This window comes from Rhyacophila brunnea, unplaced genomic scaffold, assembly GCF_057557595.1.
Source record: "Rhyacophila brunnea isolate RB1 unplaced genomic scaffold, BYU_Rbru_1.0 scaffold_17, whole genome shotgun sequence".
Lineage (NCBI taxonomy): Eukaryota > Metazoa > Arthropoda > Insecta > Trichoptera > Rhyacophilidae > Rhyacophila > Rhyacophila brunnea.
In genome coordinates, this window is record NW_028232827.1 from 13171512 (window position 1) to 13315690 (window position 144179).

Here is a 144179-nt window from a genome sequence, read left to right on the forward strand (position 1 = left end):
ATTAACATAATTATTTAATTTTATATGTATATTATAAAAATAAGTGTGTGAGATTTTTTGTTATACTATCTAGCTCAGACGGTCAAATATTTTTGTCCACGAGACGAAGCGATAGTTTAGAAAATTTTATGAACCGGAACGGCACTCTGGTGCGCTCCGGTCTATTTCGAGCTCTGACTATTATGAATAACAATTGTGATACTAAGTAATGAATCAAATCGGATTACCTTAGTATCAAATTTTTACAGGAGGGACTTTTAAATCCCGAAAATTTTGTTTTTACGAGAAATGGATGTCAGCCACTTTAATAGATGTCCATACCCTGACTCACACATAAATTGAAAAACAATATCTGCACTTGCCAGACCCAGGATTCGAACCTGGGATCCACGGCGTTATAGTCCAACGCTTAAGCCGCGCGGCCACCGTGGGTGTTGCGGTGCACATATAACATAGAACTAATAAAATTATAAATAATAATACTACCGGAAATCGGATCCGCAACCCCTGTATGAAAACCCAGCGTCTTACTCACTGGACTACGTAATGTACAAGCGGAATACTTTAAAGGCGATAATAGCCACCAGTTTTTAAATGTCTGAAAATTTAATTATCGTAGTTACGACATATTTATGATTATGAGACTAGACTATAGAGGACATTGTATATTGCACACAACATGTATATTGCGAAACATATGAATAAAACATATCTCACAGTCTACAACAGGCATGTCTAAATTCGAGTAGGCTGTGATATTATATTATCCATTATCAAAACGGGCAGTTATGTATGATATTCGTACATTATCGATGTTCAACTTGAATAAACATTATCGTTCTTCAACTTGAACCAACATTATCATTCTTCAAATTGAGCAAACATTATCATTCTTTAACTTGAACAAACATTATGAATCTTCAACATGAATAGCCATTATCGTTCTTAAACTTGATCAAAAATTATCATTATTTAACTTGAACAAACATTACAGTTCTTCAAATTGAGCAAATATTATCATTATTTAACTTGAACAAACATTATGAATCTTCAACTTGAACAAACTTTGGATGAGGAAAAAATTAAACAATAACACAATGTCTTTCAACACCATTGAAAAATACTTAATTTACAATTCATCTTCTTTTATGCAAGTACTGTAATTATCATCAGGCTTAAAAGACTGCTGATGCTTCACATCATACGTATGGCCCCGTGATAAGCTCGATTAAGATAGAGTGTGGTGAAAGGCGGGTTGGTATGGAGGGGTATATGTTTGTGTTGTAATCGTTATAAGGTCCAAAGAGCGTACTGCATGACGGTTAGAAATAACTACGTAACGGACCAGTTTAAAGTGCGAGATTCACATTTTTACTCTCACTTCTGCGGCAGACCGTGAGAGACGCAGTACAAATCAAGTGATACAACGAAGTCATACAGGCTTTCTAATGGGTAATTTGAAAGTAACTTTCACGCAACCTGATTAATTAAATAAAAATAGGAATGGTGAATGGTGAATGTTTACTTTTCAAAATTACATTTTAAATCTAATCCGAGATTGACACGTTGGACTTGTCTGATCTAAGAAAAGAAGATGAAGAAGTATTTTTTTGCTACTGTTCAACGACAAAAATAACATTGTGACATATAATAATAATATTGTAGTTTTATCTTATCTGACATGCGTCTCGTGCTACCTGAGTATAATTAAATAATAAATATGGAATGGTATTTATTCAGTTTCAAATGAATTAAGACCTAGTGGGTCGTAAAAACGCTGTATGTGAACGATGGCAGACAACTGTATTCAAAATGATTTCATGAAAAGTGGCGACGTAGAATTATATATCCAAAAAAACTGTGAGTATCCATATGCCTTACTCTGGTACCACTATCTGGACACCAGAACAACTGGACAATTGCAAACTGCAGAGTTTATGAACTAATGCATATTTGTTATTCAACGGATGACTTACAAGATTTGAGAATGTAGCATTTTTTATTGCGCATTATTACTTACCTAATTAAATTATTAGCAAGTGCAATAACGTAGAAACTAAAATTTGGGAGATCCTGACGTCGGCTAGCAATCAAGGTAATAATTATCTATTAATTATCGGTGCCTTGATTCAAACCAAAAAAGCTGATTGACATACTTAATGAAATATATTAAGAAGTAATATAAAGACGATATAATATAAAAAAGATATAATATAAAGAAGATATAATATAAAGAAGATATAATATAAAGACTTGCTGATTTCGTTATAATATAATTATGTTGGGTGACGCAATTATTGCTAAAGCACATTGGCGCGAATCCAGTGGATATGTGTTCGTCATATTTTTTCCAAAGATTTTTTCGATACTATAATTAAAGTAGGGACTAAAATTATGTTAACGCGCGTGTTTGAACATGTACCTAACCGAATTTTTTTTTAATTTTTTTTAAACGGTACATGTTCAAACACGCGCGTCAATATCATTTTACTCCCTACTTTATAGTTTGTCAATTTATGGCTACGGCCGTATGTTGTAGCTTTACCACTGGGGAATGACAAAAGAAATGGCGTATTTCAAAAAAACACTACCTTATTCTTAGGTCAATAATTATTATAAAGCAATCATTATTCATAAGATATTTATCACACTTGAATGGTCAAAGACATATCTTATAATAAATATCTTTAGAATCATCTTCAAATGTGTTAATTTTGCCGATTTTTTGAATAATAAAATGCCTAATTCTTGTCAAATTTGTGATCACAGAGATTATCAATATAATTTTTTATCGTGAATATTTTACAAAAATTATCTCATAATAAATTATACTAATGGTTTTAAAAATGCGTTTAAAAATTAATAAATGTAAAAAATCGTAACACCACTGCACAGTTATGTACCGAAATATGACTATATTCTAAAACATTAGAGCGAGAGGTTTAAAAGAATACTATTTTATGTAACAAAAATACTTTATGCAGTCATCAAATGTTTAAAATAACTATAAAGGATAATAAAGCATCAAAATTATATAAATAGATTATCTACAACGTTTAAGGAGTGTCCAGGATCATGGTTTGAAAATACAATAAAAACTCAATTTTGACCTTCGACGAGCACGTGGGCCGTTAAGGGGGGACATGCTCAGCGTAGGTCAAAATGGAACTTTTATTACATTTTCAAACCATGATCCTGGACATTCCTTAAACGTTGTAGATAATCTATTTATATAATTTTAAAGCCTTGTTATCCTTTATATTTATTTTTAACATTTGATGACTGCAAAAAGTATTTTTATTACATAAAATAGTGTTCTTTTAAACCTCTCGCTCAAATGTTTTAGAATATAGTCATATTTCAGTACATGAATGTGCAGCGGTGTTAAGATTTTTTACATGTATGTATAAATTTTTAAACGCATTTATAAACCATTAGTATAATTTATGACGAGATTATTTTTGTAAAATATTTACGATAAAAAATGATATTGATAATCTCTGTGATCCCAAATTTGACAAGAATTAGGCATTTTATAATTCAAAAAATGGGCAAGATTAACACATTTGAAGATAATTCTTAAGATACCAATTATAAGCTATGTTTTTGACTTTTGAATAAATACAAAACCGGACGTATTTCTATTTTATAACTAAAACATACTATAACTGGCGACCAACGTGGGCCCAAAGCAGTGTTGCCATATTTTTCTAGGCTGATTATAGTACAAAGACGTAAAAATTATAGTATTTCTAAAAAATATATAGTACAGGAACATTTTTCGTCTTGAATCCTTTAAAATTATAGTATTTTGGTATATTTGGCGTAAAATTATAGTATTTTACATTTTTCACGAAATCAAAATTGTAGTATTGTACTATAATTAAAGTACGGTTGGCATCACTGGCCCAAAGTGTTTCTAAGTTATAAATAAATAAAACCATCCTATAAGCATAATTTTAAAAATAAAAATTATGCCGACTTGAGAAAAATATTTTTCAAATATCAGAGTCTAAACATAATATTATATAATGAATGTGATAGAAAAAATGAGAACCTCTTCATCCTACTTATTTTCATGGGCACTAACTCACAGATTGTAGAACCACACTGATTGTTTTATATATATTATATAAACAGGCACTCATGTCAAACTGGAACTTGCTTCAGCAATTTTCAAAGAGAACCCACAAAAACTCCAGTTTAAAGAAGATTCAATACATTAACAAATAATTATTAACTACGTATCATTAAAGTAAACATTAAGCTCATAATGTGTAAGATAATGTACCCAAGTAATAAATTACATAAAACAAATTTCCTCATAGTATTAACTATCTAATATGACAATTATTATTTCAGCCAATACGTATTGTACCTAATATATTTTAAAACCATTATATCAATATTTATTTGTTTATTATATCATACTGCGCTTAGTGATAACTTTTTTACGCTATCTTAAACTTTGACTAAAAATAAAGTAAGTGAAACTTTGTTTGCAATGTGAATTATTTTTGCTCAAAACAACGAATAATGCCTCTTGTTTTATCACTGTATACATAATTTAGCCCGAGTGAAAAAACAATTACTTGCACAATGGTTTTGACTAATCATGAAATCAGCGGCGTACCCAGGGAAGGGGGGGGCAAGGGGCCTTGGCCTCCCCCCAAATGCATTGAAATTGAAAGCCAATAGATTAGACAAATAAAAAAACTGGCACAAAAATTATTTGAAATTCTCCAGCACCCTCTAGATAAAATTCTTAGATTTTAATTTCCAACACAAAAATTTCGAAACACTAATGTCAGGTTTTTTTTAGAAACCCAATCCCTAATGGAACTATCGAAAAATTCTCGGTGTCCACCTGAATTCCGGAGTGGTATAGGTCATGGCTGGGGAGGGCTGACAGGGCTCTAGCCTGGGGGCCCGGCGTGTCGGGTTGACGAGATAAGTGAGATAAACACACATCATAAATTAGCTTTAATAGTAAACAAAGTCGCCTGCGGCGCTATTATACTTCATATTCATGGACATTTTCAATTACTTATATAATTGTGCAATATATTTTTTGATTATTACGTGTCAATACTCGACATCTCCATTATTAAAGTGGATGTATTGAAAATCGCCAATAATTCACTGTACCCTTAATTTGAACTAAAACACAATTTGAAAAACGTTATTGTAGTGTTTCACACTGCCTTTAATCTTAGCGGTAGGTAGAGGGCCCGCCAAATATCCTAGCTTGAGGGCCCGTTTCAGGATGTGGGGACCATGGTGTAGGTACACCGAGTGCAATAGACAACGAGAAATTAGACTGTGAAGAAGAAAAAGAGCCTATGGAACTAATTTACATTCTCCTCCTTGTTCCCCCCAATATTAAATCCTGGGTGCGCCACTGCATGAATATAACATAAGTACCTACATAATATACTTAATATGTGTGTATTTAGAGAGTATATCTTTGATTTGAATTTGAGCTACTTTAAAGTAAAGACATTGTGAGAAAATGTTTACTATCTTTGTGGTTCTTTAAAATTTAATCAAATATACTTTCATGCTGTTTTTTACAAGAATAAATTTTGAAATCAATCTGTTCTTAGACGTTACCTAGAATTTACTATTGTTAATTTCAAAAGTGATTTTTAAATACAATGTTGAAAAACATTGAAAAAACGACTGATTTACAGGATGTAGGAAAACTGACGCATGGTAAATATTATATTTAAAATATATTAATAATGGACAAAATATTTTTTATTGAATAACATGTCTAAGCTTTTATCGTTATTTATATTATCGTGAACTATCGCTAACTCAATTTATTAATTATCGTTATTATTAATAATTGAAATATTTTTAGTTATTCTTAATTCTTTGTATACATGAGTAATTAATACCTACGTAATGATTTTATAGGTACAATAATTATATTATTTTACACAATATTTCTAATAGGTAATTAAGTCAATTTAATATGAATAAATATTTATTTAAATAGTGTTCATTGTTTTTTGCTATTTTTTTATAATATGTTATTTTTTAAAATAGTCATATAGAAGCACTGTGTCGTTTGTTGTGCATAATATTATTACTTTGTTTAGTTTGATTGTTAAAAATAATTCTGTAAGCGAAAAGTAAACTATGCCAGGTCCATATTTTATGACTTTACAGAAGCGATAAATATCGATGATATTTTCGCACGTTGATAAAATAAAAATAAAATTTAGGGCAGCTACATTTTCTTCATAATAAATATTTTTCTGTTTTGCATTTTTTCTAGTTTTTAAATATTTTTCACTAAATATATAGTTTTTAGTTCAAATACATTTTATTTTTATAGTTTTTATTAAATACGTTATGCGTTATAGCTATTTATCTTAGAGAGGACGATACATCAAATTTTAACAAGGTAATAACTCATCTTCACCAAATTTGGATTAGTATTTGGATACTTACGTATTATACGTATTATAATTACTTTTTTTATCAATAATAAAAGATTGTAGAAACTATCGTGGTATTTCAGTGATTAATCGACATGTTACTATAAATGAGTCCTCGTATATTATAGATTGCCAAACCCCCATAATGTTTTCGAAGATGGTTTTAACCCAATGCTTACGGGCCGCACAAAATTGTGTTTTTGCTAATTACTTTTCAAATGCAAATGGACACTTTAATTACAAAATTAATTAAAAGGGCCCGTAAGCATTTAATAATAAAAGAAAGAATGAGGAAATGTTTTTTGCTTTCCAATTAAATTAAATCCTTCCATTTTACGGGCCGAGGATTAAACGAGTAGGTACACGTGACAATTAAAAAAATCAAATTCATATTAAAATTTATTTACATTTAATAAACTTTACCAATTACAAATTTAAGGCGTTCACAACATGACATGAAAGAACAAAGAAATTGTATGTAAAAAAAAGAAATAGAATCAGGATTAGAAAAAACAGTATACCTAAAAAGAGGAAACAGTATACCTAAGAAGAGATAAAGGATAAATACAAAAATTATAAATTAGGTAGATACATGGACATACGTCGAATATGGTACGAACCTATTTGAAGAATTTATAAAATAATGTCCACTCATCCGCACGTAGGTGGAATAATATATCAAGATCCGAAGCGATTTGGTTGAACAGAGTTATTGCTCTCACAATTGGCAATACCAATAGCAGGTTAATTTTGCACCTAATGAGACCAAAGAACTGATTTCTATGATTTCAGGGACACACAGGTCAATTTATGTGTGAAACCGGATTTAAAGTACGGAAAGTTATAAGATACGTTCTACATTGCCATTCTAAGCTGTGTATATTTTAGTATAAGAATATACAAAATTAATAAGTAAAAAAAATATATATTTTATTGGCATAGTGGTAACAATTTATTATAGAATCATTTTCTCATTTATAGAATGTTGAAACTGTCATGTAGAATTTACAATTTTTTGATTTTGATTTTTCATGATCACCGGTACACTTTTATTCGTATAATCCTCAGTATGTATTTATTTTATTTTAATTATTGTAGATATGTAATATGTATTATGTTGCATAGATTATAAAACTCTACCGATTATAAGACAGATCATTATTTTAAAATACTAATAATAAAGTTAAAATAAATTTATTATGATGATGAAAGTAATAAAATGACAATAAAATAACTAAAATATTATGTATTTACTTTTTATATTATTGTCGTCATCAGCAGATATATTCCAAAACAAAACAACTCCAAGATCATGGAAAATTGTGATAAAAATTCTATGATGTATTATATGAGTTAAAATTACATACTTAACACTTTTAACAGCAGCTATATCGAGTATGTTAATTAGACAAATGCTCGGCATTTTGGTGAGAAGTTAGCAATAATGCGTCATCGCACTGAGTATTTACGAGTAGCTACGTATTTCGGACAAAACACGGGTATCTTTTAGATAACCGTCTTTCACACAGAATTGACGCGTAACCAAAGATGTTGAAAACCCCCTTCTGTAGAGAGAGAGCAAAATGTATGAAATTGAAATAAAAAATGACCACAGGTCCACATATGAAATTATCTACCGGTGACTTCGCATTCCAGGTTCATTTGCAGAGAACTTTACACATTTCCGTGTATGGCGTGAATAGATATGATAAAAACATCAAAAATTCTCAGGGTAGCTATATTTGTAAGGGTGGTTTCCTGTGGTAAATCAGATTATATCTATGTTTTTGGATAGAAAAATGCTTGTAAATTCTCAACAAACTAAAATTTAAAAATATTGCTGATTTAACTGCCACGAGCTTGGATGTTTTTTCACGCCGTACGCAGATTTATTTTTCAATTTTCAGAGCGTATAAAAAGACAATTCGTTAAGAAGAGTAGATAAACAGTCAATAATATTACACATCAGTATTATTATTTTGTTAAAAAAAACATGTAAAACTTGTGTAAAAGCATTTATAACTGCATTTAGTAAGTAATCACAATGGACATAAAAGATTGCCACCGTTGCGCATGTAATAAATTCAGAATGACAACTGAGCGATCTTAATATTTGTGAAGTTCACCAACTTGTGCTTTATGTGCTAATTTCAAATGTCATAACAGAAATAACGTATAAGACTTATTCCATTTTAGTCAAAATTCTTTATGCGTAAATATAACGAAATGGTGTAATTGGGTGTTATGGAGTTGTGTAGTTTGAGTAGATCCGCCGAGTCTGAAACTTTGTCAGATTCAGTTTCGGATTATTCTGAATCAAATTCAGTCTCAAGGTCATTGATCGATGCGTTTTCTCATAAAAAATAGTTTTTTAACAGCGATTGTAAGACGCCATCGATTTGGAGACTCACCACAAAGTCAATGACCGGCGACAGAATTCAGAGGGAAGAAAAACATGGTGAAATTTAAATTGTACGTAAAACATCTCACCGTGCACAGTTGTGCCGGCATGAGCTTTTTTTTGGAAAGAGATGACCGTATACTATACGGTCTCCAATTTTATTACATTCAATATAAACATTAATTTAATTTTCATAGCTGATTTTGGCAAAATTCATTAGTTCAAGAATGAAAACCTAACCTGACAAATGATCCAGTATATCGGTTATTTTCAAAATTTGTTTGCTACTGGCCTCTTGTAAAGTGTGAACCGACAAAAACTGTGTTGTATTTAGACATGAATTTTATGTCAGTACTATACGACCCAAAGAGGTTTGACGGTTTTTAATATACGGCTAAATATTTCCGAAACAACATTTCACGGTGTAGCGTAATACGGCGAACTGCATATGTACAAGTTTCCGGACATAATCAATGCAATATGGTATTATACATGATTTATTATTGTATTATAATGTTTATTAGGGTGGGGATACAGACATGTCCAGACTGCATTATTATTCTCGGTGATGGCATCTGCATACTGCTTGAGAGTCAGCATGAGTGTTGCAATTATTGCCATGACCGATAAATCTACACCACAGGATGGAATAATGGTAATAACTGTATCTATATATCCATATCAAGGGTGTTCGGGTATAAGTTTTATTCCTTTGCACTTTATTGTACTTTTTACAACACTAATACGCCTATTTGCCTGATTACCTCGCATAAAATTAAATAAAATGATTTTCACTTGTATTAATATAATATGTAGTAATAAGTTAATAAATAGATAATATTATAATATGTAAAATAATATATTTTTAGAATTAACGTCATTTTCATCCTAGAGCCGGAGTCCAAAGTTATGAAGCGTACCTATATCTACTCTTATATATAATATTGTAAGAAACAATTCGAATCTTTGCAAAAGAGTAAAATAAATATATTTTACGCGAATGTATATTTATTTTTCATTACACGTCTAAAAAAATGTAACTTCATCACTAGAGACCGGATTATAATATGCAATATAAAAATCTTGAAATATGCATGAAAAATGCTTAAAATATGCATAAAAAGTGCAAAAATATGCAACATTAAGCAATAAAAAAAATAGTAATTTTTAGACTTTTTATTTCAAAATTAGATAAAATTGGTAAGTAAAATAATTAACAATTATTTAACATTTTGTCACTCTTGTAAACGTTAACAATCAGGTACTGTTCCAAATGTTCGGTTGTAAGATTGTGTCTTCGATCACTCAAAATATTTTTATAAGTGGAAAAGAACCTGAGGTAACTGGGCAGTATAAGAATTTGGGTGCTATGTTAGCACTTATTGTTTCTGGTAAAAGTTCACTCGTCCCATTAACGAAACTATCAATTTGACACAAAGGTTCAAAGCCTGGGTTATTGTTAAAAATGTTTTCAAACTTTTCTCTAAGTTAACGCGGGAATACCTCTGGCAATGCGGAATAATATCTTCATGCAATATTTCAAGACCCAAATGGGAATATCTCTGTTGTTCAAAAACGGACTAAGGGATTTTTTGAACTTGAACATCCAATTAAAACTACTAAGTAGTAAAAAAAAAAACTGATTAAAATTCCTCGTCTTCTTCTTCGATGGCGCTACAGCTCAAGTCGAGCCCTGGCCTCCTCCACCGCTGTCCTCCAGCCGGAACGGTCCTCCGCACGTCTTTTCCAGTTCCTGATTTTTAGTATCTGGTTGGCATGTTTTGTAACATTATCACCCCATCGTGTGCGTGGCTTTCCCACTGGCCTTTTCCCTCCTGGGTTTCCTTCGAGGATCTTCTTTGGTATCCGTGACTCAGGCATGCGCTGGACATGGCCTGCCCAGTTTAGCCTCTGGAGTTTGATGAAGTTGGAGAGTTTTGAATCTTCGTATAAGTGGTATAGTTCCGTGTTGTACCTAATTCTCCACTCCCCACCATCATTCATGGGTCCGTATATCCGCCTAAGGATCTTTCTCTCAAAGCAATCCACCATTTTAGCTGCTTTCACATTTAGCGTCCATGACTCGCACCCGTATGCAACGACTGTGCGTACGACGGTTTTATAGAGCCGCGTCTTAGTTTTTCTGTGGACATTTCTGGATTTGAATATGGGCAGCAATGAGAAGTACAATTTATTTGCAGCGGTTATTCGGGCTTTTATTTCTTCCAGTTCCTCGTCTACTTTCTGTATAAAATCGTAATGATTTTCTATTTATTACATTCGACAGTGCAGCGCCCAATTGTCCTGGCGTCCAGTTGTCGCGTACCCTGGATATAGACTGTTACATAATTCACTCGGACTTTAATTCTCGACCTTTTGATACCGGTCAGATTTTATTTTAACCGTAAACTTTGGTAGTCTACTTTAAAGAACTTCTTGATTATTAGAACACGTTCTACTTTAGCTTCTTGACCAAAGCACACAAATGGCCATAACCCCGTTCCAAGTCTCATTACACATAACCTACATTTTTAAAGCTTCAAATTTTCTGAATATTATCCCTATCAGCATACACGCCTTCACTCCATAATATAGGATGATCGAAAAGACATAGCATCTTTCATACATTCTTATTTTAATTCTCATGTTGTATAACACCCATTATAAACTGTAATATACCTACGCCAGCATGCTTGATCGTGATGGTTTTAAATATTGTTTATTTTACAGACATTTGATTGGTCCAAACAAATCCAGGATTATATTTTAAGTTCTTTTTACTTCGGTTATACGATAATGCAAATTCCAGGAGGCCAACTGGCACACAGATATGGTGGAAGGATATGCATTACGATTGGTTTAACATTAAATGGTTTAGCAACATACGTCATACCATATGCGGCTACTTTGGTAAGTTGTCTTTTTTAAATACACTTTAAAACTTATTATGGGACAAAGTGTCACAAGAAACAATTAGTAAACTAACAAAAAGTGTAAAAACGTATAACGTCAGAATACGTATTTTTGTCCGCGTTTTTTTCTAAAACTGCGAGTGTCCTCGAGTTTCGCGTACACAGATATGGTGGAAGGATATGCATTACGATTGGTTTAACATTAAATGGTTTAGCAACATACGTCATACCATATGCGGCTACTTTGGTAAGTTGTCTTTTTTAAATACACTTTAAAACTTATTATGGGACAAAGTGTCACAAGAAACAATTAGTAAACTAACAAAAAGTGTAAAAACGTATAACGTCAGAATACGTATTTTTGTCCGCGTTTTTTTCTAAAACTGCGAGTGTGCTCGAGTTTCGCGTACACAGATATGGTGGAAGGATATGCATTACGATTGGTTTAACATTAAATGGTTTAGCAACATACGTCATACCATATGCGGCTACTTTGGTAAGTTGTCTTTTTTAAATACACTTTAAAACTTATTATGGGACAAAGTGTCACAAGAAACAATTAGTAAACTAACAAAAAGTGTAAAAACGTATAACGTCAGAATACGTATTTTTGTCCGCGTTTTTTTCTAAAACTGCGAGTGTCCTCGAGTTTCGCGTACGTACGAGATCTTAGCATGAATGATCCATAAACTTTGTATTGGGGAATCTAGGGTATTGAATCCGTACCTATGGCTTCAAAGTTGAGCACTCCAGCAGTATTTTACAGTGGGGCTTAGAATAAATGCTTTTAATTTTGAGTTGATGTTTATTTCAAAAGAAGTCATCGTATCTTTAATAATCAATATGATATTACCATTTGGCCAAGTATGGTGGCCGCCATTCCTTATTTTCCCACCTACCTCACATTCTTATTTATTATTGTCGTAAGACCAGGGCGACCAGCAGTTACGGGTCGTGGGTCAATCGTGATTGCGAATAACATTTAGTTAGCTCGAGTGACATCAAGAAAGCGGATGCGTGAAGGGTTGTTATAGCTTAGCCATCTCGAACTGCCACTTGTGAATTGTTCATAAACGTGCGTATAGAGTGATTCATCCATCGAGTACCCTTTTGACGTTACAAGGAGTTACATCAAGACAACAGGCGCGTGTAGGCTTGTTAAAGCTAAGCCGTCGTGAACCACAGAGTGACTCAGACAAAACACATCTGTTCGACCTTCGTTGCGCTAAATCTGATACGGTTTGAGCAAACGTCGCGTCTATCATTCATCCTGAACTTGTCATCATCATTCATCATCAAATAACAAAACCGTGAGGGTGACATTCCGAACCAGTGCGTGAGTGCGTGAACATTTAATCGGCTCCAGCACGCGTCGGCTCTCTCAACACAAAATGTCAGTGCCTGGCATCCTGTTAAACCCCCTCCCCCACCTAGAATCCACCAATCAGCATCTTTAAATTATAGTTCACTGCTAAAAGCGCCACCAATATGCTACAATTTTGATTATTAATTAAGTCTCTTTGGTCAGCTTTGTTAATGACGTAATTAAAGAACAGAATTTCGTAAATATATAATATATTCTCGGCATTTTTTTTAATATTCAGGGTAGCTGGAAAGGTGTTTGTTTATTCCAAGCCCTCCAAGGACTCGGGCAGGGATGTATATTATCGTCGATCTATACGATTTTAGGTAAATGGTCTATTCTCAGCGAAAGAAACCGGATGGGAACATTCATTTATATCGGTAAGAATATGCATTTTTCGTTATTATAGGTACCTACGTTTTTAATATAAGCATAAACTAATAAGCATATTATAAATATATACGACAAAAGTCGAATGTCAAGTAAGGATACAATTTTATTGAAACTCCAAATTGTGTATGTAGCTCCAAAAACACACATACGATGATCTCAGATAAGGTGATATCCTTGCCTGGTTGCTATTCAATATTTATGACTGGAAAAAGTCATCAGAGACTCTTAAATCCAAACAACAGAAGTTATATACAATAAAGTCGTACAACTACTCCAATATGCTAATTCATATTATAACAGTGTAAAGAGAAGTAAATGGAATTCCAGGTGAACGAAGCAAAAACAAAATACCTGCAAGTGAGGCCCCATTATGCTCAACACTCATGAATTTGCTAAAGTAGAATAAATTAATAATAATGAACATACATAATTTTGAAAAACACTTCTAAGAAAATACATTATAACCAAAAGAAAAAATCTTTTTGAAAAAAGTAAGCCACCCGGCAGGAATCGAACCTGCATCTCTTGGGTTTACGCCCCGTCCGCGCATTATCATATATGCTACGAGGTGACACACTAATTGCTACAATGCAATATTTTCTCAAGTGTTTTTCAAAATGATGTATGTTCAATAATTAGAATGGTACATTCTTAAATCTTGTGAATTATTCGTTGAATAAAAGAAATAGTTAATTAAAAAATAATAATGAATCACGCATTACCAACAATAAAAACATAGACCCCTCAAACCAATTCACCCCGCACTATACTCGGTTTTGATCGAGCGTATCACAAAGTCCTACGTTTAGTGTGAAGCATCAGCAGTTTTTTACGCCTCGCAATATCTCAGGAGCAGTTATCTAAAACAAGGTCGCCACACACTCAAGTGTGCTAAATAAAATACTTACAGTTGGGAAATGCTGCTGTAGAGTATCGCTCTACCCTTCACCTTAGCGATAGGTAGGGGGGCCGCCAAAGATCCTAGTCAAGGGCCCGCTTCAGAATATTTGGTGTATGCCCGTGACCATACTTTGATACACTTATCAGTTCAGCGGACAGTTGTGAACTATATTATTATAATTATATAATATAATTATACGACAACTAATTTACAAAGGTTTATCATTTATCTATGTTTTTAAAATGTGCTATGTTTATTTTACGAATATACTTAAGTTCAATATCTTACTATTTTATTATTTTTTTGACTCGTTTTTGGCATGTTTTTAATTATTTTATTATAGGAGCAAACTTTGGGATGCTCATATCGTTACCATCGTCAGGTCTTTTAGCTACGACCAGTGTTGGATGGCCAAGTATTTTCTACACCTTCGGTACCCTGAGTATTATTGTGGGAATACTCTGGTTCATACTAGGTGCAGATTCTCCTGCCAAGCATTCATTTATATCATATGAAGAGAGAATGTTCATTGAAGACTCGTTGGGGACCAATAAAAATAATAAGGTAATCAAATAACATTCAAGGCAAAACAAAGGTGTATTTATTACTTTATATTATCAAATGACACTGAAAAACATGGTGTAAGGGCTGACTTAATTAATTGAAGGTTATCTCGTAATGTAGACTCAATTATAGAAAACAATTGCAGCTGTCTTCTGAGATGCCTATATCTATAGATCAAAAATACCTGCGAGCATTAGCCGAGCCGAGCAAAGTAACGCGACAGAATTTGCAGGAGTGAACGGTGTCCAAAACAAGCTCCACGCGACGCGGTTTGAGGCGAACCGTTCCCTGTTGGTTTTTTGACGAACACAGATGACTGCGCACCGCGTTACTATCGCAGTTTATATATTAGAAAAAATATGACGTCGGCCAGGATCCATTGGATTCCAGCTAATGTGCTTTACTAATTTAGCCACTTGCATCCTACGTAATTACGATAAAATTTACTAGTTGTCATCCAACTGAAGGCGCGAGTCCTGTCTGGCACCAAATTTCTTTCAAGATTGTACCTATGTGTATTTCTGAGGTGTTTTCAAATTATGTATCTTCAATAAAGAATGTTTAAAACATCTCGTGAATTATTCGTTGAATAAAAATAATATTTTAATAAATGGTAGAACTCCATTATACTGTTTTTTTTATGATATTTGAGCTAGGTATTGAGAATTGTTTCGCATTATAATAAGCCCGTCATCAGATATCAAAGCATGTCTTACATTTTAATCAAAATATAAAATGGCTAATTCAAATATTAAGAAAAGTGGTCGTCACTAGGGCATCCAGTTATGGGGAAAATACTACCCGGTTTGATTTTTTTTGGCGAATAACTAACCGGTTAATCGGTTTAAACCGCCATATATGTAAAAAATATATTATGTTTAAATATTATTTTGTATTTTCAATTTTATTATTTTTACATGGTTATTTATCTGAATGTACTTTCTAGTGCCCCAGGTTCGAATCCTGGGTCTGGCAAATAGACATATTGTTTTTCAATTTGTGTTTCAGTCAGAGTCCGGACCTAATAGGTTGAGCAAGTGGCTAACATGCATTTTCGTAAAAACAGAAATCTGGTAATATAAACCTTGACTCTGTAGAGGCCCATATGATTTTATTAGGATCGAATATGGTTTTAAAAAAAACTTTATCCGATGACACCTACGTATTGTGAGTAGGCTTATTCTTTGAGCAAGCAACTGCACATGTAATCTGAACTTAGCTAAGTATTTGGAATATGGAAAAATTAATTATGCATTTCAAAAATGTTTTAATCGTAGACAACCTCCCTGCAATAATAATACAGATTATCAGTTTATCGCAGGGTAGTAAACACATTTAGTATGCAATAATTTATTTTTTGTCACGCCGACTTGCGTAGTTGTTGATGCGTCTTTTTGCATACTTCTATTTTTGCTTGTAGAAATACCGGTTCTAAATTAATTGGTTTTCGGTTAGTTTAGAAATTCTCGGTTATCCGGTTAACCGGTTTCGGTTTTTAACCGATTAGTCGTAACTCATTTAACAAAAAGTTAATAATATCACAGATAAAATAATTTGATCTTATGATGTAAATTTGGTCCATGTTAATAAAAAACAAAAACATTTATAAATTTAATTTATATGATACCAATCAAATTAATCGGAGATAAATACTCATACTGAAATTAAAACTGTTTTCAGGTAACCAAGGTTCCATGGAAGTCAATATTGACATCAAGCAAGATGTATGCTCTGATTACAATTCAGGCTGGGTCAACTTTTGGGTTTAGTACAATGGTTGCGGAAACTCCCAGTTATTTAAAAATGGCACTGAAAGTCGATGTCAAAAATGTAAGAAATCTAAAACAATGATATAAACGTATTCAATGTAGGTATATCGTTCACATACTTAGTATACTATACATCGATAGTGAGTTTATCTGTAAAATAAATATACGGTCTGTGAATAATATGGGGTAAAAACCACGTAATATAAGAAAGAGTTAGCAGGTAGTTTTCCAATAAAAAAATAAGTATAAAGGACGGAAATTTTCAGTAAAAAATCGTGAGCAATGGAGACATATTAAGATGTTAAATGCTGTTAATATTAGTATCAATTAATAACAAAATTTTAACATTAAAAAATGTCATCTCTAATTCGTTCTTCGTTGTTCTAAACAGGGCTCTAGTCTGGCCTCGACCAGATAAATAAGATAAATGCACATAAAAAATTTGTTCTTATATTTGAAAAAAACTCGCCTGCGGTATTTTTAAACACGTGATTGTACTATGCAATGTTTTTTATCAACTAATTCATGTAGATGTTTTAAAAAATGCAAAGAATCAGAGGGACATTTTCAACTCTGAAAATGTCCCTCTGAGGCGGACGAGACCAGTCCTAATCTCTTGATTAAAAGTAGAATAAGTACTACAATACAATGCAGTTCCACCATGAAGTGACAGTTAACAAAATAAAAGAAATTATATATATTATCTTCTTGATAAGACTTACTTTCTGGAATAAAGAAGGATTTTATTAAAAAAAAATACCTGGTGAATACCAAACAATAGATATTTTTTTGTAAACTATTATGGACGCTAAGTCTCTTGAAAAATATTTACAAATAATTGTATATTACTTAGTTGACAGTAAGTATTATCGCGGCCAGAACAAGACAATGTATGGGTAAACATGTATTATCCTGCAGTTGGCAAGATTGCATCCATGAATCAAACAAGTTTGGAAGCTTATAAATTTTCATGTGACAGTAGGATTTTTTCGATCTGCGCCCGGACAGTAAAACGATAGTGGCGAACCTGCCGTCAAAAAAAACGAACTACGAACAAATTTTCAGGTTGACTGATTTTTACTACCTGTGAAATAGTATGAAATAGTACCATAAAATGACAACATCGCGTCTCGCGCACTCTTAAAGAATGAATTGGAGAGACAGTGAGCACTCTACGTGTAAACAGTTATTGTCACGATAGTTTAAAATACTCACTATTGCTGCCAGTAAATCAATGCACGTATACAGGCGCTATTACGCCAACAGCGCATACAGTGCTATAAAATCGTATACCTACAAGATAAAATTATGAGTTACTAACTTAATAATTATTATTCAATTTATATTGTGGAAAATCCCTTTATATCACCGAAAGTGATTTTGCAATGTTAATACCTAATTGTTTTTCTATCAATCATCGAACTGTGATAATATTATTATGGTAGCATTCATAATTAGTTAGTTTTACATAGCGTCGACCAACGTACCCTCTAATTTTTCTATTGTGTGTGCGGACCATCAACGCATCTGAGCAGTGGCGTAACTAGGGTTGCGCTAAATTTACACTCCACCCCCCCGCAAAAATAGTCTTGTAATTCATCCCATATCGATATTTGTCGTACAAAATTAGCATTTTTTGCACAGATATTTCCGTACTTTCATCAACAATTTAATGTATGAAACCGAGACTTCGTCCGTAATTCGTCAAAAAATTCTTTTTTAATTACTGCATTCGAAAAATTACTGCACTAATGCATAATTTCTAATTCGTCCACTTTCGGAAATATCTGTGTAGATACATGATTATGAATATCTTGTACAGAAAGCTTTTTTATGTTTATAGCCAATAGTTCATTATCAATAATTAACACTTTGACTAGATCGCAACCAGATTTTTTGCGCTCAGCGATCTCAATCATATTCTTTCGTTTTTCGGGTGTTTCCGTCATTATTTTCAAAAGTCCACTTCTTTTCAAATTTTTAAATTGAATTTCAATTTTCAATTTAGTAACAGCATCCCGGTGTACTTTTTGACTTACATGCCTTTTTAAAAGATACAACCTGCATTCAATCCACTTCTTTCCAGATGTGAATTCTCCTTGCATATTCTATTTCTTTGACAATATTTTTGTGTGAGGACTGTGCGGGGCATGAAAACATGTGTGCGGACACATTTTGGTAGGTGTGCGCGCGCATATGCGCACGCCTTAGAGGGAACGTTGGCGTCGACATATTTTACGCATATTACTAAAAAATATAAATCATTATTTGTTTTTCAGAGTGCACTTCTCTCAACTGTACCATCTATAGCCGCATTGATAGTTGGCCTTATGGCCAGTCAGATTGCTGATACTCTTGTAAACAAGGAAATATTGTCAGTTAACGCAGTAAGAAAGCTTGCGACTACAATAAGTATGTTTGTTTTAAATAATAATAATATTTATAGGTAGTACCTTCTTGATCCATCAGAGAGTTTTGAGATTATTGATTTTTTTGCACATGAATCGCCTTGAGATTTTGGACTAAGACCCCAACGACGGGGTACAATGGATTTCCTGCAATTTTTATTTAAATTTCTTTTTAAAAATGTGCTAGGTGTAATAGTAAATATAAGTATTAATCGAGGTGAATTTAAATATCGCTGACATTTTGTTTTTGCGAAGCGTTTATTGAGTTTATAATTTTTTTATACTTAGGAATATTAATTAATTTTTGTTTTTCAGGTTGTTGGTTTCCTTCATTACTACTGATAGCCTTGCCCATGGTTCCCACTGGAAGTCTCACACTGGCAATAACTATCATTACATTAATATCTGCTTTTGACTCTTTGGCATGTATAGGATTCCTGGTTTGTATATTTTATTGAATGATGACTCATTTAAATCCACAAAAGCATATTTATTATTATTAAATTAATAAAATATTGTAAGATTTTAATTTCAAATTATCGGTTTAAGCGTTGGCCTATAGCGCCGTGGGTCTCAGGTTCGAGTCCTGGGACTGGCAAGTAGGTACACATACATTGTTTTTCAGTTTGTGTATGAGTAGGAGTATGGGAGCAAGTGGCTGATATCAATTTCTCGTAAAAACAAAATTTAAAACTCCACTCTGTGGAAGCCCATATGATCCTATTAGGATCGGAAATGGTCGGTTTTTATTATTATAGAGTTTTTAAGAATAATTATTGTATTTTTAATAATACAATATACACGACAATCAATGATTAGTAATTGGGTATTAGGTTTCAGGTTGATTTTTGGGCCATGGAGACGGAGCATAGTCACAGTTCTGTAAATACAAGACATATTAATTAATAGAAACCCTATACTTCTATAACCCTATACTATTTATCTTCAATATAATAATGAAAGGTTTTTTTCCAGATGAATCCTATTGATCTCTCTCCAAATTTTGCTGGAACTCTGATGAGCTTCGGAAACTTTTTCGCTTCAACTTCTGCATATTTAGCTCCGTTAGCTGCAGGAGCTATACTTAGTGATCCGGTAATATTTTATTAAATAATAATATACTGGCACTAATGAGGCTACGACCACGACCAAAGTCGTTGCGACCACAGATATTTATAATTTAATTTGAGATCGTACTGTTCAATGCGTACTTGTAGCACTTCCATTAATTTATGGAAAGAAAATTTTCGAAAATGCAAGCTTTCTCATTTTTTTTTAATAATTGCCTCCGTTTAAAGCATACTTATATTATTTAGACAGGACTTCCTTCATAAAATCAATCAAAAATGATATCATATAACACATCTTAAAACAAAAAACTAACTAACCTCAAATTTACTTTAAAATTAGTTAATAAGGTAATTTAGACACTTACCTTATTGTATTAATCCTAGTTTGGTAATTGTGCCGCATATGTGGCCATGAGATTTTTTTTTTTTTACGAAATCAGTTTATTCCATGTAGACAATTATAGTTTTATTATATTTTTATATATATATTTTTCTGTCGGCGCATCGGCTTTTCGATCCAATAATCGTTAATTGATAATAGTTAATCTGAAATTTTCATACATTTTGATGCACCATTATCATAAACTAAGATTATATGGGGTAATATTACATTGGAGTAGGTTAGATTATGTTAGGTTAGTTTAGGTTTGGTTTGGTCTAAAAATAAAGTTGTAAAATCTCATGGCCACCACTGCGGCACATTTACCCCTAGTTTTACCAGTAAAATATGCACAAACAATATAAAACTACAATAATTATTATTAAGAGCTTTTACTATACGCATGTCGCAACTTTGACATTCCCAACCAAAATGGTCTACCCACGCAAACTTAGAAAACTTACGCAACTCGTTTTGCATCAAACGTATGCAGCAGAATTACGTGCATCCAATTATTTCCATTTTGGAAAAACCTAAAAAAAAAATCCGTACAAAATAACATCAAAATCTCAATTTCGGAAAAAAAGTGGACTTGCCAGATTTACACTAATAGCCGACGATATTGTACACTTTTTTATTTTATTTAATTAGCTACTTAATTAATTAAATTAAATGTTTGCTTTCTTATACAAACAGAGCGTCAACCATTTAAAATAGACATGACATATACGGTGAGGAAATAATTAAATTAATTAAATGCCATGTTTTTTCTTATACAAACCGAACGTATTAGATACAACTTACAATTGATAAAAAAGCTTTATATGTAATGGTTTTTCTCATATACTAACATAACGTATATATACATGAAGGAAATCACATAATACATAATGGTTATTAACTATTTAAATGCGATATTTGTTCTCATAATAGCTAAAAATATCACCACTAAAAACACAGAATGACACAAACAAACCAAGTACTTTTTTTATTTTTACAACGTTTTTATTAGCTCGTATTCTTGTGTGTCCGGTGGTTGTTTGTCCAGTACAAATCTTGTAATCGATTTTAACTAACTTCCCGACTAGCTAGACTTTTAGAATATATCAGAACACGATGCCAATGCATTCTTTTAATACTTTTAGCCATCTTTAAGCATAATTGTATTAATTTTCAGTTAATTCTGTTTTGTATAGAAAGTTACTTCAGAAAAATCCGTTGAAAGTGAAAGACTATTATTGATTGCTAAGGGGGTGGTCCTAGCAACTAAATTATTAATATACACGTGCGTTACAATGGAAATCAAAATGAAATGTCAAAATGACATTTCAGTATTCTATATTTTTGTTTGTTTGTTTGTTTTTTATTTACTTCATATCAAGTACAAGTTTGAGCATATTGAGCATAATAATTCAACAGAAAATTTAAAAACGTTGTATATAAAAAGTTCATTTTTTCTTGTAATGATTCTTTTTTGATTCCGACCAAAATTGCCATTTCTGTTCAGTATTACCTATTCGGAAAATCATCATTGAAACATACAAAATTGTGTTAAAATAGTGTAAAAAATTATTTCAACAATAATGAATCTATTTGAGCTACGTGCTACGATTACATATGAAATTGATGGTCAAAATAATTGACCTACAGAGCTTCATATTCGTAATTTAATTCAAATGGTCATGTTTGTGATGAGAAGCATCTAACGCGTCAAGATCGTGAACGTACTGCTAAAAATATCGATGTTGTGAATTAAAATGTGAATGAAAATCAAGAACAATCAATTACACGTTCTTATAGCACTGCATGGAATATTCTTTATAAATATTTGCATTTGAAGGCAAATAAAAAATAGTTAACACAATAACTTATACCGAATGACCATTTGGTACGTCGAAATTTTGCTGATTGGGATTTAGAACAACTAGAAACAGACCCATTATTTCATGAAAAAATTATCTTCAGCAATGAAGCTCATTTTTGGTTAAATGGCTTCGTAAATAAGCACAATTAATTGTTGCATTTAGAGTAGTGAAAACTCACATAATATTTTTATGAAATATATTATTTACATTCATAAAAATTAATAGTCTGGTGTGGTTTATGATCTGGAGGTATAATTGGACTGCAATGTTTGAAAACGAAAATTGCAATGCAGTTACGGTCAATGGATAACGCTACGGAAACATGATTACCTACTGATTTTTTTCTGGCATGAATTAGATGATTTTGATATGGACGATGTGTGGTTCCAACAAGATGGTGCAACATATCATACAGCTTGTGAAACAACTTATTGTTGTCTCTATACAACTGTCTATATAAAAGTAGTAATTAATAATATGAAAATCAATCTAAAAAGTGTAAATAAAAATGACGTTATTTAATCACTTGCAAATATCGTAACAATATAATTATTTTTATTAGAGCTGTAAAATTAAAATGTTATAATAATTAGTATAGATTTTACCTCAAGTGTTTGGTTTATAACAGACAGCAGTGGCAAAGGGTGGAGGTAAGCCGCCATAAATATTGCACACAAAACTTTATCGGTCATACGTATTAGTTTTCATTGAAATAATACAACAATTTACAGATGGTGTAGGTTAGGTTAGTAGTTTTTAAAATTCAATTAAACCTTGCGAAAACCTAGCCATAATAGACAATAGTCAAAAAATCCTCGTCTATCTCTAAAATATCTAAAATTATGCAATTAAATGATACGTAACTTTGGATATTTTATAGACAGAATAATATTTTTTATCTTTTGTAGTTTTGTTTAGACAGGGCTTAATGAATTTAAAAAATGAACCAACAATATGTGAAATATGTATTCTTAATTCAACGAAAACCAATAGGTATGAATGAAAAAGTGTGCACAATTTTGTCTTATTACCCAAAATATACCAATAATATTATGGTTTGGTTTAGGCAGGGCCTAATTGATTTTTAAAAACTAACCTACACCATCTGTAAATTGTAGTCTTAGTACAATAAATATAAATACGTATGACTAAGAAAGTTTAATGTGCACTATTTTTGTGCGGATCTCAACAGCCTACCTCCACCCTTCGCCACTGACAGACAGGCATGTAGAATGGACCATGCTCTGCTTTAATCATAGCAATTCCACTTTATATAAATTTAATGTTAATTCATCTAAATTATGATCGAAAATATATATGTACATGTAGAGATAATAATTATAGATTTAGACCGACAGGTTAATTAGTTTAGTTAATTATTTCAAAATGATGATAGAATCAAACCATTTTCTTCACTTTTAATCGAATCCTATTGAAGTGATGAAATCAATAATTCTAAATTTGAAATCTTCTAAACAAAACAATTTACATCTTACATAGGTTATGGTTGTAATATAAGAAAACTAGCTGACCCGGCAAACGTTGTTCTGCCATATAAATTATTTCTAGTGAATATTTTGGTTGTTAAATAAAAAATAACGAATGTATCATAAATGTGTGGGGATGGGATCTATGACAGAAAGAGAAATGGAGCGTTGTAGACGATGACCGCCGATAAAAACAAAAAACACCAACCATTCATTTTCTCAATTCAAAATGAGTAATGATGTTCATAATGAATGAATTACCTGTGACAGGATCTCGTTGCTTAATGTTTATGCAATATCCGTCTTGTCCCTACCAGAAAATTATCGGATATTGGAGAGCGTCGTATGAACGGTGTGTGTCAGCGATGAACTCCAGATTATTGTTTCTTCTTAGGCATAAAGCCCATTGACGCAGCGAGTGCGGCGCTCGCGCAAAATTTCTACAAGTGGCGCGTAAATCATCAAAAATACAACGTAATCAAATACGCCAGCGCCCACTGGACTTGACGATGCCTTGCGCACCGCCTGCCGCATGAGTCACCGTTTTTCGCTTCTCGGCGATACGATTTAATGAAAATACAAAGAAGTCCATTCATTGAACACGGCTACCAAAATTACGCTGCTCGAGGCGTCGTCGATCGACGGGCGAAAAGCAATTATTTAATAACAGGGAAGTCATTGTTTAATTTTATTGCGTGTCCAGTTTATCGCTGGTTGAATAATGTCGTCGTAAATATTAATTACAAGCCCCGAAATAATATAATATTTTTATTGCTTTGTTATGAGAGGCGCTGTAATAATAATTATTTTGTGCTGCTTGGGCCGCTTATTACATAGGTAAAGGGTAATGCGCAGGGTAAAAACAGGTGCATTGAATTGACGCACGTGCTCTCCATCCAGCTGATGTTTTATCAGGATTGATAACAATAGCGTGATTGTCACTTTGCAATTCGTGCATGTGTGCTTTGAAGAATTTCAATAATTCATTGTGGTTGTAATATAAGAAAATAAGGCTAATCGAAAATAATTCTTTCTAGGAAGACCCAACCCAATGGGGGACCTTATTTTTCCTTTCAAGTGGAATTTATTTTGTCAGCAGTCTTGGCTTTTTAATATTCGGAACCTCAGAAAGACAGATCTGGGATAACCCAGACAATTCATCGGATATAGGTAATTATATACAAAATGCAATTATATTGTTATCTTATTTATCGTCACCATGATAACCGAGGACCGTGTTTATTCTAGAACACAGCCGAATTCTGGTTTTCTTTATCCTCTACAACCCTTGTGGGAGATAGTCAACTTTCTAATAATTTACATGCTATTTTGGTTGAAATGACTATTGATATACATACATAATTAACAAATTATATAAATCCTTATGTCATGTGGTTAATGGGTAATGTACAAGGACATAATATAGTTTATAGTGTTGATTGTTTTATGGGGTTATTAATGGATTCTCAATGGTGATTGCATTTCAGTGAGTATGTCGTGTATGGTAACACTTGTTTCATATGTGGAATTTTACCTCGCTTGCAATGGTTGATAATCAAAGATCCCCAATTTATCATATTGTCTCAAGTACGCCCTACTTAGGGGCTTTCCGTTTTTTTCTTATTCAGTACTCAAAATTACCTCTGGGAGGAAGGGGATGGTCTCTTGGTTTTGCCCATTCTTTGAAATTCTCTTCACTTCACGTGCGAACTAGTCATATGAAATAACTCACTTAAATGTGCACATAAGTCTTCTTGTCAACTAAATTTTCATATGATTTATTAGGTCATTTGAGTCATGAACAAGGGTTAAATGTAAGTTGTACGTATTTAGTTCATCGTGGGCAATGACATTTTTAATGGATGACGCACTCAGTACAGTAACTAGCAAGTAAATTCACTCATAGCGACATTCGCACGTGCATAGGTAGACGTCACGCAATATCCATTATGCGATATCACGCATCGGGAATTTATAGCAATATCACCTTTATTGTAATAGCGTTAAAACAGTATTTCTAGTATCAATGTTCGTTTGAGCGAACTGTTCGAACCGAACCATTCGGCAGACCCAACAAAAAGCATCGGGAATTTATAGCAATATCACCTTTATTGTAATAGCGTTAGAACAGATTATGCCATTCGGCAGACCCGACAAAAAAGTGAGTGTCATTTTTTTCCAGATGCTTCGTCCATATTAATGTCATTGATCGTGGGACACTTATTCATACGCTGCAGTACGTGAAACATGAGCTCGTATAGCATTTTATCAAATGATGAGTTCTTCGTTGAACATTTCAACGTGGAATACATTTGTACGTATCTTACAAAATAAGGCGATAGTTTGCAAATAGTACTGTTCCAATTAGATTAAACCTTACCTAACCTAACCTTACCTAGTAAAGACATCTCATAAAATTCGCCACACGTTGTAGCATACGTAAAAATATACTCCACGGTGAAATTTTCAACGAAGAACTCGTCATTTGATTAAATGTTACACGAACTCATATTTCACGTACTGCGGCGCACGAATAAGTGTCCTGCGGTGAACTGTTTACGTACAAATTTCCGGATACGATAAAAAAGACGGTTTAAATTGAACAAGACGTGACTTTTTCACAACTAACCTAAAACCAACCAGAGTGAACAAAAGTTTTATTTGCTCTATTTACTAATAACTTCCCGATCTTCTGGCCCATGATAGCGTCTGTCTGATTTGCTGTATTTGTCAGAGGGTTCACGAAGACCGCTGGATGGATGGAAATTTTGCTCTCAAGATATTATGTTATAAGTTAGTCAAGAAGCATGTATTGAATATTATGTACGATTGACTTTTGGATGTTCCTAACTTGTATTTCAAGTCAGTAAAAGACTGTTAGATGTTGGGATTTTGCCTTAAAGATAAACCTTATTTTGAGCATTTGTTACCCATTCATGACGTATTGTATAATAAGTACATATTATGATTGTTGCATAATTTTAGTGAGTGATTTAATTAAAATTTTTGTGTTGCAGAAAACCTGTCAGTGGAAGCTAATACTTTACTCTCTACAAAAACATCTTGTGATAAAGAAAAACCGAGTGAAGCATGTCCTAGTCAATAAACTGTATTCAATAATTTAATTTTATGATACTCGTAGTACATAAGTGATATAATAATATAAGTACATACAAATTATGATTAGTTACTGAGTTTTCTAAACGAATGGGATGTATAATATACAGATAGTATTTTGTTATGTTTCATTGAAGTAATTTCAAAATTTTGTAAAAATCAGGGATTATAATGTTGACTTAATCATCTGTAGCTCAATGTCCAAGGTGTTTGTGATTTGATACGTGTGACGCAGTCGCTATAACCTAGTAGTCAACCTTCGCTAAAAATTGCACTATGAAAAGACAAGGCCAGTTTGCATTAAATGTTTGGAAGTTAAGCAAGATTCTTTATTACCGTGATAGGTGAAGCTTACCTGCTGTTTTTGTATTTTGGGAAAATCAGCATAAGAAAATATACCTAATAGTATATTGGTTTTAATTCATTATATAGTAAGTTCATATTAATTATACTATTATCAGCGCTCGAAATGGAAAGTTTTACGAACCGAAGCGCTTGATAATTTTACGAAAATATTAACATTATTTAATTTTATACGTATTTTATAAAAATAAGTGTGAGATTTTTTGTTATACTGTCTAGCTCAGACGGTAAAATATTTTTGTCCACGAGACGAAGCGATAGTTAAGGGAATTTTATGAACCGGAACGGCGCTACGGTTTGTTCCGGTCTATTTCGAGCTATTGTGATACTAAGTAATGAAACAAATCGGATTACCTTGTATCAAATTTTTACAGGAGGGCTTTTAAAACCCAAAAACCACTTCAGTATCATGGTAAAATCATCATTTCTTACAAGATGCCATGATTATAAAACTATAATAGAAATATTAGTTACCTATCCCATTTTATTTGTATGCGCGATTTTCTAAATTTGGCAAATTGACTTTAACGATTGCATCCAGAAATATACGAAAAAGTTAAATTATGTGTATTTCTATTATAATGCATGACACTGTATAGATTTTTGGTAACTGACGGCAATTCAAATGAGAAATTTTTACCTTAAAACAAGTAAATAACCGAAGTCAAAAAGAATTTGTAAAACAATAATGATATATCCATGACTATTTATAATGAATGAGTATGTAAAATTGTATACATAATAACTAATAAGGGAATAATAAAATACAAATATAAAATTATTATACTCTGAATTAGTAAAAGTGTTTCATTTCTTAAAATAATCGTATGTTTTGGAAGCCAAAAGTTATCTCACGAATAACTCCTGAAGCAAACAGCACAAACATGTACCCACCAAATCAAACCGCCTTGCACCACACTCGGTCTTAATCAAGCGTATCACGCAGCCCTACGATTAGTATAAAGCATCAGTAGTTTTTCACGCCAGGGAATGTCTCAGGAGAAGGACTGTGGTGAGGAGGGAAGCCTTAGATTACCTCACGCTCACGGGTGCACTGACTAACTTGAAATTGAATTCTTTAATAAAAATATGCCAATGAAAGAGAGGTGCACATTTTTTTTAAACCATGTCCGATCCTGATAGGATCATATGGGCCTCCACAGAGTAGAGGTTTGTATTAACAGATTTTGTTTTTACGAGAAATGGATGTCACCCACTTTAATAGATGCCCATACCCTGACTCACACATAAATTGAAAAACAATATCTGCACTTGCCAGACCCAGGATTCGAACCTGGGATCCACGGCGTTATAGTCCAACGCTTAAGCCGCGCGGCCACCGTGGGTGTTGCGGTGCACATATAACATAGAACATAGAACTAATAAAATTATAAATAATAATACTACCGGAAATCGGATCCGCAACCCCTGTATGAAAACCCAGCGTCTTACTCACTGAACTACGTAATGTAGAAGCGGAATACTTTAAAGGCGATAATAGCCACCAGTTTTTAAATGTCTGAAAATTTAATTATCGTAGTTACGACATATTTATGATTATGAGACTAGACTATAGAGGACATTGTATATTGCACACAACATGTATATTGCGAAACATATGAATAAAACATATCTCACAGTCTACAACAGGCATGTCTAAATTCGAGTAGGCTGTGATATTATATTATCCATTATCAAAACGGGCAGTTATGTATGATATTCGTACATTATCGTTGTTCAACTTGAATAAACATTATCGTTCTTCAACTTGAACCAACATTATCATTCTTCAAATTGAGCAAACATTATCATTCTTTAACTTGAACAAACATTATGAATCTTCAACATGAATAGCCGTCGTTTTAAGGTCCAAAGAGCGTACTGCATGACGGTTAGAAATAACTACGTAACGGACCAGTTTAAAGTGCGAGATTCACATTTTTACTCTCACTTCTGCGGCAGACCGTGAGAGACGCAGTACAAATCAAGTGATACAACGAAGTCATACAGGCTTTCTAATGGGTAATTTGTAAGTAACTTTCACGCAACCTGATTAATTAAATAAAAATAGGAATGGTGAATGTTTACTTTTCAAAATTACATTTTAAATCTAATCCGAGATTGACACGTTGGACTTGTCTGATCTAAGAAAAGAAGATGAAGAAGTATTTTTTTGCTACTGTTCAACGACAAAAATAACATTGTGACATATAATAATAATATTGTAGTTTTATCTTATCTGACATGCGTCTCGTGCTACCTGAGTTTAACTAAATAATAAATATGGAATGGTATTTATTCAGTTTCAAATGAATTAAGACCTAGTGGGTCGTGAAAACGCTGTATGTGAACGATGGCAGACAACTGTATTGGAAATGATTTCATAAAAAGTGGCGACGCAGAATTACATATCCCAAAAAATTGTGAGTATCCATATGCCTTACTCTGGTACCACTATCTGTACACCAGAACAACTGGACAACTGCAAAATGCACGGTTTATGAACTAATACGTATTTGTTATTCAACGAATGACTTACAAGATTTGAGAATGTAACATTTCTTATTGCACAGCATTACTTACCTAATTAAATTATTAGCAAGTGCAATAACGTTGAAACTAAAATTTGGGAGATCCTGACGTCGGCTAGCAATCAAGGTAATAATTATCTATTATCGGTGCCTTGATTCAAACCACAAAAGCTGATTGACATCATCTTCTTCTTCCGCCCTGTCACGTCCCAACATTGGGGCATAGGGCAAGCACAAGTTTGCGCCACTTCCCTCTGTCCATCGCCAACTCCTGCGCCTCCCGCCATGTCAGACCTGCAACACGTAGGTCGCTTTTGTAGCCCCGCTGCAGGGTGAGGGAGGGCTGGCCACGGCGACGGAACCCTTGAGGCTGTGCTACAAGGGTACGAAGTGCCGTACTCTTCGGCGGCATCCGGAATACGTGTCCCAGCCACGTAAATTGACATACTTAATGAAATATATAAAGAACACCAGACATACAATAATATAAAGACCAGCTGATTTGGTCATGATTATGCCGAGTGACACAATTATTGCCAAAGCACATTGGCCCGAATCCAGTGGATACGTGTTCGTCATATTTTTTTCAAAGATTTTTTCGAGTAGGGTTTTCTCCATCACTTACACATTGAAATGTGCGCATAAAAATAATAACATAGTTTTTCTACTTTTTAACCTCCTAAGGTGTTTTTATGTTATGTGTGTTTAATACGTAATTATTATTAACTGAGTCGTTGACAGTTGAAAAGGTCAACGGACGAGCTTGTTGAGTAAATTGATTTCAAAATAAAATACATTAGGTAACTATACTTAGTAAATTTTACATAACTATATTTAATGTATTTTAAATGAGGTATTATTTTGAAATGTACTTCAGTGAAACGGAAAATAATTTTCAACTATTAGTTGTGACGAAATTTTGGACTCGCTGGCAAACGGAGAGTGAACGTCGAGCTGTGAACACGTCAATTTGTTTCGTGATGGCGACGGGGATATTAATTCTTAAATCGTGTAAAGATGACTAAAAAACGTTACCCATTTATTTGAAAAAGAAAACATGTCAATGAATTTATTATTATTGTTACTAACAGAACAATAAACAGAACATTAAATGGACGCATGTTGGATTTATATTACAAATTATATTTCGTTTGGCACGTGTCGTTTGCACAATCCGCGCATCGCCTAGCCACGATCTTTTTAGACCATGCCTCAACTGAGGTAGAGCCTTAATATTATTTATATTCAAAATATTTACATGTTTTAGGTTTATTTTTTTTAGTGTTTTAAAAAGAATAAGTTAGGTCAAAACATTTTGAAAAAATCTGTTATGATTTCAATAACGAAAATTTATACACAATTCTTCATGCAATGTAATGCAATATTTTTATGCAAAGCAATTATGACATGTTTGAATCTAATTGCATCCACAAATATGTAAGAACAAAGGTATAAGTACTTAGAATTCATAATTATTATTTGTCACATTGACTGTAGAAAGGAAAACAAAAATTAACCCTCAGATTTTCAAAAAAAAAAAAAAATGCACAATAACATTACACCCCGTTTACACGTACATGTATTTACTCCTGACACTACATAATATTATGATCGTGGCCATAACAAAAAAATGCACGTGTAAACACGTGTAAATTACAAGATTGCATGCATGGATTTTAAAAAATCAGAAGCTTCTGAATTTTCACGCGACAATTGGACTGTGCGATATCTGCGCCAGCGCAGTAGAACGAGTAGTGGTGAACCCGCCGGTAAAAAACGAACTACATATTTCGAGGTTAACCGATTTTCACGACCTGTCAAATAGAACCACACAATGACAATATCGCGTCTCGCTTACTCTTGAAGAATGAGATTGGAGACAGTTATTATCGCGATTGTTTAAAATACACACTATTAGTGCAAGTAAATCCATGCACGTGTACAGGCGCTATTTTACACGACTAAATAGACATTTTGTCCAAACGATGTCAGCTGCAAAATATTCTAAATTATTATCTAAATTTACCTTGCATATTTTTAAAAAGCTGGAAGAGAAGTATGAAAAAAGACTTAACCATCATTTTTATTAGTTTTTCTTTAATAACCTCAATAATTTATATCAGATTAGGAAAATAAAATACTAAATTAATAATCACCGTGCCTATTTTATATTTTACTATAACAAAAACGTATTTGTGCCTCCTATAATATTTGATTTGTGTGGGTTAACTCCTCTTACCTTTTAGCAATTTTAGCAATCGACATGTATTCGTTAATTATTGTTACAGTTTTGGTTTCAGATTATGGATATGGCGTTAGGCATGTGCAGATTGGGATCCTATTTTTCTCTATTGTCTGTGGATGTGCAGCTTCTTCATGCCTAAACGTCGTCATTTTGGCCATGACTGATAAAGAAATCCACGGCGATGCAATACAAGTAAGATATTCATTCATATTTAGGAAACTAACCGCTACAGTAATAATGTAATCATAACACACAATTACAGAAAAATGCACAAGACAAATAATAGCGCCTGTATACCTGCATCTATTTACTTGTACCAATAGTGTGTATTTTAAACTATCGTGATATAACTGTTGTGTGTGTGTCTCACCAATTTTATTCTTCAGGAGTAAGCGAGACGCGATTTCATCATTGTATGGTATTATTTGACAGGTCGTGAAAATCGGTTAACCTCAAAATGAGTCTCTGCGCGGTGTAGTTTGTTTTTTTTACCGGCAGGTTCGCTACTATTATTCTACTGCGCAGCCACAGATATTGCACGGTCCAATCATCACGTGAAAATTCAGATGCTTTTGATTTTTTTTGATTCATGATGCAATCTTGCAATTTGCACGATAATACATGTTTACACGTTTTTTTTTGTTATGGCCGTGATCAGTAGCGGCTCTAGCATCTTTTCGTAAGTGGGGTCAGATGGCGTGAAATATCTAATAAGTACGTACCTAACCAATATTAATCAAACCGTAAAAAACATATTTTTTGTAGCTATTACTTCATCTTCATATGCCTCCTGCGTTCGAAAGAATCTTATTGCTACAAGAAAAACGAAATAGTCTTTTCAAAGATACACTAGCCGTCAACCATGTTTTTTGGTAAACTGCTCGGAGGTTAATGCTTTTTTTGTTTTGATTAGTTCACACACAATAACTAAATCTGTGGTGTAACTAAAACTAGTTGGTGAGGTCCTAATCGTTTCACTTCTAGTTTGTCTTCAAATGTCAATGTACTGAACTTATATTTCAATAAATGAACCACCTCGTTCATCATAATACCTAATATTATTTATCAAAATTATTTTACTAACGTGAAATTCAACTATCCACAACTAGTACATTACAATAATTAATATTTAGGTAATACAAAATTTAATATTGATTTAATTAACTGAAATAGCACACACCTACCCTTTGTTATTATCATTCAAGATATTATAAATTATTATAGTATGTATTAACAAATATATTTTAAAACTTAGGGAGATAGATAACATATTTGATCACTTACTGGCAAACTAACTAATAAACTAAACCGGTGGGTCATGAGATATGAATTTACAGCCGACCGACAAGATAACTTTATAATATATTATAATAATAATACGCCCAGTTTTACTTACTCACACTTATGCAAGACCAGGTATTTACTACAGTGTCCCCGGTCCAGCATCGGTACATGTGGATAAAATGTGCATAGCACGTGCAAAGCGGCCTACAGACGTACGCATTGTTCAGCTTCCTTATGAATTTTGAGAATCATAACTGGCAATCGTATATAGCATCTCATAATATAAACATTGCTTTGATTTTAAATGGGCCACGGAACTTGAACCCCAGAAGTATCGTTGTATGGTACTATGTTGGTAGAGCCAAAACTCACATAGAGCATTAGGGATGGGCCAAGAAACAAGAACCAAGGATGGGCAAACAGTACAAATAAAATATATACTTAATTAATTTATACAAAATCAATGTATTATGGTAGGAACGTATAACATGAATATTCAATTGAATATTGACTATAGAATGATGAGGGGACCGAGGTCTGTCCCCTAGGTACCCTAAGGAAGAGCCGCCCCCGGCCGTGATAATACGTACTGTCAGGGGTAAATCCATGCACGTGTAAACCAGGTATAAAGGTAGTGTTTCATTCAACATTATAATGCGAAAATGAAATTATAATAAATAAGAAGTGACATATTATGACTGTGTTTATAAATAATATATTACTAGTTATTTTGAAGAGGCGAATATAATAAATAATATCTTGTTAGTCTAACTACACAGAACAGTTCAATTGAGGTTAGAGTCAATCATATCAGAGATGGTTCGTTTTTAATAGGAATATTATATTATTATAGCGAAAAGCGCTTTAGAGTTTAGGCCATAAAACAAAGAATCACAAAGCGAGTCGACGGCCCAAAAATATTTAATACGCAGAGACATATTATGTTACTATTTAAAATGTTATATTACATATTATTCTATAACACGTGTTTCAGATAATCACATATTTTTCAACACTTGAGATCTGTACTATGTTATACAACACCCGATAGGGTAAGTCAGTTCCCATTAATTTTGTGTTCTCTGGTGCACGATTAATGACGAAGATAGAAATAATTACATTACACAAATATTCTTTTTTTCAGACATTCGACTGGGACTCGCAGACTAAAGGAATAATCCTTAGTGCATCTGTGTGGGGTGATATTCCATTTCAAATAGCAGGAAGTTTGTTGGTACAAAAGATAGGCGCGAAAAGGATTGTCTCTTTTATCATGTTCGCAACTGGAACACTTAGCATTCTGACACCATATTCTTCACACAAGGTAAAAATAATATGACATCTAAATCACAACAATAGTAATTTTATTGATTATTAATGGAAGAATTCTAGAAACGTTCATGGTTTAATTACAAAAAAACACATTATATTTAATAATATAAACTTAGGTATAAAATTGTCTGATAAATACTTGCAGTCATTTTAAAGACAGTTTACTAAGCACTATGAAGTATGGATCAATAATAATGTTGTACTTTACAGAGGGTACTGTATTAATATTATAAAACAACAATATTATAAAGGAAAACAATATTACTGAATCTAAAAAAATCGGATGCTTCTTTACGTAATTTGGTAATTCGGAGGCGTTGATTTGACCGTGTCCAGAAACTTGTACGTATGCAGTTCGCCGTATCACACTTCACCGTGAAATGTTGTATCGGAAATATAGCAGTATATTAAAGACCGTGCAACCTTTTTGGGTGTCGTATTATAGTACTGACATAAAATTCATGTCTAAATAAAACACTGTTCTTGTCAGTTTACATTTTACAGGAATTCAGTAGCAAACATTTTTTTATGATAGCCGATATGCTGTATTATATGTTAGGTTAGGTGATGTTAGGTTTTCCTTCTTGAATTCATGAATTTTGCCAAAATCAGCTATGAAAATTGAATTAATGTTCATATTGAATCTAATAAAATTTGAGACTATATACGGTCATCTCTTTCCAATAAGAAAGCTCATGGCAAACTGTGCTAAGGTGAAATGTTTTACGTACAATTTACAAGTAACCTGATTTGACTCATCTTTTCTCTAATTTGTGTATGCCATGATATTTTCTATAACGTTTAATAGGGGTATTTAATTCATTTTACGATTTTTAAGACTTGTCACTCTCTTCCTTTCGCTCATAAAAAATGGTGGTATCAATTATTGATAATACCTACTAAACACACGTATATAGTACCTACCTATTATGAAAAATCATTTATGTACCTTATCTGTCTTGCAAATCTTTTAAAAAACAAATATTCGGATAATTCCAACTAATAAATTGACTGGTGATAAAATTATTGTAAAACTAGCAAATATTAGTAGCTATATCACAATAACGTTAGCATTCTCATACGTTTTCCCCTGTCTCCCTCTCTGTAATGCGTTTACGTGTATGTTCTGTCTAACTGTTTATGTTCTACGGGTCTATTCTATCCACAAACCTGCTTTCGGTCCGCTACGGCAGCTAAATAGGGTAGGAAAGTATCGACTTATTAACACTTATTGTAACAATTATAATAAGTAAACCATCTGAACTGTCAAAATTGTCTTTCTCGGTTTAAAATTTATCGAAGCCACGAGAGGTGCTGTTAAAACATAGAACTTATTGTAAAAATTATGTAATTGTTACAATAAGTGTTAATAATTCAATACTTTCCTACCCTACTTAGCTGCCGTAGCGGACCGAAAGCAGCCTTGTATATAGAATAGACCCGCTGGTGTTTCGGACTCAATTATTTGTTTGTGAGCAGCTGCATCGGTCTTTGTAGAGTCTCCTGACTTTACCGAGCATTCCATCGTTGAACTCGTTCATTTGTCAAGCGGCGACGCTTGGCTAATGGTTCTTCGTCATCCATAATGTTTTTATTTTTATATTGATTGTGTATGTTGACTAAGGTTACGGTAGGTTACACGCAGGGTTTCTCAAACTATGTTCCGCGGAACACTGTTATTCCGTGGAGCGTGAATAGGTGTTCCGTGAAAAGCTAGAGTGATTTTATATACTGCAATGGCTGCGACAAAAAACCTACATTCACTTGTATTTGTATGTTTTACGTTTAAAAACTATGACTAAATAAATGTATATTGCCTTTTCTCGTTTTTAAAAAAAAATATTGGTATAATATGTATTATTTACCTACCCTACAAAATAAACAAGAGTTAAAATTTAAGGATTAGTGAAGTGTTCCATCGCAGGTAAAGTTTAGGAAACTCTGGGTTATAGCACTCTATTCATTTTATAATTATCCCTAAATTTCTTGCAAAACACACCAATTACCACGTTTTCAATAGCTCGTATTCTTGTTTGTCCAAAACTAATTTTTTCTTGTGTGTCAGTCCTAGCAACTAACTTATTAATATATACGTGCGTACTATGGAAATCAATATGAAATGTCAAAATGAAAATTCAGTATTCTATAATTTATTCAGTATTTATTAATACATAGAATTGTCAAGTTTATATGATTCAACAGAAAATTTAAAAACGTGGTATATAAAAAGTTCTTTTTATCTTGTAATTATTTTTATCTAAGCGGCGCACCACTTTGTTGATTTAATATACTTTTTCTTCCTCTTTCATACATATTTACATAATATTATATATATTATTTTTTCACACATGCGTTACAGACCAAGACAAATTTAATATATACAAATTAATATTTGTTTGTTCGTATTGTATGCGCTGCCATACCGTTCATCCGATTGCGATAAAACTTTGTCAACTTATTGCTTGCACTTACGTGAAGGTAACGTAAGGCTTCTCTATCAGGCTTACGTATAGGCTATATCTTATATATAAAATGAATGTCTGTCTGTCTGTCCCGAATGCGTTCCTATAACATTCATCCGATTGCGATGAAACTTTGGTGAGTTGTTGTGTGCACACCCGCAAAGGTTTCTAAATTAGAAAAACCATCTTCTTCTTTTTATTCTTCATTATATCTTCTTTTATTCGTATGGTTCCTACACCATTCATCCAATTGCAATTGGAACACCCGCAAAGGTTTTTGAATTAGTATAACCATCTTCTTCTTCTTCATTCCATCTTCTTTTATTCGTATGGTTCCTATACCATTCATCCAATTATAATGAAACTTTCGTCAGTTGTTGTGCCAACACCCGCGAAGGTTTCTGAATTAGTAAAACCTTCTTCTTATTTTTCTTCTATTTGTATGTGTTCTTATACCATTCATCTGATTGCGATGAAATTTTGATCAGTTGTTGTGCGCATGCCCGCAAAGGTTTCTGGATTAGTACAACCATCTTCTTTTTCTTTTTTACGTATGCGTGCCTATGCCATTCATCCGATTGCAATGAAACTTCAGTAAGTTGTTGTGCGCACGCCCGCAAAGGTTTCTGAATTAGAAAAACCATCTTCTTCTTTTTATTCTTCATTCTATCTTCTTTTATTCGTATGGTTCCTACACCATTCATCCAATTGCAATGAAACTTTCGTCAGTTGTTGTGCCAACACCCGCAAAGGTTTCTGAATTAGTACAACCTTCTTCTTATTTTTCTTCTATTCGTATGTGTTCTTATACCATTCATCTGATTGCGATTAAATTTTGATCGGTTGTTGTGCGCATGCCCGCAAAGGTTTCTGAATTAGTACAACCATCTTCTTTTTCTTCTTTACGTATGCGTGCCCAGTGGCGCACCCAGGAATTATTATTGGGGGGGGGCCAAGAAGGAGAATGTAAATTAGTCCCATAGGCTCTTTTTCTTCTTCATATAAATATTTTTACATATTTTCACAATACATGGCGATATACATAGGGACATTTTCAACTAGTTGAAAATGTCCCTCTGAAGCGGACGAAACCGGTCCTAATCTATTTAATAAAAGTGGAATAAGTACTAAAAAAAAATTACGTTTTATTAAATTAAAACAACAATACAATATTTATTCCGAATTCCACCGAAAAAAATGTTCTTTTGATTTACACCACCACCGTAGTGTAGTGTAGTCGTTCTTTTCGCAGAATGTTGCAGATTTTTGGTATTTTAATATTTAGGTTCCAACATATTATTGTTGTTTTTATTTAATAAAACGCAATTTTTTATAGTACTTATTCCACTTTTAATTAATATATTAGGACCGGTTTCGTCCGCCTCAGTGGGACATTTTCAACTGAATACATTTTTTTTTATTTTAAAACAATATTTATCAAACAAAATTCAAAGCGATAGAAATAATATAACAATAGGTACATAATAATTTTCCGTCCAATAATACGAGTACCTTCCCAATAACAGACTAATTTAAAACTAATGAGGTTGGACATTAATATTTCATACTACGTCAGAGGCATTAAACAAATTATTTTAAATATTAACAAACCACAAAATATGAAACAATCTACACTTACAATAAAATTAATATCAACAAATAATTCTAATTAGTCAAAATTAGCAATAAATTTTTTTTTTTATATAAAAAATAAAATAAAATTATCAATTGAAGTGAGATAAAATAAAAAACAAATACAACCAAAATATGAGTCAGAATTCAATAAAAATAATAAGTGATGTACAATATATAAAGCTATGTTATGACAATCCCAAATATTAAATATGGTACAATAATGGAGAAGACACAAAATATAATTGATCATTTAACAAATTAGAATTTGGCAAAAATTTATACCTATTAATTTCTAGGATTTCCTGTTTATCCAATTTTATAGATTTCTCATTCAAATGCAGGATTTTAAAATTTTTACTGATATTAAAAGAGTGATTATTAAACTTAAATGATTTCCAAAAGCTGAAGATTCTTTACCATTTTTGGCACAGGCTAAATGTTCTTTGATCGTAGTATTAAAGGATCGTCCCGTTTGTCCAACATATTTGGCATCACAAGAGTCACAACTTAATAGATAAATTCCACTTTGGTTAAGTTTATCTAATCTATCTTTAGTATTCACCAGTATATCCAACATATTAATTGAAAATGGACAAAAAAAGTATTATTGCCTTTAAATTATACACAACCTACTCAATACAACACAGCCTTATATCTCGTTTATCGGTATTTTGTCTATTGCACTCGGTGTACCTACACCATGGCCCCCACATCCTGAAACGGGCCCTCAGGCTAGGGCAGTGGTCGGCAAACTGCGGCTCTTTGGCCCTTTGAGTGCGACTCTGCCACAGATGCTCTCTGTCATATTTGACATGACTACAAAGAAGAAGCAAAGACAATGGAAGAGGATAACCGTAAATGTAATGTTGAGTAGACCGAGACTTCGCGTTTATTCAAAACTTAAATGGCTTCCCGACCTGTATTTATGTGTCGGGAAAAATTGACGCATTCAAATTTAGAGAGATACTACAACTAAAAACTAGTAATTTTGCGCTAAATATTCTGTCGATGATGCAAAGAAGAAAGCAGCTGAGGAGAAGAGTCAAGAAAAATAAAGTTCTGTATTTAATAAGGTACTGAATAAAATCTTTCAACAATGTTAATATTGCAAGTTTTGTGGTTAGTAAAAAGATTTCCAAGAGAGGAAATCAAGAGTAAATTGAGAAATCGATTTATTGATGAGAACCTGGAATCGTGCTTAAAATTAAATCAACAACATACGAACCTGACTTACCCAAACTTTACAAGGAGATGCAAGGCCATTATTCACATTGAAATTGTCAGTCATTGTCATGATTCAATTGTATGGATACCTTACTTACAATTTAATTTTTATTAATAAATAAGATCATTATTACGTATGATATTCAGTTTTATTCAGTGTACCTACCTATAATTTAATTAGGACTTTAACTAAACTACCTACGTATATAATTTAAGTTTAAGAAATTTGGCTCTCAAAAGAAATCTCAATCGTTGTACTGTTGATATTTGGCTCTATTGACTAATGAGTTTGCCGACCACTGGGCTAGGGTATTTGACGGGCCCCCTATCCACCGCTTAGATTAAAGGCAGTGGGAAACACTACATTAAAGTTTTTCGAATTGTGTTTTAGTTCAAATTGAGGGTACTTATACAGTGAATTATTGGCGATTTTCAGTACGTCATATACTTTAATAATGGAGCTGTCGACACATAATAATCAGAAAATATATTGGACATTTATATAAATTAAAATGTTGATAGTCATGAAGTATAATAGTGCCGCAGGCGACTTTTTTTACTATTAAAGCTAATTTATGATATGTGCTTATCTCACTTATCTGGTCAACCCGACACGCCGGGCCCCCCACAGCCCGGGCCCCCAGGCTAGACCTGTCAACCCTCCCCAGCCATGACCTATACCACTCCGGAATTCGGGTGGACACCGAGAATTTCATTAGGGAACGGGTTTCTAAAAAAACCTGACATTAGTGTTTCGAAATTTTTGTATTAGAAATTAAAATCTAAGAAATATTACTAAAAAGGGTACTGGAGAATTACAAATCATTTTTTGCCGTGTTGTTTGTCTAAGCCCAAGGTATAGTTTATTGGCTTTCGATTTCAATATGTAAAATCATTCTGATGATTTTCATATTTTGGGGGGGGCCAAGGCCCCCTGCCCCCCCCCCCTGGGTGCGCTACTGTGCGTGCCTATGCCATTCATCCGATTGCAATGAAACTTCAGTAAGTTGTTGTGCGCACGCCCGCGAAGGTTTCTGAATTAGAAAAACCATCTTCTTCTCTTTCTTCTTCTATTCATATGCGTTCCTCTACCCATTCATCTTATTGCAATGAAACTTCGGTAAGTTGTTGTGCGCACACCCGCAAAGGTTTCTAAATTGATATTATATAAAATACAAAGTTTGTTGTTTGTTTGTTCCAACTAATTTTGATTTTTTTTACTACATATTAATACCATTAATGACGTTTGCATATTTTGGATTCGATTTTTATTTAGTGTTCTTTTGTTTGACCTTTACTCTTATTAGAATTATTTTCATATTGGCATATTGTATTGCACAGATATTTTAATATAAAAAAATAATCACTCATTATTATTTTTTAAATATCTAAGATAAATGTATCCGCGAAGTGACCCTGTGCGAAGCCGGGTACTTCGGCTAGTATATAATAAATAATTATGATATTCACATCATATTATCATAGTACATACTTATTGTTTTAAATATTGTGTATTAATTTATTATTATCTTCTTCTTTTTCGCAGTTAGGCTGGATGGGAATCTGCACCAACAGATTTCTCCAAGGTCTTTCGCAAACTTTCACATTCTCATGTATTCACACTCTGATCGGAAATTGGGTACCGATATCAGAACGAAATCGGTTTGGTAATTTTGTATACTCAGGTAATAATATACATTAATATTATATTGTTTTTAATTTTATCATCTAAATCAGTCACTTGAATGACATTGCAATGTAGTCCCGAGATAAGTTTCCGCGACTCAGAAAGCATCTTATTTTAATAATATATTTCGGGGTAAATAAATTTTTATTGTTTTATAAAATAGTCGGTTTTGATAATAATTCAAAAAAAAAGTATTTATTTGGTTCTTGTGAAAAAATGGTTGCTCATCACTCATATAAAGAAGGGTGTGTTATAGCCGTTTGGCGATTAAGATCGTGTTTTCTCATAAAGGTTTTATAACTTAAAATTTACGAGATAAATTATAATTTTGGAAAACCTCAGAAACGTACATATTATTAGAAAAATATAAAAATACTAGCTGCCCCGGCAAACGTTGTTCTGCCATATAAATTATTTCTAGTGAATATTTTGGTTGTTAAATAAAAAATAACGAATGTATCGTAAGTGTGTGGAGATGGGATCTATGGCAGAAAGAGGAATGGAGCGCTGTAGACGATGACCGCCGATAAAAATAAAAAAAACACAAACCATTCATTTTCTCAATTCAAAATGAGTAATGATGTTCATAATGAATGAATTGCCTGTGGCAGGATCTCGTTGTTTAATGTTTATGCAATATCCGTCTTGTCCCTTCCGAAGAACGGTGTGTGTCAGCGATGAACTCCAGATTATTGTTTTTTCTTCGAATCACGATTTCTCGCGTCGATTTGCGGTCGCCAACCATGATTCCAGCAATGTCGTCAACAACAGGTGCATTGAATCGACGCACGTGCTCTCCAGCTGGTGTTTTATCAGGATTGATGACAATAGCGTGATTATCACTTTGCAATTCGTGCATGTGTGCTTTGAAGAATTTCAATAATTTATTGTGCTCATTCAATAGAGCGTCTAGTTTGCCGATGATGCGCCTGGCATTAGGCGAATTAAGGTAATTGTAGCCGCAACGTGCATCCACACGATTGATGTCTTCACCGCCCATGAAGTAGATTTGTAAAAATTTATGTGATTCGTTTGGCATTGGCAACAATGAGCCTACTTTGTGGTATACATGGCCTTTGATTTTGAACGTAGAATGGAATTGTTGACCATTTGCCGCAGTATTGTGAACTATGTCTGTTGCTCCGAACGAAGTCATTTGGAAGTATGAATTGAATGTGCGAATGGACTTCAGGAACAGGTTTGAATCTGGAACCGTGCCGATAAGCAAGCCGTTCAATGGTTATGGTGGTATCTCAATTTCTGGTAGTTGCACTTTTCTTGATGCGCAACACATCCCGGCTGACTATGTTTGAATTTGAGCGCATGACAATGGAGACATTCTTTGTCCATAGCACCAATCAGCACTTTCGGATGAGCGGAATATTCAATATCTGGCTTGTACTCGAATGCGAGACGAAGGAACGAAGCGGATGTAAATGCTCGATGTACTTGTTGGCGTTGTCAGTGCTCTGCGTGTGTTAACTACGAACCGGCGCGCTTGGCTTTGTTCCAATTGTCGTTGTTGATTTCGTTCAGCTCGTGCGTCTTGTGATTGAGATGCACCCAATTGCGACATGCTCACACGCACGTTTTTGTTATCTTGTTGGATTTTTTCGTCTGTTCTTCCTGCTCTACTATTTTGCATGTTTGTTGCTTTATTCGTTCGAGGGCCCAAATGGCCCCTCTTGCATCTTGCTGGCATTGTGCACTGTAATGCACACACACAAAAATAGATAAATTAAAATAAATCGTACAAAATTTTGCACGCGCTGCGTTGTGATATGCCGAATGAAATGTCAAAATGACGCGACGCTTCTCTTGAATTCTTCTCGGACGTAGCACCATCTGTCATGCAACAACATAAATAATTTCGTTCTGTTTGAAATATGAACGACGGTTAAATTTGTTCAATACAAAAATAATAAAATCGCGATTAAAAAATGGGAGGGTGGGGGTAGGAGGGTGAAAATTTGGGGTTATAAGTATTTTTTGATGCCAAATAATAAAAAAAAAATACAAAAAAAATTCGAGATAGAGATACCCTAATCACCTAGCGGTATGAAATATACTCGTTGACCTATTCTCATAACTAAAGACTATACATAAAAAAATCATAAAAATCGGTCTAGCCATTTCGGAAGAGTGCGACCACAAACACCGTGACACGAGATTTTTATATATATAGAGATTAAGAATTTCATTATTTATAATAACAAGAATGCCGACAATCAATTTCGAATAGCGTCAACCGTTACGATTAAGTTAGTAATGTTATTTACTGGAATTATTTGGTGGAATTTGAAGTAGATGTGAGTTCGAGCCCCACTCGATAATAATTATGTTTGTGATGTGTTTCAAAATTGTGTTTTTTATAACAAAGTATTTTTTATTCTTAAACTTTATGTATATTCAGGACTGAATAAAAAACAATTTTGAATAAAATTAATGAATGAATGAAATTAATGAAATAATTTAATAAAGTTAATTTAATTAATTAATAAATTAACAATTCATAAAATTTTATTGATAATAATATAATAATAAAATTACAATGATAAAAAATAATTTAATAAAATTTATTGATAGCTAAAGAATTGTTTACACGGTTTTAGTGCTCTAAGCCCGTGTAGAGCGAAATAATTTCATATAAATGATTTGTAATTTAACCGAACATCACGTACCTATATAATAAAATGTCGCAATTGTTACACCTGTAATACATCTGTAATTTTACATTTAAATTTTACAGGAGTATATGTTTCAACAGTCACAACTATGCCGTTAACTGCATTCATAGCAACCAGTTTTCTTGGATGGCCTTGGGTATTTTACTTTTTCGGCGGATGTTCTATATTCTGCGGATTTCTTTGGACCGTATTTGGTGCAGAGAGCCCTGCTCATCATAAGACTATAACACCCGAAGAAAGAAATTTTATACAAACTTCTCTTGGAAATGAAGATATTTTAAAAATGGTTAGTAAGTCTTCTTTAGTTTTATTTAAATAAGAGAGCATTATTATATTAATGTTCTATCTCCATTGTATTTATTTATTTATTTAAAAAGACATATAGAGCACATTACGAATTAATAATTCAAAAAGTTCAGAACATGACATTTAGAATAAAAGTACAGGTAAATCAACTTAGTAATAGTTCATGTATTTGACAGGTGCATAATTTTTCCCTAATAAATATAATAATATATGAATTTATCAGTTTTTAAATAAATATTTAAATAATGATTCAAATAAATCACGAACAGAGATATGTGAAAATGTCTTCATTGTTTTGTTTTTATTATTGAGACGAAATAATACATTTTTTTTAGAAATTAAAAACTCCCTGGAGGGCGATGGCAACCAGTGCATCAGTTTGGGTTCTCATTGCGACTCAAACCGGAGCAGTTTGGGGATTTACAATCATGATTATGGAAACTCCTACATTCCTCAAAATGGCACTTGGACTTAACCTCCAAAATGTAAGATTATAAACAAATCGATATCCATCATACACCATAATGAATAAAAATTAAACATGGGTTTAAAAGGGAAAGCAAGAATATATAAAGCGCGCACTCAATAAAATTCAATTAAAATGTGTGTATGTGTAGTAAAAATCTAACTAATACCTACATAATTTAATATTATGTACTTACTAATTTAAAAAAATATAAATTATTTCGCGCGTGTTGCTAAAGGCGTATTTATATTATGTTTAATACATTATTGCATTTTCAATATTTCAATTGGAATTGTGGCGGCAAAGATGGCAACACCGGCGACAGGAGGAAAATAGAAGAGTACGTAACCATAGCAACCAATGAAACAATGATTTACAAGATCGATCGTAACGAACATGAAGTCAATTATTATTGTTATTACTATTATAATATACAATCGATAATAAAGAAATTAACATTAGAACTATTTAAACTGGTGACTTTGTCGTGAGTAGAGTAATAAGAAACGACGTACAGACTATCGAATGTAGTGAATACTTACACTACAGAACGACTTACGGTTAACAAAAGAAAAATAAAATGGCCAATCCTACCAAGCCAGAAGTGAGCGCGGTATCACTAAAAATTCCACTTTTCTGGCCCAATAATGCGAAAATATTGTTCACGTGCATTGAGGCGTAATTTATGATTGTCACGAACGAAACCACCTAATTTTATACACTGTTGGCACAATGCGACTAGCAAACGTACGAGGTGGTTTTAAAAAAAGGCATCAATTCGGAGCAATCCCAATTACGGAAGATCACGCAGATGGAGTTGGGTAACTAAAAACTATCCGAACTGTTACGTCAGATGTAGACTGTCGCAGGCGATCACCAAGAAAGTTTGTGGTTGCAAAAGCTCCCGGAAAATGTAAAAGTGGTCCTGAGAACCAACGGTGGAGAACCCATCAAAAAGATGGCTGCCCTAGCCGACCGCGTACGTGAAGTCCTCACCTAGACGAAAGTTTGCTCAGTATGACAGCGGGCTAAGCTACGCGAGCCAAAGACTGTAGGCAGACCTTACGAAGATAGGTTGGACAGATTGAAACGGATGATGAAGAAGATGTTGCTCCGTTGACCATAGTAGCTCACCTGGATATCAGACTCCCAGCCGACACCAGCGTTCTCCCAGCCGGTGCCAGTCGTCCTACCGCTTACCCAGCCATGGCCAAACACCGACAAAAAATAGTGATTAGAATAGTTACCAGTGGTGCACGACAGAGCCATTTCAACAAGCTACCTCACAGTAATAGTTAAGACCTCGGATCGGTGGTATTTAATTAATACTGGGGCCGATGTGTTTGTCATTCCACCCACACTGGAGGAGCGTCGACGATCTAGATCGGCATTACAGCGCGCAGCGGCAAACGGTATGGCCATCCAAGTTTACAGAGCAAGGGTGATCAAGCTTGACCTTGGACTACGATGAGTTTTTTAGAGGACATTCACCGTTGCATCAGCAAAAAACCGATAATAGGTGCCGTTATAAAAGGAATATTAGTGAATTTAAAAGGCAGACGGTTAATTGATAAACTGACAACGGTTACGATGAAAGCCTACATTAGTACCAATCAGTCCCCAACGATTAAATCCTTGAGGTCACCGGAAATTTTCAAGCTCTTGTAGGAATATTGCGATCTGTCCGATGGGAGGCGAGTTACTCAACATCTGCATAAGATGACTCATCATATAGAAACATTCGGTGCTTCCGTTTCAACCCACCTTCACAGACTGACGCTTGACAAACTTCGTGCTGCAAAAGCAGACTTTGAAACCACGGTGCAGCAAGGGATATGCCGACCGTCAAAAAGCCCGTGGGCCAGTCCTCTCCATTTGCTAAAAAGTGGAAGGAATGTGGCGAGCATGTAGGGACTAACAGGTCTTAAATAATAAGACCAAGCCAGATAGGTATTCTATTCCGCATATCCAGGATTTCGGAGTTTGATTTTCTCCACCATCGACTTAAAAAAGGCATACCACCAAATACCAATGGAAAACGATGACATTGAGAAAATAGTAATAACCAGTATTTGAATTCACTCGCATGACTTTTGGGTAAAGGAAAGCGGCTCAGCTGCCAGAGACACATCAATGAGGTTCTCCGAGGATTGGACTTTTATTTTCTGTAAGTCGACGATATGCTAATTGGCTCGGACAGCGACAAGGAACACTCGTCCCACCTATGGCTTTTGAGCACCTACGACAGTTAGGATTGACAATCAACTTTGAAAAATGCATTTTTGCACCCAGTGAAGTGATGTTTTTAGGAAACCATAGCAACCAATAAAACAACGATATACAAGATCGATCGCAACGAACACGAAGTGAATGTTTGTTGTTATTACTATTATATTCAATCAAAAATAATGACATTTACATTAGAAATATTTTTTTTTTTTTTGAATTATTAATAACCATATCCTTGCTTTTTCGTACAAGGTGGTTGTTAGTAATTTTGAACAATCACAAACACCCAGGCTTTGAGAAAAACACATAAATGTTTTTGTCATGACCGGGAATCGAACCCAGAACTCCCGGGTGAAAGGCCACCCCCTTACCCACTGCACCACGAGAGCCGCCTACATTAGAAATATTATTCTAAAGATCTTTCTTAGTATTGTTGTTTTTATTTAATAAAACGCAATTACAAATAAAATACAATGCAGTTTCACCATGAATTGACAGTTAACAAAATAAAAGAAATCTTTCTTAGTGTCAGATAAATACTTAACAATATTATCTTCTGATGAAAGTTCAATCAATTGTAAATGTAGTTTATAGGACCCTTGAAGACATCATCTACAAGATGAGGTTGAAATGAACATTTTGAGTTTGATGACATAATAATGACAAATCTTCAATATTATGATTATCTAATTAATAATAAGTATATAACAGCTGTAGTGGGGTAGCAGGGAAGTTTAATTATCAATTTGCGATTATATTTATTCACTTTTGATCACTGGCCCATTGATACGATTAAGAATTAGTAAGATCAATAATTATTGAATAAAGATTTTGAGTTAGTCATTGTATTTCTTCCAGTTTGTTTTTTAGTAAACTAAACTATTATTATCATCTCATTTCAGATTGGTTTAATTGCAGCGTTACCATATGCAATAACTTGGTTTATAATCCAAATAACAAGTGTAGTTGCTGATTATCTAGTAAACAGAGGACATTTAACTATAACAGGAGTGCGTAAACTTATGAATACATTAGGTGAGTGTAATAAATATTATACTTAACCTAGATAATAAAATAAGTAAAAAATTGAAATAAAATATAAATAAATGATTATTTTACTGTTCTCTAGGTACTTGGGGACCCGGTCTTTTCTTACTAATTCTTCCGTTCATTCCAACATCCAACATTATATTATCAGTAGCTGTTATTGTTTTAATCATTAGCCTCGATGGAATAAGCGCTGTTGGATTTTTGGTGAGACAATAATATGCACATATTATTATATACGTAGTAATACTACCTAAATAATACTCTATTCCAACTACGTAACACTATTTATAACACTCAATAACACCATTACATAACGCCAATATGTTACAAACGTGTCTAATGAATACAACATAATAATATGGAACTGCCGTTAAACGTGGTATTTGACACTACACGCATAGAATAGATAATAACAATTTTGCATGATTTTGGAGCTTAGTGTTGCGTTATATTATACCTGCTGGTAGATACTTGGAACTATTTCGTACAAAGTATTCACGTATCTGACACCAGTATTGCTTCTACTATTCAATTTATATTACTATAATTTCATAAACCATTACAGCTATTCTAAATAGTTAACAATATGGTAACACGTTTCCGTTATTTTTATTGCTCCAAAATATCAAGGATATCAATCGGAGTAATTCCATAAACAAGGCGGTTATCTACAATAATTGTTGGTGGCGGTGGTAACTATTAAATTGCGAGAGGTGGAGGTAATCTGTTAACATCCGACATAAATAGTGCACTTTATATTTTGTCAGTGATAATCATTTGTTTTAATTGAAATAAGAACACAGCATGCAGATGATGCTGGCTAGTTTTCAAAAATCAATTAAACCTTGCCTCAACCAAACCATAATAGTTTAGGTACTATGGGTGATCCGACAAAATAGTGCACACCTTTCCAGTCATACTTTTTTATTTAAGTTGAATTAACAGTAAGTAGGTATATATTTTTACAGATGGTGTTAGTTTCATTTTTTAAAATGCATTAGGCACTGCCTTAATCAAACCATAATAGATAAAAATCATTCTTCAACCTGAAAAATATCTAAAATTATGTATGATTTAATGGCATCATGTTAGATATTTTGTAGATAGATGATTATTTTTGACTATTATCTATTATGGCTTAATTTACGTAGGGATTAATTGAATTTAAAAATTTAACCAACACTATCTGCAAATAATTATTGTAGTTTTAGTTCAATGAAAATAAATATGTATGACTGACAGTGACATAGTTTTACAATTTATAACGAATCTTAACAGCCTACCTTCATCCTTCGCCACTGATACAGAAAGAAAAAAAAATAATTATGTTATTATTTAATAATGAAATGTGTAAAAAAACAATTTTTAAATAATGTGATTTTCAATAATAATTGATCAATTTATGTATTGCAATTCAAGCTAAATCATATTGATTTATCACCAAACTTTGCTGGAGTCTTGGTCAGTTTTGCAAATACAGCTGCAAGTAGTGTTTGCTTCTTAGCTCCAATTCTTTCGGGATATATTCTACAAGATCCGGTAAGTCCATATAATACATTTAATTAATTATTGTAGAACGTATATTTGTAAATACAATGCTCCTGCGATGGATGAGTGGTGGAGTATCCACTCCTAAGCAGTTGGCTAACTCGACTAAACGTGTGACAAATAAAATTCACAATACGTGTGTTTGGATCTAGACCATGAACCTAATATGTTTAAATTAGTGGGTAGATGACAACCATTATTTGTTATAAACGTTAGGTTAGTGTAAACACCTCATCAGGAGGAGGTCAAGATTCACATCGATTATATATCGATCGATAAGCATAGTTTAATACCTGAAAGGAACAGTTAGATAAAGCGAAAAGGCCAATTTTTAGATAAGTATGAAAATTGATTGCCTAAAGTTATAGCTACATAACGAGTCACTGAGATTTAAAAAAAAAGTGTAATACCCTATTAAAAGGGAATAATTATAAGATAAAAAGAACTTTTTAATATAACTTTGTTAAATTTTTTGTTGAATCATATAAACTTGACTTGCTAGCTTCAACGATCAAATAAATTTGTATTTGATAGAAATAATACTGAAATTCATTTTGATTTTCATACTAACGCACGTATATAATAATAATTTTGTTGCTAGGACCACAGACCCCTAGCAACCAATAATAGTGGATTGGATTACGGATTTCTTCCGAAATAACTTTTTATACTAAACAGAATTAACTGAAAATGAATTCAATTCTACTTAAAGATGGCTAAAAGTATTAAAAAAATGCATTGGCACCGTGTTCTGATATATTCTAAAAGTTTCAAATGTCTAGCTAGTCGGAAAGTTAGTTAAAAATCGATTGAAAAATTTGTACCGGACAAGCAACCACCCGATAAATAAGAATACGAGCTAATACAAACGTTGTAATAAAAATGCTGCAGTTGCATAATACTAAAATGTCCCCGTAATTCTAAGTTGTCAAAGCAATAGTAATATAACTGAGATACTTTACTGTCAATAATGGTATACAGAACATGTTACCATTATCATATATTATATACCGCAGAAAAAACAAAATAAACATATAGTTAGCACAAACAGTTCAATTATTTCTAAACTGTTATTTTTTTAATTATTCCCTTGTTGCTTTCAGGTAGCGATATGAAATTTACAATCCTAGAGTAACGTCATATATTTAACGCAAATTAGGTGTGAACCATTTACTCAACTTTGTGATTACTCTGAAATAATATCGTATGTTTTATTATAAAACAAAATTTTTTTGAAAAAAGAGTCAGCGTACTTACTACAGACAGAGTAATAATTTATATCTAGGTACAGAATAATAATATAAGCCTTTACTTTAATTCGTATATAATATTATATTTTATCGTTATGACAATTATTAAAGAATGGGAAAATAATGTGAATGGCGAATTACTATATAATTGAACCAGCATATTATGGCAAAAAAATACTCCACTTCTAACTACTAAATCCACTACGATGCTACTAATACTAAAATAAGACTGTTACTTGTCAACTCGTGTAAACTCCACTCAGTGTTTTAAGAAGCTTAGTAACCAGTGCGACAAGCGAGTATCAATTATAACATGTAAACAAGCCTTTAGTATGTTACGGCCAGTTAACTCATAAATAATGGTAACTGAAATACCTAACGGATGTGGAGTAACAGGCAACCGATCTCGAGTGTGGATGAATATGAGATAATACACTTTAACACGTATCAAAAATACACTTGTCTTTCATTCTAACAAAATGCTCTCGCTTTATGCACCGACGCTCATTCAATATTGGTGTATTTAAAGATTGCACATCTATAATGTGAGGCTAATTTTTAGAGGATGCTCGCACATTCAAACCCCTGCTTTAAAATGTAGTGTATTCAGTATAGCCTATCGGAATTATATATTTTATTAATCTGTTCTGTGGTCACGGCGTATTGACGATAGAGCCAAATTAATAAATAACTGATGGAATTTTGCAACTTGTTGATTGTAATATAACACTCACCGGAGAATCACTGATTGGCCCGTTGATGGGATCCGACCGAGCGGAGCTGTTTGCCAGGGTCCGTGCACACACGGGCCCGATTGGCCACGCCGACTTGATATCAACAAAGGCCAATTTTCTAAAACACTTTCTTTAAACACGAAGGTGCATGGTTGCTACATCAGTCCCGTGCAGCATCGCTTCGGGGCAAGGAAATGTGGCACTAAAATCTTTTCATTCTGACACGTTTATAGCGTCATGAAAGGCGGCCGTGCACAAACCGCGGCTGCATATAAATGGCGGGTGGAGACGGGGAAACTCAAATCATTGATTGTCTAGCTAAAATTTATAGATGACTAATAGTTGACGGTATAGCTAATAGCTCAATAATGCTATGATGTTGCTCTATTAAACTTTTTATTACACTTATTGTACACCAAACACGGCTACTAAAATATGCACTTAAATAAAATTGCAGATCTAACTGTTGCAGTCCATTGTGAATTACATACTTATCTAATTTTGTACTGTAGTAAAGTAGTCGATAGCTTTTTTATATTAATTCTAACTGTTTATTTGCTTATAATATAAGTTTACTCAAGTATAATCATTATTCTATCCATCAGCCGTTGTAATAAGAATAAGTAGTAAGAAAAGTATGTTGGTATTGTATTTCCTAATTAAACCAAAAATATATGTTTTCAGACTGACATTGAACAATGGAAATTAATTTTCTTTATAACTGCAGCCTTCTACATTTTGGGAAATTGTGCCTTCTTATTATATGGCTCCGGAGAAATTCAACCGTTCAATAATTCATACTTACTGCAAGATTCTAACGGTATTTATTTTTATTGGAATTATTACAAAAATAATTATTTATTATGGTCATATCACTTACTACAATTTTATATTGATTGTAAATGTGGTATTTTGTCGGTCGACTTTATGATATTTTTAACTGAAAGAAAAATATTATACAATGGATTAAAAAACTTTGGATGAGGACAATCTAGAAAAAAAAATATTCATATATTCACTCATATGGCTGTAGAGCGTGTCCGAAAATGTGTGCGTATGCAATTGACTATATCACACTGCCCTGTGAGATGTTGTATGGAAAATATATGACCACGTAGTCACATATATGTCATTCATTCAATAAAAGAAATCTAATATATAAAAATTAATATTTGTGTGTTTGTGTGTTTGTTTGTTCGTATTTAATGCGCAGCCATACCGTTCATCCGATTGCGATAAAACTTTGTAAACTTATTGCTTGCACTTGCGGGAAGAGTATAGGCTATACTAATATATAAAAATGAATGTCTGTTTGTCTGTGTGTCTGTCCCGTATGCGTTCCTATACCATTCATCCGATTGCAATGAAATTTCGGAAAGTGGTTGTATGCACACCCATAAAGGTTTCTGAATTAGAAAAATCATCATCTTCTTCTTCTTCTTCATTCTATTTTCTTTTATTCGTATGGTTCCTATACCATTCATCCGATTGCAATGAAATTTTGGTAAGTGGTTGTATGCACATTCATGAAGGTTTCTGAATTAGAAAAATCATCATTTTCTTCTTTTTCTTCATTCTATCTTCTATTATTCGTATGGTTCCTATACCGTTCATCCGATTGCAATGAAACCTTCGTCAGTTATTGTGTTAACACCCGCAAAGGTTTTTAAAATAGTACAACCATCTTCTTCTTCTTCTTCTTCATTTTATCTTCTTTTATTCGTATGGTCCCTATACCATTCATCCGATTGCAATAAAACCTTCGTCAGTTGTTGTGGTAACACCCGCAATGGTTTTTGAATTAGTACAACCATCTTCTTCTTCTTCTTTTTCTTCTATTCTATATTATTCTTTTCGTATGCGTTCCTATTCCATTCATCCGATTGCAATAAAATTTTCGTCAATAATTGTGCCAACACCCGCGAAGGTTTCTGAATTAGTACAACCATCTTCTTCTTCTTCTTCTTCATTCTATTTTCTTTTATTCGTATGGTCCCTATACCATTCATCCGATTGCGATGAAACCTTCGTCAGTTATTGTGGTAACACCCGCAATGGTTTTTGAATTAGTACAAGTATCTTCTTCTTCTTCCTTGGTTCCTATACCATTCATCCGATTGCAATGAAAATTTGGTAAGTGGTTGTATGCACATCCATGAAGGTTTCTAAATTAGAAAAATCATCATCTTCTTCTTCTTCTTCATTCTATCTTCTTCTATTCGTATGCGTTCTTATACCATTCATCCAATTGCGATGAAAATTTGACCAGTTGTTGTGCGCAAGCCCGCGAAGGTTTCTGAATTAGTACAACCATCTTTTTCTATTCGTATGCGTTCCTATACCATTCATCCGATTGCAATGAAACTTTGGTGAGTTGTCGTGCGCACGCCTGCAAAGGTTTTTGAATTAGTAAAACTATCATCTTCTTCTTCTTCTTCATTCTATCTTCTTCTATTCGTATGCGTTCTTATACCATTCATCCAATTGCGATGAAAATTTGACCAGTTGTTGTGCGCAAGCCCGCGAAGGTTTCTGAATTAGTACAACCATCTTTTTCTATTCGTATGCGTTCCTATACCATTCATCCGATTGCAATGAAACTTTAGTGAGTTGTCGTGCGCACGCCTGCAAAGGTTTCTGAATTAGTAAAACTATCATCTTCTTCTTCTATTCGAATTCGTACCTACACCATTCATCCGATTGCAATGAAACTTTGGTGAGTTGTCGTGCGCATGCCCACAAAGATTTCTGAATTAGAAAATCATCTTCTACTTCTATTCTTATGCGTTTCTATACCATTCATCCGATTGCAATGACATTTTGATCAAGTGTTGTGCCCTTGCCCGCAAAGGTTTCCCAATTAGTACAATCATCTTTTTCTTCTTTTATTTGTATGCTTTCTTATGCCATTTATCCGATTGTGATGAAATTTTGACCAGTTGTTGTGCGCACGCCCGCGAAGGTTTTTGAATTAGTACAACCATCTTCTTCTACTTCTATTCGTATGCGTTCCTATACCATTAATCCGATTGCAATGAAACTTTGGTGAGTTGTCATGCGCATGCCCACAAAGATTTCTGATTTAGAAAATCATCTTCTTCTACTATTCGTATGCGCTCCTATACCATTCATCCGATTGCAATGAAACTTCTGTCAGTTGTTGTGCGCACACCTGCAAAGGTTTCTAAATTATTATTATATAAAATACAAAGTTTGTTGTTTGTTTTTTCCATCCAATTTTGATTTTTTTTTACTACATATTAATAACATTAATAACGTATTCATATTTTGGATTCGATTTTAATTTAGTGTTCTTATGTTTGACCTTTACTCCTATTAGAATTATTTTCATATTGCCATATTGTATTACACAGATATTTTAATATTAAAAAAATAATTGCCCCTTATTATTTTTCAAATGTCTAAGATAAATATAACCACGAAGCGACCCTGTGCGAAGCCGGGTACTTCAGCTAGTAGTTAATAAATAATTATTACCAAATTCGAGTAAGTTACATGATAAAATATTGGAGAAATTCGTGACGTTGCTTAGTAATTGAAGTAGTAGGTACCTACTTTGATTTAATAAAGAAAAACCGATTGCCAATAGTAGCTTGATTTTGAAAGAGCGCTGATGAGCAGGTTTTAAAAGGCCAATAGTTAAAGTTTGTCGTAATTAGTATGTCATCTCGTAGCATAGTGGATAATGCGCGGATTGGGGCGTTAACCCAAGAGATGCAGGTTCGATTCCTGCCGGGTGTCTTACTTTTTTCAAAAAGATTTTTTCTATTGGTTATAATATATTTTCTCAGAAGTGTTTTTTAAAAATTATGAATGTATATTATATAATATTTTAGCATACAGTTTTTTAATTACATCTACCTAATCTAATATATAAAAATTAATATTTGTTTGTTTGTTTGTTTGTTCGTATTGTATGCACTGCCATACCGTTCATCCGATTGCGATAAAACTTTGTTAACTTATTGTTTGCATTTCCGTGAAGAGTATTATAGGCTATATATTTATGTACCTACATATTTTAGATATTTTACTTACACGGTTTATGTGTGTTTTATAATAAATGTTTTATTTGATCAATCATTATATTTATTTACATGTACCATTTTTTGGTAAAATGAAAAAGAACGGAAAAAAATTATTATTATAAATGCGTACTTATGTAATTTTATTTATTAAAAAAATACGCGAATAATAATTATAAACGAAAACAGGAAAGATTTAATTATCGTTTATTTTTCAAATTATACGAAGTATTAACTTTGAGACGTAGAAATTTATTTGTATTTTAATTTATGAAAGAATCTATAACTGAAATTGTCACTATGAAGTGATTTTTACTCACGAGCTTTTACGCTGGTATTTTTAAGTACATACTTAACGACTTTTTTGTTCGCCTTTCTATGTCAATAATTTTCATTCTGCCGCTATAAGAATGATTAAAATTATGAATTAAAAGATTTTGTTGAAAAAAATTGGTTTAAAAACAGACAGTAAATATAATATTTTACTTTATTTGTACTACAAAAGAAATTCGCATTAAAAAGTGGTTTAATTGAATTTTATTGTGCTTGTTTCATATTTTATTATTATTTATTTTCATTTCTTATCTTGATTTAAAAAGAATTTAATTTCATATATATTTGTCATAATGACACCTCTTTGGTTTGTCGGCACCGGATTTTTCAATGTAATATAGAAAAAACTTCTGGTATTAATTTTATTGTTCATGTCGAAAGAGAGACAGAACTTTACTCAGATGAGAATGACCAGGATTTTTCAGAAGCAATGCGTATCATAAATGCGAGAGCCGTAGAGCCAATCCGCAGAGAAGCCTGTCCGATATCAGTCATAATAATATCCCGAAGAAGAACCTAAAAGAAAATAATTGATACTATCATTTTTTTTTTCAGATGGTGAAAAACTAGAAGTGGAGGAAAAAGAATTGGTACCCTTGAAAACCATGACGAAAGAGATATTAAAATAACTGTGATATGAATATTCAATATATAATTAAGTGTATTGTAATAAATAAAGATATCAATTATATTATTTTATTTGATTCCAACTAGTTCAGGGCTTAAGAAACTATGGCACGCGTGCCACCTTTGACACTTGCGGAAATTTTTCTGGCACTTGAAAGAATTTTTACATCTTCTTAAATATTTCTTTTTTTCAACAGAGTAGGCTAGACAGACGTCTAAGCATCTGATTTTAATGTTTTTGGATAGTTATACATTTTACTTGTATATACAAAAAAACACTATAATATGGATGTGTTTCCCCATTTTTTGTATTTTATGTGTTTTAGGTGCGTAAATTTGGTTGTATATGAAAAGGGTTTGTATTAAAATATACTTTCACTATTAAATGTTTATAACTTGCTTGTTGCAACAAAATATCGCATTAAATTTGGTTTTCACCGGTAAGTTTAATTGTATATGATTTTGTAGAACATCGTGCCCGTACATTGAAGACAGAAGCATTAAAATAGCATTATCAGTAAAAAGTCTTTATTAAGTCAGGGGTCGGATACATAATCCGATTGATCGTTGGCGTCACCCAATATAACATCTGTTTGTGTTTTTGGTATGTAACCGTAAATAGTTTCACCATCGCTGAACTACTTTAATAAACAACAGTCCTGTTGTTAATAATGATTAGAGAGCGGAATTCTGGAGTATATAACCGTCAACCCATAAAAAAACACATTAAATTGGTGGACGAATCCAATATACTAAGGAGACTTTTGCCCAAATTATTCTTAGTATGGATTTCTACAATTCGTCAGTTGTTTTTTCTGCCAGCTCAGGTGCGAAGGTACTTATCATAATTATCTTGCGAAAATAATTTTAGCTGAGCGGCGTATTGCAAACAATTTATAATAACATTACCAATTAAAATACTCGAGTGACCACTTTTATTGTTCTTTTTATCGCAGCAATGTTATTGTAAGCAATAGTGAACCATTTTATACAATGCGTATAAAATACATGTTTTAATAATTATATTTCTAAGAACTTTTTCGTAGGTACGTACAACTACTATGCATACAAATACCAATTAATTGATACCTACAAATATTGAAAGATTTTGTCCGTGGACCTTGAAATATTCTAAAAGTATCATATTGATACCATTACCAAGTATGTGTATAGTATCAAAACAATAGGTTTTCTGGAAATATATACTTTAATAATTATTATATACTTAATTATAATATATTATGTTATTATATATTGTGTATTGCGTCAGCCGTAATTGCATTCTTCTAAAGGCTTTGCACTTACGTTCATTATAAATATTACGTTAATACATTTAGATTTAGAATATTACAGAGCTACTAATCCGCAATGCCACACACTTTACTACTTACCGTGATTAAATTAGCTATAAAACCTTAAGTAGATAAAATGTAGGTTACAGTTAATTTAAAAAAAAATCACCACCCGTCTCATTGAAGGTTACATGTAAATTGTACGTAATACATTTCACCGTGGCACAGTTTGCGGTCAGCTTTCTATTGGAAAGAGATGACCGTATACTATAAGATAAGGTATCCAATTTTATTAGATTCAATATGAATATTAATTCAATTTTCATAGCCGATTGTGGCAAAATTCATAAATTCGATAATGAAATCCTAACATAACAAAAAATTATCCATGCCATTATCGGCTTGTTTCAAAATTTTTTTGCCACTGGCTTTCTGTAAACCGACAAGAACCGTGTTTTATTTAGACATGAATTTTAACTCAGTACTATACGACCTAAAGAGGTTGAACAGTCTTTAATATACGACCATATATTATTACCGATACAATATTTCAAATACGGCGAACTGTATAATAGTAGGTACATATTATGTACCTACAGATTTCCAGACACGCCCATTTATTCGTGTATTATTATTATTATTTGATTTAAATGCATATAAAGAGTAAAAAAAAACTATTCCTGATATAAAACGACAGGTACCTACACACATATTCCTTTAATAAACACTTAATTGTGTCATGAAAGTTTTAATTTTTTTTCTACTTTTGTAATTTTGATATTATACAACATATTATTTTAACGTAACAGACATTTTTAATTGAATAACACTAAAAAAATATAGGTGCATATTGTTGCGTACATAAAAATAACTTTAATAAAAAACTAACTGGTTGGTGATATTTGTACTTGTTTATTAAATGCCTGATTTATATAGATAGGTACGTTATGAGATGGGGTAACTTTATCACTGAAAAAATTGCTGTGTTTAAAATTCATCAACTTTAGGTGTCAAAAAAGGTTCTCCATCGATGACAAATTTTGAATTGCTTGTAATCGCTTCATAAATGAAGAAAGTGTACAACTTTAAAATGAATTATTTTCAATACAATATTATTTATCATCATCAGCTGTGGTATACACCAATATAGTATATATTTTTTATCGAAATACAAGATTTTGTACACACGGCGGCTGATGTAGCGTAGCCATCTATGAAACTGTGGGTTGCGGGTTCGATCCGGCAGATGGGAAAAATAATGCATATTGTTTTTTCAGCGTGTACCTACTCGATCTACTGAATGAAGTTAGTGGGTTGGGCGAATGGACTAACAATAATAATTATTCCTCGTAAAGAAGGGTACGTAGGTGTGTATAACTTGCACTTCGTAGAGATATATGTTTTCAAATTAGGACTGAAAATAAAATTGTATCCATCTAACTATCATTATTTTATGTATGCGTATTGTTCTTAAATCAGTTGTTTAAGACAATTCAGTGGCGTAACAGAATATAGAAAGCTCCATAAAGACAATGTTTTACTTAACTCCCTTTTTATTTAAAGGATATTGTGTACATATAGAATTATTAATCCACGACGTTCACAAAATGATATGTAATTTAAATAAGAGTAAGTGAAGCAATTTATAAGCATACCTAATAAAAAACAACATGTATACGTCTCTAGTCAGAGTATTGATAAGTCGCGCAGCCCTTGTTATCGGTAGGTACTTGAAGTGATATAATATATTTTATAAGTATGAGTATTTCATGCATTATTGTTATTTTTAAGTTAATAAGTAAGGAATTCAAAGATATAATATTACATACCTATGTATAAGTAAGGAGATATTTAATATACAACAAATAAATATACGAAATGTACAATAAGAGCTTTAGAAAATTATAAATCATCCAATTAACTATTTTTTTATTCAACGAATAATTCACAAGATTTGACAATGTAATATTTTTAATTGAAGATAGCTACATAGTTTGAAAGCACATCAAAGAAAACTGAAAAGATCTTATTAAAAAATAATACGATGCCCAGCAGGATACAAACCTGCGCCCACTGGATTCGCGCCAATGTGCTCTGCCAACTAAGCTACCTGCGTTATATTCAATTGCGATATAAATCATTCATCACAAATATATTCAGCTAAGCTGAAATTTAAGAGATACATTCCTCCACAGCTATTATATATTTTCATATGATACATTTATTTTAAATATGTTAACATATTATAAATATTATTAACTACCGCAATAGGAAATTTTGTTGAATAAATTCCTATGAATAGTCTGTAGGTAGAAACAAGTTTGACATACTGTCCAGGTATTATGATGACGAAGAGTTTTGATTCTTGGAGTAAAATATGCAGAGTTGTTCGAGGTAGATTGTAGATTTACCCAAGGGCCAAAACATCCTCCATGCAAATAACATATATTAAATAATAGTAATTTGGTTTGCAAAATTACTTAGTGTTTTATCAAAAACTATTGTGATATTTCAGCCAAAATACATAGTACAGTGCACAAAATGTAGAATCGAGTGCGATGATGGCATCGCGTGTCGCATGCACAAGTAAAATCACTACCATTTGAATTCACACATTCAGTTCGGATGCGATGATCTCTGGAAGTTCTCACATACTTGTTATTTTTTTCTCCACCGTAGATCACATTAAATAGTTAATGAACTACTGTGACTGTATTCTTCAATAATTTGTCTAAATAAGTAGGTATTAAACTATACTAATACCATCGCTTCTACATAATGAAAATTCCTCGGTATCCATAAAGATACTATAACAATATTATTTATTTCATAATTCATTGAACCTACTACATCGTACACCTTATTTTTCTGAAAAGCATAGGTTCCATAAATTATTAACGTATTTTTTAATTAAAAAATGTTGTAATATTCGAGTCCGTCCCAAAAAAAAAAGGACTCCAGATATCCGGTGTCTAAATGATATACAAACAACATAGCTGAGAAGCCATCCATCGACTGAAACCGTATGCGGTTTAGAAGCGTGTATCAAACTAAACTTATGATTTCTGTTCATGGAAATATATTTTCTCAAAGTATATTATAAACATCTGATCGTATCCGTTTAATAATATACACTGACACTTACAAACTTAGTGAAAACATATTTTTATGAACAGAAATCATTAGTTCACACACGTAAAAAAAATGCCAAACAGTGAAAAAGTACGAACACACTATGCTGGCAATGGAAAATGGACCCTGAAACTGTTTTATCTTATCTACAACTAAGAACTTTCTCGTGCTATATCGCAGTACATACTATTATACCTAAATTAAATACAATCTGAGAAGGCAAAAAATGTTATCTGCTTAGTTAATTTTTTTTTCATATTGTTGAGAGGTGCGTTGTTTTTGTTGGCTGCAATGGCACGTAAATCTGATGAAAATAATGTGTTGAAAAATGACAAAGAAGCGTCAAATTTGTCAAAAAAGTGTAGGTTCCGATAAATTATAACATTTTATAGTTAATAATATTGTAATTCACAATATAATTTGTAATAAACATTTGATAATTACTTAATTCAGTTGTATACTGTTAACAAATTTGTTGGTTAAGGTAAAGTCTAGTGATATTAAAGTTCTTATAGATAAATTTTGTGACGGAATGCGATACATAGAAATTAATATAATTTACTGAATATTTACATCATGAATAAAAATGTAGTGATTAATTAAAACAATTTTAAATATTTGAAATTATTTTAAATCGCATGTTTCTTTCTTAGAATATAAATTTATATTTAAATATACGTGTTATAGTACATATTACAAATATAATTAATATACCAGTGGCAAGGCGTGGAGGTAGACTGTTAAGATCCGACATAAAATAGTGCACACAAAACTTTGTCGGTCATACGTATTTGTTTTCATTGAACTAAAACTACGATTTGTAGAAAGTGTTTATTAGTTATTAAAATTCAAATTCAATTCAATTAAAAAATATTCGTTATTCTATTAAATATTAAAAATTATGCCAAACCATACATCATTTTAGATCGAAAATTTTTGATTAATTATGATTTGAATGCGCATGTCTTACTGAGTTTAAAAAAATATCAATACAATCTGCAAATTGTATTCTTAGTCCAACGAAAACAAATACGTATGACTGACAAAATTTAGTGTGCACTATTTATATGGAATCTTAACAGCCTACGTCTACCCCTCGCCACTGTAATATACATATAAGTACATAAATATATATATATATATATATTATTTTTAACACTACACCAGGCCATGAGGCCCCGTAATAGTAGTGGAGCAGACAGTAGTGTCAGTTAGTAATATAAGAGAAACAATCAGAAACACCCAGGCTTTGATAAAATCACATAAATATAGTGTGACCTCACTGAGAATCGAACCCATAACCCCCTCCCCCCTTATGCACACGGATGGATGGCACTGCGAGGACCGTATATTGTCATTTTATTGGAACCATTTAACCAAGGATCCATTTGCTTAGTTCCGATTTCTTATCGAATTAGGCAGTACAGCTGTGATTATTGTTACGGTAGGTATTGTCGACTATATTTACATCAAGCCAATCGCATAATTTCTCTTGTTCAGCGCCCCTCCAAACATGTCTTGTTTCGTGCCGAAATAGCCAAACCTCGTGATAATGTAGAGTATCTATAGTAGCAATGTAGCACTACTATCAGCGAAAATAAAAATAATAAAAATAATAAATAAAGCGAGTCACCTTCTGAGTGAAGCTGTAACAATGTTTAAATCTCGAGTATGAATATGGGGTAAACTTTAACATTGCATAACAACAAAATTGTAATTTTCAATAGTTACGTATGTATTATTTATTCAAGTTTCTCGCGCAATATAACGCGCATTCAAAATTGGTAATATTTGTCTAACTCTCATAAAATCGTAAACCGATTTCGGCTTCAAAGTATAAAGTACATGGCGATTGGCATTTCTATCTTATTAATCTATTCTGTGAGCATTATACCTACTTTTCTACAATGTGCCATTGTGTGGGATGGAGAACCTTTTTCTACAAGTGTGTAAAAATCTTTAAACAGGTAAACAAAAGATTATTGCAATACGTTGCTGCATCTACAGTACAGATTAATAATATGAAAATGAAAAAGTTGTGACAGTTTTGAACAAAGGTACTTTATGACGGTCAGGCCATAAAACACAAGTAAAATAAAACACGTTGACTGCCCTGAAATTTTGAATTTTAGTTGCATCTGCGTGACAGATTTTAATGTATATTATTATTATTATGATACAGAAACTATTTTTTCTTCTTCTTCTTGGTCGTACACTCATGGCTGAAGATCGTGATCACTTTTTAATTTTGCCATCCTTTGAGCGACCAAGACTTTCCATCCTTCTCGATCTTCCGCTTCTCTCAGGGCAGATTGAATGGTCAGCTTTTTCACTTGGTCGCTCCAGCGCGTAGGCGCTCTTCCTCTGCCTCGTTTTCCCTGGAAGTCACTCAAAACCACCAGTTTCTCCAACTTGTCTGGTCCACGCTGGAAAATATGTCCAAAAAACCTGCAGAATGCGTCTTAGATATACTGTCAAGAGCCGTTTCTTTTATCTGTAGTCTCTGGATGATTGACTGGTTCGTCCTGTGTTCCATCCAAGAAATACGAAGCATTCGGCGCCAACACCACATCTCAAAGGCATCGATTGCCTCCCGCTCCCTTGCCTTCAGGGTCCATGACTCGATTTAAAATAACATATTCTTTAACACGTGTTTAAGTTTATCCAATATTTTACCGCACTTCAGATCCGTAGCCTGGTATACCACACCCGATAGTGTAGGCAAGTTCCCATTAATTTTGTATTCCCTGCTTACACCATTTTGAAAACAATTTTATTTTGGATTGTTTTGATTTCAGATTCTGGATTCGGCGTAAGACATGTTCAGATTGGGATCTTGTTTTTGTGCGTGGTGTGCGCAAGTTTTCTTAGTTCGTGTGTTAGCGTTGTTATTTTGGCAATGACCGATAATAAACTACACGGTGATGCCATACAAGTAAGATAACAATATATTAGGTAGGTACTAAGTTTTCTAACATAACATGCATATTATGTAGGTATATTACGGCTATTGATTGGTCGCGCAATGATCCCAGGTCAACCGCGGCGATTAAAACGTACGCCAAGGTATATTATTGAATACCAGTATTAATACTGGTATTCGTCAAGACATTTTATAGAAACAAAGAAGTACTTATCAATGAATATAACTATTAAAATATATCTAAAACACTATTTTATAGCAATCTGAAGTACCCACCTGCATTTATTATGTTGTCATTTATAAATATGTATAAATCATAATATTTTGGAACTGCTAATTTTTTCAAAAGTCCGGGTACAGAAAAATCTCTCTGAAATCCAACGTTTGTTGGATTTACTATCAACATTTGATCAATAGTTATAGAATAATTGGAAATATTCGCTATGTATATTTTATTTTTCGAAATATGTTAATTCATCGCGTCAATTATATAAGTATATTTTTTTACATATATTTTTACATTATATTATTTACATGCTCGTCGTAGGTCAAAATTGAGTTTTTATTGTATTTTCAAACCATGATCCTGGACACTCCTTAGACGTTGTAGATAATCTATTTATATAATTTTGAAGCCTTATTATCCTTTATATTTATTTTAAACATTTGATGACTGCATAAAGTATTTTTGTTACATAAAATAGTATTCTTTTAAACGTCTCGTGCTAATGTTTTAGAATAAAGTCATATTTCGGTACATGAATGTGCAGTGGTGTTAAGTTTTTTTACATTCATTAATTTTTAAACGCATTTATAAAACCACTAGTATAATTTATGACGAGATAATTTTAGTAAAATATTCACGATAAAAAATTATATTGATAATCTCTGTGATCCTAAATTTGACAAGAATTAGGCATTTTATTATTCAAAAAATCGGCAAGATTAACACATTTGAAGATAATTCTAAAGATACCAATTATAAGCTATGTCTTTGACCATTCAAATGTGATAAACATCCTACGAATAATGATTGCTTTATAATAATTATTGACCTAAGAATAAGGTAGTGTTTTTTTGAAATACGCCATTTCTTTTGTCATTCCCCAGTGGTTAAGCTACAACATACGGCCGTAGCCATAAATTGACAAATTATAATTAAAGTACGGAGTAAAATTATGTTAACGCGCGTGTTTGAACATGTATCTAACCGAATTTTTTTTATTTTTTTTTAAACGGTATATGTTAAAACACGCGCGTTGTTTGTTTGTTCATATTTTATGCGCCGCCATAACGTTCATCCGATTGCGATAAAACTTTGTGAACTTATTGCTTGTACTTGCGCAAAGAGTATAGGCTATATTATGTTATATATAAAAATGAATGTCTGCTCTGTCTGTCTGTCTGTCTGTCCCGTATGCGTTCCTATACCATTCATCCGATTGCGATGAAATTTTGGTAAGTGTTAAACCTTCGTCAGTTGTTGTGGTAACACCCGCAAAGGTTTTTGAATTAGTACAACCATCTTCTTCTTCTTCTTCATTCTATCTTCTTTTATCCGTATGGTCCCTATACCATTCATCCGATTGAGATGAAACCTTCGTCATCTGTTGTGGCAACACCCGCAAAGGTTTTTGAAATAGTACAACCATCTTCTTTTTCTTCATTATATCTACTTTTATTCGTATGGTTCCTATACCACTCATCCGATTGCAATGAAATTTTGATCAAGTGTTGTGCTCACGCCCACGAAGGTTTCTCAATTGATACAACTATGTTCTTCTTCTTTATCTTCTTATCTATCTTCTTCTATTCGTATGCGTTCCTATACCATTCATCCGATTGCAATGAAATTTTGATCAAGTGTTGTGCTTACGCCCGAAAAGTTTTCTGAATTGATACAACCATTTTCTTCTTCTTTTTCTTCTATTCTATCTTCTTCTATTCGTATACGTTCTTATACCATTCATCCGATTGCGATTAAATGTTGACCAGTTGTTGTGCGCACGCCCGCAAAGGTTTCTGAATTAGTACAACCATCTTCTTCTTCTTCTATTCGTATGCGTTCCTATACCATTCATCTGATTGCAATGAAACTTTAGTTATTTGTCGTGCGCATGCTCACGAAGATTTCAGAATAAGAAATACATCTTCTATTCGTATGCGTTCCTATACCATTCATCCGATTGCGATGAAACTTTTGTCAGTTGTTGTGCGCACACCTACGAAGTTTCTAAATTAGTATTATATAAAATACAAAGTTTTTTGTTTGTTTGTTTCATCCAATTTTGATTTTTTTTACCACATATTAATAACATTAATAACGTTTTCATATTTTTGATTCGATTTTAATTTAGTGTTTTTTTGTTTGACCTTTACTCCTATTAGAATTATTTTCATATTGCCATATTGTATTATACAGATAGTTTAATATTAAAAAAATAACAACCTCTTATTAATTTTTAAATATCTAAGATAAATATAACCACAAAGCGACCCTGTGCAAAGCCGGGTACTTCAGCTAGTTATTTATAAAACAAGGCGGTGGTGATTTTAATGAATATTTTTTCGTAATCATTGGGAAATAAAAACTGTTTTCTCGAAACCGCAATTTATTGCCGCATTGTTTGTAGTTTTTTCATGGAGAAATGTCACATTTTATAAGTATTATACTTAACCTAGCTTACATGACTGCAATTGCTGGATCTGAACGATGATAATTATCATCGTTTACTATTTCATAATATGGTTCCAGGACGATATCGAATATCCGCATTTGCTATATATAAAAATTTCAAGTTGTGTCGTTCCTTGCTGAAAATTTGATAATCAAGGAGTAGATGTAGGACGCCGTTGTCGAGTGGGCACTTGTCGTTAGATTTTCAAACCTCTAAAGAGTCTTAACTCTGAAGTGAAGTGATACCATGGATTTGAATCACACGTCTGGAAAACTTACTTTGTTATTATTGAAGTTATACTTCTTTTGGGGCATTTGGTAGACCGTTACGAAAGTGCGCGATAGTATGAAGTTAGCTGCAAATCAGTCAGCTGTATACAAATGCAAGTTTGATAGTAGAATTGTTCCGCTGCCTTGACGTTTATGACGAATTTATTATTGTTGGCCATTTGCAATTCTTTACGTAAACAAACGATTAACGTCAGACTGACAGTTGTTACTTTAAAAATAAAAACAACAAGAAATAATTTAGTAATATAGGTTAAAGTGTATAGAAATAAACCTACGGCGCTCCAATAAGCAGCCACTTTTCTTGAGTGTGTAATTAAGATGAGCTAGTCGAAGAATCTAGGTTATCATAAGTTTTATTTTTGTTGTGTTACGCTAAAGATGTATAACTTCACACTCACACCGATTTTTTCAATGTGTTTTAAATCCAGACCAAGAGTTCAATAGATTAAACGAATGGGTTTCAACTGTTGATAGTAAAAAAACGCTATGTTAACATAACTTTGATATTATTATCAAATTATGAGAATAAATTAATGGTACACTTCTAGCTTATATTAAAATTGAAGGGATTTATTTAGTCAAAGCCTAAGTACAGTATTCCGTTCTGTGCAATGTTTAAAAGTCTTATTTATAATCACTCCCACTTCCGTAAAACGTAAAATACATGACCAGACTCGTCGATACAATAACTCCCCACGACCATCGGGTCGGATCTTGAGATGGCAGTTTGGATCATTTCGTCGAGTTGTGGAAGAATATAATAATTTCGGCATTTCAGCATGACTCGCGGCATACATAAAAAAATGACCGGAAGGGGCGTTTTACGTTTACGTAAATAAGATTAAAATAATATGCAAATAAATGCAAACATATATTTTACTTGTACAAATGCAATCAGTTTAGTTAACTAACAATAACTAACCTATAGTTTCAACTGGAATTTATAGTTACAAAATAACCATGAAAAAAGACGGCATACCAAATTAACCAATATATACAATTTGTAGGTGTTCTTATTATTAATTGTTAATGGTGGAAACAAAATATATGTTATGGACCAATCGAATCAATCAACACGCTCAGTAGTAATTGAATCGTTTTCTGTAGTTATTATTTATGGTTGATAATAAATATTGTTCAAGACGATCGGTGTGAGATGTTGCATCTGCAAGTCTAATGATGTAATTGAGCCTTAAGTGAGAAATAGTAAAGCATTTTATTAGTATAATATGTCGTAATGTGTCGTAACATGCACACGCGAATATTAAATTAAATTAATGTGAGCAAGAAAAACACATACTGTATGCCTTCTTTTGTCACATCACAAGAAATGATTTGAAAAGCAAATATGTCAGTACCTAAGAACCAGTGAATTGTATGTTAAAATATATTACATTAGATAAAATGCAATATAAGATTCTTCAATCACTTAACTTAATATGTACCTTTTTAATTAATTTTATGCAAAATCGCACATTTATGCCACACTGTTTTTGAAATATATATTAATATACTGTATACACGATAATCTATATATATGAAACAAAGTCTGGATAGTTACACCATTTATAACTCAAGAACGGCTGGACCGATTTTTAAGATCTTTGATTTGCTGGATTTGTCTCAGCCCCGAATAGCAGAATAACTTTTAAAACATCGGATAAATTACGGAAAAAATAAATTATGAAGAAAATTAATTTTCTCATACATTTTGTATCGAACGGCTTTTGACTGATATCGATGAATTTAAACGATGGAGCTCGCGCATACGAAAACAAAAGAAAATCACAAAAAAATTAAATCCGTATACAACGCCATCTCTGATACATGACAGAAACAGTAAACAAGAAACAAACAAACAAAAGAAAGTATGAACATGGCGTTTTTGACAGTTGATTCAGTTCAGCCTCAGATAATACCGAAAGACTTTGTTGTAGACAAATAGCAATTTTGATCGTGAATTTCAAACGATAAGTTGCCTTCTAAAATGTACACTTTGTGAGGTTATCAAATTTGTGAATGTGCGCGTATCGATAATTGCTTCATTATGTAATTTTGAATTGTGTGATTAATTTTCCAGTGTTATTTACAATGCCGCGAGCCAGAAGATCTAATCTATATAAAACAAAGTCAGGTTAATTACACCATTTATTTTATAACTCAAAAACGGCTAGACTGATTTTTATGATCTTTATTATATTGGATTTGTCTTTGCCCTGAATAGCAGAATAACTATTAAAACATCGGAAAATTTCACGGAAAAAGAAATTATGAATAACATTCATTTTTTTATACATTTCGTATGGAACGGCTTTTTTGATGATGTCTATTGATGATATAGAACTGATTGACTGATTTTGATGATTTTTTTTTGTTCGTCTCGGCCTCGAGAAGCTTTTTTGCGCATTAAAAAAGTAAGAAAATAGCCCCAGCGACAATATTGACCAGTTTCTTTTCAATTTGTCAAAGCGATCCGTTTGCACGAACGTTGCTCTACTCTGAGATGCCACGTTATTACACTTGGAACGCTTCATCGAAGAAATTTCAACGTCAGAAGTAAGGCGATGCGGTTCCTGATCATCCGGATGTGCATTCTAATGATGCTCTTGGTCGCATTTACACAGTTCATCCGAAGAATGAAGAATGCTTCTATTTGCGGTTGTTGATGGTAAATGTTCGTGGGCCGACATAATTTGAATCACTTCGAACTGTCAATGGTGTAGTGTGTCCAACATTTCGTGCTGCATGTCAACAGCTCGATTTGCTTGAAAACGATATACATTGGGACATGAAAATCGCTGTAGTAATTGTTTCTGCATCTCCAAGTCAGATACGCACATTATTTGATATCATTATTTCGACATGCTTCCCATCAAATCTATCTGAAATGTGAAACAAGTACAAGGGTGACATGTCAGAAGACATTTTACATCGAATTCGTGTCAGTTCAGAGAATCCCGATCTCGAAGTGAATAAGGAGATACATAACCAGGCTTTGCTTTTGATCGAAGACATGTGTTATCTCAAGTTAGGAATGCCAACGCCACATCGTGGAATGAATGATGCGCTTTTAATCGAGAATTGGAACGTGAACGTGAATTTGATCGAGATGCATTGAACCCATCGGTTCGATTGAATGTACCAATGTTGAACCCCCAACAAAAGGAAGTGTACGATACGTTAATGCAGGCAATTGATGATGGAAATGGTGGTTTATTTATCCTCGATGCGCCTGGTGGAACTAGGAAGACATTTCTCATGTCATTGATTTTAGCCACTGTTCGTGTGAGATCCAAAATTTCTGTAGCAGTTGCTTCTTCTGGGATAGCGGCCACGTTGTTAAAAGGATACCAAACGGCTCATTCAGCGTTGAAATTGCCGTTAAATCTTCTCGATCAAACTATGAAAAATCTGCGCAATTACTCAAGATGTTTTGGTGGCGCAATGATTCTACTATCTGGTAATTTCCGCCAAAAACTACCAGTCATTTCAAGATCAACCGCTGCCGATGAAATGAACGCTTGCCTCAAATCATAAACTCTGTGGCGCTATGTGAAGAAACTTCAGCTGACGACAAACATGCGAGTTGCATTGCTAAACGATCCATCTGCCGAAGATTTCTCTAAGCAATTGCTGACTATCGGTAACTGCCGTGCTCCTGTCGACGAATCGAACGGATTGACTTCGTTTCCGCTGAATTTTTGAAATTTTGTCTCAGCGAAGGACGACCTCATCAACAAAGTGTTCCCGAATGTCATTGTTAACCACAAAAATCACAATTGGTTGAGTGAACGAGCAATTTTTGCAGCAAAGAACAAAGATGTGGATCACTTAAACTTCACGATTCAAAATCAAATCGTTGGTCCAATGCATTCCTTCAAATCTATCGACTGTGTAATAAACGAAGACGAAGCAACCAACTATCCAACTGAATTTTTAAACTTATTGGATCTGCCTGGCTTGCCACCGCACAATTTACAACTGAAGATTGACTTCGAAATCTGAACCGACCAAAACTTTGTAATCTATTTCATTTTGATTTGATTTTTGCACATTTATTGAACTTAATTCATTTTGAGTATTTTAATTCAGCTAATAAGTTAACACAAGATTATTGATTGTGAGGCGGTACGAAGTTCGCCGGGTCAGCTAGTCTATATATCGGCTGGACCGATTTTTATGATATTTGATTTGCTGGATTTGTCTTAACCCCGAATAGCAGAATAACTATTAAAACATCGGATAAATTACGGAAAAAAATAATTATGAAGAAAATTCATTTTCTCATACATTTTGTATGGAACGGCTTTTGACTGATATCGATGAATTTGAACGATGAACCTCGCGATTCGAAAAAAAATAAAATCACAAAAAATTTAAATCCGTATACAACTCCATCTCTGATACATGACAGAAACAATAAACAAGAAACAAACAAACAAAAGAAAGTATGATAGACGAAATGTCTAACTGTCAATGGTGTAGTGTGCCCAACATTTCTTGCTTCATGTCAACAGCTCAATTTGCTCGAAAACGATACTCATTGACATCAAAACGAAAAATGTCGTATATCACAAGGTGCTTCAATGAAGGGAATCGACCCGAGTGCAACCCACCCAGCAAATATTTTAACAGAAAGTAGTGCAACAATGCTACGCGAATCATTTTGATTCGCTTCAATAAAGCAAATGCATTGCTGCCACGTGACTTACATTCTTTTTTGTTTCTTTTGACCATGTCCGATTCTAATAGGGATCATATGGGCCTCCACAAAGTGGAGGTTTGTATTAACAGATTTTATTTTTACGAGAAATGAATGTCAGCCGCTTGCTCAACCTATTAGGACCATACTCTGACTCATGCACAAATTGAAAAACAATATGTGAACTTGCCAGACCCAGGATTCAAACCGGGGACCCTCGACACTATAGACCGGCGCTTAATCCACGCGGTCATCGTAGGTGTACAGTGTGTATAGTTCAATGTTATTAAAATACTTTTCATTTTAATTTAATTTTTGCACATTTATTGAACTTAATATTAATTTTGAGTATTCATTTTAACTTAATAAAAAACTGAATTTAATTCAGCTAATAAGTTAACACAAGATTATTGATTCTGAGGCGGTACGAAATTCGCCGGGTTAGCTAGTATATTATAATATATAAAAGTTTTCGTATTCTTAGGATGTCCATTCGCACGTTTTATTTCGCGATACTGGTTCGATCATTATGCGGCTGATTTCGGGATAACTGAGTCGCTTGAAAGTAACATAATATCACATGATGAAATTTAGTTTTACTGGCACCTGATTACGCCATACATGGGACAACAACGTCAATTGGGTTGTAATTTCGTGTATATCAGAAATTTTCGTAAGTATTCGGAAGTTACAAGTCGGGACCTTTCGTCAATTTTCGAGAATCATTCGTTTTCTGTGATACTTTTTTTCGTGACTGTAATGGTAAAAGTTGATATTGCAATAAAAAAGAGAGCTATCTAATTGATATTTGCTGAAAAGTGTAATGCTGTAAAGTGTAAAGCGCGGATTAAATTATATTTTTGTTATAGCTATTTTTCCTCTATTGAGGAAAAAGTGAGTCTAATGTGTTAGAAAAAGGAAAGAATGCTCAGACGGTTAAGGGGGGATATGCTCAGAATACGTAAAAATGGAGCTTTTATGCTATTTTAAAAGCATGATCCTGGACATTCCTTAAACGTTGTAGATAATCTATTTACATAATTTTATTTTGAAGCCTTGTTATCCTTTATATTTATTTTAAACATTTCATGACTGCATAAAGTATTTTTATTACATAAAATAGTATTCTTTTAAACCTCTCGCTTTAATGTTTTAGAATATAGTCATATTTCAGTACGTCCATGTGAAGTGGTGTTAAGTATGTTTATATTTATTAATTTTTAAAAGCATTTATAAAACCATTAGTAAAATTTATGTTGACATTATTATAGTGAAATATTTACAATAAAAAAATATATTGATAATCTCTGTGATCCCAAATTTGACAAGAATTAGGCATTTTATTATTCAAAAAATGGGCAAGATTTACACATTATTGTATGTATTGTATTGTATAAAAATTGATATAAGTAGAATGTAAAAGATGTTGAATAAGCAAGCTTTGTAGATGTATAATATATTAATAACTGGAGCACCAAGTGTGATATAAATATGTACATGATGAAATACTGTAGATTTAAAGAAAACACTGTAATTTAGAGAGTTAACCATAAGTTTAATAACAACTAAAACACATATTAATCTAATTAAAACAAATGAAAAAATAGAGACATAGTATTTACTAACAATCGAGACTCGCGATCAATGTTTGCAAAGACAAATAAATTATAAAAACATAATAAAATATAATATATTATATGGATACTGATCTGTTGTACATCGTTTGATATACCTATATTGATTCTATCTATATACAAAGTTCAAATGAAGCTACTCGTAATACAGAGCTTAAAGTTGGTTACTGGCCGAGCGGCAATTGTCAGCTAAAATGTTTATCAAAGAGACTCGTCCATCTGTGCAGCCAAAGTTATAGTGACCGAGTCCAAGGAACGGTGTTGCCATCTTTTAAAGTGGAATTATAGTACAGACCCTCCAAAATTATAGTAATTGGGGAAAAAATATAGTACGCGCTGTCATCTATTCTGTTGAAAATGTATAGGTTTTTTTGTTTCTCAGAAAAAATAACGATTTGAGAAACTCCGAGACCCCTTTTTATTTTGGTACCTCTTCCGACTAAAAATGCTTACCGAAAAATTCAAGAAATTATATTTTAAACCAAAGTCAAGGGATTTTTTTACGTTTTTACGGCAATTTTTTTCCATGTTATCCAAATCTTCTTTATATAGCAATTATAGTACTTTGCACCAATTTATTGAACGAAAATATCGAAATTTTTGGACTTTTACATATTTCTTCCGATATTCAAATTTTTAATATTTTGGGCGTACTATACCTGTTTTATATCGTACATAGTACGCGGACCAAAATTATAGTGCAAATACTATAATTATAGTACGGTTTGCAATACTGCCAAGGAATAATAATACCCTTCTCTTCTGTCGCAGGGTTGCAGTTGGTGTAAAAGAGAAAATCAGTCTTGTGTCCTTTTCTACTTGCTTATCCCTATACCTATTTTGTGATTAGGTATATTTGTGACATTTATACGTTATACATTATACGTGACATTACATATCAGCCGAGATTTTTCTAGAGGTTTCGCGTGTAAAAATTTTAACTTAAAAAAAGCAATTTCAATGATGCTTAGTTTTTTTTAAATTAATGTATGATTAATATACAGTTTTTCAGTTAAGTCATCACTCAGTGAAATAAAATCGCAATGTTTTGAATATGTTACAATATAATTATTTTAATGAAAACCTAATTAAAAATAAATTTAATGGTTCTTTTTTCAGACTTTCGATTGGAATCCACAAACTCAAGGCATAATTCTTAGCGCATCCGTATGGGGTGACGTTCCATTTCAGATATTGGCTAGTTTGTTGGTACAAAAATTTGGCACTAAGACAATAATTTCAGTCATCATGTACTCTACTGGGATTCTAAGTTTACTAATGCCATTATCTGCGTACAAGGTATGTAAAATATGACTTTATATTTTATTAAGACGTGAGTGGTGAGACAAATAAACAAGTACTTAGCTGTAAAACGGTTTATATTTTATAGACAGTGTACGGTGTAAGTATCTCCTATATATTATTATCCCAAGAGATTTTGGAAAATACACCAACAGCTCATTTAAGCGACATTTTATTGTTATTTTTACATCTTCACTTCGAAATGTGCGCTACCAATTCATCTACCGATTGAATTGAACACAATTCAGAAATTTTCCATGATTTTACATGTACGTGACGTTTATATCCGATATTTTCTTACACACCGTATGCAATCGCCATATTTACTGTTTACGGCTCACAGAATGACGTCTTCGTCGTTTAAGACCTTCTAATCCTTTATTTGACAAACGGATTCGATTATTTTTATTCAAATATCGTAATGTAGGCATTGGCGCACTTTTTTCCGGTGAAAAAACCATAATTTTGGTACAATTCACTACGTAAATAAAAATCTGACAGGCGCGTCCGCTACTGTCCGCCATATCATAGATAACGTGATATTCCAAATTTGATTTTTTTAAATACTTCTTTGTGGCTGTTCATACACTATTTTTTTATTGAATAATTACCTAGGCTACTAATTTCCATAGATCACGATATAGTTGCCATTGCAAACAACGAAAGAAATTAATACGAATTGTTATAGTTATTAAAATGTGTGATATTGCATAATATCTACCTATTTTTATCGTCCCTATCATCATCATATCCTATCCACTGCTGGATGAAGGCCTCCTCAGCCTTATTCTTCTCCTTACTTACACATGAATTGTTATATTTATCAAAATCAGTGATATTATATTATTATCTACCTATCTATATATAATACCATTATTATCACGAGCCTCAATAAATTCACTACTGGATGAAGGCCTCTCTACGTTGATTGTATTCTTGACAGTATTGAATTTCTTATGTTATTTATCTACATTATTCATATCGTCATCATAATCATCAACCAGGATCAATCCACTGCTGGATGAAGGGTTCCGCAACCTGATTCTACTACTATCGGTTTAACGAATTTGTGATATTAAACCTATTTCTATCATTCTTATATCATCGACTTGAACCAATCCACTGCTGGATAATGGCCTCATTAGCCCGGTTCTACTCCTTTCTGTAATATGAATTGCTGTATTTATCAAAATCGGTGATATTATTTTTATCTACATATTCATATCGTCATCATCATCATCATCAATCAGGATCCATCCACTGCTTATTAAAGACCTCCCTAGCCTGAGTATACTCCTTTTGTCATATGAATTTCTGTATTTATCAAAATCGGTGATATTATTTTTATCTACATATTCATATCGTCATCATCATCCTCATCAACCAGGATCCATCCACTGCTTAATAAAGACCTCCCTAGCCTGAGTATACTCCTTTTGTCATATGAATTTCTGTATTTATCAAAATCGGTGATATTTTATTTATCTCTATATTCATATCGTCATCATCTTCGTCGACCTGAACCAATCCACTGCTTAATAAAGACCTCTCTAGCCTGATTCTACTCCTTTCTGTCATATGAGTTACTGTATTTATCAAAATCGGTGATATTACATTTATCTACATATTCATATCGTCATCATCATCAACCAGGATCAATCCACTGCTGGATGAAGGGTTCCGCAACCTAATTCTACTTATATATTATACCTATTTCTATCGTCCTTATCATCATTGACCTGAACCCATCCACTGCTGGATAAAGGCCTCTCATGCCTGATTCTACTTCTTTATGTCATTTGAATTGCTGTATTTATCAAAATCGGTGATATTATATTATATATATTTATATTTCCATTATCATCATGACCCTGAATCAATCCACCGGTGGATGAAGGCCTCTCTAAGTTGTTTGAATTTCTGTCGGTCATATGAATTGCTATATTTATCAAAATTGCTGATATTATATTTACCCATTCATAATATCGTCATTGTCATCATCAACCAAGATCAATCCACTGCTGGATGAATGTTATCACAACATAATTCTACTCTTCTTGGTCATATAAACTGCTATATTTTTTTAAAATTTGTGATTTTATGTACCTACCTATTTATATCGTCATCAACCTGTATCAATCCACTGCTGGATGAATGCCTCTTTAAGCTGATTCTACATCTTTAGGTGTTATAAATTCATATTCTTATCAGCATTTTTCTATTCCTCTCAGATATAGTATGTATTGCTTCATTATTTGCCTCGATATGAATATCCCGCACCGGGAAACTATATTGTTTAAGGTTAATTTTTAATTCAAATTTTGATTTTTTAAATATTATTCTATGGCTGCAAGCATTTATTTTTTATGGACAATGAAACAAAATAAGGTGTGCGTCTTTAGCGTCCTATGACTTAATACAAAAATATTACATATCTGTCGATTATGTAAATAATTTATTTTGTTTTTATTTTTTAGTTCGGTTGGGTGGGTATCTGCGCCAACAGATTTCTCCAAGGATTAGTACAGGCTTTTACGTTTCCTTGCACTCACACTTTGTTGGGAACTTGGGCGCCATTGTCTGAACGCAATCGGTTTGGCAATTTTGTATACTCAGGTAAATATTGTTTACAGTATAGCCTCGATTGTCCGGACTAATTGAAGATGAATGTAGTCTGGATTGTGAAAAATCTGGATAATCTAAAAAAAATCATAATTGTTAGGGAAAGAAAATTAAATTTTGTATGATTTTTTTTTATTGATATACACATACTTAGCTTCAATTTAAAATTATTATTTAATTAAGAAATTAAATTACCTATTGATTTTTGCTTAAAGGAGTCTTTTTCAAAGCTATCAAATCATAAAGTTGTCTTGAGATACATTCTTCTAGGTTCTTAAAACACTTCATGGCAACATCTAAGTATTGTAAAGCATCATACTGTGTATTATCTAGATTTCGCCACTCAGAAATCTCCTCTTTGTGATCTTGTTCTTCTGAGGCAGATATTTCCTCAATTATTTCCTCATCATTCAAAATTTGGAATTCAGATACAGACGAAAATACTCCGGTGCAGTATTTTCACGTTTTGATGATAGTGATTTGATGTGTGGTATTTTCCAATTTGAACCTATTTCATCAGTATTATAGATAAGCTCTTCATCGTAATCGTCTTTCTTCAAAACATCTTTAACGTCTCTATAGAAAGTGTTGCTGAATGTATGACAGATGAAAGCTTGATTCAGTGAATTTTATCTTCTCTAATACCATGTCGCCCTTTAAATTTTCGAGCCAACCTAAACTAAACCTGTATTATATAATAATTCGGATAATCGAAAATCCTGATAATTGAGGCTTTACTGTAATTAGCTATTCTAAATCTTAATAGTTTTCTATGTTTCTGAAGTTTTTCAAAATCATATTTTTCTAAAGGCACTTGGAACAAAAGAACCGTGGAATAGAAAAATGTGCTTAGTTTATTTTGTTCAGATTATTGTGGGTTACTTTTTTGTTGCAATCTTGCAGCATCTCTTATGTACAATAAATGATACTAAAATGTCAATGCGGAACCGTCAATGAAGACAGAAATCACGTTGTTTGGCAATGTTCACTTTATGGTGATCATCGACGAAGGATCATTAAAAAATTAAGAAGTCAAAAATATCAATCACTACTAAATATTAAGATGTTTATGGCTCAGCCAAACATCAAAGCAATTTAGTTTATCCAAATGTTTCTGAGAGAATATAACATGCAAGAATAAAAGTATAATACCGCATGGTTGAATCTAAATTAATGTACCTACCCATTATGAATAATAAAAAATAGTGTTTGTAAAAGAGTAAAACAAAACTATATAATATCTCCTCCAGTCCTCTGGATACCTCAAGAGTACGTAAAACAGCGATTTCTATGCTCGTCTCGTGTACTCAGTTGAACGGCACTCATTTTATCAATCAATCGACGACCGATCTCAACTACCATCTTCAAAGCAGAAGGTCGCCAGAGTCCAAATGTCTCCGAAAACCAAAGGTCCAAAACCCAGGGGACAGACGTTATAATTTCATGACAGATAATCGTATTATTAAGCTCTATTAGACTCACTTATAAGAACTTCTGAACTTGATTATTGAACTGATTTATTCAGATATTTACCACAGTGGCATGCAAAAAAAAATGTAATAATAGTGTATAAATTAATGTACAGCTAAATAAGCCTTAGCTCAGACTTATTAATAAAAAAACTTGGAAGCCAATGCTTAAAATTTACCTGCAATGAGTATAATACATACACTAATACAATATCAATCTGGTATATTTTTTATGCATGATTACCTATTTGGTATCCAGTTATATGCACACGTGGAATGTTAGGAAATCAGAGCAATTGTCACATATGTAATAATAATATTTAGGTATATCGCCACTGCTTATTCTCAGCCCTTGCGGCGAACACAATAATTATATAGAGCTGGTATCCAGTTTACTGAGCACTTTTCATGGTGAGATATTTTCTCTCCAAATGAAAGCAAATTGAGTTTACGAGACAGTATTGATACAATCTATATAAAAGGGGGTAGAAGTCCGTTATATTAATCCTGGAATTGACTCTTTCATCCAATAGTGGTAGCTATTCATGAACTGCATGCTGTCATCATGTTAATATCCTCAAACTATTGTTAATATATATCATTTTTGATTTTCCAGGAATGTATGTATCTATGGTGACAACATTGCCTTTAAGTGCATTCATATCGACAACCTTTCTTGGATGGCCTTGGGTATTCTACTTCTTTGGTGGAATTATCATAGTTTGTGGAGTACTTTGGACGATATACGGTGCCGATAGTCCTGCTCATCACAAGACTATTACATCAGAAGAGAAAGATTTCATCGAGTCATCACTTGGAAATGAAGATATTTTGAAAATGGTATATTTATAAAGCCTATTTTAGACTGTTCTTTACATATTTAGTAATTAATTTGCACAAGTCAAAGATGTTAAAAAAACATTCTTCTAAAGAGATATAGCCTAAGTGTATGAACTTTATTTAAAAAAGGACCACTGGTCTACTAATTAAAATAGTTATAAGTGACCTTGCATTGCAATAAAAAAAACCATAAAATCATTTATAAACTGCATTTGAGAATAAGTAATAATTATTAAAATGAACATAAAAAGTGGCCGTCATTGTTTAGGTAAGAAAATCAAAATGGAAACTGAGCGATGCTAATATTTGCGGAGCTTAACAACTTAAACATGCTTCATTTCATAACAAAAATAGCCAGGGAACACAAAATTAATGGGAACTGGCTTACTCTACTAGGTGTGGTACAATAGGTTTCATATCTCAAGTGTGGATAACAAATATTTACATTCTGTATCATAATATTATGAATTTAAGTTTGTCACGTAAACAAAACATCCAATCCAACATCAAATATTTGAAGACCATCGGCACGCTTTTGGTCTTAGGGTTGGCACATAATGACACCGGATGAAGGTTTCCCACAGGAGACCACCTCAAAGGGCGGACCAAACCATCATCTTTCCCAAAACACCACAGCCTACGTCCACTCTTTGCGGTTCTCGCAACCCTGGGCCGAGCGGAGTCCGCCGCTCCTCAAATTCGACTTTCGAATTCGTCTACGCTCCCGCCAAAACACAGACTCGGTCTGTCGAAAACGGCCGCTCGCGCCGCCACTAGTCAATCCGAGCGCGATGATGCCGGCAATCTGACAGTTGGACGCGCGCGAAAAAAGGCGCTCTCGCATCGGACGCCAAACATTCAGCATCTCTTCTCTCGCCTCGGACGCGAAGCTAAAAACATCTCCATCCCAACCAGCATCTCCCGCCAAAAAGACCGCATCGGCAAGCCACAAGTCCTGACTCTCTCGCCTCGGACGCCGATCGGCCTCGGACGCCAGCAGCATCTTAAGCAACAAGCATCAGCAGCCCAGCCCGCGACACCACGTCTGCAGCCCGCCAAATCGCCATTACCTACCTACCGCCTAACGACAACACCCTGCAACAACGATAAAATAAACCAGCCTCAACAGCATACACCGTGCGCTTCTGTCTCCCACCCCCGCTTCTTTGGCCATGACATGATCACGGTCTGCCATCTCCGCCTAAGCGCGAAGAAGGCCGGTGATAAAAAAAATAATAAAAAAACCCTGTTTCAGAACCCTGGTCCAAAACTGTCCTTCATATTTCTATTATATTATTCTGTTGTATTGAAATATCTTATTAATACTCGTATTTATAGTCCAAATTCTTTGGTTCGGTTTTCATCTGAGTGACGATAGGTTTTTCAGATCCTATCTCCAATTTTATTCAAAAACTTTATAATCTTACCGAACTCTTTCATCCTTACCAATGCCAGGGTATATTAAATATTAACTCCTGGACGTTCTGAAGGATATCTGCAAGTCGCAGCTCTACAATGTGTCATTCGATTCTAAGACATAGCACCACTATGTGTGAAATGTCCTTCTAAACATCATATAACTATACAGCTAAAGTCGTCGTTGCAAATAATATATTGTAAATAATAATAATTTTATGTAATTTTATAGAAAATGAAAACACCGTGGAAGGCGATGGCAACCAGCGCACCTGTTTGGGCCCTTATATTGACTCAAACCGGATCTATATGGCTGATCACAATCATGATCATGGAAACGCCTACTTTCATTAAAATGGCGTTGGGCGTTGATCTTCAAAATGTAAAACTTTAATTATTATTTATACTGTCGGTGATTTTATTTAACTATACTTGATCCTAAGTAGATCATATGGGTCTTCACAAAGCGATTTGATTAGTATGGTAGTCTTTTTACAAGCAACATAGGAATATATTTTATTAGTAGTGTTTTAATATTTTTAAATAGGTTTTGTCGAATTTAAGTTAGTATTATTGTTATACTACCTAATTATATATCCAAATGAATGACTAAAAAGTATATGTTAACTAAATTTAAATTTTAACAGTCAAATCAATAGATTTTCTTTCATGACTGATAATTCGCTGAAATAACACTATAAGGATGAACTGCACGTAGTTAATTCAACTAGAGGGAAATAGCAGAAGTTGAATATCGTAAAGATGGAGAAGTCAGCAGAACATCTCTGGATTTAATCTGTGGGGACAGCGAAGAAAAAAAAAATTATCACATCAAGTTTTACACTGTACTAATGGGGCTAAGCCGCCTGTTAGGGGGCTTCCCATGTAACCGCCTTCGCCCCCAGACCACCCACCATAGCGCCTACCCGCCCTTTGCTGAATGTGAAAAACAAGGAGTTGCATCAATACATAATTATCTTAGGTTACATTATTTCGAAAAATAAATCAACGATATCCATCGTTTTTATATTTTACATTATCATTTTAGATCATTAGGCTCATTAAATTGTTTTTTTTTTTATAAAATTGCATTGAAGGTACATGTTTGGAGTATCCGATCGCCCGCATTTTGTTATAGAATATATTGACACTGTATTTTAACATGTGTATTAAATTTAAAGTTTCAGGGTAGGTATATATATGGGAAACAGGCGAAAAGGTTTTTTTGAGTGGGACAGAAAAATTGAACAAAAAACGTTGCATATTTGAGCTTACCATTTTATGGTTGATTTTTTGACCATGTGATCCTCCTAATAAGATCATATCAACTTTTCCTAGCCAAAAGGGCGTTAGTGACAAATCACTACTATTCAGGAGAGCAAAAAGAGTGAAAAAATCATGTTAATGAGAAAAACTTCGTTTCTTTACAACTTCTTTCTTAGTATTGGAGTTTTTCACTTTCAATTCAGGTTGAATAATATTGTTGAGTATGTAGTGTTAATTTATTTATTTATTTGCAATTAGAATTTTTAAATCACTTTAATCCTTTCCTCTTAATTCCTTTTGGCTGTCCCAGAAAAAAAAACAAAGTTCATAAAGAAAACACCGAATTGTTTTTTTTCCATTATTTTATTCATGTTATTATGTATTTGTTTATTATAATCATTTTTATTTTAGTACGTTACGTTAGTGGTAGAGGTATGTTAATTCTTATTGTCTTTCTGTAGGGTTATCACTTACGCCCACATTGGAAAATCGTAACTCTGTTAGCAATCATCTATGAAGAACGCCATTTTGCCAGTCTGTAGATTTTTTTTTTGTAAATCTAACCTCATATTTAACTCAAAATCACCAAAATGTTACTTACGCCCTTTTGGCTTGGAGATGTCAATAAGGGCCTCTACAGAGTGGAGGTTTGTGTTAACAGATTTTTGTTTTATGAGAAAAGGATAGGTCCATACTCAGACTCAAATACAAATTGAAAAACAATTAAGTGTATTTACCAGACCCAGGATTCGAATCTGGGCCTACGACGTTATAGGGCGACGCTTAAGGCGCTCGGCCATCGTGGAAGTTTTATAGTCGATAAGAAATTAATATTCCTTGATAATAATTAATAAACTGTTTATTACTTTAGAGTGGTCTACTGTCGGCACTACCATATGCGATAACTTGGTTTATTTTACAAATTACAAGTGTAGCTGCCGATTTCTTAGTGAGTAAAGAATACTTTACTCTCACTGGCATAAGAAAGCTAATGAATACATTGGGTAAGTGCATCAAATTTCAAGTTGGTTACATGTAAATTGTACGTATTGTTGGGTCACTACTGTGGTGTTCGATGTGTGGGTTGAGGATGATGATAATGAAGTCTACGATGTAGCAGGGTGAGATTTATTAGCAACGTATCAGTACAATAGTATATTATACAATGATAGTACATATAATCTACTGAGATAGTTACGAGCTAGGTACTTGGATTCGAGTGACATTTAGATAAATTATTCTTCGTTATTTATACACTAAAAAGTAATACATTAACATTAAATTCTGGTACATAATTATATTGGACTAATTATAGAGTCAGCGTTTTAAATCGAGTAGCTTGTGAAATATTATTTATTATTACAGTCGTAAGAAAATATGATACCTTGAAAAATGATTATTCGGCTAATACACCGTAATGCTATAATGTGATGTGATATGTAGCTGTAATAATATACCGTATCTAATATCGACAATCAACTTGCTGATCTTGCTAAGATTTGTTTACTGGAAATTGATTCGCTGGGAATATATTATTGCAGAATAATTTGATACATTAAACAATAGCTATTTGATCGCTACTATACTACAGCTACAGTATTACATTATTCACCGTTGCACAGTTCGCCATGAGCTATCTATCAGAAAGAGATGAAAAAGTTACGCGTTGTTCGTGGAGAATTGCAGACAATAATGTTACAATTTTATTAGATCCAAACCTAACCTAACCTAACTTTATCTTAACCAACCTAACCTAACTTAACCTAACCTAACCTAACAAATAATCCAGTAAATCGGCAATTTTCAAAATTTGTTTGCCGCTGGCTTCCTATAAACCGACAAGAACCGTGTTTTATTTAGACATGAATTGTATCTCAGTACTATACGACCCAAAGAGGTAGGAAAGTCTTTAATTTAAATATTTAGACATTTTCTTATTATGGGCGCGATAATAGGTACTTACTGTCAGCAAAAAATTAATGCACATATAAACGGGATAATATGCATCTAATCATTAATTTTTACCTGAAATTTTATTAGCGTCGGTATACTGCCAAATGTTGGTAAGTCTCGAAATCATGTTATAAAGTAATCGCAATTTGAAAGTTTGGCATGCCCTCTAAAATCAGGCATAATGATAATTACTTTGTGCTTTATTTATTTAGATGAATTGAAGTATGAACAATTATCCTTGCATATTAAAAAACGTAAAAATAAAATAAATCATTAAAAATAATCGCATTTTGTAAGGTGAGGTAGGACTTACAAACCTTTGGCAGAAATGAATCGGCTCTTTTGACAGTTGTCTGTGCATAGCATTGTGTTAGGATTGAAGAAAGGGAAGGTTTATAGGTTAAAAAAATAAATTCGAAAACAATTTTATATTATCAATGATCAATTTCAATGCATTCATAAATATTTTAATGGACATACGGCAGTTCATATTACAGATACACATAATATAAGTAATACTTAACATACAAATTTCGAAATTTATTATAGTAAAATGTCATAGGAATTACATTATTTTCAACAGTATACAGTGAAAAAATCAGGAAAATAATAAAAATACATAAACTTATTTAATAAAATAAATACTTTCATGAACTAATAAAGAGAAAAAAACTTAAAATAAATCGTATTAATTAATCTGGGTACACCAAAATAGCATACAAACTTCTATGATACAATTATAAAATGAATTAATTTATTAATGGACGATCAATAGTTGATCTTAAAAACATTCATAATAGAAAAAAATAAGTAAGTACAAAGAAATTTATAATACTTACAAAAATTTACAGTGTAAAAATTGAGGACATAATAAAAATATACAAACTTATATTGAAATGACACATGAATAAAGAGTTAAATTAATAAATAATTGGTTTTACCATGATTCTATTCACTATGTCCGCTCTTTTTTAACACAACTCAACGATTATTTTAATAAACACTACACTACACCGTCTTTTTCGATTTCATTATCACTTAAGGAAGGTACGGGAATAATGTAAGTAAAGTAGTAATGTAGTAAGTAAAGACAAATGAATCAACAAAATGTACCTGAACAGAATGACATCGGACATCAGTTTGTTTTACAGCCATCGGTTGTATTTTTATAAACTGATTGTAAAATCCTCACAGCTCTAGATGACAAGCACTTTGGGAATGGTTTACTATCCATTTTCTATTAACACTTAATAACGTTTCACAAATAATTACGAACACGCACCAACCTGTTCTGACAGTTGTAGGAGAAAGAATGATAATTCTGGCTAGAGTTACCGCAAAATGGCCGAAACCATAGGCAAATGCGCGCTGTAATGCCAGCGCTCCATTGGCGAGCCAAAAGTCCGAGGACAATAAATCGTCCGATTTGTCTATGCCCTGCTACTGATCAATGAACGAATAAAAAAGTCGAGCTGTCAAAAGTCAAAAATTGCGATTATCGTAATGTCTTCTGATAACCCTATAATTTTGTGTTATTTATATGTAGACTTGCGTAAAATAATATAGCAGTGAAAACAACACAAGATTTACGTTTTCTTTTATGAATTTCATAAATAAAAATAAAAAAATAATTGGTAAATCTCTCATTTTATAATGTGTAAATTAACAAATAAATCAATGAAAATGTTTAAAACAATTACAGATTTTTTTGCGGTCCGAATGATTGCGTATTAATGTCAAATCAAATTTGCATTGCGATCGACGGACGAAGTCTGGCAACTCGGAGGTAAAATATCAAACATGTTTGAAATCCAACGAGCCTGTTCTGCGGATTAAAAAGTCCGCAGACCTGGGGTGCTCCACGCGAAAAAAAAGTCCGAAGACTGTAAATCGTCTGACTTGCGTGCCAATGGAGCGCCGGCATAACTGAAGTTACAAATATTTGGCAGTACTAGTACATTGAATTTGACTCGACTGCGGCTTAAGAGAATACTGTAAATGTTATTACAAACTTATTTCAGAAGAAGTTTTAACTTTTAGCTCAACTATTGAACTAAAATAAATCCGTTAGTGCCATTACAAAGATTTGACTGCCACGTTTCATTGACAATTGGCTAGATTTGTATCTAGATTAATACTGTAAGCATCTTTACAGTTTTTTTGATGTTGGATAATCGAAAAAACGGGAGTTACGAATTTTTATTAAAATAATGAATAGCTAAAAAACTATGTTCTATATATCGGATGACCTTGATATTTTTTTCTAGCATACATATTTATATATAGACATAATCCGTTATTAACTCAAAATACCTAAACTATCGACTTACCAACTTTTGGCACTAACCCGACGAGATGGTCATCCTGCATATCTATATAAATTTGGTATTATAATATATAATCATGCTTATTCTTTTTTAAGAGATATTTTATAGTATTTAAAAGTTTCGATACACCCTTTCGATATGACGGCTCTACGCCCAAGATTTTAAAATCCAATTCGGCACTATCCCTCCATCTTGTACGATGTCGACTAGCTCTTCGATTACCTTCCGGTTTTCCGAACGTCAGTTTGTTTGTCATGCGTGACTCGCCCATCCTGTCGACATAGCCCAGCCATCTAAGGCGGCCAAATTAGACGGACTGTAAAAACGTACAGCTCGTAACTGTATTTTAGTGTCCATCTCAACTGTGTGTCATTGATGAATCTAAAAATCCCATGCAGCACGCTCCGTTTAAATGATCCTGACACTCTTACCATGTTTTTAGTCATGCACCAGGTCTCCAAGCCATATATGACAGCCGGTCTTATTGGTGTTTTGTATAAGATGAATTTCAAGCGTTTATTATCTTGGAACGTAGCATCTTCATTTCGACCAAAGCGACATCAATTACTAGCACACTAGTTCTAATTTGGATTTACCCTAGATAAAATACATACTGGACCCTCTCAAAAGGCTGCAATGTGCCCTGAGTATATCAGAAGGTCTGTCTGGCCCTCTTGATACAACCGTATATTTTGGTTTTCTCCACATTAACAGTGATTCCTAGTGTGCTGGTGTTTTTTTAATGTTCACAAATGCTTTTCTGGCAATATTTTTGTTCAAACCTATGATGTCAATGTACTGAATGATAATTTATTTTTTAATTTCAGGAACTTGGGGACCTGCCCTATTTTTAGTTTTATTGCCATTCATCCCAGCATCAAACACATGGTTATCAATAACATTCATCGTCTGTATCGTCAGTTCTGAAGGCATTACCTTGTTTGGCTTTATGGTAAGATACACATAATATTTTTATTGCTAAACTTTAAGGTTATTATTATTAAAACTCTAAACTTGGTTATATCACTATAATCTATTACGAGATATTCACAAAAAATAGATAGTTATTAGTTCATAATATGGCTGCATAAATTGTAGCAGTGAGGATTAAACTAGTACCAGAGTTCTGCAATATAAATGAATAGGATTTAAACTGAAAACTTCTTCAAGTGAAAAGTTATAAGGATTGTATTCATAGCAATAGATTTCATCTATTATAATTATATGGCGTATAAAATTTTCGAAATTCGCGCATTCGAAAATAAAAGAAAATCACAAAAATTTAAATCCGTTTACAACGCCATCTCTGATACATGACAGAAACAATAAACAAACAAACAAAAGAAAGAATGATAGTCGAAATGTCTAACTGTCAATGGTGTAGTGTGCCCAACATTTCGTGCTTCGTGTCAACAGCTCAATTTTCTTGAAAACGATACTCATTGGGATATGACAATTGCTGAAGCAATTGTTTCTGCATCTCCAAATCAGATACGCACATTATTTGCTATCATTATTTCGACATGCTTCTAATCGAATCCACCTGAACTGTGGAATAAGTACAAGGATGACATGTCAGAAGACATTTTACATCGAATTCGTGTCAGTTAAGAAAATCCCGATCTTGAGGCGAATGAGGAGATACATAACCAGGCTTTGCTTTTGATCGAATACGTGTATTACATCATGTGCGGCAGTTTGTTAGTCAAGTTAGAAATGGAATTGGAACGCCACTCGTGGAATGAACGACGCTTTCAATCGAGAATTGGAACGTGAACGTGAATATGATCGAGATGCATTGAACCAATCAGTTTGAACGAATGTACCACTGTTGAACCCCCAAACGAAAGAAGTGTACGATACGTTAATGAAGGCAATTAATGATGGAAATGGTGACTCATTTTTCCTCGACGCGCTCGGTGGAACTGGGAAGACATTTTTCATGTCATTGATTTTGGCCACTGTTCGTGCGAGATCCGAAAATGCTGTAGCAGTTGCTTCTTCTGGGATAGCGGCCACGTTGCTAGAAGGATGCCAAATGCCTCATTCAAAGTTGAAATTGCCCTTAAATCTGCAAACGACTGAAAAACCGACATGCAACGTTGGGAAAAGTTTTGTTAGCAAGTAAAATCATCACCTAGGATGAATGCACAATGGCGCACAAACGCGCATTGAAAGCACTCAATCGAACCATGAAAGATCTGCGTAATGACTCAAGAAGTTTTGGAGATGCAATGATTCTACTATCTGGCAATTTCCGCCAAACACTACCAGTCATTCCAAGATCGACCGCTGCCGATGAAATAAATGCTTGCCTCAAATCATCGACTCTGTGGCACTATGTGAAGAAATTTCAGCTGATGACAAACATGCGAGTTGCATTGCTAAACGATCCATCTGCCGAAGATTTCTCCAAGCAATTGCCGACTATTTGTAACGGCCGTGTTTCTGTCGATGAATCGAACGGATTGATTTCATTTCCGCTCAATTTTTGCAATTTCGTCTCAACTAAGGACGAACTCATCAACAAAGTATTACACAAAAATCACAATTGGTTGAGTGAACGAGCATTCTTGCGGCAAAGAACAAAGATGTAGATCACTTAAACTGTACAATTCAAAATCAAATCGTTGGTCCACTGCATTCCTTTAAATCTATCGACTGTGTAACAAACGAAGACGAAGCAACCATCTATCCAACTGAATTTTTAAATTCATTGAATCTGCCTGGCTTGCCACCGCACAATTTACAACTGAAGGTTGGCTCGGTAGTCATCATGCTTTGAAATCTGAACCAACCAAAACTATGTAACGGAACGCGTTTGGTGGTGAGAAAACTCATGGGCAATGTGATTCACGCGATGATAATCAAAGGAATGTTCAAAGGTGAGGAATTTCTCATTCCGAGAATTTCGATGATCCCAACCGATATGCCATTTGAATTTAAACGAATTCAACGTACAATTCTTCTTGCATTCAGCATGACGATCAACAAATTACAAGGCCAATCCTTGAGTGTTTGTGGCCTGAATCTATAAAATGAATTTTTCTCTCACGGTTGATTGTACGTGGCATGTTCGTGTGTCGGCAAACCACCTGCTTTGTTCGTTTTCACACCTGACAACAAAACGAAAAATGTCGTATATCACAAGGTGCTTCAATGAAGGGAATCGACCCGAGTGCAACCCATCCAGCAGATAGTTTAATAGAAAGTAGTGCAACAATGCTACGCGAATCATTTCAATTCGCTTCAATAAAGCAAATGCCTTGCTGCCACGTGAATTACATTATTTTTTTTCTTTTGACCATGTCCGATCCTAATAGAATCATATGGGCCTCCACAGAGTGGAGGTTTGTATTAACAGATTTTATTTTTACGAGAAATGGATGTCAGCCACTTGCTCAACGTATTAGGACCATACGCTGACTCATGCACAAATTGAAAAACAATATGTGAACTTGCCAGACCCAGGATTCGAATCTGGGACCCTCGATACTATAGACTGGCGCTTAATCCACGCGGTCATCGTGGGTGTACAGTTCAATGTAATTAAAATACTTTTCACTTTGATTTGATGTTTGCACATTTATTAACCTTATTCATTTTGAGTATTCATTTTAACTTAATAAAAAACTGAATTTAATTCAGCTAATAATTTAACACAAGATTATTGATTCTGAAGCGGCACGAAGTAAGCCGGGTCAGCTAGTTTAAAAATAAATTAAAGTCACACAATTTTTTATTTTTTAAAAACTATTAATAAAATTATTTAAAAATCCGTTGAAAACTTCGAATAATAAAAAAAGATTAACATACCTATAAGAATTAGTTGTATGTACAATTAACACATAATTTTTAACTTTTTTTTTAATTGTCAGTTTATTTTTAATTTTTTTAAATCCTTTTTTCCGCTGGCTAGACTGCAGCGACTACTTGCCTGCGCAGTATAAAAATAAAGAACACTTTTACAGCGCTTTTCGGTTTTCGCGTACAGTTTTCCCGTCTTTACACACGGGCTTCCCGATACAAACCGGTTTGCGCAGGTAAGCTTGTCGTCAATTGACACCCACGGTGGCCGCACGGCTTAAGCGTTGGACTATCACGCCGTAGATCTCAGGTTCGAATCTTGGGTCTGGCAAGTACACATATTGTTTTTCAATTTGTGTGTGAGTCAGGGTATGAACCTAATAGGTTGAGCAAGTGGCTGACATCCATTTCTTGTAAAAAAAAAACAAAATCTGTTAATACAAAATTCTACTCTGTGGAGGCCCATCCTATTAGGATCGGATATGGTCGAAAAAAAAAGCACGAGCGTCTAGCCGGCGCTTAAGACATTGAATATTTTTTTTTAAATGTATTGATTAAAATGTATTAAAATGAAAATTGTATTAAATTACATGATTATTCTATTACTACATAGATACCGCTAGTAGAATTACAATAGAGATACACTTCATAAAGCAATGTACCTATATTTATTATTTTGTGTGTGTCACAGTTATATTTCGAGTGTCTAAATTGGGTAACATGACAAATACCCCCTGGATAAAAACCCCTTTTGATATTAATCTCCCCATTAATAAACTACTCGGGCATTAACCCTCTATATATAAAAACAATAGACAGAATAAAAATAAATTCTCGTATCAATTAATGGGAACTTTATAAAATACTTAATATGTTTGGTATTTGAATCATTGATGAAACAGAACAAAACGGAATTTACTACTTCGGTGAGAGAAGGTTTGACCTTAATCACTGTTTAAGTACAAGCAAATATATTTAAGTACTATATTCTAAGTTTAAAAAAAATGAGTAGTGGCAGAACGTCTGGCTATAAAGTTTGGGATAGCAGTTCATTCCCCTCCTCAAAGGCGAAAGATTGTCACATGATTGTAAGATCATTTTATTTTTAATTAAAAAAAATTCTGACATTTTTATATTGTATATTTTTAGTTAAACCACATTGATCTATCGCCAAACTTTGCGGGAGTTTTGGTTAGCATATGCAATACAGCCTCAAGCGGTGTATCATTATTGGCCCCAATTATTTCTGGATACATTCTGCAAGACCCGGTAATAATGAATTGATTTTTATTCTGTAATAAATTTAATAAGTTACACATTTTACATAATTTAGAATTATGAAAAAATAATTTTGAAATAGTAGTTCTTTTCAAGCGAAAGTTGGAGGTACGCTGTTGAGATCTGGCATAAATAGTGCACACTAAACTTTGTCAGTCATACTTATTTGTTTTCATTGAACTAATAATTACGAATTGCAGATGGTGCTGGTGGAGGTAGATTATGGAGAACCAACAAAAATATAGTACTGTTATGTATGATTTAATGACATAATTTTATATATTTTATAGATAGATGAATATTTTTTGTCTAATATGACTTGGTTTACGAATGGTTTAATTGGATTTTAAAAACTTACCAACAACATCTGCAATTTGAATTTTTATTTCAATGAAAACAAATAATTAGTATGATTGACAAAGTTTAGCGTGCACTATTGATGTCAGATTTCAATAAGGTCGATTGTTTGGGCCCCGCATCAGTTGAAATATGACCTTATGGTGGAGCGAGTTCAAAAAAAATTTTTGAGACTCCTTTATTTGAGGTTATATGGATACTATCCGTGGCTTTATCCAACTGACTTTCTCTTAGGTATGCTTGCACACTGTAGTTTAAGTGCTAAAAGATATCAATATTTGGCCACGTATTTTTTTCGACTAATACGTGGTGTGAATGAGAACTCTGCCATTCTTGGTAATATTGACGTGTGTGTCCCTGATAACTATCTTAGAAATCGAGAGCATCAGTTGTATGTTCTCCCGAGGAGCAGAACTAACCTGCCATTGGTGATGCCAATTGGGAGGGCAATAACTCTGTTCAACCAAATTGCTTCGGATGTTGATATATTCCATCTACGTGAGAATGAGTGGACGTTATTTTATAAATTCCTAAAATAAGGCCTGCTTAACTCATCCGGTGTACTTCCTTGTACCTATATACTTCATATTTTTTGTATTTACACATTTATACTGTAGAATAACTTAATATTGCATAATTACAGTATTACATAATACTGTTTTAATAATATTTCTTTGTTTCTAAATGTCATGTTGTGAACGTCTTAAACTTATAATGTGTAATTTCCACAATATCTAAAATAAATTTAAATTGAATTAAATTGAAGAAAAAAAAATACCTTACTTCCACCCTTTGTTACTAGTGTGTATATTATATATATACATAATTCCGTTTTGTGCTTGAAATTATGTGAAATCATATTTCGGAGTTCGATGACTTTAATGAGTGATGTCCCAAGATGAATGCAAAAATAAAATGTATTAAAAAAAAAACCATGAGCTAAGACAGATTAGAGTTTTTTGGCATAATCTCAAGGGGTTTGCCGCCGTCGCCGACCCTACCTCTACGCTGCAGTGGTGATACAAAAGCAATCTACGTGCTACAGGTCTCATGTGGCGGGATTCGCGAGGTATGGGGATGGATGGGCCGAATGAAGTAGCGTGACCTTGTGCTTGCCCTTTGCTCCAACACTGGAACATGACGGGGTGAAGTAAGCAAGTGTTAAACAAATACTTTCCAAAGAGCAACGTCCTCTTATATTCATCCCATTAATTTTCTGTTTAGACAATATACTGATGCTTATTAACCTAATTAAATAAATAAAACACGTTATAAATCAATAGTATACTTTTACTTTTGTTTAGTTGTAGCAAAAATATATAACGAATTAAAAATACTACGCCCAGTAGGATACAAACCCACGCCCTTATAATTCGCAGCCATGTGCACTACCAACTATGCTATGTGTGTCATATCTAATTGCGGCCGAGATTAATTGAATGGTTCACAAGCATAGTGAACCAAGTTCATTCTGGATTTTTTTGAGTGAGCTATGTTCAAGCACAATATTTGAGTATTTCTAATTGTGTAAGGGGTATGGTTAAAATAATTCTAAGATATTATTTTGATTACATTTAAGTTGCTATGTATGGGAAAACACACCCTTACAGCAGCGATTTCCAAACTGGGGGGTGCGTCTTGCAGCAAAACTTGTGCAGGCTGTTGCAAAGGGAGGCGCGAAAAGTTTAACACAATAATCTAGCCACAAGTTTGCAGATTGCAAGTGCATAGTTTATAAAATGGCAGCTAGTTACAAACTACATAAAAACAGTTCTATAAAAGTTAGGTTGTTTGCAAACCTGTATGAAGTTATGGAGACTAATTTTATTATACTTCATTTCTATACTATTGTGCATGGCCCCCACAACAAGAGGGGGGCTGACAATGCTCTAGCCTGGAGGCCCGGCGTTGCGGATCGACCAACTAAGTGAGATAAACACACACCACAAATTTGCTCTATTACAGAATATTAACAATTTATAATTTATGTGTCTATGATACAATTTGATGTGATTGTGTGGTGTGTGTGATTGATGATAATTCACATGTAGAATTTTATTTTATAATAATTATTTGTAGTGTATTTCCTGACTAATAAAAGTGGCTATATGGAAACAAAAACCTTTGTTCAATTTTGGCTGAATCGAACTGAAGCATAAATATAATACTTTGTCAAGAAAAGCAATGCGAGTAGGTACTGCTACCATTCGTCACATCATATTTATGCGAAACGGAATTTCTGTATTAGATGTAATGAAATCCATATATCGAGCCCGTTTAAAAGAAAAAAAGCACTTTGTGTAAAAATGTATTTAATGAAATAAAGGGGGGAGGCGCCTAGATTAGATTGTTTTAAAAGGGAGGCGTAGTAACGTAAAGTTTGGAAACCACTGCCTTACAGAATAAGAAATACTCAAATATTATGTTTGAACCTAGCTTACTCAAAAATAACTAGAATGTACTTCAATATGCTTGTGAACCACTCAATTACTAGTAACTTTGCAAAATATAGCAAACGGATATTTTTATAATTTCAAAATTATAATAATAGTATCATTTTTTTAGACAGATACTGGACAGTGGAAGATAATTTTTTTCATAACGGCTGGGATAACTTTTTTGGGAAATTGTGCATTTTTAATGTATGGATCAGGAGAAATTCAACCATTTAATAAGTCTTACACTCTACATGATATTGAAGGTATGATAAGTTTCGTATTTTATAATATTACTTTTTCCCACCAGTGTATATATCAGTGGTTATTTTTCAAAACTGGACATGTCCACTATTCACTCCTCAGAGATAAATGAACTTTTCAAATAAAAACACGCACGCGACAAAAAACACCAAACTGTCAGATTGTATGAAACCATACTTGGTCACGTCACTCAATACAGTCCCGCCATTAGCTGAAAGTGACATGTCTCATTTCGAATGTCAACAAGGTTGGACGTGTCCCTATTTGAATGTCAACCTACTTTTTGAAACCGCTTTTCAATATGAAATTGGTGTTTTGTGGCTATTTTTGAAAGTCAACAAAGTGTGTATGAGGTTATAGAATGATATTCCGATAATAACTTATTTTCGGCATATATGGGACATGTCCTGTTTTGAAAGTTTACCACTGTTATATATATATATATATATATATATATATATATATATATATATTTATTATAATGTATTAATGTTTTTCAGATACTGAAGAAATGGAGGAAGCGAAAGATTTAGTACTGGATTCAACTAATGGAAAACATGACACGAAATAATTAATTAAATAAATAATACATGGGTTCATCGAAAGAATGCTTTATTTATTTGTATTTATTTATGTTATGATGTCATCGTCATAATATTTATCAGTCAGGATCAATTCATTGCTGGATGAAAGTCTCTCCAAGCTTATTTAATTTATCTCAGTTTTATGTATTGCATTGCCATGTCCATTCGCAGAGCTTAACTATTTCCATCGGCCTCTACGTCTCTCTTTCGAACGTTTTACACAACACTTACCATAGATTTGTCCAGCGGCCATTAACATTCACACAATGAATATTATTTTTAGAGAACCACAGTTAAGTGGATAAGATGAAGATTACACCAACAATGCACGGTTTATTTGATAATAATAATGTAAACTGAAGATATCGTGACATTAAAAAAGATCTGTCAATTATCTATGTGGTCGCAGCCATGACCTATTCAGAGTCACAACCGTATCATTGTGTCAAGTTTATCACACGATTAGCGAGAGGTGTACGACTAGTCAATGCGCTCCCCAAAGACATAGAAATTCAGTGATGTACTGTGTATTTGGTTTTTGAAATTTTATTTTATTGGATAACATTATTTATGTTTATTATTTTTTTCTTCGGTAATATTTTCTATATATTAGAGAAGTGTGTATTTTTATTTTACTTGTGTGATTAGAACAAGCTTTTTTTGTCGAACCGTCCTAAATTCTGATTTTTTATGTCCAAAATATATTTTTTTAAATAAATAAATAATATTTTTTTTTATCATATGTGTATTACTAGGTATTTGCCACATGTACATATTGTTACCAACAAATAAACACAATAACGCATCGTCAAGGCATTTTAAGCGATGTTTTATTGTTAAGTCTTTCAGTGCTAAAGACGCGCTAGGCGCGTAATCATTAGATAGCCATTAGATATAATTAGTATGCTATATAAATGTGGTAATTAATAAGTAATTATCTGGTCAGCAGTTAAACATGTCAGGTTGATTTTTGTAAATTTGTATTTCACGCTGTTTGCATCGTCCATATTCTTATTTAAAAAGCATTCGTATAGCCATAGTAACATCTACCATATTACTAAATATTTGTAAAAATAATTACGTCCGGTGTAGGATAACCACTTAACTGTAGAAAAAATACCATCCGGTTAACCGGTTTAACTTTGTCAGATTAAAAAAATATTTTAATATTGGTGGCGCTTTTAGCATGTGGACTGTAATTTTTGAAGGTGATGCTGGATGGTGGATTCCGGATATAGGGGGAAGGGGTGGGGGGTGATTATGTATATACGAATACAAGGTGCTGACCTTAGATGCGGTGATGGCTGGCGCGCACTGCAGCTAGTTCGGTGTTCACGCACTCGCACTGGTAAACTAACGGTGCACTTTTGATGGATGATATATGATATGTGAATGATGATGCTGTGTCGTATGAATGATGAAGACGCGACGTTCACTTAACCGTATCAGGTTTAGTGCCACGAAGGTCGAACAGATGAGGTATATCTGGGTCACTATATAGTTAACGTCACTCCTATCATATCAGATAGAGCGCTAGACCCGTCGGCTGTCTGGTAGTAACTGAACGTTATTTCCAATTACATGCGTATTTGACCCGTAATTGCTAATTAATAGTCTAGTCTTGTGACAACACTAAATAAGAGGATTTGAGTAGGGGGGACTAAGGATGAATGCGACCACAATTTGGCTCAACCAAATATTATTATTGAAATATGTACTTTTTTACACAATTACGTACACTAAAAATATAAGTAGACCCAATATGTTATTGTATATAAAAAATAATGCATATTCGATTTAGTGTAAGGTTCCAATGGATTGGGAAAATGTCTAACAACTATCCTTCTTAAAACATCTAGTAATACAAACCTTCACTCTATGGAGGCCCAAATTATGCTACAATTAGGATCAAAATATAGTAATTTACTTTCACTATGGTAATTACATAATATCTTAAAATTATCAAAATTCATACAATATAATATAATACGGATAAAAATAATAAACATAAGAGACTGTAGATAGGAAAAAATAGAAAAGGGTAACTTACATAATATAGGTACAAACATCCAGTAATTCTTTAGACCGCGTGCGCTATTTCTGACTTTTTGCAGAATTCATTTTGTTCTTTATGCATACGTAAGATTTTGATCTATTAACCGAGGAAAAATTCTCGGTTTTTAATTAACGTAAATCCTGTGGTTACCCTGTTAACTGATTTTGGTTAAACTCGGTTTGGATGGTCTATTCCGGTGAGATCTTAACCGTATATTAATTAATTATCATTTGCCACTCCTCCTCGAAAAGCAATTATAATTCATGGCTCTATGTCATCCATTGCAAGGTAACCGTAAGTCAAAAAGTTACAATATATTATTATATTCATCGTGTTAACAATCCGATTGATTTCCCGGAGGGGTTTTTTTAAGAGAAATTATTACTAGTTGGCTACATGCTTATCCAAGACATGTTGTTCTTTTTACAGAAACTGGAATTGAATCCGCGATTCACCACTACAAAAGTGGATGCTCTACCATTCGTCCACCGAGGGCGTCACAAATGAAATTACTTATTCTTATACGACACATATTTTGTTTTACTTGTAAACTTAATCAAATTAAGAAGAGTTCTCAATATCTATTTATCTATGTAGTCAGAACCGTGTATTATATTTTTATATTAGGTATAAGTAAGTGGCAATTTTAAGAATAAATTCTTTTACTTTGATTCCAGTAAACTAATCTATCTTAATTGATAGTTAAAATATACCAATTATTATATATTACTAGCTGAAGCACCCAGCTTCGCACAGGGTTGCTTCGTGGTTATATTAATCTTAGATATTTAAAAAAAATAAGGGGTAATTATTTTTTTATTATTAAAATATCTATGTAATACAATATGGCAATATGAAAATAATTCTAATATTAGTAAAGGTCAAACAAAAGACACTAAATTAAAATCGAATTCAAAATATGCAAACGTTATTAATGTTATAAATATGTAGTAAAAAAAAATCTAAATTGGATGGAATAAACAAACAACAAACTTTGTATTTTATATAATACTAATTTAGAAACCTTTGCAGGTGTGCGCACAACAACTGACAAAAGTTTCATCACAATCGGATGAATGGTATAGGAACGCATACGAATAAAAGAAGAAAAGGATGGTTGTAATAATTCAGAAACCTTCGCGGGCATGCACACAATAACTGGTCAAAATTTCATTGCAATCGGATGAATGGTATAAGAACGCATACAAATAGAAGAAGATAGAATAGAAGAAAAAGAAGAAGAAAATAGTTGTATCAATTCAGATACCTTTGCGGGCGTGAGCACAACACTTGATCAACATTTCATTGCAATCGGATGAATGGTATAGGACCGCATACGAATAGAAGAAGATAGCATAGAAGAAGAAGAAGAAGATGGTTGTACCAATTCAGGAACCTTTGCGGGTGTTGGCACAATTACTGACGAAAGTTTTATTGCAATCCGTTGAATGGAATAGGAACGCATACGAATAGAAGAATATAGAATAGAAGAAGAAGATGGTTGTACTAATTCAGAAACCTTTGCGGATGTTGGCACAACCACTGAAGAAAGTTTCATCGCAATCGGATGAATGGTATAGGGACCATACGAATAAAAGAAGATATAATGAAGGAGAAAAAGAAGAAAATGGTTGTACTAAATCAGAAACCTTTGCGGGTGTTACCACAACAACTGACGAAGGTTTCATCGCAATCGGATGAATGGTATAGGAACCATACGAATAAAAGAAGATATAATGAGGAAGAAGAAGAAGAAGATGGTTTTTCTAAATCAAAAACCTTTGCGGGTGTGCATACAACCACTTACCAAAATTTCATCGCAATCGGATGAATGGTATAGGAACGCATACGGGACAGACAGACAGACATTCATTTTTATATATAAGATATAGCCTATACTCTTTGCAAAAGTGCAAGCAATAAGTTCACAAAGTTTTATCGCAATCGGATGAACGGTATGGCAGCGCATAAAATACGAACAAACAAATATTGATTTTTATATATTAGATTATAGATCCCAAGATAAGCCAATAATATTATTGGATATAATATAGTATGTTGTGGATCCAAGTGGTTTAAGGAGATAAATTTAGTCAGGTGCCTGGCGTATTGTCTTCTAAAATTTAAGTTACCAATAAAACCATGTCAGTAATCTTCGTGTAAAAATGTAAAACTTCTCTAATAATTAAAACCATTGTGGCTATCTGAAACTCATATTCTCTTTCAAACATGCCAGCCACTCCATCAAGATTGAATCACGGCTAAGAGTCTTTTGCCAACCTTAAGAAGGTAAATTAAGGCCTAGTGGTAACAATTAGGGTATCCAGGATCCCGGTTGAAGCTTACCAAAGATGTACAATATTCTGGAATTTTAGAAAAATTAAACCAATAATACTAAATTTCGGTAACAGTAATTTATTTGTCGAGAAATCATCAATGAACGGAATTTATTAAATTTTAATTTCCCGGGAAAAAAGTAAAGTTCCTCGGCCGGAAGACTTGAAACAAAAAATACGTCTCGACATTCTATCTGAACGAAATTTCATAAATATTCTAGAAAAAATATTCTGGCTGAAAGAGGTAACATAAGATATTGGCAGCGCTAGGAATGGAGCGGAACGCCCCGGAGTGCCGTTCCTGTTCGTGGAATTCTTAAGGATGGCGTTCCTGTTCGTTAAAACCTCGAAAATGGCGTACCGGTTCGTAAAATATCCGACGGACAGCGAGCCGTCTAGCAAAATCCTCAAGCGTCATACTTAATATTATTACGTTCCGGGTATCCGGTAAAATTTTCGAAAATGAATTGATAGGTACAAAGGTACAAAAACATAAATATTTTTTTTTATTAAAAAATATTTTTACTGGTTTAGAACCACTGGATTTTCTATGACCTGTACATAATTTACTTAAGTTTTTTTGAAATAGTGATAGAGTAAGTGTAAGACAGCGTATTTGAGAAATAACCTTTTTTCAAGACAATACTTTTTTCAACGAATTTGGCCTTGAATGCACCAATTTACAGACTTTTTTGCGTCAATGGTGATAAAACAATAAAATTGTATACAAAGAAATGCACTGGGGTAAGTAAGATTTATTGCATTGTCGTATGGGACAATAATGTATTTTGAAAAAAAAGTTTTTATGATTGTAAGGAAAGGTTGGAAGCTATTTTACATTGGAATGTAGATTTACTGTAGTATTCATTTATAAAACGAGACACTTACTTTTTTGCAAGTTCATACATATTATTTTAATACAGTTAAGGTTAAGGTACATGTCTAAATATAGTGAGTTAATAACGTAATAGTTATAATGCACACTGGAACTTTTAAATTTTTAAATGAAACACATTAAATACATATATTATCTTTACTGTATAAATGACTTAATTAATTTGTTAAATATTGCACAAAAATAACATAATAAAAATAGTGTGAATAAAACTACGTGCCCTACCTAAGTATCTACCGAGATAGGTATACTATATCTGTCCTACCGAGGGTTGAAATTCTTGAGTACGTTTATGATCAATACGGCAGTGGTAGGCAATTGTTTTTTGTAATGAAACTTTAAATTTTGTATCGAGACAACCATAATTGACCGAATTGTCCATTTATCATATTATTATGTTAGCAAAATTTACATGGGTTTGACGCGTTCATAGTTTTTGTATTTCATAATGCAATCGAGGTCGTTCATTGGTTGTTTATCAATATTAAGTTATATGCAGCCAATGATAAGCGTTTTCATCAGAGGAAGCGACAAAATTAGACTCCTTATTTTTCCAAATTTAATAATTTTAAGTTGTGTTTTTTATCTTCTATCATATAAATTTTATATGGATATTTTTCGGGTTGAATGAACTGTGTTTTGATGGTTAAACTAATATAATAATAGATTTAATAACTTAAATCAAATAATTCCATAATTAATATAGATACATATTCGTGTACATCGTATGCATGTTAAAAAAAATTGTATTGTTTAAGGTACAATACGAAATAAAAATATTTAAATAAATCAATCAGAATCCAATGGGATAAATATATGAAAAATTTCCCTGTATATAACAATTTCTATAACATTGGAAACCTATTAGAATAAATTATCCTACATGTCCACATGATGTAAATATTTTTTTTTCTAATAATATGTACCTACACTTCTGAGGTTGTTTAAAATAATTCATATTTAATAAAGAATGCTACATTTGTAAATCTTGCGTATTACATACTTTTTAATTAATTTATAAAAAACCATGCCCTTGCTTTTTCGTATACGATGGATTTTGATTTGATTAAAAAATAGTTTACCATAATCAAAATATTTCGAATTTACGAAAAATCAGAGCTTTGAAAAAAGCGGCATGTATTTTGTTTAAACCGAAGTATCTTCACTCATATTTCTATCCACTCTTAGTTGCATATTTTTATTCAAACTACTAACGAAACCAATGGGAAATTGTGATTAGTTTGTCTATTGTTTCATGTATTTTAATAATGTTTCCCACTCCAATTTGATTCATATACGTTTAGTTATTTATATTTGTATAATTATTAATGTATTTTTTAGAAAACGATTTCGTAAACTAAAGTGACTCTATATTTGTATGTTACCACTAATTGTTATAGCCGATAGCGTATTGAGCGAAGATGATGATAAAAAAAGCACTGGATATTGGTATGTTTATCTACTTGTTATCAAAGTATGAAACTGATAACAACTACTGATCATATTGATAAAGGTATATTTAAAAATTGATGGGAAGTAATAGACATATATTTAGATTGCCATTATTCAACGAGTATTAACTATAATACGTTGATGAATAAAATTAATTATTTTCAGTCTCGGTGAAAAGTGAGAAGTTATGTGACAAGGACAAGTTGTGATATTTAACTTCTTTCTACGTATTGTTTGGATATTATCTAAAATAAATTTAGAAAATCCTATGTAAGTATTGATATTAATCCTTCAATAATCATTTTAAATCAACTTCACATTTTCTTTTTCGCTAATGTACTGTTACTACATTCGATGACAATAGTTTTTATACAATATTGTGAGCAGTCCAATGCTCTAAAAATGGGATAACAATACGACGTTTGTCCAAAACTATTGAAAAATTTAGAATTAAATACAAAATGGCTTCATAATCTCATTATAAAGTATGATAAATTGTAATGTTAAAATAATTTCCTTATCTATGATTATTCTACTATATCCATTATTTTGGATTGCAATATTTTAAAATATTCTCTGATAATAATAAATATTACACATATTGTTTGATTCAATCATTTAATAGCTTCCTATTTTTTAAGTTTTGGTCTCTTTATCAGGGTTGTGTTTTGAAAACATTTTTTTTTGAGTCTTCCCTACATATTGTGTGATAATCATAACGGTCAATAAGACAATAATTCCTCTTTTAAAATCAGTAGATATTATTTATACCAAGAAATACCTTATTATATTTTTGATCTTATATCATTATTTTGTTTTCAATGTTAGATAGACTAATTTTTTTTTTGTAATTCTACAATTTATACATGGTGATTTGTTATAAACTCTGTAAGAAATAAATAAAAATGTTTGACGAACCAACCTTATTTGTGAATTTTAACTTACTCAGTGATGTTTGAACTTTATTTTACAGACACAACACCTGTGCTTAACATCTATTCCGAAAGCCTTCTAAGTCCTCTGCTTACCAGCAACAGCTTCTTGGTGTCCCCTCTCCACATTATCTATTCAGCAGAGTTACGGTTTTTCCACGGGACTCCTACATACTGGGATTCAATCAAGTATCTTCTTCCGATTACGGCAATTGCTCATCCGTCGCAGATTTCCTGCACAAATTAGTCGAAGTAGTGACAGCATAGAAATGATGAATGAATGTATCTTCAGAATATTTTCTACAATGCGTTTGATAGGATTGACTAGAATTATAATTCTGACAGTGCTGTGTAATTTATATAATTTATGTCAGAGTGAAGCTAATATACTAAATGGTTGTCCTAGAAATATTTCACCATTTCCTTTACGTAATTCCAAATTTTGTTATCATGAACAAGATTCAAAGATTTTTCGTGATGAATATGATGTGTGCCCTATAAACCGCAAACAATTACATTTAATTGAACATTATAATCTTACAGGGGGGAAAAATACTATGTATCATGGAAATACCGATTATATTGGAGTGAAGACATAACATACTACGAACGTGCTATAAGCCAACACAGTGTTGTATTAATCGATGAGGTTTGGGAACCTAAGGGAATTATGTATGAAAAAGATGTCCCAGATATGTGTGCTGTTGTTAATATAACGTTTGATCGCTCTCATGCTGTGGGGTGCAACAAAAACAAGCATGGTTTCTGTATAATTTCACCTTTATTACAAAAAATGGATGATTTCAAAATTTGTCCCTCTCAATCAACGCTATTTATATCTCCAGTAATTGCATGTTTAAAGCATATGATGATTGGACACGAAACGGCTAATGTTGGAATTACTTCGTCAGACGCTGCCGATATCTGCCGTAATGATTCCGGATATCTTCTACAGCAAGGATATATTTATTCGAAGTATTTTGACTTTGATAATGGCAGAACATCATTTCCGGAGTATCCAGTTGGAATCAAAGGCGGCAAAGATGGAGGACAGTGGCGGTTTATTCCATATACTCCCTATAACAGGGTAAGTACAAGCGTTTCTACTATATTATTTTATATTATCTCTTTTAAATTTTATATTCACATTATGTAGTAATAATATTTTGAAGGTTTTGTGCTAATTTTACTTGTGTTTACTTCTTCTTAAGGTACCGTTTTAATAATAATAAAAAAAACATTTATATAATACCTAAGTATATCAAAACTACCACGCTGTAACACAACATAGACAATTAATTCATCGGTCACCAGCCAAGACTGGCGACGGATGGGGTAGGTTTAAAAAAAACGATTTATTTTCGGTTAGGTACATGTTCAAACACGCGCGTTAACATGATCTTACTCCCTACTTCTTTTATCGTTTGTCAATTTATGGCTACGGCCGTATGTTGTAGCTTAATTACTGGGAAACGCCAATAGAAATGGCGTATTTAAAAAAATACTACCTTATTCTTAGTTCAATAATTATTATAAAAAAAATCATTATTCGTAGGATGTTTTATCATATTTGAATGGTCAAAGACATAGGTTATAATCAATATCTTTAGAATTATCTTCAAATGTGTTAATCATGCTCATGTTTTGAATAATAAAATGTGTAATTCATGTTAAATTTGGGATCACAGAGATTATAAAATATAATTTTTTATCGTAAATATTTTACTATATAATGTTAACATTAATTTTAGTAATGGTTTGGAAATGTGTTTAAAAATTAATAAATTTTAAAAAATCTTAACACTACTGCACATGAATGTACTGAAATATTACTATATTCTAAAACATTAAATCGAGAGGTTTACAAGAATACTATTTTATGTAATAAAAATACTTAATGAAGTCATCAAATGTTTAAAATAAATATAAAAGATAATAAGGCTTCAAAATTATATAAATAGATTATCTACAACGTTTAAGGAATGTCCAGGGTTATGCTATGAAAATACCATAAAAGCTCCATTTTGACCTACGTTGGGCATGTAGGCCGTTAAGTTTTGATTCAAAGTAAATAACTATATTCACTGATTGTTTTAGGTTCCTGAATCAAATAATTGGAGTATTACAAATGATTTATTCACCATAAGTTTCCAACGGGGTAAATTTAATATAGGGGAAAAGGACCGCATGTTTAAAAATTTCATATGTGAATATTCTCCAAAATTTCCTAATGTAACGATGCGTCTTTCTATTGGAAAAGAACTCGACTTCAACAACATTGGTAAGCGTATAAAAGATTTTTTTTGTTTCCAAAATAAGGTACCTAAGTATAACCACGCAGTTTATATGGAGGCGATATATAAAATATGGACGCACCGGAAAAAAACGCTACTCATAGCTTTAGCATAGCTTTCAATAATTTTTGTTAGAAAACATCTCGTATTTTATTGCAGCCAGCTTTAAATATACCTTATATTTCCAATACCTCGGCTTCTAAAAAACTCATGATCACAATTTTGAAGTAAAAATAATGTACAAAGTACAAAATGTACATTTTTGGACTAGATACAATAAATAGATCACTTAAATGCAGGATTTATTTATTCACAAAATTATGTGTACCTTATATATTATTATGATAATGTCCATAATAGATGATTGATGCTGAGTATTTACTCTTGATACACGAATTGTTTGGATTTTTAAAAATACGATGCAAACAATTTCCATTTTAGATCCGATTAGATCCAGTGATATCCAGGGGGTAGGTAGGTCTTGCGTACAAACGGGTGGCATATTATAAAGGGCGACGAATAAAATACCTAATACAAAAATATTACAATTTTTGAGAGTAGTAGGTAACATTTTACAATTAAGCACACAATATTGTTGGATCATTAGAAAATATCGACATCTCAGTTTAAAAATAATCTAAACATAAAAAGTCGTGACAGCATAACTGTAGTAGGTATATATTTTATCTCACCGTCAATTTTTTTACAACTGTGCATTCAAACCTGTCAGCGTCACAAAAATCTATGTAACTAAAACCGAAACTGTTTGTGAGTAGGTTTTGTGGAAATGCTATGATTATCAGTAATTGGTGTATGTATCAATTTAAATATTTTATGTGTATTTGTCTGTTTAAGATGTGATGTTTATATGTACTCGCACTTGCATAATATACTAATAGGTACAGCAAAAGGCGAGTGACATGACTTTATCCATTAGTCATGAGTATCATCCTTTTCATCTTTCACTATTAAATTTGATTTGTAAAATCATTCATAAAGTATTTTTTATTGAATAATGAATATACACACCAGATAATATAAGAATGTGATTGTTAATTATAGAAAATACAATAATGTGAATTCGAGTCGCACTTGGTGCATTTTTTTCTAATCGTTACGTTTTTTAATGTTTTTTAAAGTAGTGTAATTTATTATCATTATTATTCATTTTAGACCGTTACGTGGAAATACTGATATTAGAAGTTGAAGGAGGCTTTGATGTCCACAGAACAATGATTACATGTTTTACTGACTCTGTAACATATTACCAAACAACTGTTCGAGTAAAACAAATGCAACAAAACAGTTCTAAGAGAAATCTGTCATCAAAATTTATTGTCGACGGGAGAGACAATGGATATTATTGGTGTATTATGTTAAATAAGATTTTCGACCATCAATCCAACAAAATCTTATTTCTCCCAAATCGAAATTTGCTGGACGATTTAAAAGCATATTTGCTTCATTTTCCATACTACGAGAGAAATGGAGCTTCTCATAATTCGGAAGAAAATGTTCGTGAAGTTATCAAAACAAATTTTCCGTTAGCGACATATAAAAGAGTGTATCAAAATAATTCTATCCTGATACATTCGCGACCTCCAACGTCAATAACAACGAAAATACTTCTGAGAAATTTATAATCATATTTTATCAGAAGACAAAAAAGACTTTTAACTTTTGTTTTGTCCATCCAACTCTTGTAACATCATTTAAACTGATTTATTTAATCCTTAATCACGCAGGGTAGCATTCCCCAATTAAATTTAGTTGCGGAATAAAAATTATAATGTTATTCGGAAATCGTTTTCCAGAAAAAAATCTACAAAACGAAAAAAAAATTATCAATGTTCCAAATAAATTTAAATCATTATTTCCCAATCCATGGGTCGCGTGATTTCAGTGGGGTCGTTAGTTACTCTATTATTAATAGTATGTCAAATAACATTTTCGATAAATTATTACTTTTATTCATCAAATAATTCACAAGACTTGAGAATGTAACATTCTGTATATTATTGAACATACAATTTACTCCACACATAGTAAAAAAAGTAGCCTGCAGCTAAACTTACCAGATTGTATCCACAAGGAGGATGAGAATATTAACTCCTTTCGAAGATAAAATAATGTCCTTTATCCTTTTTAGAAACGGTCCTCCTTTGTATTCTATTATAAATTTGTCACAGGCCACCAATTTCACGGTATTTTAGCGATTTTTAATGATTTTTTTACTTATAAAAAGTTAATGAACCGTCGAAAGAAACATACTATTGCCGATTGAATTTGTAAACAGAATAATTTTGATGCAATAAAATTTTAAACATAATCAAGTCATGGAATGAGTTTTACTCATATTTAACATACATAATTTTGAAAAGCACTTCTGAGAAAATATATTATAACCAATAAAAAAATCTTTTTGAAAAAAGTAAGACAACCGGCAGAGATTCGAACCATGCATCTCCTGGGTATATGCTCCAATCCGCGCATTATCCTCTATGCTACGAGGTGACATACTAATGACGACAAACTTTAACTATTGACCTTTTAAACCTTCTCATTAGTGTTCTTCCAAATCAAGCTACTATCGATTGATTCGCGATCGGTTTTTGTTTATTAAATCAAAGTAGGTAGGTACCTACTACTTTAATTATTAACCGGCGTCACGGATTTCTCCAATATTGTATGATATAACTTACTCGTACTTCCTAATAATTTTTAATTAACTATTTATTTTATTCAACGAATAATTCAGAAAATTTTAAGAATGTACCATTCTAATTTTTGAACATACCTACATAATTTTGAAAAACACTTCTGAGAAAATATATTATAACCAATAGAAAAAGATAGTAGATTCGAACCATGCATCTCCTGGGAATACGCCAAAATTCCGTAAAAATATAGCGGGTAGAAATATTTAAATGTGGTCGGCATGGAATTTATTATAAATTTGATAATACAATCAATATGCGACGGTACTTTGTGTATGTACACCCACGCACACAAGGGTGAGGTTTGCAATCTGGACCCCCCAAAAACAAAAACAGAAAAATACAAATAATATAAGTTAATGGAAAATAACTTCTTATTCTTCATTATGACCTAGTGACTGAGGATCGTGACCCGGATGATTTGGTTATATTATAAGAGCCGTGAAAACTACTTATTGATGCGAGAAATCGTAATAACTCATAGGTGAACGCCCTTAGTTAAGCCAACAAGTGTGACATTTATAGACAGACTCGAAATGTGGGGTATCTGGGTTAGAGGAATATACCTGGAAAATTACGAGGAAAAAGCTATACGTAGTGAGATATGTACATGTGAAAGTCTCTGACAACTGCTAAATTTTCTTAACCGCATCCCCTCCTGACGCTTTTTGAATCTATAAAAAATATTATGGATATTTTTTCAAAATGGACCTCCCATAAACATTTTTTGTGTGGCGCGCCTTTGTATATATTTTACAGTTTTCTAATACGCTGCTTTCTCTGAGTAATTTACGCATCTGGAGTTTTTAAAGTAATATATTTCAGACAGGGAGGGATTTACAAAATGTCCCAAGGGTTATGCCTACCAAAAAAGGGTTGGAAATCACTTTTCTAGTCAATCTGTTTCGATGCTTCACTATTCCAATACAGAAGGACATAAATTTAGGAACATCGATCGCCAGAGATTATTACGTCATATTATTATACATATCGATGGTGAAAAATTGACTACTCGTAACCCAGTTTCGCGTTAAAGTTGATCCCTCGCAACCATTTTTTTTTGCTAAAATGGACTATGAATGCCAACTTGTTCAGATTTTCAATACCTACCTATCTGTTAACTCAAAATTACAAGAAACTTCATAAAACTGATTATAATAACAAAAGTAGTGACCTCGTAATCATAATGTATATGTGTTAATGTAAAAAGTTTAAGTTACGAGGAATCAATGTTGCAGCTGACGAGGTGTCAACATTAAATCAGGTTGAGATGGGATTGAGAGGTTCCATTTAGTATGAACTGTTTCCTCCATAGAATTAAACTTTTTTTGTCGTATACCTCGTAAGATATATTTTCGTCAATAACTTCTATGTTTCATAAAAATGTTAACATTATCTGATAAATAAAAACATTGTTTCATTATTTAAACAAGGGGTTTTTTCGGTTTTGATTTATTTTCAATACTTTTCGTTTTATTCAGTTTTAATTCTCCCCTATAAAGTAGTGAAAATCAAAAAAGTCAATTTTAACGTGAAACTGGGTTACGAGTAGTCAATTTTTCACCATCGATATACTTATTTGTTTTAGAAAATGCAGTCACACCCTACTATACTTGCAAAGGAGATTATGATACTGGATTTCTTAAGGAATTTAATAATACGGTAAGTGAATTATTGAATAAAATTAATAATAAACTGTCAATAATTATTACTTTAGCTCACTGGCATTAGTTTTAAAGCGCATGAAATGACGGCGACAAGATTGGACACCTTATAGGATTTATCATCATTCAACAAGAAGATTGTTAAAAATGGTAAGGAAATTTGATGCGTCCCCTAGGGATATACCTCAATGGGGAAACCTTATATTAAAATTCCAGCACTTTTTTTTAAGAAAAAAGATCCTGGCACTCTCTTCTCACGAAGTTTTTTACTGAAGAAAATTATACAAAATCATTTAAATGAAATTTCAAGGATAAAATATTTTATTTTATTTTATAAATCTCAAATCTAAAGTTAAACAAACAAATAAGTACAAACATACAACTAAAATTTAAAAAAATTAAATTGTTAAAACATCAGAATTATTTATATTTGAATAAAAGTTTATAGTGATTTCCAAAGTTTTGTCAAATTCTCGTCTGGAAAATCGTCTCGATTCTTTTTCTGTGGTTTGAGCACTCGCGAAGCACTTTTCTGCTTGAATGTTCTAGTCACTAGTGCAAAGATGCCTAGATGTTAATGTTGATGTTTATATGAGTTTCATCGAAAGCATTCGATACTGCTAAGCATCCTGAACTTCTCGAACTCTTACATGAGAAAGGCATCGATGCAAGAGATATTCAACTGATAGCTAACTAAAAAGTTGAATCAGTGGGTATTTTGGTTAATGGGAAATATATTAACAATATACGATATGCCGATGACACTGTGCTGATTGCTGATAGCTTAAAGAGTATACATTAACTGGTAGATAGGGTTAATGAGGTCAGTAATTCTTATGGCTTAAAAATGAACCGCAAGAAAACAAAACTATTACAAGTATCAAAAATAGCGACACCAGACACCAACACAAATTTTGTCATTATCAGTGAACCAATCGAACGTATATCTCATTATAAATATTTAAGTACATTGGTTAATGAGAAATGGGACCAGTCTCAGGAAATAAAAACTAAAATTGAGATCGCAAGGAGTGCCTTTCTCAAAATGAGATGCCTCCTTAGCAATCGATACCTTAACCTAGGTCTGAGACTGCGTATGCACCCGGTACGTTGTTTTCAATTCTTTTCTATGGTGTGGAAGTATGGACGCTAAACCAAGAGATGTCACGGAGACTTGAAGCTTTCGAGATGTGGCTGTATAAACTCATCCTCAAAATTCCTTGGACTGACCGCGTGACAAATGTTGAAGTTCTCAATCGAATGAGGAAGGACCGAGAAGTTCTACGCAGTATCAAAACTAGGAAACTACAGTACCTCGGCCACATTATGAGAGGACAAAAGTACAGCATTACCCAACTTGACATTCAAGTAAAGGTCAATTGTAAGCGTACCAGAGGACGGCGCCGCATTTCATAATTAACTACCTAAATATGACATATCATCATATTTATCAGCTTTTTTTATTGATTTTGGAGTTAAGTGATATGTTAGAATAGACCTGTAGGTAATGTTTTATATTATTTCTTATGCATACAGTTTTTTTATCTTTCAGATATATTTCGAAGAGGTTGAAAAAGCTATTAGTACATTTAATGTCACGCTTGAATCCCCTGTAGAACTCTGTACATTAGCAACGACAGTGAAAGAAATGAACTCATTGCTACTTAAAAATACCCAACTTGCTAAGACTGTAATTCATAGGTTTGATAATGTGATAAATTCAGTTGTGATTCCTGAGAACACGTCGTACATACAAGCGGTAGAATCACACATTGCAGTAGTAGTAGCTGCGAGAAAGGGGCCAACTCCCGTAGTCGGGATAAAAGTAAGAAGGATTGGAAACAAAGGCATGAACAAGAATACCACAGAAATACTAAAAGAAGGTTAGAAAAACTATAATTTAATTTTGAATTTAAGAAATCAAACAATCCTGCATATTTCCACTGATTACATTTAATTTTACTTTGTTGCTTCGGTGTTGCGTAATTTGTTTCAGTCCAGTAGGTACAGGCGCAGTTTGGTGTGAAATATCGAAAATATTCTATTCCTATATATATCACAATTTTATTAAAATTGTATACTCATAATAATTATTGTCCTCATCATATTCGACAATACTTCAATAATGTCAGTTTACGCAATCAAATAACGTTTTAATAATTAATAATTTCGACAATATAATTGGGTAATTAACACTTTACTTGTAGGTATTGAAAAATATTTCTCTTTATATCACTGGTCTCTTAGATGGCATTCTTATACCAATGATGGGAAATGGCTCATCTGATGAGAAGATAGATTTTCAATTCACGTCGACATTGTTTGTTCATGTGACAAAATGAATACGTGTATTAATAATTAAGGCGCTAAGTACCGAATTAATAAAAACTGACATTTTTATAGAAAAATGTTCTGCATACCAACGCCAATCACTTCAACTATAGTCTAAGTGCCTCAAGCAAGTCAAAAAAATACAGCAAAATAATTAAACCTGTCGACGTTGTTAGTCCGTTGGCGTGTTTTATTTATAATGGTGTAAGTAGCACTGCAGTGGTTAACGGCATTCAATATTAAATAGCTGACGATGGTGTGTTGACACTTGCGAGTTCTTAATACCTAAAATTATAGAAGCTGCCGTGATTGCTTCACACTGTAAAACTACATTTTTCAAAAGGTCTGCTTCATGAAATTTTACTGCAATGACTCGGTATTTTGTAACTACAGGCAATACTACTTTTTGGTACTTAGAGCCTTATTTAATACACGTATTCAAATTATGTTGGTTCACAATAAATAAATTGCGTTTAAAATTCTATAATTTTTCTATGAGTTGAAGCAGTTTTGATTTCTACTGGATACTCGCTAGCTGATGTCGTGTACGTTCGTTGATTTGTTTCACTCTTCAGTCATCAACTTGACACCAGCGTACAGTGTGTTGTGCGATTGGTCCTAATACTAGTGTTACCATGCTTTTGTCACGCAACGACTATGGTACGTTTAAAAAAAATATTTGTCTCCGGCTGAAGGTTGCATCAGTCGTTTTATTCTTAAATTATATTATTCTTTATTATTATATAATTCTTCGTTATATTAATGATCTTCTGAACTGTTATTTCAATAAATTGTGGTTTGGATCAAAAAATTCACGCTAAAGTTATCTTCAAGATCTTCAATCGGACGATTTCTTTTTTCCAAATCATTTACAAAATTAAGGCAATAATAAAATTATAGTGCCTACTTGTGGCGTATTATACATTTTTGGTATCGCAAATTGTACGTAGACCAACATTATGGTAAAAAAAACACTATAATAATGAAAATATCGTATTGTTTGACCACTGGCGGATATCAGACATGGATTGTTAGAGGCTGCCTGTATGATACCGTCTTTCGAGGAACAAAAAACACTACACACCATGTATTGTGTTGAGACATTTTTTTTGTTATGGCAAGTTGTAGATAAAATGTTCTACTTTGATAAAGTCTAATTATTAATATACCTAATAGTGCCTGTACACGTGCATGGAATTACTGTCGGCAATCGGGCTTATTTTAAACTATCGATATTCCATGTCTTTATTTTAAGACATTTAACTATTTTCCTTTCGATAATTCGTCAAAAGATTATTTTCCGACTGCCTTTCTACAAGGCATGCTTACTTTTCACTCTCTTGAATGTCGTCGATCTCTTCTGATCTTGAAACACTTTTGCCTGTTATCGAGAGGGATGGATTCCAATCCTGGTGTCTTAATAAATTTGAATTTACATGCGCCTGTTAATTACCTACGTGGTCGCAGCCATGATTTATTCTGGATCGGAACCGTTTCGTCGTGTCAAGCCTATCAAGCACCATTAGCGAGGGGTGCAAGATAAATAAATGCCCTCCCTAAAGACATAGAAATTTACAATGATGTACTTTGCATTTTGTTTTTGAAACTTTATTTTTCTGTATAAAATTGTAAGTTTTGATTTTATTTTATTTTTTGTTATTATTATTAGGTATTATTTTAATTTTATATTTGTTATAAAATAATATAATAATATATATATATATATATAATATACTTAATATTAATCTTATGTTGTGTACGTCTTGAATTTAGATTTGTTATGTCCACAATGTTTTGTATTCTTAAATAAATAAATAACTGTTTACACGTAAAAGTGCTGACTGTCTCTCCAATCTCATTCTTCAAGAGTAAGCGACACGCGAGGTTGTCATTTTATGCTACTATCTGACAGGTCCTATTGAAAATCGGTTAAGCTGAAAATGAGTAGTTCTTTTTTTTAACGGCATGTTCGCCCCTATCGCTCTACAAATAATCTTACTTGCGTGTAGTAAATCATCACAATTCGGAAGCTTCCAAACTTGTTTGATTCATGCACGCAATCTTGCCAACTGCAGGATAATACATGTTTCCCCATACATTTTCTTACTGTGCACAGTAAATTTATGCACGTGTAAACGGGGTATTACACTTTATAATATAATAGTTTCACATTAGTATTTTTATCATTCGAATCATACAATCTTTTCTATTACCTTCGTAGATGTCTATTTTTAACTATCTATCATATTTTCAGGTGACGAGTTTGATCCAGATGTAGACGAGTCCAATGTTGATATATTCGTTAAGGTACCTTTGAGTATATGCAGTGGATTTAGTGATCGGCTATCCTTTGCAGTGTACACAGACGATAGAGCGTTTTCAAAGGAAAACAACGGTGACTGGCAACTGAACAGTATAGTGATTAGCATATCACTAGACAACAAAACTTGTTTTAAAGACACCGACTATGTCGATATTTACTTCCGTCCTTTTGATGGTCAACAATCTAACAAGAAAAAAGCTTGTGCTTTTTGGGATTTACATAATGAAAATTGGTCAACAAATAGATGCAGTTTATTACCACCGGATAAATTAAGACCCACAGATATTTGCAGAATCTACCATCTGACTAACTTTGCTCAAATAATCAGATATTCTAATACCGTAACCGAACAATACTCTAATAATGTGTTTTATAGTATAATATATATTAACTCCACCCTTTCATTATTTGGGATTATCCTAATCTTCCTGACACCAGTGATTTCACAATCACGAGCTTTTATTAACACATTATGTAAAAACTTGTTAATGTCCACAGCTTTTCGAATTGTGACATTAGATATTATATCCTTGATAGATTTTTCTAAATCCAATCCTAATGTTTGCATAAGCTTTGGTATTATTTTGGAGTTTACTATTTTGTCCTCATATTTATGTTGGCTTTTTACAACAGTGTTTATCAGTTATCAGATTTTTTTTTCCAAAAGAAAGAAACATTGCCGAATATATGTGTTGTAATCAGTCCATGGATTATTCCCTTTGTAGTGATTATTCTTATTTTACCTTTTAGTGTCGATAGTTATTTCTTACATTACAAAAGCGGTTTCTTTCAAATGGATTTTTGTTACCATTATTTACATACAGGGGTCATGTGGGTTGATGTTTTATGTATTATTTTAATAATGGTGAATTTAATTTGGACGGCAATTTGTTTAAACAAAAACGCTGATTGGGGAACATCTTTCAAAAGTGTCGTCCTTGCTTTAATAACATCTCTTCACCTTACGTACTGGGTTGGTCTTTCTTTTACAACTATTTATATTCATTATGTATTTTGCTTTATGACAACGGCCGAAGGAATTATATTATTCGTAATTTTTATAATCTGTGAGAAGGACGCTAGAGAAATATGGTACGAATATTTTTGTGAAAAATTTACAAGAAAACCTACGATTAGACTCCATTTGAACTCCACGAATTCTGAAAATGTGGAATTAAATAATTTGAGAGAAAATCACAGAGATTAAATGTAATTACTATTTCTTCCTCCCTTTGTATTTGTGTATCAAATATAAATTATTACAGATTTTTTTATATAAATTATATGTGTTTTATTTAACGGTGCTTTCATAAGAATTTATCAGCCTTTCATAATGATTAGATATTATAATATTAATACTATCGACTGAAGGTACTTGATGGAATTTGAATATAAATTCTAATGGATTTAAGTTTTGTACCATTAATTATTTTCCCAATATATGACCATTTTTCCGAGAATTGACGATTTATTATAATGTGCTATTGACTATATTGTTATTAATAAAATAGGGTTTTTACTAATTAGGTTTTTTACTGACACTTCAACTATTCATAATTTGTTTGTTGTAATTTTTGTGACCCTTGACTTGATAGGTAGGTAATGGAGTTTGTACCTACTTTATTGTATTGATTTATTATATAAGCTAGAATTAAAAAGTGTTCGTTGTCAGTGCGTGTTTACCTTTAGTGAGTGTACACGGCGCCTGAAGATGTCAAAAGGCGAAACCCGGGTTGCAAAAAAAGACCTAAATGGAATAGTACAAAACTTAAATCAATTAGATTAGATATTCAATAATATTTATATTTTTTCCATAATATATTATCATAATGCAATAATATATTACTATAAGACACTAATAATATTGTGAATTAATTAAATTTTGTATTAGGTATAATATATCTATCAGGTGCACCATTTTTATAATGTTGATTTTATAGCGTCTACTGATTCCATGTAAGTTAAAGTGTTAAATTTCCACCTTTTCAATGCTGTTATAGATCCTTAATTTTTTACCAAATATCAGTGCAGTGTTCCCAGATGGTGGGGAATTGAATAAAAAGCTAACATATGTAGTAAAAGGATTTTTTTTCCTGAAATTACCAAATGAAAGAAAATTAATCTTCCTCAAATTACCTCCGATAAGAAATATTGTTTTATTGAAAAATGACGACTGCGGCGCAAACATCATTATTTAGTTCTTATATCCAATAAAAATAGTTGTCAATTGTTGTTTATTGATTGTTAATTTTTTGTCTGTTTATTTATTATACTTGAATTTAATATTAATACATAGATAGTATCACTACAAGAGTGCACAGGAAAAAGTTTAGTATTACTTAGTAGGTGGATTTTTTGGACTTGATTATATCACTATCATTCATACATCCAGGTGCCTTTTTGTTAGATAAGCGATATTACCTAGCTCTAACTAAACTCGAATTTAAATGTCTCATAAGTAGACAGAAATCACATTGTAAACATTCTTAGGGTACTCAAGTTGTTCCGAAAGATTTTTAAAATCGTTGTAATCGATAACAAAAATACGTTTTAAAAATGATATTTTCTGACATTAGAGAATAAATTGTCAAATGAACATAGTTTGTATGCAAGTGACTAAAATTGGATTAGGTACCTATTCGTTTTTTTAATCTTCTATAAAATGAGTGACTTGTATGCGAGTGACAGTATTTGTGATATTCTTTTGTTTTTTTAATTATTTTATAAAATGAGTTGATATCAGAAAAAAACGATTTGAATTTGGAATGGTCACAATTAATGTTTTTTTTCGGAAAATACCTCTTATACATTTAAAATATTTTGTAAAATGCAGAAATGAAATATTGATAGAGGTCCTCCAAAATATAGGTATGTACTAGATTTAAGAGGCACTGGTAGAATTTGAAACAAACAGTGTCTAAATAACATAATATTATGCTATACAAAAATTTATGAAACATAACACGATTGCAATATTATGTTCACGTACATAAATATTTAAATACAAGAGTACTGTGATTACAATTTCTACTCTAATGATATTGTCAATCTCTTCAAATAGTAATACCCTATGCGTCCATTCAATGGTGAATTAGTTAAAAAGATATTTAATTAAGTTTTAGATGTTTTTAATAGGACATGTCATGGAATTGGCTAATAACTGGTATATTAAAATATTTTTTTTTCTACATTGCTAAATATAAAAAAAATGTTAAGTATATGAAAATAACACTAATACTTTCTACTAAATATGATAACATAGCGAACTATATTGTAATAGGCAACTCAAGCATATATCTCAAGAATATGATTAGATGTAGGTACTAATGTTTTTTTCTGAAAAGCTAAGAATATTTTAATATTTTTTATTTTAAACAGAAAATTTATTACAATTTTATTTAATTGCTATACATATCTTTATTAAAAACATGCCTTTATAATTTGTTTGTATTACCTGTGATATTATACCGGTCCTGATTATTATTAACGATGTGAAATAAGTATAAACTAGGTGAATACATACATTATATTGTGTTTTATTTTTATTATTACAAAGTCTTTCTCCACTAATAGGGCGTTTTACGTGGGCGAAGTCGCGCGAAGCGTTGAGTGACGCGCGCAACTCAAACGTATAACCGTGTGTAAAAATGTTCAAAAACAGTCTTTTTTTGGGTGTAAGCGGACGGCGCTGATCTTGTTTACCAAAGCCTACCGTACTACCTCCACAGACGCGCTTTCCGTGCTCGCGGGGGTGCTACTCCTCGATCTGCAGGTCCAAACGAGAGGATCGATCACCCTCAGCGATCGAAATGGAAAAGTTTACGAACCGGAGCGCTCGACAAGTTTTTTAAGATATTTACATAGTTATCAAATTTTATGTGTTTTTTATAAAAATAATTGTGTTAGATATTCTATTATAATTATGGTCTATGCTCAGACGGTCAAAATATGTTTTCTACGAGACGAAGCGATAATTTTATCGATGTCACAAACCGGAACGGTGCTCCGGTGTGCTCCGGTACATTTCGAGTCCTGATCACCCTCCTCTTGAGGGAGATTAGCACCACACTGGCCGGTGTCCCTCTGATACCACCGCATAGATCTGACGACGTACCTTACAGGAAAACTGTAAGCGAGCTAGTCTTCAAGACCGCATTTGCGGCATAGCAGTAGAGGTGGATGGCTTCTCCAAGGGGCGGCACACTTAACGTTTTTTTCAGACGTATTCTGCAGGCACCAAACACGGATACTTCAACCGTCACACTGGAGTAGCCAGTTCCTCACCAGCCATGGCAACTTCGCCATCAAGCTTCATGGGTTTCACTTTAATTGAAGATGGGCCGGTATGTACCTGCAGGCGTGACCAACAAGACACTAAGCACGTCCTCTGGGATTGCTTGCTTATGGAATCCAAACGAGCGGAGCTGTTTGCCAGGGTTCGTCCTCACATGGGCCCAATTGGCCACGCGGACCTGATTGCAACATATACCAATTTTGCGGCATTTGGAAAATTTGCAGCGTCGTATGGGGAGCGGGATAATCCCGACTCCTCCGTAAAATCAGATTAAAATCTTGAGCATCAGTACGCGGGTACACATGGCGCATCACGCCGGCGGGGCCAGCAGAGCTGGACCTCACTTTCTTTCTAGAGTCAGTCTTAAGCACCGAGGTGCATGGTTGCAAATTATTGGTCCCGTGCGGCTCCATTCGGGACGAAATGCGAGCAATTAAATATTCAATATGTCGCAATACAGCGCTGTGGAAGGCGGCCGTGCATAATCCACGGCTGCACAGACACGGCGGATGGTGGAGGGTGTACTGTACGTTTATACGGTTATACGTTTGAGTTGCGCGCGCCGCTCGTCGCTTCGCCGACGTCGTTCACGTAAGAATAATTGACAGCTAACGCCATTCAACAAAAAACAACTCATAGTTTTTAAATTTTACTATTTTCATATCTGATTTTAAAAAAATGACGCAGAGATAGTGCGCAACTTCTAAGCTACATGAAGTACGACCATGATACCTATCTAACAAAAACCACTAATTTATCTACGATGAACCTTAATTAATGTGACACTTGTTTTTGTACATTGTTTGATATCTTTTTCATATCGACTGGTAATTTAGCTGACGCGCATCGCAGTTGATTGATCATGTTTTCATCGAGCAACCTGCTGCAATACTTCGTTTTTACTACATTTAATTTCGAAAAGAACGCTTCCCAGCGATATGTAGTCCCAAATGCTGCTGTAATGCACATTGACAGTCGTTTTAATTTTGAAATTTATCTTCGAGGATATATTTTTGATAAAATTTAAGTTTATTCCCTTCGAAAATGCACTTTAGTAAATTTGGAGGCGCTGATCTAGTAGTACTTCTATGGTTTTCTTGTTCATACCATTATTATCAATCTTTGATACTTTTATCCCGACTACGGGAGTTGGCCCCTTTCTCGCGGCGACTACTACTGCAATTTGTGATTCTACCGCTTGTGTGTATGACGTGTTCTCAGGAATCACAACTGAATTTCTCACATTATCAAACCTTTGAATTAGAATCCGAGCAAGTTGGGTGTTTTTAAGTAGCAATGAGTTCATTTCTTTCACAACTATTGTTAATATACCCAGTTCTACTGGGAATTCAAGCATTACATTAAATTTAATGTGCTAATAGCTTTTTCAACCTCTTCGGAATATATCTGAAAGACAAAAATAGTATATGCATAAGAAATAATATAAAATATTACCAACATGGCTATTCTAACATATCACCTAACTCCAAAATCAATAAAATATGTGATTAATAATATGATAATATGTCGTATTGAGGCAGTTAATTATCCCGGGAAGTTGACTGTCAGGCATGATGTTTTTTTTAGCACGGCCACTCATATCCGCGTTAATTATATTAGAATAATTATTGGTAATACAGGGATAAGAAAATATTTAAGCTGGTACGTATATCGTGTGAGACGTTTCTCTTTTTTTTTACGGAATTTGACCAACTTTGTGTGCTTGCGTACCCACGGTAAGTTTCCAATAATTGAATAAACAGAAATTATTTATGCAAAAAAAATATTTACAAACAAGAATCAAACATAACCTATAATAATTATTTGTCTATCCAACTGTCGATTGTACGTCTTCGTCTTCTCTTGCAAAAGGATTCTTTTTGTCAAGAAGCATCCTCCGTTCTTACCTAATATAAATAAGTTGAAGCGGCGGCGATGACGCTGCAGACTATAGAGCAGTGTTTCGCAACTGGTGGTCCGCGGGTTTTGCTAGAGTCGGCGAGTATTGGAGCGGGGATTGTCGTAGCGGGAAAAATGAATTCAGGGAGAGGGTTTAGTTTTAGAAACAACCGTGGTGACTTAAATGATATAGAAGTTGCACTGTAGTATCGTAAAGTGTACCAATTTTCGAATTCGCCGCTATAAAGCAGTTAACGCAATCATTTGCACCCGTGTAAAAAACCGTTAGTCGAATATCCCTGAATAATTAATGATCAGAATACGATACAGCATATTTCTCACTTTATTCATTGATTTTGGAGTTAAGTGATATTATGTTAGAATGGTGATCTTTGCACTCCATGTGGCTTTATGGTTTTTGTGTTACATAATATAATATGTTTTAATTCATACCATGGAGACTAGAGCCAATATTGGCAATATTCAGCTAATAGTACATTTTGTGAGTAAGCATAGAGAAAGTAAATATAAGATTTTATCTTTGCTGGTGTCGCACACTAAATTTTCTGCCCCTGTGGGGGGCGCTCCCATAAGGAGTAGTGCCTCCCAGCCGCTCGGTCTGACCCTGGTAGTCAATGTGCCACCGGTGGAATAATCACGACCCTCGACAAAGCTGAACAAAATTAACATATGTAGAAGTCCCACAGTTGGCCTTGTCGAGTGTTTGCACCCCGCAAGGTGAGCTGTGGAGGAGATAAGTCGGTCGCAGACCATGTACATATAGGTAATAAGGTAATAGGGTTAAAATTTTGATCAAATATAATATGCTTAGTTAAAGGGTAATTAAATTAAATTAAATATAAAATATGATTTGGATGTAAGATAATATGTAATGTAAATTGTAATATAATAGGTAAATTTAATGTAATATGCAATGGGTTAGAGAAATAATAAAGTTGGACGTATGGACGGGCGTTAGTAATATGTAGTAGTTAAAATAATTAAGATAATTAAGGAATTAACGTAATTAAAGTAATATTAATATTAATCATATTATGTACATCGATATCGCTATATGTTTGGTTGATAGTCTGACATCCGTCAATCTTATATAAATGTGTAGCATATGGCGGTATCGGTGATCGGTGTGAATTTGTAAGAAATACAACCACCCCTAACGGATAAAAAGGCAAGATTATTAAATCCAAAGTCAGTCTGTTTTGTCACTTGTGGGTTCCGGGAGTCGCTTCTGCGACGGCTTGTTGTCCCGGGACCCTCACGATCTCGTCTGCATAACTAATTAGAAATAATTAAGTTAATGTTAAATAATTAGTTAATAATAATCAAGTTAATTTTAAAATAATTAAATAATAATATTCGAATTAATTTTTAATTAATCAGTAATAAATGTGGTTATTTTTGTGACTTCGGATATTAGTTGACTCTTGTTTATTGAGACTTCGAACTGTGAACTTCGAATATTAATTGATTTGACTTTTCTTTTTTTTTACTAATTATTGTGGTGTTATCCATACACCGAGTTTCTTTTAATTATTATAAACTTTGGAACTTTCGATACCAATGTGAATGATACCTTTGGACTATAATCCTTGATGAAGGAATGCCATAAGGCCAAACATATTCTAATAACAATAAAATACGAGTTCTGAAGATTTCATCTGGTGTTTAATTGACTTTGTGCCCCGTGACTTCTTGGTTACTCCACGTCCATGAGGTTCCTGCCTGTTCTTCCACATTAATGAACCTCCACTTCCAAGTGTCTGAGCTAGTCAGGAAGTCGGGGGCCTTCACTGGACACCCCTAGGGGCTGCATGAAAAAAATAGTATGGAGATTCTCTCTTAATCTCTAACATCGTCATTTAAAATTAATTTCAGAGAGCTAGAGTAATCTTTGAACCTGTATTATTAATTGTATTTAGTAGTTAACTTACCGCGTTATTAAATTGCCAAAAAAATCCAGTATCATAATTTCTTTTGGAAATATAGTATGGTGGGACTGAGTTTTCTAAAACAAATATATAAATATCTATTAATTTCTATTATTCAATGTTCTTCAATCATCGTCATTCTGAATTCGCATAGTGAAACATCGAAACAGATTGACTAGAACAGTAATTTACAACCCTTTTTGATCGGCAAAACTATAAGGACATTTTGTAAATCCTTACTTGCCGGAAACATATACTTTTATAAACTCCAGATGCGTAAATTACTCAGAGGAATCAGATTATTAGAAAATAGTGAAATACATACACAGGCGCGCACACAGAAAAATGGTTATGGAGGGCCCATTTTGAAAAGATATCCATATTATTTTTTATATATTTAAAAAGCGTCGATAGGTCATGCGGTTAAGAAAATTTAGTCACTGAATTTCACATTTACATCGCTTCTCTCTCGTAATTTTACAGGTATTTTCCTAGATACTCTGCACTTCGAATCTGTCTATAAAAGTCTTTCCTGCTTGTACAACTAAGGGCGTTCACCCATGAGTCAATGCGAGCTGTTGCATCAACAAGTGGTTATCGAATGCGAGTGGCTTAACGGTAATTATTATTAGGATTGTTAGTGTATGTTTGAGTTGTCCGTGCTGTTTTATATTATAAACATGCCTCATCGGAATATTAAAGCAAACATTGGATGCCTCAAGTCTCTAAGTGGCCACGGGCCTTTTGTGTCGTAGAATTCCGAGAAGACCCACTCTTCCTATTCCACCTGTTCAGAAGGCTGTTCCATATCCAAATCATCCGAGTTACGGTCCTTAGTAATAAGTAGGGTTTTCAATCCCGGGATCTCGAATCCCGGGAACCCGAACTATTTTCGTTACCTATGAATCCCGGGATTGGTAAACATAATCCCGAAACTTTCGAGATTGATTTTTTTATCAATTTTTATGGAAAAATACTTTTAATAACATATAACTACTTACATTAGAAATAAACTGAGTTGACCACATTTTATTATTATGTATACCTTAAATAAATACATGAAAATAAAATCTTTAAAATTCTGCTGTCCATATCGATTAACAGTTCATTAGCGCCGCAGAAAAACTATATTTTCACGGGATCTACACTCGCATTTCGCATTCCACCATTAATTAAATGTATGGCCGTCACATCTTGACACTGGTCTCCAGGTCAGGATCTTTGGCGTTGGGATGCGAACTAATGATTTAAATTTATTCGTAACAGTGATAATATTTTTTTCCGTTTTACAGAGTTTTTTCCAAAAAACGATGTTCAGTAAAAGAATGCTACATTCTCAAACAGCTTATTAACCTTTCCTAATGACTGACGTATTTATTTATGAAGACCAATATTATGCTCGATTGTTGGGACTAAGAATTCCAATCCCGGGACCCCTAACTATTTTCGATACCTATGAATCCCGGATTGGTAAACATAATCCTGAAACTTTCGGGATTATTTTTTTTATCATTTTTTATGGAAAATAAAAAAAAAACCATAATATAACAGAAAAAATACTTTTAATAACAAATAACTAAGTACATTAGAAATAAACTGAGTTTGAATGAAGTTTGATTTATTACCCATGTGTAAGTTGCCAATTCATTTTATTTTTTTCACATAAATTAATAAAAATGAAAAAGATTATAAAAAAACAATACTTCACACTATTAATCTTCATCTCATAGTTTTTACGTTATTTGGCTGACTAATTAGATTTATGAAGTGGAAAGGCCATAAACCATGATTTACTTTACTATTTTAAACCTTGCTAACCCATTCAGTCTTTATTCTCAGAAACAGCACAAAACAGTACGAAATTTTATAAATAAAAATCGTTTAGATCTGAAAATAGTTTACCATATATTATAAACTCCACATCATATTGTACGATGCAGGTAACATCCATTAAGTGAATTTGAGAATTAGAATAAATAAATCAAGAAACATTTATTTAGACGTTTCAGCCATTTACACCTATGCTGTCTTCTTTTTATAGAAAGTAAACCATTGCGCATTACCAGAATATGCTATTCTGTCTGGAGAATTACTTCAGGCATATTATTCAGAATAATGTATAATTACTTAAATCTTTTTTTTTCAACACAATGTTATTTTTTATTTTAATTGAAATTATATTTTATTTGTAATCTTTTCATAAATAAATAAAACTGTTTTACTTTCACATTATTATTTATGTTACAATATTATTTACTCCATTAAACCTGTTTATTTCCAAGATTAAACGTATACAATATTAATTATAAGTGTCTTAAATAGTATAAATTATAAGTGCCTACTAGATTAATTTTTGACCGATTTTATCAATGTTTTTTGTAAATATATAAATTTAATATTAACTATGAAAAAAATGCCAATCCCGGGACCAGTTCCGGGATCCTGAGATTGTCAAATTGTTATCCCGAAATCCCGGGATCAAAATTTTGGCTCGGGATTGGATTCACTACTTGGGACCAACGTCTACTTAAGTGGTAATTAGTTATAATACACTTACCTACCTCTACATTATTATATAAGTGTGGTAACTCTTCGCAGCTCTGAAGGCTTCTTTTGTATAAAACAATGTACTCATCGGAAGTGATTGACGTTGGAGGTCGTGAATGTATCAGGATAGAATTATTTTGATACACTCTTTTATATGTCGCTGACGGAAAATTTGTTTTTATAACTTCACGAACATTTTCTTCAGTATGATAAACTCCATTTCTCTCGCAGTGTGGAAAATGGAGCAAATTTAATATGCTTTCAAATCGTCCAGCAAATTGCGATTTGGGAAAAATAAGATTTTGTTTGATTCGTGGTCGAAAATCTTATTTAACTTAATGCACCACTAATATCCATTGTCTCTTCCGTAGACAATATATTTTGATAACGGATTTATCTGAGAACTGTTTTGTGGCATTTCTTTTATTAGTACAGTTGTTTGGTAATATGTTACAGAGTTAATAAAACATGTAATCATTGTTCTGTTAACATCAAAGTCTCCTTCAATTTTCAATATCAGTGTTTCCTCATAACGGTCTTAAATGAAAAATAATAATTATAAATTACATGATTTTGAATTACCTTAAAAACGCAACGATTAGAAAAAAACTGCCCCAAGTGGGACTCGAATTCACATCTTTGTATTTTTTATAATATTAACAATTTTAACATTCTTATATTATTATATTTAAATAGACAAATACACAATAGAATGTTTAAATTATTGATCTGACACCATCTACTGAGAATCATAACATTTACACGAAACTTACTCACAAACAGTATCGGATTTAGTTACGTAGATCTCTGTGGCTCAAAATTTTGACTGTGACATAAAATATATAATGTGGGTTTTACAATACAATAATATAGTTATGTTGTCACAATTTTTTATGCTTTCATTATTTTTTAAATTGAGATGTCAATATTTCTTAATGATGGAAAAACATTGTGAGCTTAATTGAAAAATGCTACATACTACTCTCAAACTACTATTTTTATTCGTTCTTTTATTCGCTGCCCTTTTAATATACAATGCAAGACCTGCCTTCCCCCATGGGACCTCACTGGAACCAGTCCTAAAATGGGTACTGTTTGCATCGTATTTAAAAAAATCCATACAATTCGTGTATCAAGATTGGTATCCCGCGTTCTTTAAAAGCCAAGTATTAGTAATATAAGCATATTTAAAGTTGGCTGCAATAAAATACAAGACGATTTTCATCAAAAATTTAATGCCTAAGGAGCACGCGGTAAAAATTAAACGTGCGGGGGTCCATTATATTATATATGTTTTGTGAATACCAACAAAATCACATCGATACGTTCGACGTGTTGCAGTTGAGACTAGCTTAGACATGAGACCTGACTAAAGGCTTAATTACACCAGCTGACTCGCAGACCCAACCAGATTCAACGATCGGGAGGATTCAAATAACAAATCAATCGTGTTGATGTTTGATTTGATAATTTAATTAATTTATTCATAATATACGAACAATTATAAGTAAATCAACAAAATAAATTAGGACAAATTAATAATGAGTTGCGATTGTATTTACTAGGATATTACTATGATTTTGTGTTGTTATGGTTTTTTCAAAAAATGAAAAAAGTTATTCAGACTTCATTACATAAACGTCCATTTTGTGTTATTATGTCAAACACAACACGTGCTACGTGTGGCCACCAATTGAAGCCCAAGGTTAATTTGGACGTTCTCGGTAATCTTCGACACGATCGTGCCCAAAAATAGGAATTATTCCAATTCGGTCATCGTTCTGGGGAATGACTTAAAGATGGCAGAAAGTGGCAGACGGACGGGCCAGACGGTTGGCCTGTGCATCTGCCAATGTAATTTGAGTTTAATTTTATTAATGACACCGTCGTTATGTGGATATCATATTATAAAACCGGTAGCGTGCGGTGACTAGTTCTACTTGGAAATATGCATACATATTATATTGTGACTGTAGAGGACCATTATATTACATGTATTACCAACATATTATCAACAAAATCACATCAACATATTCGACGTATTGCAGTCGAGACGAGTTTAGATGTCAGTTCCGGCTAATAATGATAGTGACATTATGTGTTTAAGATATTATAAAAACTATAAGCTTGCTATGACTTTGTAGGTATGCATACATATAATATTATATACTTGCTATTTGCTACAAATTATCTCTTTTGTAACTAAATAGGTAATTGAATCTTAGCTGGTGAACACAACATACTATACTAATTATTAGTATAGAATGTTATGTTACAGAGTGGCAGTTTTGATACAGGTATTATATAAATATTTATTTATTATTAGTTAAACGGAACCTTAAGAAGAAGTGAACTTAAGTAAGATTAGCACAATACTTTCAAAATATTATTTCAACATAATGTGAATATAAAATTTAAAAGAGATAATATAAAATATTATAGTATAAACGCTTGAACTAACCTTAGTAGAGGGAGTATATGGAATAAACCGTCACTGTCCTTCATCTTTGCCGCCTTTGATTCCAACTGGATACTCCGGAAATTATGTTCCGCCATTATCAAAGTAAAAATACTTCGAGTAAATATATCCTTGCTGTAGAAGATATTATGAATCATTCCGGCAGATATCGGCAGCGTCTGACGAAGTAATTCCAACATTAGCCGTTTCTTGTCCAATCGTCATATGCTTTAAACATGCAATCACTGGCGATATAAATAGTGATGATTGGGAGGGACAAATTTTGAAATTATCCATTTTTTGGAAATGTGGTGAAATTACACAGATACCATGCTTGTTTTTTTTTTACACCCCACACCATGAGAGCGACCAGACGTTATATTAACAACTGCACACATATCTGGGACATTCTTGGAATTTTGAAACAAGGGACAAACTTTAATAAGTAAATTCTTGTAGTCACTGTCCCTTTTTGATACATTTCTTTAGTTAATCAATATCATAAACAGGTATACCACCATAATAAACCAAAATATACTGTTTGGAAAAAGTGGCGTATGTCCATCTTTGATACTCGGCTACTCATTAGTTCTCGATACCTTGTCATCTGTGTAGTCAGAACAGTATATTATATTTGTATCTTAGGTATAATACGCGAGTGCCAATTTTGAAAATAAATTCTTTTACTTTGATTCCAGTAAACTTATCTCTCTTAATTGATAGTTACAATACACCAATTATTATATTATGTTATTGATCCCAAGATAAGTTTATAATATATGTGATTATATAATAATATGTTGTGGTTTCCAGTGGTTTAAGTATATATATTAAGTCAAGTGCCCGGCTTCTTGTCTTCTAAAATTTAAGTTTCCAATAAAACCATGTCAGTAATCTTCATGTAAGAATGTAAAATCTCTGTAGTAATTAAAACCATTGTGGCTACATGAAACTGCTATTTTGTTTCAAACATGCCAGCCACTCCATCAAAATTAAATCACAACCAATAGTTTTCTGCCAACCTATAGAAGGCAATTTAATGCCCAAAGGTATCAATAAGGGTATCCAGGATCCCAATTGAAACTTGCATAAGACGCACAATATTCTGAATTTTTAGAAAAACTAGATCAATATTACTAAATTACGATAACACTCATTTATTTGTCGAGAAATCATCAATGAACGGAATTTATTAAATTTTAATTTCCCGGGAAAAAAAGGATAGTTTCTTGGCCGGAAGACCGAAAATGAAAAATTCGTCTCGATTTATATTTTACAGAAAATATTCTGGCTGGAAGAGGTAAAAAAAGAAATTGGTCCGTCTATCTGAACTTGTTATCGTAGTAACAGATAAAATACTGATAATATTGATAATTATTTATTTTAAAATTGATGGGAAGCGATGAACGCATTTTTAGATTTAGCCATTATTCATAAGTGAGTGTTAAATATATTATGCTTACGAAAAACATAGGTGTTGTCAGTCTTGGTAACAGGTGAAAAGTTATGTGACAAGGACAAGTTGTGATACCTTCATTCTAGTAAACGTACTGTTTGGATATTATCTAAAATAAATCTACAAAATCCTGTGTAAGTATTGATGTTAATCTGTCAATGGCTATTTTAAATCAACTTCACGTTGGACTTATAATATGCATATATTATATTATTATATTTTATGTCGTTTTTAAGTGTGTAAGTGTTTTTTTCTTTTTAACACAATAGTATGTACTGTTACTGCAGAATGCAAACCTTTATTCGGTGAAAATCGTTTTTATTCAATTCTGTGAGCAGTCTGATGCTCCAAATATGGGATAGCAATACGACGTTTGTCCAAAACTATTGTGAAATTTAGAATTAAATATAAAATGGCGTTATAATTTCATTATATGATAAGTTGACATTGATGTAATCTTAAAATGATTTCTTTATCTATAATATTACATGGGTTTGCAATGTTTTAAAAAAATCTCTGATAATAATAAATATTACACGTCATATTGTTTGAGTCAATCATTTAATAGCTTCCAATTTTGAAGTTTTGGTCCCTTTATCAGGATTGTGTTTTGAAAACATGTTTTTTGTGAGCCTTCTCCACATATTGTGTGATAATCATAATGTAATGGCCAATAAGACATTTCCAATTTTAAAATCAGTAGATGTTATGTATATTAAGAAATACCTATTATATTTTTTATTTAAATATGTTATTTGCTATAATATACCTAGCCATTATTTTATTTTCAATGTTAGATAGACTAATACAATTGTTTTTTTAGTAATTTCACAATACACGGTGCTTTTTTATAAACTCTATAAATAAATATATTTAACGAACTGACCTTATTTGTGAGTTCTAACTAACTCAGTGTTGTTTGAACATTATTTTACAGACACAAACCAGTGCTTGACATCTAACTTCTTCTTTGATTGGGCTATAGCCAAAAATGTGACCTGGCCTCCTTAATCATCGGTTCATCAGAAACAGCTTTTCCGTGTCCCTCTCCACACTGTCTATTCAGCAGAGTTACGGTTTTTCCACAGAACTTTTACATACTGAAAATCTATCGAGTACCTTCTTCCGATTACGGCAATCGCTCATCCGTCGCAGAATTCCTGAACAAATTAGTCGAAATATTAACAGCGTAGAAATGAAAGAATTCAATAAAAAAACATAACTAGTGAATGTATCTTCAGAATATTTCCACAATGCCTTTGGTAGGATTGACTAGAATTATAATTCTGTTAGTGCTGTGTTATTTATATAATTCATGTCAGAGTGAATCTAATATAACATTAGGTTGCCATAGAATTATTTCACCATTTCCTATACGTAACTCAAAATTTTGTTATCATGAGCAAGATTCAAGGGTTGATAATGTGTGTCCTATAAACCATGACCAGTTAGATGTTATTGAATATTATAATCTTACGGGAGGAAAAAAATATTATGTATCATGGAAATACAGATTATATTGGAGTGAAAACATAAGATACTACGAAGGTGAACCGTTTGCTATAAGCCAGCACAGTGTTGTATTATTCGATGAGGTTTGGGAACCTCAGGGAACTACGGAAGAAAATTCCAAGAATGTCCCAGATATGTGTGCTGTTGTTAATATAACGTCTGGTCGCTCTCATGCTGTGGGGTGTAAAAAAAACAAGCATGGTATCTGTGTTATTTCACCACATTTACAAAAAATGGATAATTTCAAAATTTGTCCCTCCCAATCATCGCTATTTATATCGCCAGTGATTGCATGCTTAAAGTATATGACGATTGGACAAGAAACGGCTCATGTTGGAAAAACTTTGTCAGAAGCTGCAGATATCTGCCAGGATGATTCCGGATATCTTCTACAGCAAGGATATATTTATTCGAAGTATTTTGATATTGGCGGAACATTATTTCCGGAGTATCCAGTTGGAATCAAAGGCGGCAAAGATGGAGGACAGTGGCGGTTTATTCCATATACTCCCTATACTAAGGTTAGTTCAAGCGTTTCTACTATAATATTTTATATTATCTCTTTTAAATTTTATATTTACATTATGTAGTAATAACATTTTGAAGGTATTGTGCTAATCTTACTTAAATTTACTTCTTCTCAAGGTTCCGTTTTAATATTAATAATTAAATATTTATATAATTCCTGTATCAAAACTGCCATTCTGTAACACAACATACTATACTAATATTTAGTATTGTATGTTGTGTTACAAAAGAGATAATTTGTATCAAATAGCAGGTATATAATATTATATGTATGCATACCTACAAAGTCATAGCAAGCTAATAGTTTTTATAATATCTTATACACATAATGTCACCATCATTATTAGCCGGAAATGACATCTTCACTCGTCTCGACTGCAATACGTCGAATATGTCGATGTGATTTTGTTGATATTATGTTGGCAATACATGTAATATAATAATCCTCTACAGTCACAATATAATATGTATGCATACTTCCAAATAGAAGTAGTTACCGCACGTTACCGGTTTTATAATATGATATCCACACAACGACGGTGTCATTAATAAAATTAAACTCAAATTACATTGGCAGATGCACTGGCCAACCGTCTGGCCCGACCGTCTGCCACTTTCAGCCATCTTTAAGTCATTCCCTAGAACCATGACAGAATTGGAATAATTCCTATTTATTGACGTTTATATAATGAAGTCTGAATAACTTTTTTCATTATTTGAGCAAACCATAATAATACAAAATCATAGTAATATCCTTGTAAATACAATCGCAACTCATTATTAATTTGTCTAAATTTATTTTGTTGATTTACCTATAATTGTTTGTATATTATGAATAAATTAATTAAATTATCAAATTAAACATCAACACGATTGATTTGGTATTTGAATCTTCCCGATCGTTGAATCTGGTTGGGTCTGGGAGTCTGCTGGTGTTATTAGCCAGGTCTCATGTCAAAGCTAGTCTCAACTGCAACACGTCGAACGTATCGATGTGATTTTGTTGGCATTCACAAAACATATATAATATACCTAATATAATGGACCCCGCGCACATTGCTGGAACGCGACATTTAATTTGAAAAAAAAAGACAGCTGGTGTCACACGCAACAATCTTCATCTACCATGCGGCGCAGGTACCATCCAGAAATGTCGCACTCCGTCATTCATTTTGGCAGGCGGTGTGATATCACTGCCCTAGCACGGTTTTGCCTATGCGCACATATTATGAAAGTTGCAATGTTGTGCTCAGTTTTAATTTATGATAATATCTCAGTCGAGCCGTTTTTCAATTTGCGACAGACCTTAGATAATATTTCTTATATAAGAATAGTTTAATTGCCGCCACCACCAACGTTCTATGAGGGTTACTGACATAACAGACATATCCTAAAATATATAAAAAGTTGAAGGAAAGCGCAAAAAAAACGATGACCGCAAATGATATCGACATTTGTTTTGGTTTCCAAATTCTTTTTCAAAAAAGTATTATTATCATAGACTATAGATACATCTAGACGCCATCCGTTGCATTGCTAAATGAAGCAACGTGCCGTGCGTTTGGTTTGTGGGCGAGTGAACGCATTCGCCTACAAATGTTCGAGACCATAGACCATTTCGCTAGTGCTCGCCCAAAGTGCTCGCACTAGACACTCAGAATTAAAATATAATTTTCTATTTTTTTACGTTATATAGTATTTTTAAGCAGTCAAAATGCAACCAATTAGGTAAAGATATCCATAATTTAGATTATTTTAAAGAAACACTTGGTCACTGATATTAAAATAAATAATAATATACAAATAAATTGTCACGAACATGTATCAACTTACCTATGAAACGTAATACTATCTTCTTGCTTATCAGTACGGCTACCATATTTTAATACAACACGCAGAACCACCTTTCCTATTTAATTAACTAAACATATTTACCACTGACTTTATGTTTAACACAAAAAATAGCAAATTTAGCAACATGAACTCGCAGATTATCGACGCTACGTGAAGCGATTCAGCACGATTTGCCGGCGATAGTTTTGGAAACTAACTAAAAAATAGGTAGACCTTTTATCTTACTCTAGCGCGTGTCGCAGAGATTATAAGGGTGCCGAATACTTTCTCACTCGCACTCATCCATCGTTTTTGTTCAGGCCTTGATTATTATATTATTTAAAGTGAATTTGAGAAATCTTCTTCGTTGATGGTATTATTTTCAAAACAAACACTTTTGAGTCATTATCAATGTAACTCAATTAAAGAAGAATTAACAAGAATTCCTTAATAATTATTATTTGTTTTATGATTGTTTTATAGTTCGGTTTTTATTCAAAGTAAATAATTATATTAACACATTTTTTAGGTTCCTAAATTGAACTGGAGCATTACGAATGAATTATCCTTCATAAGTTTGCAACAGGGTCAATTTAATACATGGGAAGAGGACCGTATGTTTCAAAATTTCATATGTGAATATTCTCCAAAATTTCCTAACGTAACGATGCGTCTTTCTGTTGAAGAAGATCTCGACTCCAACAACACTGGTAAGCATAAATTAAATTTTTTTTTCCCAAATAATGTAAGTAAATCACGCAGTTCGGCATGAAAATATGGACACACTGTACAAAAACGTTTAATTTTTACCGCGTGCTCTTAAAACATTAAATTTTTGATGGAAATCACTTGTATTTTATTGCAGTCATCTTTAAATATGCTTATATTACTAATACTCGGCTTTTAAAGAACGCGGGATACCAATCTTGATAAGTACACGAATTGTATGGATTTTTTTGAAATACGATGCAAATAGTACCCATTTTAGGACTGGTTCCAGTGAGGTCCCGTGGGGGAAGGCAGGTCATGAATTGTATATTAAAAGGGCGGCGAATAAAAGAACGAATAAAAATATTACAAATTTTGAGAGTAGTATGTAGCATTTTTCAATTAAGAACACAATGTTGTTCCATCATTAGGAAATATTGACATCCCAGTTTAAAAAATAATCAAAGCATAAAAAAATGTGACAACATAACTATATTATTGTATTGTAAAACCCACATTATATATTTTATGTCACAGTCAAAATTTTGGGCCACAAAGATCTACGTAACTAAATCCGACAGTTTTTGTGAGTAAGTTCGTGGAAATGTTATGATTCTCAGTAGATGGTGTCAGATCAATAATTTAAACCATCTATGGTGTATTTGTCAGTTTAAATATAATAATATAAGAATGTTAGATTGTTAATTATAGAAAATACAAAGATGTGAATTCGAGTCCCACTTGGTGCAGTTTTTTTTTCTAATCGTTGCGTTTTTAGGGTAATTCAAAATCATGTAATTTATAATTATTATTTTACATTTTAGACCGTTGTGATGAAACACTGATATTGGAAATTGAAGGAGACTTTGATGTTAACAGAACAATGATTACATGTTTTACTAACTCTGTAACTTATTACCAAACAACTGTACGAATAAAAGAAATGCCACAAAACAGTTCTCAGATAAATCCGTTATCAAAATATATTGTATACGGAAGAGACAATGGATATTATTGGTGCATTATGTTAAATAGGATTTTCGACCACGAATCAAACAAAATCTTATTTTTCCCAAATTGCAATTTGCTGGACGATTTGAAAGCATATTTGCTCCATTTTCCACACAATGAGAGAAATGGAGTTTATCATACGGAAGAAAATGTTCGTGAAGTTATAAAAACAAATTTTCCGTCAGCGACATATAAAAGAGTGTATCAAAATAATTCTATCCTGATACATTCACGACCTCCAACGTCAATCACTTCAGATGAGTACAATGTTTTATACGAAAGAAGTATTCAGTACTGCGAGTTCCTACAGTTATATAGAGGTAAGTGTATTATAACTAATTAAACAATTTGACGATCCCAGGATCCCGGAACTGGTCCCGGGATTGGCATTTTTTCCATAATTAATATAAAATTTATATATATACAAATAACATTGATAAAATCGGCCAAAAATTAATCTAGTAGGTACTTATAATTTATACTATTTAAGACATTTATAATTAATATTGTATACTTTCAATCTTGGAAATACATAGGTTTAATGGAGTAAATAATATTGTAATATGAATAATAATGTGAAAGTAAAACAGTTTTATTTATTTATGAAAAGATAACATATAAAATACAATTTTAATTAAAATAAAAAATAACATAATATTGTCTTGAAAAAAAATAAAGATTTAAGTAATTAAACAATATTCTGAATAATATGCCCGAAGTAATCTCCAGAAAAGCATATTCTGGTAATGCGCAATCGTTTACTTTCTATAAAAAGAAGACAACTAAGGTGTAAATGGCTGAAACGTCTAACTAAATGTTTTTTGATTTATTTATTCTTTTTCTCAAATTCACTTTATGGATGTTACCTGCATCGCACATATTATGTGGAATTTATAATTTAAGTTAAACTATTTATAAATCTAAACGATTTTCATTTATGAAATTTCGTAAAATCAATATTGTGTTTAGTGTTTACATTTATTTTAAATGAGATTGCTGTTTCTGAGAGTAAAGACTAATGAATGGGTTAGCGAGGTTTAAAATAGTAAAGTAAATCATGGTTTATGGCCTTTCCGCTTCATAAATATAATTAGTCAGCCAAATAACGTAAAAAGTATGAGATCATGTGGAATTACTTTATTAAAAGTGCGAAGCATTGTTTTTTTCCAATCTTTCTCAGTTTGAATAATTTATGTGAAAAAAATAAAATGAATTGGCAACTTACACATGGGTAATAAAATAATCAAATTTCATTCAAACTCAGTTTATTTCTAATGATCTTAGTTATTTGTTATTAAAAGTATTTTTTCTGTTATATTATGGTTTTTATTTTATTTTCCATAAAAAATGATAAGAAAAATCAATCTCGAAAGTTTCGGGATTATGTTTACCAATCCGGGATTCATAGGTATCGAAAATAGTTCGGGGTCCCGGGATTGGAATCATTAGTCCCAAAAATCGAACATAATATTGGACTTCATAAATAAATACGTCAGTCATTAGGAAAGGTTAATAAACTATTTGAGAATGTAGCATTTTTTTACTGAACATCGTTTTCTGGAAAAATGTCTGTAAAACGGAAAAAAAATATTATCACTGTTACGAATAAATTTAAATCATTAGTTTCCATGCCAAAGCCAAAGATCCTGACCTGGAGACCAGTGTCAAGATGTGAGGGCCATGCAGCTAATTCATGGTCGTATGCAAAATTCGAGTGTAGATCCCGTGAAAATATAGTTTTTCTGCGGCGCTAATGAACGGTTAATCGATATGGACAGCAGTATTTAAAGATTTTATTTTCATGTATTTATTTAAGGTATAAATAATAATAAAATGTTGTCGGTATGGAATTTATTATAAATTTGATAATGATGTGTGTACAGCTTTGCACAAAAGGGTGAGGTTTGCACATCTGTACCCCACCAAAAACAAAAAAAATACAAATAATAATATAGGTAAATGGAAACTAATTTATTATTCTTTATCAAGGAATTCAATCCCAAGCTAAAATTTTGATCCCGGGATTACAATTTGACGATCCCGGGATTGGCATTTTTTGATTGTTCATATTAAATTTTTATATATACAGAAAACATTGATGAAATCGGTCAAAAATAAATCTAGTATAATTAAATTTATACTATTTAAGACATTTATTGTTAATATTGTGTTTAGTGTTTACATAATATCTTATAATTTTTCTCATTTTTATTAATTTATGTAAAAAAATAAAATGAATTGGCAACACGCGGGTAATAAATCAAACTTCATTCAAACTCAGTTTATTTCTAATGTTAGTAGTTTTATGTTATTAAAAGTATTTTCTTGTTATATTTTCGTTTTTATTTTAATTTCCATAAAAATTGATAAAAAAAAAATGAATCCCTAAAGTTTTGGGATTATGTTTATCAATCTCGGGATTCATAGGTATCGAAAATAGTTCGGGATCCCGAGATTGGATACCCTAATTATGACTAAGTATCCTAACTCGGATGATTTCGATATGGAACAGCCTTCTGAACAGGTGGAACAGAAAGAGTGGGTCTTCTCGGAATTCTACGACACAAAAGGCCCGTGGGCACTTAGAGACTTGAGGCATCCAATGTTTGCTTTAATATTCCGATGAGACATGTTTATAAGATAAAACAGCACGGACAACTCAAACATACACTAACAATCCTAATAATAATTACCGTTAAACCACGCGCATTCGATAACCACTTGTTGATGCGACAGCTCGTTTCGACTCATGGGTGAACGCCCTTAGTTGTACATGCAGGAAAGACTTTTATAGACAGATTCGAAGTGCAGAGTATATAGGAAAATACCTGTAAAAGTACGAGAGAGAAACGATGTAAATGTGAAAGTCAGCGACTAAATGGATATTTTTTCAAAATGGACCCCCCATAACTATTTTTCTGTGTGCGCGCCTGTGAACGTATTTCACTTTTTTCTAATAATCTGATTCCTCTGAGTAATTTACCCATCTGGAGATTATAAAAGTATAATATGTTTCAGGCAAGTAAGGATTTACAAAATGTCCTAATGGTTTTGCCGACCAAAAAGGGTTGTAAATTACTGTTCTGGTCAATCTGTTTCGATGTTTCACTATGACAATTCAGAATGATAATAATTGAAGAACATTGAACACCAGAAATTAATACATATTTATATATTTGTTTTAGAAAATGCTGTCCCACCCTACTATACTTGCAAAGGAGATAATGATACTGGATTTTTTTGGGAATTTAATAACACGGTAAGTTAACTACTAAATGAAATTAATAATACAGTGTCAAATATCACTCTAGCTCTCTGACATTAACTTTAAATGACGTTGTTAGAGATTAAGAGAGAAAATTGTTAAAAAATAGTACGGAGATTTCATGCAGCCCCTAGGCGTGTCCCGCAAAGGTAAAATCCTATATTTAATTCTCTCTATGCTTACTCACTACTTGCACTACTAGCTGACTATTGCCAATATTAGCCATTTTCTACACGGTCTCCATGGTACGAATTAAAGCATATATTATGTAACACAAAAACCATATGGTAACATGAAGTTCGAAGACCACCATTCTTACAAAATATCACTTAACTCCTAAATCAATGAATAAAGTGAGAAATATTATGCTGTATCGTATTCCGAGAGTTAATTATCCCGGGATATCCGACTGACGTTTTTTCAACACGGGTGCGAATGATTGCGTTAACTGCTTTGAAGCGAAATAGAGTACGACAATTACATATTGAGAATTTAGATGCGGCGAATTCAAAAATTGGTACACATTCCGATACTACAGGGCGACTTCTATATCATAATATACATAATATGTTTTAAGCTACCACGGTCGTTTCTAAAACTAAACCGCCCCCCCCCCTCAATTTACTTACCTCGCTATGACAATCCCCGCGCCAATAATTTAGTGTGTGTTCGATATCGCGTGAACATTACAATGCGTAAATTTTTGCGGAAGCAGACGAAGCGCATAATTTCTAACGTAGAAGTATTGTGACGAAGAGAAACAGAAAAGAACGTTTTCAATTCCTCTCAATAGTGCCAGATATAAACAATCTGTATGACAATTGAACTAACGTATCATACCACTATAATAATTATGTCTCCCTTTCTCTGAGATATGCTACAACATCTGTTTCATTCACAAGGGATATTAAATTGTATGATATACATACACCTATGCATCCGTGTAAACGAATGAAAGAAACAACCGCTTTAGAGACTGCGATTTCAGGCACGCGGTATTTTTAATTATGCATTCAGGTGGAACTTAGATAGTATTGCTTGAAATACTAACAATTTTAGTGTGTTTTAAATGTAGATATAACCGAATCTTAAATGGGAATAAAACTGCATTAAACAGTGATTTAAAAAAAATGGTAGATGGAACCTTGTTCAATCAAGGCGGCGAATTTTCATAATTTAATTAGGTGACTCGCGGACCCTAGCAAAGCCCGTGGACCACCAGTTTCGAAACACTGCTCTATAGTCTGCAGCGTCATCGCCCCCGCTTCAACTTATTTATAGTAGGTTGGAACGGAGGATGCTTCTTGACAAAAAGAATCCTTTTGCAAGAGAAGATGATGGACGTACAATCGACAGTTGGATAGACAAATAATTATTATAGGTTATGTTTGATTCTTGTTTGTAAATATTTTTTGTGCATAAATAATTTCTATTTATTCAATTATTGGAAACTAACGGGGTACTGGGTACGCAAGCACACAAAGTTGGTCAAGTTCCTTAAAAAAAAGAGAAACGTCTCACACGACATGCATACATACCAGCTTAAATATTTTCTTATCCCTGTATTACCAATAATTATTCTAATATAATTAACTTGGATATGAGTGACCGTGCTAAAAAAACATCATGTCTCACAGTCAACTTCCCGCGATAATTAACTGCCTCAACACGACATAGTATCATATTATTTATCACCTTTTTTAATGATTTTGGAGTTAGGTGATATGTTAGAATAGCCATGTTGGTCATGTTTTATATTATTTCTTATGCATATACTATTTTTGTCTTTCAGATATATTTCGAAGAGGTTGAAAAAGCTATTAGTACATTTAATGTAATGCTTGAATCCCCAGTAGAACAGGGTACATTAGCAATAGCTGTGAAAGAAATGAACTCATTGCTACTTAAAAACACCCAACTTGCTCGGATTCTAATTCAAAGGTTTGATGATGTGATAAATTCAGTTGTGATTCCTGAGAACACGTCATACACACAAGCGGTAGAATCACACATTGCAGTAGTAGTAGCTGCGAGAAAGGAGCCAAATCCCGTAGTCGGGATAAAAGTAACAAAGATTAGAAACCAAAGCATGAACAAGAATACCATAGAAGTACTAAGAGAAGGTTAGAAAAAAACTATAATTTAATTTTTGAAGTTATACTTCTTTAATCGCGTTTGGAAAATCAGATCAGAGTGTATTTTTGGCTTGTGACATGTAACACATAATTTATTTTTTCACAAGAAAAAAAACGCACTTGATTGGATTTGAACCACAGATTGTTCGGTTATCAGCCGAACGCACTATCTATACGCCACAGTATGATACTGCAATCGTGACGATTATACAGTATAATATTAAAGTTTAGAATTGTTCCGTTGCCTAGGCAGTGAATTTATTATTGTCGGCCTTTTGCAATTCTTTATGTAAACAAAACGTCATAGTGGCAGTTGTTACTTTAAAAATAAAAACAACGATACATAATAATATAAGTTAAAATTTACAGAAATAAACCAACGGCGCTTCAATAAGCGGCCCGTTTTCTTACGTGTGTAATTTAACATGATGATTAAGAGCTAGTCGTAGAATCTAGGTAATCACAATTTTTGTTTTTGTTTTGATAGGCTAAAGAAGTATAACTTCTAACGCGCGTACATAGGTACACATACCGATTGTTTTTTATCTATATGCTTATTTTCAGGTGACGATTTTAATCCAGATTCATACGAGTCCAGTATTGATATAATCGTCAAGATACCTTCGAGTGTATGCCGTGGATTTAGTGATCAGCTATCATTTGCAGTGTACGCAGACGATAGAGTGTTTCCAAAGGAAAATAACGGTGACTGGCAAGTGAACAGTCTAGTGATTAGCATATCACTAGACAACAAAACTTGTTTTAAAGACACGGACTATGTTGATATTTACTTCCGTCCTTTTGATAGTCAACAATCTAACAAGAAAAAAGCTTGTGTTTTTTGGGATTTCGATAAAGAAAATTGGTCAACAAATGGATGCAGTTTATTACCACCGGATAAATTAAGACCCACAGATATTTGCAGATGCTACCATCTGACAAACTTTGCTCAAATAATCAGATATTCTAATACCGTAACCGAACAATACTCTAATTATGTGTTTTATAGTATAATATATATTAACTCCACCCTTTCATTATTTGGGCTTATTATAATCTTCCTGACACCAGTGATTTTAAAATCAACGAGAAAAGTATTTATTCACACAGCATGGCTGAATATTTTAATTTGCACAGCTTTTAGAACTACGGTATTACTTGTTATATCCTTCATAGATTTTTCTAAATGTAGACCATACGTTTGCATAACCTCCGGTGTTATTTTGGAGTTTGCCATTATGTCCTCATATTTGAATTCGGGTTTTTTGATTGGGATTGTCGTTGATAGGAATACAATTTTTCAAGAGGAAAAAAGAAACGTGCGGCATATAATCTGGGTAATCTGTTTTGTATGGATTTCTTCCCTTGCTAATAGTATTGTTTTATTATCTTATAATGTCGATATAAGTTACTTACATTACAAACGCGGTTTTTTTCAAATGGATTTTTGTTACCGTCTTGACGACTTTTCCTACGAGCTCGGTTTTTATTACCTTATATATTTAATTCCAGTTTTTTTAGCTTATATCTTTGCATGGTGTTTGTATTTTGCTAGAGATTTCAACATGCAAACATTATGCAAGATTTCCGCCGTTTTTCTAATGACATGTCTTCATTTGCTATGGGCATGTGGCCTTTCTTATACAAATATTTCTATTCATTATATATTTTGCTATATCACAACGGCAGAAGGATTTATATTTTTTGTAATTGCTATAATTTGTGATAAGGAGCTTAGAGAAGCATGGTACAAATATTTGTGTGAAATATTTAAAAGAAACCCTACGAACACCGAACCTTTACCTTTACCCGGAAATTCAGAAAATTTAGAGTTAATTAATTTTAGAACAAATCACAGAAATTCAATTTAATTATTATTTCGTCCACTTTTTTATTTGTGTATCAAAAATAATTTATTACAGATTTTTATATATTTTATATTATACATATTTTTTAAATTATTTGTGTTTTATTTTACGACACTTTCATGAGAAATTATCAGCCTTTCATAATGATTTGATATGAGATAATATTTATATTTTTTCTATAATATATTATTATAATATGCAATAATATAGCATTGCCGAACTAAACCGCTGCCAATTATTGTAATTTAACGAAAAATTGTACTAGATATATCTATCATGTGCACTGTTTTTACCTGTTGATTTTATAGCGTCTTCTGATTCCATGTGAGATTTTAAGTGTTAATTTTCCACCATTTCAATGCTGTTATAGATTCATAATTTTTCACTAAATATCAAAGCAGTCTTCCTAAATGGTGGGAAGTTTTATGAATAAAACATGTCTATATAATTAATTTTTGTATTTTTGAACAGAGAATGTAATAAAATTTTATTTTATTTATTGTACCTAAGTACATTTATCTTTTAAAAAATGTTTTTAAATTTATTATTATAAATACCTGTGATATTGTGCATTTTATATCTGTTGACGATGTCCGAAGTGGACGACACCGGTCCTGATTATTAATAAACGATGTGGAATAAGTACAAAATATAGGTGTTAGTTGGGCCATTTATATTCCCATTGCATTCCCTATCTCCCCATCCACCTCTTAATTCCCAGTGTTATTGTCACCAGACAATAAATGAGCAGTTACGGGTCATGAGAGACCGTGTTGAAAAGAGACAGAGAGTTACATCTCGATAGCGGGCCTCTAATAGCTTTCGGTCACTTAAGTAATTGACTCAATAAATACAGACTCATTCAGCATCTATCACCATCATTCATACACCCTCACATATAATCCATAAAACTGTAACAAAGTGCGTGAGTGTACCAACCGGGTGACCCAAAACAATAATACCAACGAGTGAAAGTTGAAACCAGACCACGGAGCCATCATACATCATCAAAAAGGTCAGTGTCTGGCATTCTTGTTCATCACCCCCTTCTCCTATATCCGAACTCCTCATCATCCCTCAAAATAATTACAGTCAACTGCGAAAAGCTTAACCAGGTATTTTATTTTTATTATTACAAAAACTTTCTCCTAAGAGTTATTGACAGCTAACACCATTCAACAAAAAACAACTTATATTTTTTAATTTTACTATTTATCTTTGATTTAAAAAAAAATACACGGAGATAGTGTGCAACTTCTAAGCTAAATGAAGTACGACCATGAAATATAACAGAAACTACTAATTTATCTACGTTGAACCTTACGGGACGTGGTCATGTTGAAATATTAGTTGCATCTCAGCCGCGATCTAATTTCTAATTGAATCAAAACATACAATAATAATTGAACGTATTTATGCAGAATGTAGCCAGTCCACAATAATGCCAAGCTGATATAGTGGCATAACATCATATTAAAAATGTATGTAAAATTGTAAATAGTATTTTATTTCAAGAATAATTTGTTTGCGGCTTGGTTATTTTCAGCAGAACGTAGAGAAAACCTTCTCACATCTGATCTATATCATATCTCATTTATTTTTATTTTTTGTGGAGTGGCTATTTTATGCATAACTATGTTTAATTGTAGATGTCATACCATTTGTACAAAAATATAGTAAAATTCGACAGCTTAAAACTCGTGAGAATGACTCAATACCTGGTTTGCTTACAGCCACATTAAACATCCCTTATGTCTTATAAGTCTTATGACATATACTACGTGTGTAGCGTATTTATTTTATGTATTTATAATAATATAATATAAATCCATTTTTGTGTTATTAATAATAAATTAAAATCTGCGCAGAATTATAAAATTCCAAACCCTGTGTTTTCTTCACTTTTACTGCAAAATAAATATGTGTACTAAGCATACTCAAAACCTTCCTTCACTAGAATCCCAAAATAAAAACTCTTTGGGCATCCTCACAAAGGATCCAGCTGGCAGGAATGTCAATATCTAGATA

General features: G+C 32.8%; 2 protein-coding genes and 1 long non-coding RNA gene across 4 annotated transcripts; all 3 read left to right on the plus strand.

Annotated features, from left to right (window-relative positions):
* Nucleotides 1-12176: 12176 nt before the first annotated feature.
* LOC147073706 (putative inorganic phosphate cotransporter) lies at nucleotides 12177-28231 on the plus strand. The gene is made up of 9 exons (XM_085944490.1): nucleotides 12177-12258; nucleotides 13367-13505; nucleotides 14763-14983; nucleotides 16664-16813; nucleotides 19032-19164; nucleotides 19476-19600; nucleotides 20136-20255; nucleotides 24999-25131; nucleotides 26979-28231. Exons 2-9 carry the CDS (start codon nucleotides 13484-13486, stop codon nucleotides 27065-27067), a joined length of 993 nt encoding a protein of 330 aa, XP_085800616.1. The 5' UTR covers nucleotides 12177-12258; nucleotides 13367-13483; the 3' UTR covers nucleotides 27068-28231.
* A 1518-nt stretch (nucleotides 28232-29749) lies between these two features.
* Nucleotides 29750-57125, plus strand: LOC147073707 (uncharacterized). Of its 2 annotated transcripts, none has more exons than XR_015070396.1 (11): nucleotides 29750-29864; nucleotides 32261-32409; nucleotides 34646-34825; nucleotides 41701-41839; nucleotides 44591-44814; nucleotides 45170-45319; nucleotides 48432-48564; nucleotides 48659-48783; nucleotides 49999-50118; nucleotides 52796-52931; nucleotides 57046-57125. It is a non-coding gene; the product is annotated as an uncharacterized LOC147073707 (long non-coding RNA). The 2 variants fall into 2 exon arrangements; XR_015070395.1 differs by having other exon boundaries at nucleotides 32273-32409.
* A 4661-nt stretch (nucleotides 57126-61786) lies between these two features.
* LOC147073708 (putative inorganic phosphate cotransporter) lies at nucleotides 61787-96399 on the plus strand. The gene is made up of 11 exons (XM_085944603.1): nucleotides 61787-61902; nucleotides 64340-64476; nucleotides 74888-75067; nucleotides 77548-77686; nucleotides 79778-80001; nucleotides 81650-81799; nucleotides 83555-83687; nucleotides 87791-87915; nucleotides 91920-92039; nucleotides 94971-95106; nucleotides 95605-96399. Exons 1-11 carry the CDS (start codon nucleotides 61833-61835, stop codon nucleotides 95673-95675), a joined length of 1485 nt encoding a protein of 494 aa, XP_085800729.1. The 5' UTR covers nucleotides 61787-61832; the 3' UTR covers nucleotides 95676-96399.
* The last annotated feature ends 47780 nt before the right edge of the window (nucleotides 96400-144179 follow it).

Excerpts from the sequence above, each read along its gene's own strand:
- LOC147073706 (XM_085944490.1), top strand. The coding sequence starts at position 13,484 with ATGGGAACATTCATTTATATCG. Across the intron at positions 13,506-14,762 it reads GGGAACATTCATTTATATCG|GAGCAAACTTTGGGATGCTC; the intron begins GTAAGAATATGC and ends ATTTTATTATAG. Across the intron at positions 19,601-20,135 it reads TGGCATGTATAGGATTCCTG|ATGAATCCTATTGATCTCTC; the intron begins GTTTGTATATTT and ends GTTTTTTTCCAG.
- LOC147073708 (XM_085944603.1), top strand. The coding sequence starts at position 61,833 with ATGGCACGTAAATCTGATGAAAATAATGTGTTGAAAAATGACAAAGAA. Across the intron at positions 77,687-79,777 it reads TGGCAATTTTGTATACTCAG|GAATGTATGTATCTATGGTG; the intron begins GTAAATATTGTT and ends TTGATTTTCCAG. Across the intron at positions 95,107-95,604 it reads CACTCTACATGATATTGAAG|ATACTGAAGAAATGGAGGAA; the intron begins GTATGATAAGTT and ends AATGTTTTTCAG.